At 40.8% G+C, this 144,179-nt stretch overlaps 2 protein-coding genes across 4 annotated transcripts in view; one reads left to right on the top strand and one right to left on the bottom strand.

The window, feature by feature from the left end:
• Positions 1-38,747, bottom strand: part of LOC114669201 (breakpoint cluster region protein-like) — a 407,369-nt gene extending 368,622 nt beyond the window's left edge. For all 3 annotated transcript variants that reach the window (XM_051921207.1, XM_051921206.1, XM_028825379.2), the window contains exon 1: positions 36,680-38,747. In XM_051921207.1, the coding sequence (XP_051777167.1) occupies positions 36,680-38,087 (1,408 nt within the window). In that variant the 5' untranslated portion in view covers positions 38,088-38,747. The remainder of the gene's footprint in view (positions 1-36,679) is intronic.
• A 22,024-nt stretch (positions 38,748-60,771) lies between these two features.
• Positions 60,772-143,823, top strand: ift81 (intraflagellar transport 81 homolog). Its single transcript, XM_028824224.2, has 19 exons — positions 60,772-60,908; positions 63,629-63,802; positions 67,107-67,210; positions 67,443-67,623; positions 69,103-69,192; positions 69,539-69,604; positions 69,921-70,031; positions 78,716-78,800; positions 80,327-80,490; positions 87,024-87,119; positions 93,464-93,610; positions 120,797-120,946; positions 125,776-125,904; positions 130,019-130,108; positions 136,014-136,100; positions 139,680-139,751; positions 139,859-139,944; positions 140,233-140,278; positions 143,257-143,823. The coding sequence occupies exons 2-19, from the start codon at positions 63,659-63,661 to the stop codon at positions 143,434-143,436; spliced, it is 2,028 nt and encodes a 675-aa protein (XP_028680057.1). The 5' UTR covers positions 60,772-60,908; positions 63,629-63,658; the 3' UTR covers positions 143,437-143,823.
• Positions 143,824-144,179: the final 356 nt, after the last annotated feature.

The raw sequence follows: 144,179 nt of genomic DNA, 5'->3' as shown, positions 1-144,179 counted from the left end.
AACAGCAAAATGTATTTGCAGAAATGCCCAGAGGTAAATAGTGACATTCTGCACTTTCTCCCCCTCGTATTTATCTTTTCTATTCTGACTTCACTGTCCTGATACTAAATATTTCCCTTTTCATCCACAGGCTGACATGAACAAATTGTACTGATGTGCAAGGATGTCGATATGATCTTTGGCATCTTCAATGTTGATTCGACAACCACAGCAATATTGTTCATTTAATAAAATGAAAGCCGATCTGATTAGGGAGGATCAATACCTTTATATTGAGAAAAGAAAATAAGATGCTGTATGTGAAAAGAAACGGCCAAAGTAAATCTTTGTCGCAGTTTATAGTGGTGCTTTTAAGTTAATGAATCCTTCAGAATTTTCCATATTCCTGCATAAATATGACTTAAAAACACCATCAGATTTTCACACAAGTCCTAAAAGTAGATATGGAGAACCTAGCTAACCAAATGAGATAAAAATTAATTTATTGAGGAAAACCATCCAGAATTACATATCTGTGAGTGGTAAAAGTATGTGAACCTTGTCAATCAATGTGATGAATCGGGTGAGAATGGGAGACCCTGTTTATATTAAAAGAACAGGGTTTTATCAAGGGATTCATCTTTAAACACGATGCACTGATATAGCACAAAGGACATGGCAAAGGACCTCAGAAAAAGAATTGTTGGTGCTCAGTATGCTGGGAAAAGCTACACAAATCATCTCTAAAGAGTATGGACTGCACCAATCCTTAATCAGACTTGTGTACAAATAGAATACGTTTAAGACTATTGTTACTCTCCCCACAAGAGGTCAACCAGCAAATATCACTCCAAAGGCAAGGCGTTTGATTATCTTCAAGGTCACAAAAGAAAAAAACATTGCTTCCTGCCTACAATTTGCTGAAGAGCGTGTGGACAAGACTGAAAGCTACTGGAGTAATGTTTCATGGACAGATGAGAGCAAAAATAGAACGTTTTGGTTCAAATGAGAAGCATTATGTTTGGGGAAAGAAAAACACTGCCATCCAGCATGACAGCCTCGTCCCTTCTATGAAACATGGTGGCGGTAGTATAGCATGCTTTGGGCCCGTTTTGCTGTGTCAGGGTCAGGACAGCTTGCCATTGTGGACGGGAAAATGAATTGTAAATTATACCAGTGAATTCTAAAGGAAAATGTCAGGACATCAGTCCATGGACTACATCACAGGAGAAATTAGGACATGCAGCAAGACAAAGACCCCAAGCACACAAGTCGCTCTACCAAAGAGAGGTTGAAGAACAGTAACATAAAGGTTCTGAAATGGCCAAGTCAAAGTCCCGACTCTAACCCAAGACAAATTTTGTGGAAGGACCTAAAGCGTGCAATTCACCTCACAAAAACCAGCAACATTCTTGAGTTAAGGGAAATTCGATATGGAAAAATGGGTTAAACTTCCTCCAAGCAGAGTTGCAGGACTGGTCAGGACCTCCTGGAAACATTTACTTGCAGTTTTTGCGACAAAAGGGGGTAACACCAAATACTAAAAGCTAATGTTCACATACCTTTACCACTCACATGGATTTCCTCCATGGATGACCTAAGTGTGATATTTTGTCACATTGGTTCAATTGTGCTCTCTACACCTACTTTCAGGACAAGTGATTAATTAAATCTGATGATCTTCTAGGTCTTATTATGAAGGAACCTGAAGGGTTCACTAATTTTCAAGCAACACTGTAGCTCATTAGAAAGAGGACATTTCATCAAAACGGGCATAACTGGAATCAATCGGTTCACTAATTTTCAAGCAACACTGTAGCTCATTAGAAAGAGGACATTTCATCAAAACGGGCCTAACTGGAATCAATCGGTTGTACTTTTACTTAATGCAGCACTCTTTACACCACTTGTCACACAACACTTTGAGAACCACAGAAAAAGACATCAATAAATAGTTTGCCACAAAGAAATCAGTGGATATTTAACAACTGGGCATGAAGAGAACAAAAAAAAACGTAAATAAAACAAAATCCTCCAGACGACAGTAAACCTCTGAAAGACCACAAGGCCCTCATCCAGCATTTGTTTTTTTAGCCTTAAATCAACCACTCGGCATAAACTAAATAAATAGCACACAAGGCCAGCACACACACTGCCAAGCAGAGGTTTTGCAGATGCAGAAATGTACTCTATAAAAATGTGGGTTCAATTCCCAGCAATTTAACTACACAACTTTAAGTCATTTCAATTAAAATGTGACCTAAAGGCACCTTTTTCTCCAAAATGAGCAAATGAATCGGATTCAGCAGTTTCGGAAAGTGTTCCTTCCACATTCCAACAGCAGCTGAATTTCCAGATCTTGGCCAAGATGGCCTGGATGATGTCCTAGTTTACGTGTATAGATGGAGAGAACCTCTCCGATATCTCATCAAAATCATTCTTTGTGGCCTACATATATACTCATCCCACATAAAGTAAATTCTCTCTAAATATTACTACACGCAGCACCCATTTAGACACCTGCTGTCCCTTAGTCAAACCAACACATCCTCCTCTAAACATTGCCTTCCATACAATGTTCATAACTGTGACAAGACTGGCATGTGAAGGACAACTCAAGATGGACCAGACTTTGGCTTCCTTCCAAAGTGCAGTACACACAGCCCAGTTTTGTTCCATGATTTCACAACAGGTGAAATGACTCACTGAAGGTCACATAGGAAATCATTTTCACTCCTTGGTCTGAAGTGGGAGGCTCTGAAGCAAGACTTTCTTACTGGAAATGAGTGTGCACAAAGCACCGTGGGAATAAATCCTATTAGATCACCACCAAGTGTATTTGCTTACAAGGTTGTGTCATTTGTATCTATCCTGAAAGGAAAGAAAAAGGTTACAAGTAGAACAGTGACATTTTATTGCCCAACAATAATAGCAGTGGAAAAAAAGAGAGAGAGAGAGAGAGGAACAATTTAAACTTCCAAGCTGGGAATGGATCAGGAAAAGGTCTGGCTAAAGAAAATAAACTTCTAAATGTGGATCTGTTGCTGTTTCACACTAAAAGCAGGGAGGCTCTGTACAGCTTCCAGGCTATAAAAATGCCTTCATCACACAACAGTGGCTTAATTGAAGATTTTCCAATTGCCTGGGAAATTCATTCTGCCAAGAAAGAAACCGTCATTTGGGCCTAGCTGCACAATGTCAAAGAATAAAGGCAACATCTCAGGCTGTCAATAAGCACAGGAGCAGTGACACATATTGTCCACTTCCAAGTAACATTTCCTTGCTAATGTCCCAGGCCACGGAAGGTTCTTCTTTATGCTTAATCAAGCACAAGGAAATGTGAAAGGAATTTGGACTTTTAACAGTAGGGAGTGGTAACTTATGACACATAAAACTTGAAGCTGCCGGCTCTCCTCCTGTTTAAACAATGCAAAGAAAAGAAACCTAAGAGGCCAGATAAGAACAGGTAGGATCAAACCTGAGAAGAGACACTGAATGGGTACTGTTCAAAAGCAAATAAAACCTCTACCCAGGTAGTATTGCAAACAGGGATTATTGTTGACTCACAAAATTATTCATATTCAATTTAACAAAGGTTAATGTAAATAAAAAACTGAAATGAATTATAATAACTAAGGAACATATTTAGTAAAATAGCTTAACTTTAGTAGCCATCAGCTATACCACAAACACTTCAGAATGGCCAGCAAGGAGTGCTTAACCTGTGGTCTTTGTGTAGATCCCAATGCCATAAAAATGGTGCAGCTCTTTGGATGAGATGTAAAGCCGAGGTCCTAACTCTCTATGGTCATAAAAGTTCCCTGGGCATCTTTCATTAAGAGTAGGGTGTTTCCCAATGTCCTCGATACCTTGACCACTATGGTCTTAAATGGCATATTATCTCTTCACCACCTAATATCTATTGTGTGAAAAGCATACTTGTGTAAAATGGTTGCTGTTGCATCATCTATGTGAATACTGCACCACTAGTGATGGTTGAAGTATCTCCCCACTCTCCATACGTGTTTTCCGACAGTATGAACTTTGTTTTCAGGAACCATTGAGTTCCTGTACGATGTAGGTCCTGGGCCACTTGAGGTCCCTGGCCCTTTTTCTGTGATGCATTTAAACCACACAACTGGAACATTTATGCAAAATGTGTGATGTGAAAAGAAGAGTGATGCTGTGCAAAATGAGGTGCTTTTAGGAGTTCACTGGGACACCCCTCCTCCTTAACGCATCTAACCGTTCATGAGTTGACAAGGGAGATTATTGCTTCAGTGCAGTGCATGGCGTGGCACACCAGGGATGCAGCTATGAAGAGTGATGAACTGCAAAACATGTCTTCACCAGGAACTCTAGAAAAGTCCAAACTACTAACAAATTTGTAAGATGGTGCTAGTGCTTGTGGTCAACCATTCCAGCACAATTCATCACCCAAGCCCCGTTCACGGTAGTTCTTGGTTGAACAAGAAGTACACACCCTGGAGTAACAGTTTTAAATATAGGGGCACACCAGGGACGCAGCTATGAAGAGTGGTGAACTGCAAAGCCTGGTGCTTTGTCTTCACCAAGAACTCTAGAAAGTCCAAACTACTAACAAATTTGTAAGATGGTGCCAGTGCTTGTGGTCAACCATTCCAGCACAATTCATCACCCAAGCCCCATTCACAGATAGCTTTTGGTTGAACAAGAAGTACACACCCTGGAGTAACAACTTTAAATATAGAGTGCCAGGAACTACAAATGACCCGAGCTCATGTGGTACTGCAAAACTTCCCGAGTCTCAGAAAAGTCACAGATTTTCAAACGTTCATGCAGTGAGGAAGTACATTATGTAAAGTGCTTTGAGTTTTAAGAAAAAAGAGTCATATAAAAATAATTTTTATTATTAACTTGAAGCAATTAACAGAATTTGTATAATTTTTCGCTTTATCTGGTGTCTTGCCTTCAAAGAGCTCCATAAACCAAAAAAGTGGTTTAGTGAATTGGTGTGGCTTCAAGTTTAGAAAGCAATAGGATTTCAACCCAATGGTATCATTTAGGGCAGGGGTGTCCAACTCCAGTCCTGGTGGGCCGCAGTGGCTGCAGATTTTCATTCTAACCCTTTTCCTAATCAGTTTTCACTGCTAATTAACTCTTTTTCCCTTCATTTTAATAGCCTTGTTTTTAAAGATTCAGTCCTCTGAATTGATTCGTTTCTTTATTAAATGGCAGCCAAATTAGAAATGAGACGTGAAACGAGCCAACAGATGACCAGCTAAACTGGAACATCAAACTCCAGCCAGTTTCACTCCAACCAGTTTCTTAATGAGAAGCCAATTCTTGCTGTTAATTAAAGCTGTTTATTAAATATCAGGACTTGTTGCTGCTCTCATTCTGCCACAGCCGACTGTTGATTTTCTGTTTTAGTGACCTGAGCAGACCAACATGACAGACTTTCACCTTTCTTTATTTTCAGGTGAGCTGCTCATGTTTTGTGTCTCATTATTGCTCGGCAGCTCATTCAGGAAAAAGAAACAAATAAGGGGTCCGAGTCACGTTAATTAAAACAAAGGCAAAACAAGTTAATCAGCAGCAAAAATGGCTCACTAATTAAGAAGAGGGTTAGAATAAAAACCTGCAGCCACTGCGGCCCACCAGGACTGGAGTTGTACACCCCTGATTTAGGATTTAAATGAAATTATAAAAAATAAAAAATTACAATATGACACCCATGGTCATTCAGTGCCAATTCTATGGCTGAAATCTCTTTTTAAGAGAGAAGACAGTATAGTGCCTAAGACGCTGGCCTTCAAACCCTAAGGCTCAGGTCACCTAGTTGGCCTCACTAGGTCACCTAACCTGCCTGTGCTCCAGTAGAGTGTTCATGTTCTACACTGGGTCCTGTAATTAACTGCTACCGTCTAAGGTTGGTTGATGCCTTGCCCACCACCACCCTGAAATGAAATGGATCTGAGATTAACCTACTGTCTAATTTGTTAAACAAATAAACAGAAAGAGGGCATATTTGAACAAATCTGCTCGAGTCATTATGAATGCAAATGACGGCCTAAGGCTGAAATAAACATGTTAACAAGACTAGACTAAAGCAAGTGCTAAAACAAATAAGGGTTCTGTTTGAGCAGTGCCTTTTACCTTTCTGTGTCACCTCTCATTATAGAAAGTTGGTTTTGCATTAAAAACATTTTTTTAAGACACCGAATCCATAAGTGTCCAATTTGCAGCAGAGGAATTTTAGCTTCTCCCTCACAAATATTACACACTAGCCAGTAGCCACATTATGTGTCAAAAATAGGTAAATAGGTAAAAGAATAAGTAAAATAAAATAAAAAAAATTCTCTTTCTTGCCCTGTGTGTCTCTTCATGTGTCTGAGCCTCTCTTGACCTCTGTCGAGAGTGCTCTGGCAAAGCCTGCTCCTTTGAGTTTGTCATTTCAAGACACCCTATTCATCTCTTGTTCGCTTTTATACTTAAAAGCACCTGTCAATATGGTTCCTATGCCTTTACTCCTCCTTGAGTGGGTGACTTGCATTTACATTTCCTCTTTAGATCACAACAACCTGACCAATGACACCAAAGCAAAACTGACCAATCGGATTGCTCTGAGGGACTGGACACACACACACACAACCAAACAGATGAATGGCTGGATTGAGATCTGTTAATTGGGAAGGCAAGTTGATTAAGATGAATTATCTGTTGTGATCTGTTAATCCATTCCGAATTTACCTAAGTCTTATTACATTGAAGATAATCCTTCTGAAAATGCCCATTCACTCGAGAATAAACACTGACAATGATGGGAAGACCCTACTGACACTTCTGTTCATATATATACCTGTAATATTCTACCTTGACGGTCAACACACATCTGAAAAAAATTACAGAGAGCCCTGTGCACATCACCAATGTTGTACTCAGTTTGTATATGAGAGGCTTTGGGCAAAATGTGTCAACCTCTATTTATTCCTCCCTGAACAGTACTAATAATTGCTTGATGTTGTTGTTTGTTTTTTGTTTTTTTTTTATTGAGTCTGTGGCCCATTTGGGGGACACTGGTAACACCGGTGAGTGAAAAGCCTGCCACTGTTACTTTACTAACGTATATTCACCCCAGAGTGTCTTACCTCGTGCCTCTAAATTGTACTAACACATTCACTTTGTACTAACGTACCTATCTGGATAAGTGACATGCCTACATCTGAGCCTGGTACAGGAGAGAGTGCCGGGGCTTTGGAAAACATCTTGCATCAACCCAATCCCAAAGGTATCACGTCCTAGTGAGCCCTGACGTCACATGTGATGAAGACCATGGAGCGGCTGCTGCTTCACCACCTGAGGCCACAGGTCTGCCACGCTCTCGACCCTCTGCACTTCGCATACCAGGAGAAGGTGGGAACGGAGGATGCCATCATCTACATGCTACACCGATCCCTCTCCCACTTGGACAGAGGCAGAGGTGCAGTAAGAATTATGTTTCTGGACTTCTCTAGTGTCTTCAACATCATCCAACCTCTGCTCCTCAGGGACAAGCTGACAGAGATGGGAGTAGATTCATACCTGGTGGCATGGATCGTGGACTATCTTACAGACAGACCTCAGTATGTGCATCTTGGGAACTGCATGTCTGACATTGTGGTCAGCAACACAGGAGCGCCACAGGGGACTGTACTTTCCCTGGTCCTGTTCAGTCTATATACATCAGACTTCCAATACAACTCGGAGTCCTGCCACGTGCAAAAGTTCACTGACAACACTGCTATCGTGGGCTGCATCAGGAGTGGGCAGGAGGAGGAGTACAGGAACCTCAACAAGGACTTTGTTAAATGGTGCGACTCAAACCATCTACAACTGAACACAAGCAAAACCAAAGAACTGTTGGTAGATTTTAGGAGGCCCAGGCCCCTCATGGACCCCGTGATCATCAGAGGTGACTGTGTGCAAAGGGTGTAGACCTATAAATACCTGGGAGTGCAGCTGGATGATAAACTGGACTGGACTGCCAATACTGATTCTCTGTGCAAGAGAGGACAGAGCCAACTATACTTCCTTAGAAGGCTGGCGTTCTTCAACATCTCCAATAAGATGCTGCAGATGTTCTATCAGACGGTTGTGGCGAGGGCCCTCTTCTACACGGTGGTGTGCTGGGGAGGCAGCATTAAGAAGAAAGACGCCTCATACCTGGACAAACTGGTGAGGAAGGCAGGCTCTATTGTAGGCACGGAGCTGGACAGCTTGACATCCGTGGCAGAGTGACGGGCGCTGAGCAGACTCCTGTCAATCATGGAGAATCCACTGCATCCACTGAACAGGATCATCTCCAGACAGAGCAGCAGCTTCAGCGACAGACTGCTGTCACCGTCCTGCTCCACTGACAGACTGAGGAGATTGTTCCTCCACCACACTATGTGACTCTTCAATTCCACCCGGGGGGGTAAACGTTAACATTATACAAAGTTATTGTCTGTATACCTGCCTCACACTCTCCAGCTTGCACTTTTTAACTTGCACAGTGTTTTTATTACTCTTTAATTTAATATTGTTTATTATCAGTATGCTGCTGCTGGAGTATGTGAATTTCCCCTTGGGGATTAATAAAGTATCTATCTATCTATATGTGACGTGGTCTCTAGCAATAAAGGATCAGACCTGTGAGAAGGACAAGTGGATCACTTAAACAACACATTATAAACCATTGAAAGAAATGGTTTATTTGTCAAAATAAGAAAACACAAACACAATAAATGGAAAAAAGGTTAGACAGAAAATGGAAATGAAAAATGAGACAACTAAAAATCACTGACGAAAGCTGAGGTAAGCAATTGTCAAACACAACAGATAAATTGAATATCCTCCGAAATTTAAAAGTTGTTAAATATGAAGTGTTAAAGGAAACCAAACAAGAAAGAGGGTAATAAAAGGGAAATTAAGTAATTTATTAAGTTTTTTACTCAGTCTTCCTTTGCCCAGTAAAGAGACCAACCAACAGTTATGCAGTGGGAACGCATCACGTGAAAGCGGCTAGGTACCACACGTGGCCCAGGACTTACAGCCTACAAAGAAACTCATTGGTTCCTAAAAAAACAACGTTCCTGTGGTAGGCAAACACCTACAGAGAGTGGGGAAGCCACTTCCACCACCACCAATGGATGATGTGACGGCAGCCATTCTTGGCCAGGACGCTCACCACACATTAAGCATTAGGTGGTGAAAAGGTGAGAGAGTTAGTTAGCCAATTAGAGACGGGGGGTGATTAGGAGACCAGAATAACCAGGCCCTGCTAAGTGATTTGGCCAGGACATTGAGAATCTTTCATAAAGAGTATGTGTGTTTCCCATGGATCTTTTATCACCACAGGTAGTCAGTATCATGGTTTTAAATATCATCCAATGACCGGTGCCACTTCTGCAGCAGACCACGAGTACCCTGTCACTGTGCCTGGGTATTGGCAACCATACTTGGGACACAGGTTAAGCATCACTTGCAGGCCTCAACCACACTTCTTTTAGTGGCAACTCAAAATGGCCTTCCATGCAAGTCCTGGCTGGGCCCAAACATGCTTAGCTTCAGGTGGATGACCTCTTCTGAAACGCAAGTGGGATGGCTGAAACCACAACTGATGGAGGAAAACAATGCCAGATTAGGACTGGGTAAACATGCACACACACCTAACCAAATTATTGTCACCATTCCAATTAACAGCATGCCCTTAAATTATGTACAGAAGCTAACTCCTCAAGGATGGCACTGAAGTTGTGAATCAAAAGTGGGTTTATGAATAATGAGGGCACAAATAATCCAAATAACTGTTTAAGAGTCTTTAATAGCAGAGGAGCTGTGTGTATTATTCACCTTTGCACGTTACTCTTTTAAGTTTTGTTACTGACAAGAAAATAAGAATGTTCAAACACAATGAAATCAGGCCACCACAAGAACTTAAGACATAATGAAATGATTAAGCAGGAGACATTCTAGTCAAATGTTAATAAGAAAGAAAAAGTGAGCAGAATCAAAGTAATTAATAATACTAAAGTCCTAAGGTAAAAAATACTGAAGCGAGAGATATTTGAAAGAAAATCTGCAAACAGACACAAAGACTGTGGCGCTCCACTCAGACTTTTCATTCATTTCTGAGTTTAATCCTGTTAATGTCTCTCATTACAAGATGGTTGTTGGCGTCATCAGCTCAAGGGCACACTTGCACAAAGTCTAACTGTTCGGGTTGCTCGGATTATTATTTACGTGTACCATACGGCTCTGGCGTGTGTCACACCGGATGTGTGGGAGATGTAGGAGTAGTTTTGAATTGTGCTGCTTAAAAGCAAATTGTTACAATAGGCAGACGAAGGGCAACTGACAGGCAAGCAGAAGAGGGATACGCAGGAAACTGAAACAAGGAGGATACCTTATTTAATGCAACACGCCTATGGACAGCAGCAGACCACACCTGTGGTGCAGGAAATCCTTCAGCTAAGGGCCATCCATCTTGCTCTCATCAGAAAGCCACACTCCGAATCACTATACCTCCTGCTCTTGTGAGACAGACCTACTGGCACTGAGTTTAATAAAACGTGCGATAACAAAGGCGTTCCTAGAAGGCGTGAAAAGAGCGCGACCCGGCACAGACTTACACATAGGCACGTGTAAAAACACAACTTGACTTTTATTTTCTTCACCTGTGGGGCACATCTTCCCCGTGAAACTCCACAGGCAATACACAGTCCCAAAAGCACTTAAACCACAACACACAACCCTTCTTCTGGCACCACCACTCCTCCCGGACAACCTCTTCCTCCCGATTCTGGCCCTGAGTGGTGATTTCCGGTCCTTTTTATAGCCCACCCGGAAGTGCTCCAGGTACTTGATCACCTGTTCCTGATTGCACTTCCAGGCAGGGCTGTACAGTTGTCCAGGCTGGCACCGGAATACATGCAGCACCCCCTGGCGGCCACCCCAGATCCCCACAGGGTTCTGGAGAACTCCATCTCCCATGAAACCCTGCGGGAAATTGAGGCACCATCGCCAGCCAGGGAGGCTGCCACCAAGTGTCCCGGGGGAGGTACCGAGGAGCCCATGGCTGTTCCCCCGGAACATAAGTGGAAGGGGCATGTGACCCAGCCGCCCGCCACAAAGGGAAGAGTGATTATGCAAAGGCTGGTCACCTGTAAGCGTCTCTCAGGGTCAGCACCCTTTGTTACACTTTAACTTGAAGCACACAGAGCCTGTCATTGTTTGTGTGGGATAAAAACAAGTTTCTGCCGTCAGCACTCCAGAGCAGACAGACATCTGGACCAACAGCATTAATCCGCCTTTGCAAAACAGGCAGACAGACGCATGCTGAGCAGATTTCAATAGGAAGGCACTTCACAGCACTCTTGCAAACTGTCGTGCCATTCATAAATCACAACATGTAACAAAGGCACTCATCTTCAAGAGGTTTCTAGAGATGCCCCACAAGATAACACCTCTCGCCTTCATTTACATACAAAGACAACTCAAAAAGTGTTCACAGAAGGTGGCAAACCCAATTCCCATCAACTAAAGGCCAAGTCACATTTCACGATTATTACAGTAATTTTCAGGTGTAGCCTTCTTTTACACAAGCCCCCCCCCCCCCATAAACGTCTGATCGTATCAAAGCGTGTAGTTTCCTTTGACGGATGTTTTTTGTGTGGAAGGAAAGTAGGTTGGTGGGGATTCAGAGGAAAGACGACTTTTTGTTCCAGTAATGAAAATCTCAAAATGCTGGCCCTGTAGAATTTAAATATTTGAGTTTTTTGGTAATTTTCCAGTCCCTAACTGTAACACCAGCTCAAGTCTGTCCTATACGCACATATATCCAATGATTCTGTTTTCTGTTTTCACTAAACCAGTAGGATCCCTACACTTCCAAAGCACCCTTAAACCATCTATATGTGTGGCACACTCCCAATCCATTACTCAATGTCTCCCATGACCTGTTAAGGCAGCTGAATATCATGAACCTACTGCCCCCATGACAGCCACATCGTACACAATAACATAAGACGTCTCATTAGTTGGTCAGTTATTGATCCCATTATGTAGAAAAAAATGAATGCTCTTAAAAGAGATAAAGATGGCTATTCTCTGGCACTACTCTGGTGATTGTTAAAAGAAACTGTCTTTTAAACTTCAGCAGCTCACTCACTCTCCGTCTCCCCCACTCCATTAAAGCACATTTCATTTCTCTTGACCACAGACACTGTGATCTCTGGCCATTTGCGTACAGTATGAATGGATTAAAAGCGTTCCCATGAAAACATGGCATTCCTTTTAATCTTCTCCAGCATTAAAATAAAAACACATTTCATACTGGCATAAATACCATAATATACAAACTTACATATGGATGGATAGACAAAAAAAAGGTAACATTTAATTTCATGCTGAAAAGAGAAAGTCGTTTGAATGGCAGGGTTTTGACTGCTCTGCGGTGGGCTGGCGCCCTGCCCGGGGTTTGTTTCCTGCCTTGCGCCCTGTGTTGGCTGGGATTGGCTCCAGCAGACCCACGTGACCCTGTAGTTAAATTCTAATAATAATAATTCTTTGGATTTATATAGCACTTTTCTCACTACTCAAAGTGCTCAGCAATTGCAGGTTAAGGGCCTTGCTGAAGGGCCCAACAGAGCAGAGTCCCTTTTGGCATTAGTTTGGCATTAGTTAGGATATAGCGGGTTGGATAATGGATGGATGGATGGATGGTTTTGACTGCTGACGTATACATGATTATAAACACTACATTCTTATATACTGTAGATATGTGAATGCAGATATGTACATGTGTGCTTGCTGACATTTGCGCGCGCACACACAGTGACTCAGAACTAATGATGGCTGCCGTCTCATATCTCGTTCCCTTTATTATTTATTCTACATTTGTTGTGTGTCTTATGTCATGCATTGAGTCATAAAAATGTGAACTTGGCAGTGACCACTTAGCCTTGGATTTGTTTGTAGAGAAGGTAAGACAACACGGCTTCAGCCATAACATCAACCTGTGTCTCTCTGAAAGGAAAAAAAAAAGCCATTTATTAAGATCTTGTTTTCGAGAATGTTGGGACATTGTGGCTAGCAAATGCAGCTGAATGTCAGATCAACAATGAACCAAGAAAGTCTTTTTAAGATCGGCTTGTGCTGTGGATAACCTGACCAAGGACCAAACCTCATTCTTTGATCAGCTGACCATAGCAGTGGACGGTCAGCTATGTCAGGTTGCTGTTGTGTGAACTGGATCAACATTGGGAGCCACAAACCTGCTCACATCATGGCTGCTGAATGCACACTTTTGGCTTGTTGTCCTTATTGCCATGGGCTTTAGGAATAGTTTTTTTTTTCATCATTTTATGCGTCTTTATACAATTAATCAAATGACTAAGTGGCTAAATGGCTTTATGTTTAAATGAAAAAAAGAGTTGCCTCAGGGTTGAATGGTAGGACAGGATCATTGCTGCTGCCTCACAGTTCAAGCCCTGGCACTGACCCTGTGGAACGCTTCTCCTGTTATCCTAATTTTTAATGATTATGCTTAGCTTTAAAAGACTGACTTCAACTACAGTGTAAGGTTCTTGCCGCATGAAGTTAACACAAATCTAATGATGCCCCTAATAGGACCAATGCAATAAAGTGGGTGTCTTTTTACTTAACTAAGGTACAATGGCAGTAAGCCCATAAGCAGGGTCCACTTATGTCAAACTCCGAGCCAGCACTTCAGTTACTGTCTTTTTGCACTTACAGGTGGAAGAAGTGAGTACACAAAGTGGATGGATGAATATCTAGCTTTTTACACCTCTGTATAAATAAGTGTGGCATTTATTTGCTGCTGCCTCGCAATAAAGAGGCCAGAGTTCAAGTCCTGGGTCCTCCCTGTGTGGAGTTTGCATGATCTTCGCGTGTCTGTGAGGATTTCCTCCAAAAGTTTAGGTGAGTTAGCACCGTCTAGTTGGACTGGCGCTGTGTGCAGGGTTTGTTCCTGCCTTGTGCCCTGTGCTAGCTAGGATAGGCTCCAGCAAACCCCCACGACCCTGTTCAGGACTAAGCAGGTTAGAAAATGACTGACTTATTGACTGACCGATTTATTTGGTCTGAAAACAGTCATTATTGGAGAACAAAAAGTGCTTTAAGGTCATCAGTTAAGTTAAGAGCTTTTAGTAAGGCTCATGACAAAAACACATGTAGGAAAACCAAAATTTAGAGCACTGCAAATGAAATAAAAGATTGACTGCTGTCACACACGTGCTGTGGAACGAGCCCAGGACACAGACAGCAGACATGTTAATTTGCACCACCACACATTTATTTACACTACTATTTACAAAGTCTTGTGCCACATAAACCCCAATCTCCCCCAAAGTCCAGGCCAACCACACTTTGCCTTCTTCGGACCGCCTCCTTCTCTCTTTCTCCGACCTCGTCCTGCTTCCACCTGACTCCAGCCTCAAATGAAGGAAGGCAGCCCCTTTTATTCATACCCGGATGTGCTCCAGGTGTGCACTGGCAATCTTCCACCCGACACACCCCAGTGTGGCGGAAGTGCCAGCTGTCTCCCCGGAAGCGCTCCGGGTGTTCCCTCTCTTCTTCCCCCCAACACTTCCTGGTATGGCGGAAGTGCTGGGGTCCAGGGTCCATAAGGCACGGGGACACCCCCTGGCGGTGGCCACGGGCCCCTACAGTGTTGAGCTTCTAAGCCCTGTACCCGTGGCCCCCAATACAACCAGGGCGGTCGCCCCCTCGTGGTCTGGAGGAGGCATGAGCCCTCCTCCTGTCTCCCCGGGCATCCCGGCCGGGTAGGAACCCCAGCCGGGTGCCACAGTGCGCATGGGAGCCTGCCACAGGGACCAAAAGAAAGGAATTCCATGCCCAGCCGGGGAGTGGTGGGGTGCATTCAACCCTCTTATTTTGTCCCTGCAGACCAGACACGGGAAATTCCGCCTGAATACGAAGACATCACTTCCTGTTCCAGCCCCGAGGACTACATCACTTCCTGTCCCGGCCAGAGGACTACATCACTTCCGCAAACCTCCCTATAAAACCCCACTCCCTTCCTCTGTTGATCAGTTCTGTTTTGGACTCTGTTCTGTACATTGAATATTTTGATTGCTTGGCAGCCAAGGTTAAGTACACGGGTGGCTGCCACAAACCTTTGCTGTGTGCCAAGGCGCTTTCATTCACACTGCATATTAAGATTTAAAAGTGAGGGATGGTATAAAAGGAATCCTTTGGAAACTAAACATATGTGCAGCTATATTAAATGAAGCTTTATTACAAAGCCATTTCAGTGGAAATGAAATGCTCACAACAAAAAGAATATAAAATAACTAGATAATGCCAAATAATTCATCAGTGGTGCTCACTACACTAATGTATCACAAAGAAAAGCTCTATATTAATAGTGCTCACCATAAAAAGGCACAACGTTTAACAGTAAATACTAAATTCTAAAGACTACCTACTACAGTTTATTAAACAAACATCTTTTCTTGGATTATTTTTATTACTGAGAAAATAGGTCTAAATATTATTTAATAATGTTGTAGATGTATGAAAAACAACATTTTACTAAATTGAGGGTGGCGGAGTAAATGAGTTAAGCTAAAATTCTCTTTAATTACACATTAGAAAATATTAGAGGGAAACAAACAACTGCTTTTCCCAATCTTTGTTTTCAAGTACAGAAGGAAGAACCCGTCACAAATGAAAGGAACGGGTCCCTGTGGATGTTCATGCAAGTCCACCACAGGGCAAAATATACCATAATGGACTAATCAAGTCATGTATGAAAAAACTGCGGCATCTTGGGAAAATCCACATAAAGTAGGGGAAAAAAATGTGCAGGCCTATAACAGTGACCGGGCTGAAAAACAAATCCACATCCTTAAAAATGTGAAGTGACAGTGCTAACCACCTGGACCAAAGACACAGTAAATATTATCTGACCTGATTGATGCTAACTAGATATATTTTTATGATTCACTATCAGGGAAACCATACCCTACAGCAGATTAAGAGACAAGATCTTCAGGTTCATCACAACAAACAATTCCTTCTCTGCTGCTACCACACTCCAGGCTCGTGTTTAGAGCGTCATTGCACACGCACCTCTTTAACTCATGTATGACTACAACCAACCAACCCAACGCCCAGATATCTCCATGCAGTTCACCTGTTTGCAAAAAGGTGTAGCTTACAGCACTTACTAGTCTCTGCTAGCTCACCAGCCTATTTAAATCTTTTATTTCCTCTGGCTGCCCGAGTTTTTGGTCTCCATCCAGTTCTCGTCATTGTGGTTAAGCACTCCCTGAAATTTCCGTTACAGATCATCTTAATTCAAAAACATCAGCCTCAGGGGAATTGCTCCACTGCCATTTTTCCTTCATTAAGAACGTATAAGTTATCTGTGTTTGTCATTACTTGCTTCAATTACCAAAGCTATTGTTTTAACTTTAATCATAAGGTTCTAGTTATGAGAACAGAAGAGAGAACAATACCCAGGCAACACTTTTTAATATAATCCATAAAAAAAAATTACAAGTGAGAAGTCCAATTAATTTTACTTTTAGGCTAAACAAAAGTCTGTACATCTATTCGTTTCTACGTACTGCTCCAGATTCGGAGTACAAGAGGCAAAGTGAGCAGGAACCTGCACTCGATTGGGCTCCGCTCACGGAGAAAATGTGCATTAAGGAGAGAAGACTCACGTGTGGTAATAAAGGCTATGAATAGATGAAGGCTACTCTAGTTTTGTTAAAGTTGCTGAGTCTTGTTTCTTCTCAGTAGTTTTGGAATATTTGTACAGCCTGTACATTTTATGACTTTAGGATAAGGAAGATTCTGAAAGGAACTGTATAAATTGTCAGAGAGGGACAATCAGGTAATGATGATGTTCCTCTATAGTAAGTAAGGAGGATCTGCAATGAAGAATAATTACAAGATGTTACTTTGATAAATAGCACTTTACACAGTTATGGTGCGGCTCCCTGCAAACCCTCATCTCCAGAGTCCAGTAGACACCTAAACTCAGTTTACACCACGAGGGAAGGACATCAGGAATCAATAGCCTGGTCTTCTCTGTACAAATCCTTAAATGCTTTGTTATTCTAGCTAATAACATCAACAACTAATTACATTTATATTGCACTTTTCTAAACTACTCAAAGCACTTCACACACACAGTAGGGAACCCCTTAAACCCTCACAAATATACAGCATCCACCAAGATGATGTGATGGCAGCCATTTCTGACCAAATATGCTACTGGTTTGTAATGTAGAAAAACACAGAGATGTTGCAGACATACTGTAATCATTTTAACAGTACACTGCTCTCTACAGAGAAGCAATGTGCACCATACAAAATAAAGTGCATTTCTTCCAAATGGTTACTCTGAGGGTAGGGATCTGTGCCGGCAATTGGAAGGTTCCTGGGTCGATTCCCGTAAACAGAAGAAGTGACTCTACTGCATTGGGCCCTTGAGAAAGGCCCTTAACCTTCAATTGCTTAGTCCTGGGTAGAACGTTAACCTGCATCCAGCCCTGCAAGCAGGTCCTCCAACCTGCAGGAAAAACTTGGGGGCTGGTGGCAAGATTTGCACTTCTGCCACCATAAAAATCTAACACTGTTCCAGTGTGGTGCTGAGGTTGCACGGCTGCACTCTGATCCCAGTCCGGGTGGTTCATTGTGTTGTGCGTGAGGCAATGGTATCATAGACTTTAGCTCTGTCTCCGACACAATCATCCCTCTAAAGCTGGTTGGGCCTGAACTCCACCCTCTGCAATTGGATCCTGGACTTCTTGACAGAGAGGCCCCAGTCAGTTCGGATAGGCTACAACACTTCCAGCATCTTCACACTGAGAACTGGAGCACCGCAGGGCTGTGTGCTTAGTCCACTGCTCTTCACCCTGCTGACTCACGACTGCACAGCCACACACAACACCAACCACATCATCAAGTTTGCGGATGATACGACGGTGCTGGGACTGATAAGCAGGGATGATGAAACAGCATACAGAGATGAGGTGGAGCGGCTGTCTGCATGGTGTGAAGACAACAATGTATCTCTGAATGTCGACAAGACAAAAGAGATAATCGTGGACTTCAGAAAATCACGTCCTGCCCACATCCCACTCAGCATCAACGGTTTAGATGTGGAGACTGTTAGGAATACCAAGTTCCTCGGTGTGCACATAACTGAGGAACTTACGTGGACGCATAACACCTCATCACTAATCAAGAAAGCCCAGCAGAGACTACACTTCCTGAGGCGGCTGAAGTGAGCAAGTCTTCCCCCTTCCATCCTCACCATGTTCTACAGAGGCACCATTGAGAGTGTTCTGACCAGCTGCATCACTGTCTGGTATGGCAACTGCAACATATCCGACCACAAGCTCCTGCAAAGGTTAGTGAAGACAGCAGAGAACATTATTGGGGTGCCTCTCCCTTCACTACAGGACATATTTTACAAACGCAGTGTCCGCAAGGCCTGCAGCATTGTGCAGGACCCCCTTACACCCCTCACATGGACTTTTCACACTTCTGCCATCCAAGTGAAGATACTGTAGCATCAGAGCCAGATCTGCCAGGCTGCAGGAGAGTTTTTACCCCCAAGCTGTTAGACTCCTTAACACCAGGCTGCCCCCTGCGACCTTCCACACTGCCTCAACCACCTCGAAAAACAGAACTTTTATACATGCGAGTCACTGTCCTGTAAAGACGAGTGTGCAGGTAGAAAAGAACTGAAAATCTCACACTGACCTTGAAGTATTTTGACATTCTTGTTATCCTTCTGCTGTGAAACATTCTGACCTGTCATTGTTTACACGTCTTAAACAACTATTATCAATATCTATATCTATTATTTATTATTTATTTATTATATTACATATCTTACACATCAATATTGCTGCTACTTCTTTGTCTGGTCTTTGCACAATGTCTTGTCTAGTTTGTGCTTTAATTTTAAATTTAAATTTTAATTCTATTTTTAATTTATTATTTGCACGTCATGTTGTTACACTGTGTGGACCCTGAGCTTCGCAATTTCGTCTATCTGTATACGTGTATATGGTTGAGATGACAATAAAGTTCACTTGATCAGAAGCTACCAACCTCTCTTACAAAATAGAGTCAACTCAGTAAGCATGTGCTGTGATAAAGTGACAGCTCCTCCACTTTACCTCAAAATGCAGTGTACTTCCAAGCCAAGTTTACCTGGGGTGCAGTAAAAGCAGAACCTTTGTTTTTTGTACCTAAAATGTAATCAAGAAGAACAAAAGGCACCTCTCAGCTAAGCACACCTCTCTGCAGCTGTATTTGTGCTGCTTCTCAGGTAAGGCAGCTCATGATGAGGGCCATGTTTAAACACTGGCGGTCCAAGGTACACATCCAAGTATTTATCCAGGAAGTCTGGGTAAACAGAGTCGCTGCTTCTCTTTGCACTACAGGAATACTTCTAGTGCCGCACAACTGAAAACACAGCAATAAAATGACATTTGTTTGGATAGAGGGAAGCACTCAAGTCTACTGGACAAATTAATCTTCACAAGCTTAACATTTTCTTTAACCCTCTAATATATTGTCAACTATAAAACTGCCACATACACATATACAATTGTTTTGTAAAGCAATAATTACATTTTGGAACTGTAATGTGACGACAGAATAGACAAATATAGGACGAAATTGCAATTGTACAGCGCGCATGAAGAAAAACCCTCATCTTCCAATGCTAACTTGAAAACAAATAGACTTAAGGTTCATCTTGAAAGAAACTTTGTGGTTAAGTTGGCTGTGGACTGTACTGTAAAGAAGGGGTGGGAATCTGATGAGGTGCATTATTCCTATCGGCTACAGTATGTTCTCCTTCTACCAAGTGTTAAGTGAATTTCTAAAAAGTGGGATGTGATCCCTGCATTAATGACCTATCATAAGGTGCTGCTCTGTGCTCATATACAAAAAAGGGAAGAGGCATTCTTTAAAGACTCACTAAAGACTCAAGACACAAATAAAACAAAACTTTTACAAACTGCTTCAGAGAACCAGGAGGAGTCTAATACAAACTAACTGAGGTTGCCATCCCAAATTACATTTTAACCAAGAAAATCTTATTGGCAGGACTGGACAATTGCAGCAAGCCACATAACAGGATGCAGTTCACAATTAGAACTTCACATCAGTTCTGCCAAGTCATAACCAGGACTGAACACCTAAAGGAGCCCCTTCTCAATGAGCAAAAGGAGTCCATTCTCAATGAACAACATTACTTCTGGAGACAGTTATGGGTGTAAATAAACTGAACAAGTCTGCCAAGCCGGCTCTCTCTCTACTCACAGATTCCATTTCCTCCTTTGGATAGGTATCCAGGTGTTGCCAGGCTATCAAAGATACATAATCTCTCCAGGATCTCAAACAAATGTGTCATGAAGATGCAACTCCCAGGGTAGCCATTGGAGATGAATGCCTAAATCTATTCAACTGGCTATCAGACAATCAAAGCAGAAGCTCAGTTACACAGTCTTTACTGGATAGAGTAGTTTTGTAGTGCTTGACAAATACTGTGTGCCATTTCTATGTGTGACTGTGTGACAATGGACCATTTCAGCCACTTATTCATCACAAGACAGTGGTGGGAGAGATTTACAGCCCCGTGTTTTAACACTAGGACTTCCTACAAGAAACCATAAGCTTTTTTTTTTTCTTCTTTACATACTGAATTTCAGACATCAACCTATAGCTACCTAAGGAATCATTACAATAAAACACAGCACCTAGTATTGATTTTCACAAATGCATTGGATGGCATAAAGAAAAGATGTACCCTACGCTCATTTTAGGCAGGCAGGGTGGAATGGGTGGAGAAGAGTGTCAGGAGTAATTTATGACAGATGTGATGTTTGCTCTGAAGATGTTGATGGAGAAGTTTAGAGAAGGCCAGAAGGAGTTACATTGCGTCTTTGTGAACCTGAGAAAGCATATGACAGGGTGCCTCGAGAGGGGCTGTGGTCTTGTATAAGGAAGTCGGGAGTGGCAGAGAAGTACGTAAGAGTTGCACAGGATATGTACGAGGGAAGTGTGACCGTGGTGAGGTTTGCAGTAGGAGTGACGGATGCATTCAAGGTGGAGGTGGGATTACATCAGGGATCGGCTCTGAGCCGTTTCTTATTTGCAATGGTGATGGACAGGTTGACAGAAGAGATTAGACAGGAGTCCCTGTGGACTATGATGTTTGCTGATGACTGTAATCTCAGTACAATGTTCTGTAATCTGTAACGAGAATAGAGAGCAGGTTGAGTAGACCCTGGGAAGGTGGAGAAATGAGAGGTGAGGAATGAAGGTCAGTAGGAACAAGACAGAATACATGTGTGTAAATGAGAAGGAGTTCTGCGGAATGGCGAGGATGAGGGGAGTAGAGTTGGCGAAGGTGGATGAGTTTAAATACTTGGAGTAATGGGGAGTGTGGAAGAGCGGTGAAGAAGAGAGAACAGGAAGTGTGGAATGGATGGAGAAGAGTGTCAGGAGTGATTTGTGACATACGGGTATCAGCAAGAGTGAAAGGGAAGGTCTACAGGACGGTAGTGAGACCAGCTATGTTATATGGGTTGGAGACGGTGGCACTGACCAGAAAGCAGGAGACAGAGCTGGAGGTAGCAGAGTTAAGGAATGACAAGAATTGTATCGTGTGTGACGAAGATAGACAGGATTAGAAATGAGGGCATTAGAGGGTCAGCTCAAGCTGGACGGTCCGGAGACAAAAGTCAGAGAGGCAAGATTGTGTTGGTTTGGACATGTGCAGAGAAGAGATGCTGGGTATACTGAGTGAAGGGTACTAAGGATAGAGCTACCAGGGAAGAGGAAAAGAGGAAGGCCTAAGAGAAGGTTTATGGATGTGGTGAGAGAGGACATGCAGGTGATAGGTGTAACAGAGCAAGCTGACAAGGACAGAAATATATGGAAGAAGATGATCCGCTGTGGCAACCCCTAACGGGAGCAACCGGAAGAAGAAGAACAAGAACAAGAACAAGAAGAAGAACAAGAAGAACAAGAACAAGAAGAAGAAGAACAACAACAACAAATCTCCTGCACTAAAACTCAAAATACAAGAGACCAGAAAAATGCCTGTGGTGTATGATCTGCTCAACAGACCTGAAGTAATGATGCACTGTTAAACCATGCTAGTGCATTTGCTCTACTACAAGGGCAGAAAATTTAAAAGTTAGCAAAATGTGCAAAAATATACACAGGGGAGGAAATAAATGAACAGCAATACTCAGACATTTCACATTCCTGCTTGTCGATAATTTGACAGTGGGATATCTCAAATTAGCACCATACTCCAAAAATGTGTTGCACCAATAGACTGAAAATAGAAAATCCATTCAGCTCGATCAGAGAAGGCAAAACAAGGATCTTACTCAGGCTTTTGAAACACTTAAATGTACTCAACCAAGTTAAATCTTCAAAGAAAACACAAAACAGTGGGGATCGATGGGACGTGCCTTTAAACACTTGGAAATAGTATAAGGGCCACTCAGAGAAATGCTTGAAGACAGGACTTCTAGGGAAAAAGATGTCACCAGTATAGCTTGACAAAGGAGATGGACTGGAAAGGATCAGAGAGAGAGAGAAAGAGATGGTGGGAGGGACACTGGCAATAAATATGCATTACTACATGTCTGTGTAGGCAGAAAGTGGCATGCCCTTCAAGTGCCGCAGAAATAAATTCTCCAAGAGCACCAATGTGAGAAGAAGTCACAGAAGGCTGCTAAAAAAACATGGTAGCAGCTGCCCGCACCCTTAAGTTAACCAATTTTACAGCAAGGGATAATGCTTGCTACAAAACACAAAAAAATGAAGTCAGCCCAAGCAGCCTGCTTGAGAACACAGAGTGCCCTCTTTAAAGGAATGAGCACAAACCGTGTGCGTGTTTGTTTTAAATACAAGACAGTGCTTGATATTTTTCCAATTCATTTAGCAGGAATCCAGAGATGCCTTCAAAGCATTATGTTTACTCTGCAAACTTTTTAAATCATTTCCATCATCATCATCATCATCATCACCACCAAGCTCCCAAAAAAAAAGCAGCTTGCGTCAAGAATTCTTACCATTTGGAGGTGCTATATGTGACACACCAAAGACATGAGAGCTGGGCAGAAACCACGCCGGTTGTAAATACCATTTTTATATTCCAAATTTAGTGTAAGGCTCACAAATACGAGGAGCCTTTAAGGCAAGAAAGCTTTTAGCAGTGGCTAAGCTTTTAACTGCATGCGTACAATGGCAGGAAACCCCAGGGTTTTAAACCAAAGCAGCTTATAATAAAGCAACCTACTTTGTATGAAAAATACGCAACACAGTGCATTTTTAAATAAAACTTCAGTCACCATTACAGGCACTGTTATTATCACTGCTTGCCGAACGACTTTGGAATCACGCACCACTACAAATGCTGACGCTGATTGCTTTGGTATTCTTTGCTTTAGAATGCTATCTGAACTAGTGCTATTATGTAAAGGTTGAGCAATTGAGCATAAAAAAAGGGATGTAGAAAAGAAAAGATTATTCAGTGCTAAGCCGGTATCTCGGTAGGCAGCGATGTTCAACAGAAATTGGTGCTAATGGGCACGAGGATATCACCAGTCCACAAGTATAAAAGCAGAAATAAAAAGAAATTACACCCTTCGTTTACTGAGCACTTCAGAGCACTAAAGGAGTGCTTCATGGCAGTGATGAAAAGCCAAAACGGTCTTTACCATTCCTTCCCATCAACAAAAGGCAAGAGTCATCCACAAAAGAGAAAAGCTCCAGTCAGGCTTCAAGGATCACGTGGTAATCCAAAACTACACAAGCGGCAAGCAAAACTTTGTTACTCTCTCTTGAAAATTTCCATCGACTCCTCAAATCTATGACTGGTTTTGCTGTTGCAAGCTGAATTTTCAAGCAAGAGTGTTGTCAAGCGTTCAGTGTTGCTGGGCTCTACACAGTGGGGTTCTCCATTGTAAGGCACATTGGTGTCAGCTTGAGTGACAAAGCAGACAGACTACAGCTCCTGTGGTATTCTCTAACAAACTTTAAAATGACAAAACATGAGGACTGCAGTACACGTCTTTAACAAGACGATGCACTACATGTATACATACTAGTGCTGGGCGGTATTACCAAAATTCTATATCATGGTATTTTTCAAAATGATACCGGTTTCATGGTATTCAACGGTATTTTTTAACCAAATGTTCCACTGCAATGTCTGCAGTAGACTGACTAAGAATGACCTATTCCACTGTCATGAGAATTGTACATTGTACAATAAAACATTTTAATGTGCACACACATATTAATCCAGGTTTGCATGGCCCCATAAGGTGATAGTCTTCAAGGGGGTGACACTAATGAAGAGAAGGAATCACATTGCATGACAGTTGCAGTCAAAATATAGAACCTTTTTAGTGAACAAATGTTGCAAACAACTTAAACTGTAATTTTGACAAAATATTTTCAACCATCCAATGAGGCATTTAGACTTAGATATCCAGAGGTGCTTGTCAAAAGTTGCACTGAACATGTCTTGGAAAAGGAATAAATTGTAAATATTTTTTGTAAACCAACTTCACTTTCTGTTAATGTTTACAGTCTCTGTCCACTGACTCGTCAGCTACATGGATTGTGATGGCGTTGGTTATCTCGATCCACCGCTTGCTTTTTTTGTCGTAGGCAGTCCTCTAGCAAACGCGTCTACAAGTGACGTCTGACTCGAGTGTCCTCTAGCTTTTTCAGTTTTACCTGAGGACGTGGAAGGTGCCAATCTTAGTTCCATACATTCATGGTACTCCAAAGCACGTGTGTGGGTAAGGTAGTGCAGCAAATTGCTCGTGTTACTGCCTCCGGTGACAGCTTTAGCTCAACAGCATTTACAGTAAATAGTTATTTGGTCCACATCTGACCTTTTAAAACCAAAGTATCTCCAGACAACAGACGCCACTTGCCACTCCTTTTGTCAGCAAAAGTTCTTCTTTTTCATCTTTATCGTCTGCTATAGCTTCAGTTTCAGAATGTTCTCTGTCCATTTTCACCACTCAATACCGCCACTAATGCATGTACTCCGTTGTATGTGTGTTTAGCGGTGTAGCAGTGAAAAAGGTCCCCCCTTAAACAGTTTCCCGCTGCACCACGTTCCGAACGTTGTTTATGTTATTTAGACCGGTTTTGCGGTATAAGAAAAATCCACATCATAATAAAAATAAAAAACAGTTTTCGGTATGAACCGGTATACCTCCCAGCACTAACACATACTGTATCTATCCATGTTTCATTTGTCAGTTGACCTAATATGTTAACGTGAGCTTAGGAGGTCTTTAGAAAAACCTGAACCAGTTTCTCACCAAAAGCAAGCTACTGCTACAACCTGGATTAGAAAAGTGGTCCCCATCTTGTGTGCTCAAGCAAAAAAAAAAAAATAAGGGGCTGCTGATTAATGCAAAATTCCAACCAATCCTCTCACTAGCACTGTTAAAAGCAGCCCAAATCCATTTAACATTACTTACATCTTCTGGTTACTATCATAGTCCTGAAACACCAATTACAAAAAAGGCCAATTTACATCCTACAGTTCAAAATGATGACCCTTATAAGTAAGGGCATTGTGTAGGGTTCCAAATGTAGGAGAAATTAGTATTTTGGACTGAAAACAAGGCCTACATTTTTAGAATAGCTTGCTACACAGCCAACAAAAAACAAGAGCAGTGCATATAAATCAAACATGACGTACAATTACTCAGATACCCACCCCGCCATCACCGAGCTGATATGCTGCTCTTAAAGCGAACAACTGTGAGATGAAGGAACAAATTCAAAAGATGTCTCCAAAAATCCTGACCAGCAACCAAACAGAATACTGTTAACTCTGAAAAATTCCTAAGATTTTAAACATTCACAGATAAATAAGACAGAGTGGTGGCTCTGAGGTTAGGGCTCTGCACTGGCAATCGGAAGGTTGCCAGTTCGAATCCCGTAAAATGCCAATAGGGACTCTGCTCTGTTGGGCCCTTAACCTGCAATTGCTGAGCACTTTGAGTAGAGAGAAAAGTGCTATAGAAATGCAAAGAATTATTATTATTAAGACAGGTAATGTTGTAGGGATAAGCACCAACGCACTTTTGTAAAAACGTTCTGAAGTAATTACACAAATTTTAATACTTACATTGATCACTCCTTCAGCAACAGTGCTGTAAGAGTGAACAACGAGGTCCAAGTGCCAAACCCAAAATGATCAGACATTCTTTACTGTAGGGGCGGCACGGTGGCGCAGTGGGTAGCGCTGCTGCCTCGCAGTTGGGAGACCTGGGGACCTGGGTTCGATTCCCGGGTCCTCCCTGCGTGGAGTTTGCATGTTCTCCCCGTGTCTGCGTGGGTTTCCTCCGGGCGCTCCGGTTTCCTCCCACAGTCCAAAGACATGCAGGTTAGGTGGATTGGCGATTCTAATTTGGCCCTAGTGTGTGCTTGGTGTGTGGGTGTGTTTGTGTGTGTCCTGCGGTGGGTTGGCACCCTGCCCGGGATTGGTCCCTGCCTTGTGCCCTGTGTTGGCTGGGATTGGCTCCAGCAGACCCCCGTGACCCTGTGTTCGGATTTAGCGGGTTGGAAAATGGATGGATGGATTCTTTACTGTCAAAGTAGCTGAGATTTTAAAAAGACAGCCTACACCGCGTTGTCAGTTTCTTAGGTCCAGCTACTCTATGGGGTTTTGTGACTTTAGTTGGCGCTCAGGACAGCAAAGATTACTCTGGGCCTGCATACAAGAAGATATGCCATTAAGGAATGCTGTGCCAAGTTCAGGGTCAGTGTCATGCTAGTCAACTACAATGAAATTCTCACTTGCATGTCTCCTAGGGACAGTTGACAAAAACACAACTGCAAATAAATGAATTGTAGGCCTGTCAAAGACAGGGAAGAAAATACATTTTAAAATATTTGGTATCTTCTGCCTTACTTGTACGCTCAACATTCTTTCAAGGCCTTTTATGTTTACCTCATGTGTCTCGAGCAACCACAGTGAAACTGACCAATCTGACCAAAGCCAAACTGGGAATCAGACTGATCTGAGGGACTGGACATACACACAGAGCTTAGTGTTTTCTTATACGTTAGATAAAATTAAGTACACACACAAGTATTATACATATACTCTGTTTAAGTACAATATTTATAATAATAATAATTCTTTACATTTATGCTGCTGGAGTATGTGAATTTCCCCTTGGGATTGATAAAGTATCTATCTATCTATATAGCGCTTTTCTCACTACTCTTATAATTGTCTTTCAGCAACCAGTGGGTAGAAACAACCCCTGAATCTACTGGTGTGTGTGCCAACAGCCCTGTGCCGTTTACCATGAAGAAAGACCGAGAAAACTTCCTGTGCAAAACGGTCGAGTTTGTATTAACCCAGTTTGTCTTAATAAAGGAGCAAGGGTTGTGTATGTCCTGAATAGAAGACAGCACAGTGCCGGTAATGTTCTCTTTGCCGACACTGTAATCCTCTGCAGTGTTTGATCATCACCGAAAGGCAGGGGTGAGCAATTTCAAATTCCACAGCATAATTTGTAACCTGAGCAAAGGTTCGACATTTTATACAAATGAAAAATCAAACCAGTTCAGAATTCAGACCTCTACTGCACAGAATGTAACAACAACAAAAAACACAGTCCTTCACACAAACAGAGTTTTAATTTTCTGAAACCTTTAAACAGATTACTGTGGTTAACTCTAACAAGATAATGAAGGATACAGACAGAAGGATAATCTACAGGCATCCTAAGGTCCTTAACATGAACTGCTTGTACTGAGCATGCACTGCTGGACTTGCAGGACAAGTCTGGTATTTGGGGTTTTTTTTTTAAATCAAATTAATTTCTTCACACTCCACTTCCCTACTTCCGATGCAAGTTTGTGACAACAAAAGAGATCCGGAAATTAACATTTTATCGCATATTCCTGGTGCTATTTTTTTTTTTTTTGAGGTAAAGATGCATTTCTGTTAGCTCGTGTGACAGCAGTGACTTTGTGGGCACAGTTCTCACGTAAGTACAGAAGTAACTGTGGCAAGAAAAGTTTTCGGCCATTATGTCTTATAGAGGACACCTCACCTCCCTGAAAGGTTTTTCTGGAGGAAGACAAACACAAAGGGCACACGTGCAGCTGCTCTTCTTTTAAAATGAATGAATCTCATAATATTGGTGTTTTTTTATGTTTGACAATGACATGTGTAAGCTATTTTACTGGGTGCGCATAATCTCAAGACACTGATCAATGCTCGGTAATTTTCTTGGCTTGAAAAACGGACGTATTTGGGAAGATTTTAAACTCTTGCTCCATTCCCCATAGCCTCCATTATAAATGAACGTTGCAGGCAAGGTGTTTTTTTTTTAAATTAAGAACACAAATATGCACAACAAATGAATATTTACCATGTATGGGAAGAAATATATGTTTGTTTTTTTAAAGTTGAAGTTATCCTTTAAAAAGAGTTTAGACAGTGTACAGTATTAGTGAATTATGACTCATTTACCTTCGGCACAATCCAAATGGAGGCGGCATGGTGGCGCAGTGGTAGCGCTGCTGCCTCGCAGTAAGGAGACCTGGGTTCGCTTCCATGGAGTTTGCATGTTCTTCTCATGTCTGCGTGGGTTTCCTCCCACAGTCCAAAGACATGCAGGTTAGGTGTATTAGCGATCCTAAAATTGTTTGTGTGTGTCCTGCCTTGCACCCTGGGATTGGCTCCTGCAGACCCCTGTGACCCTGTAGTTAGGATATAGCAGGTTAGAAACTGATCCTAAAATTGTCCCGTGTGTGTGTGTCTGTCTTGCAGTGGGCTGGCACCCTGCCCAGGGATCTGTTCCTGCCTTATTATTATTGGCTGTTCCTGCTGGCTGGGATTGGCTCCAGCAGACCCCTGTGACCCTGTGTTGGGATATAGCAGGATGGACAATGACTGACTGACCATCCAAATGGTTCCACATGAATAAATAAAATAACCATCCCTCTTCTAAATTAAATACAGACTACGTAATGAGGCTCGCAGAACAGTGGGCAGAGACTGATTTACTCAAAGATATGGCAAAACAACACTAAGCAACACATACAATGAAAGAGACAGAGCTACTGTAGTCAACAAAGCAGCATTCTAAGTTAAGTCAAGTCAAGTTGGGGAGCATGCACTGGTACAGTGCGTTGCCGCACCCATTACACAATGAAACAACTTGGGATCCCAGTTTCCAACCCACCATGCAGACACACGGTCCAGTCCCACCCTACGGAAATGACCCTCTATCTACCACAGCCAGGTGTTACGTGGGCAACCCCTTGGTCCCCAACAATGAGGATCTTATGAGCCAGATCACCCTCAGGGAAACATGCCACATGGCCGTAGTGCTGTAACTGACGCTCCCTCACAATGCGGGTCATGTGCCTCATTCGGGACTCCATGAGCAACACAAAGTCAAACCAACAGTACCCATGGATTTTCCGGAGAGACACACATGAAGGAGTCCGGTCTTCGTCTCAGGTCACTGGATAGCGTCCATGTCTTGCAACCATATAGCAAGACAGAAAGCACCGGGACTCTTCAGACTTGTCCTTTTGATATCAGGAGCGCCACACACCCCTCTTTACTTCTTTACGAGGTCGACACTCTCTCCGCAAACAGACACACTGCTGATGCCCGTGCCCAAGAGGTCATTAAAGGCCTGGATCTTAGTTTTTATCAGGACACTTGCAAGCCCAGACACTCAGACTCCTCACTCAGTCTCTCGAGCGCACCGATCGGAGCCACAATTGACTCTGTGAAGATCACAGCATCGTCAGCAAAGTCAAGATCCGTGAATCATTCTTCACCAACAGATGTCCCACAGCCGCTGGACCCCACAACCCTGTCCAACACCCAGTCCATACAAGCATTGAACATTAAGTTAAGAGCTGGGGAAAATCAAGGACACTGGCCATTTACATGGTCTGTAGTTCCACAACAGGCTACCATTCAGAGTGTGTCCAAGATGTGGAAAAATGGAAAGCTAATAGTAACATCCAAATAACGATCCACACATAATAAAGGGCCAACTAAAAGATATAAAATTACAAACTTATTATCTCTCAAAATACACTAAAGGAAATGAACTCACAGCAAAATGTGATTTTAAAACCAAATGGACATCCAGATTAGTCTTTGCAGGTCCCTTTAGAAGAGAAACGTCAACTAAGGGTTCAGAGCAGAAGCATGCTTCTTTCCCCTATGGTGCCGTGTACTGTACATGCTCCTTAAGTTAATTATACCTTGGCAAAGACAACAACACTGATACGGAGTGACATTCTCCACTGAACTGAAAGGAGGGGGGCTGGTGGAGGGGGGGGGTTGTTGTCTCCAAACCGTCACCAGCACGTATGAACGGCCTGCAGCTAAGGCACTGCGATTTAGAGAAGGAGAGTCTCGTCTTGCTGACAGAACCAAATTTTACCAATTTAAACAGACCAGACATGAATCTTTTGCGAGCTTTGTTAAATCTCTACAGAGTGCACACCCCAAGCAATCTTTGAATGCAAAACAAATGACTGAAACTGTATATAAAATAAAATAGTGACCAGCTTGGACATACCGGCTTCCTTATATTAACTTATACCATGAATGGCAATAAAGGAGCGAGTGTGAACTCAGATGGTATTTCTAGGGATTTTCCCTCAGCTGTTCTTTTGTACATTTTTTGTTGTTGTCATCGCCCAGATTGGCATTTCCTATTAGCCGGATTTTTTTTAAAGCAGTGTGTTGACTAACAAAGGCAATGGAAGTGACAACCATCAGCAGTAACGCTTTACTGGTGATCATCCTGCTTCTGTCTGCAACTACACTAGGCTAGTATGAAATTCGGGTTGTTAAACTAAATCTATAAACGTAGTAAGAAGACAATAAAAAAAAAAGACAAACTGAAAACCTGAAAAACAAGGAACTGTTACTTAAAACTGGTATTTCCATTTGTAGCCCTGGACATTCCCTTTCTAAAGCATAGCTTACCTAAAAACAACGGCATCATCAAAATCGATCTGTTACTTTATGAGGCAGCACACTTGTCAGATGTCAGGTATTAAGGAAACTGGTAGTGATGCCAAATAGGTTATGCATGAGAAGGAAACCACAATTGACTGCTGTAATTAAATCCATATAATAAACGGCAATGCACTTGAGCACATGATCAGCCTATTCTGGGATGGCCAGCCCTGCCTGGCTTTAGAGGAGTATAGTGGCTAGGTGTTCTCACAGAAGCTACTAAGAGACTAAAAAGAGTATCTTTTAAATAACTCTTTACTAAGTACACACTATTTACAACCTCTCTCAACATTTCTTAACTTGAACTGAAGATTGAACAACGGAATATACTATGACGGGCCCATTTCTGCATACTTTATTTTTATTTAAATAATAGTGCGGGTGTGTCTGCCTGGTTGCTGCATCTCAGTCAATCAGAAAGATGGTGCATCACAAACATTTTTAGTTATAAAACACAAATATTAACACTGCTTTTACAAATCCCATACAAAAGGTGGAGTGGTGGCTCTGTGACTAAGGCTGGAGTTATACTTCACGTGATGCGGCGCATGCTGCAGCGGACGCTCCTGCTACACAAGCGTTGTAGTGTTTATACTTGCGCATGTACTTTGCGTACATCTGGAGGAATCCACCAGGTGGCAGTGCGAGATATCATCACGGTGAGAACATGTTCGGCTTCACTGTGTTGTGAATTGCCTGGAACACCCATTAAACTCAGATGACACCTTACCGCAATATCTCTGAAAAGGATATTTATTGATTAAATCCAGGGATGTGTCCATTCCAGCAAGCATTGGGCACGAGTGAGAAACAATCCCTGAACGAGGCCTCGGCTCATCGCAAGGTGAATACAAGCACACACATACACTGGAGTCATTTTGGTGCAGTGCGAGTGCTGCTGCTTTGCAGTAAAGAGACTGTGGAAGATTTTGCATTCGCTTCCCGGTTCCTCCCTGTGTTGATAGTGCTTTGAGTACTGAGAAAAGTGCTATATAAATGTAATGAATTATTTTTTTATTATTATTATTATTATTAAATCTGCATATCTTTGGAAGGAAACTGGAGCTCACTGAGGAAACCCAGCAGGAAAACATGTAAACTCCAGGCAGGGAATATCAGCAACGTGACACCCTGCAAGACAGCAGCGCTAATGCTCCGCCACTGTGTCACCCCCATGTGCATAATTATTAACAGTTTTCATTATTTAAATGAAATTACTGATTTATCTGTAAAATGTAATACACATACTTCATCATGAAAGTGATATCAAGTATAAATCTAAGGATTCTAAATGTGCAGAGAGTTGAAATATCATACATTTAATGTGCACAGTGTGGCGCTCTATTGCTGGAGATCCACTACTGTCAGGACCAGAGGAAGCCCTAGAAAAAAAGATGGCACAGAAGACGGTATGTGAGACTTTTAAAACGTGTCGTATCATTACGATCGGGAATATGCGACGCTTGAATATAAAAGCACCACGAATGCATCTGTATGTCGGCATTTTGCTTCACCACATCGAACCATTTATCAAACATCGAAGCGCGCACACCGATCTCGTAGGATCCGCAAAGCAGCTTTCTGTCACACGTAGATAGTAAACAGAGACTCTGACGTCACATTCCAACTTTTATCACACTGCGCCCCCCGACTTTTTGCTGGTACTGCAACTCGGGCACACATCGCATTAATTTCTGAGGACCTGCTCAGAGGACGCGTCAAATGAACGCTCAGCACGTGTGGCAGCCATGATGCAGGTGCGTACGCGTTCTGAGCGTGAAGTATAAACGAGCCCTAAGGATCTGCGCTGGTATCTGGAAGGGATTGTACTCCTTCAGCAAGGCCATTAACCTGAAATTTTCTCCAGGGATACTTTAAAATGGCTGACCCTGCATTCTGACCCCCAAAAGGTCATGCGAGAGGCCAATTTCCCCTTGCGGATTAATAAAAAGTGTACCAAAAACAAAAAAAAAATTACCAAAGAATGGCATATAACAGAAAAATACACACTGTCTACTTTGATTGCTTAGATTTTAACCTGAAACAAAAAGACGCTTGACTAGTGCTCTGTTTCATTCACACTACGTCTAATAAGAATTGCTTTAAATTAGCTAAACTAAGTCTTCAGTATGCAATGAGACATGCATGGCAAAAATTAAGATGTCTGACTTGATATGAATTTTTTAACCTAACTTCCCAATAAAGGAGACCCCAAAATTGGAACTCTCCAACATTCTGACCCAGATCTGGCCAAAATGTTTATACTCTGCAGATTTTCCTCACTCTCTACTTTCCTAAGTCATTTTATTGGTTTCAGTGTGTGCCCTGCAAGTTAAAGACGCCCTTCTTGTTATCTGCTTCTCAATCAGCAACAAATGAACAGGCAAGAGTAGGATTGTGTAATCAACTGTTTAAAAATCAGGCATAATTTCTTACTGACCTGTACTTAAGTCACACTTTAACACTGATGACGTGCAAACCAAGCAATCAACACCAAATGCAGTTCCTAGACCACAAAACACTAACAGAAAACACGAGTTTCAATAAACCAATGAAACTGCTGAAGCTCTCTGTAATATTGGGCACACAATACCTCATCAAATTAGGGGATTACTAAGGAGGGGCACGGTGGAACAGTGATAGCACTGCTGCCTCGCAGTTAGGAGACCTGGTTTCGCTTCCCGGGTCCTCCCTGTGTGGAGTCTGCATGGGTTTCCTCCGGGTGCTCCGGTTTCTTCCCACAGTCCATAGACATGCAGGTTAGGTGGATTGGTGATCCTAAATTGTCGTGAGTGTGTGTGCCCTGCGGTGGGCTGGCGCCCTTGCCCAGGGTTTGTTTCCTGCTTTGCACCCTGTGTTGACTGGGATTGACTCCATCAGACCCCCGTGACCCTGTAGTTAGGATATAGCGGGTTGGATAATGGATGGGTGGACTTAAAGAGGGGTTAGGAAAAGAAAGATGTTGCACACAACATTCTCAAACACGCTTACTCTGATTCAGGGTAGTAGGGGGCCAAATACTGTACCATCCCAGGGACATTACAGACAAGACAGAATGAACGATTTTTGAAACAAATAATATATATGAAACCGTTTACCTTCCAATCATTTTTATGAAATGTCATTTGAATGTTAATACCCTTCCACTACATCTCACAAACATTTAATTGGGTATCTGGCTGCGCATAAAAATCCCTGGAATTCCCAGCATTTGCTGGGTGGAAATTCCAAGTATTTGGGGATCATTGTGGACAAACAGAAACCTGACAGCATTTAGTATGAAGCCACTGCCTGTTTACAAAAAGTTATTTTGCACTTGACAATCTAAAAATCAAGAAGGTGCGATCTCCAATTATTTACACAAACCCATAATTCATCCAGACCAACCTCTATTTATTTAAAACCAAATAAAAAAAAAATGCAGGAAATGTTCAAAATAGTACTGCATATAAAACTATTAATACCGTCTACCCCAACTTGCTAGCTATTAGAAAAAAATGACAACACTGAAACGGAAAAGGACATCAAATATAAAATGTATAAAGTGCCCATCCAATCTGACAAAGAAAGAAGAAAGTCAAAGTCCAGATCATTTCAAGCTGACAACTATGGAACTAAACTAAACATCAAGACACTAAAGGGAGGACAGACCGTTAAAGTTACTTGTGGCCCCCCTTATGGTCTGTGTGAGGACAGGACAATCCTGATCTGCAGCTCTAAGCACTTTTTCTTACCCATAGGCTAATTCTTAAGGTGCATTACATGTACTTTGACATTTGCTTAGGCTGTAGGCGTCCATGAAGGGGTTCCATTTTTTCTTTGCCAACAAAAATAAATCCAACACTCAGATAGTGTTAGCCTTTTGTGAAAACATCTTGAGAAAAACAGAAATAAATTGGCATCCACCTACCCGCTACCTGAACATCTTACCAACAGCTGAAGCATCAAAATTTGGGAAAACAGCCTGCTGTGAGAAACGGAGAACAATGCGCATATGTCCAAACTTTCTAGACAAATAAAAGCTTTGCTAATATAACTTTGTCGGACTCAACCCTTCGGTAATTTGTTCACTCAAATGCGGGCTTCATCTTATATTTACTTGCTTAGAAGCAGGTTTCTTTTATCCAAAGCGACTTACATAAATAAAAGGTCAACAAAACTGAGTAAACATCAGTCTGGGGGAGTGTCTACGAAGAAGTGCTCACCACAAGTGAAGAGCTCAGAACAAAACACAAGCGAGTAACAATTCCTAAGTGACAAAATCGAATAGCTACTATTAATTAGACAGAAATTCAGTGAACAGAAGAGGTAGTCAGCATTTCGAAAGGAGGTGGGCAGCTTGCTACCTCAGCCAGGAGCTACACGTTTAAAAAGAGTCTGGACTTGAGATTTGATACCACGCACAGGTGGCATCACCAGATGCTGATCATTACCAGAACTTAACTATGTAAGTTACACAAAAAACTTTAGAAAGTAAATCACAGCAGGGACACAAAACATCACAAACTACAGCGGACATCAAAGTGCTAGACAATACACAGAGATAAGACGAGGACACAAGGTGGGTGGACTCCCCTCAGTCGCTGACCACCTCATATGTTGTCCCTATTAAGACACCATGTGACATTTAAAAGTAAAACAAAGGTGGGTACACCGACAAGTAGACCACTGGCATTAGCTCGACTAACAAGGATGGAAGGGGAGAACACCAAGTACAAACAGAAAGGTATCTTGGGTTTGGGGCTTTGCTCACAGAACTAGCACTACTCGTATTTTTTTCACAAATTGCACAAAACGGGACACTGACCAACCAATCCAAACGTGTCATTCCTGTAAAAACTGCAGAGCACATGTCTAGATAACACCAGTAACCAAACGAAATGTGGATGTGGACCTCCCGCCAGCTTCAACGGGCAGGACGCCTTTTGCATTTGTGAGAGATGTTGGACGCTAAACTACAAAACTGTCATTTGAGTGCACATCATGCCCCTAAGAGCAGAGCGCCCCACACCCTTTTATTGGCATAGAAGACTATTATGCAAAACGACTTACAAAAGAGCTCAACATAATCAAAAAAACAATAGACTGGGGAAACAAGGGGTACAAAAGTCACCACCACAAGTGAAGCGCTCAGATCAAAACACAACACCTCAGAAAGCCAAACAAGAAAGTCTTCAATAGAGTAACATATTCAGGGAGTCTGCGTTTTGAATGGAGGCGCTCGATACACCAGCTTGGTGCTACAACAGGCGGCAAGTCTGGACTGAGATTTGATGTCAAGCATAGGTGGCATCACCAGACACCATTCATTAGCAGATCTCAGAGTTCAAGAAGGAGCACAGGACCTCACAAGTGCCTCCATACATAGAGGTGCTGACCCAATGACTACACTGTTGACAAAGCATCCAGGATGGCAGGCCTCCACCAAAGTGTCTCCAGCACACATGGAGGATTTGAACCGAATAGTGGGAGCCAGTGCAGTAATGCCAACGTATCCAAGTCTACACAAAAACCCTGCGGCCACTCGACACCCTACGCGCCCCACTCCCCACTCCAGATGACACTGGGCCACTTAGACAAGTGTCAAGTTGTCCCACTCACCGAGGTCACCGTGAAAGCTGTTGTCGTGCGATGCTCGACTCGAAGCAATGGACTCCCCGTCACTCGGCCAAATCTGCCCGGTTTTGCGCACTCCGACGATGGTGGCCTCCGAGACGACCACGTGCTGCTTGTGGCGCTTCTGGGACTGCGGGGTTGGTGGGCTGCTGCTGTCAAACGACTGCTGGGAGTTCTGGGACGGCGAGCGACTCTTGTCCCGGTACAGGCGGTATGTGGTCGGGCTGGGGGAGACGTGGCTGGACTGGCCCGAGGAGAAGTCCTCTTCGCTGGAGGTCAGGTTCTCGTTGGAGCTGCAGTCGGGCGTGTAGCCACCGCCGGCATCCTCGAAGCTCCCGGGGGAGAGCGACCTCCGCGGCCATGTAAGATGCTTGTCTTGCTCGGCGTCCCCCATCATGCCGCCTACGTAGATGCTCGTGTAAGGCTGGTGCGGAGCCTTGTTGCCTCCATTGGCGCGGACGCCCGTGTCCTTGTGGAAGCGCGGGTTGAGCTCGGCATCCTCGTACTCGGCGTCGTAGCCGCTCTCCGTGGACTTCCCGCGGTACACCTGCCGGCGGAAATCGCTTGCCGCGGGCGCCACATTGCTGGACAGCGACTGTAGAGACCTCTTGCGCTCCATCTGCATGGCCTGAGTGCCCAGCGTGCTGATTTTGTCCGACACCTCTCGGTCATTGACTTTCACCAGCCCCTTCTCGTGGTGGTACTCCAAGTTTACGTAAAAGGGCTTGTCGCTCCCACCGCCGCCGCTTGGCCGCCCTTTCTCGTCCCCGGCGGAGTGCGAATAGGCCCGCTTGATCCTCTCGAAGTTGGACCGGAGTGCCGCCACGCTGGTGGACGTTTTATCTTTGGTGGACGCATCGCAAAGACCCTCCTTGTCAGAAAGCACCCTCACGTCCCTGCGGTTGGGCCCGACACCCCGGGGCTTGGCTGGCGGGGAGCCGTCCGCCTCCAGTCGCCCTTCGGGTCCCTCGTGGTGCCTTTTGCACCTGTCTGCATCTCCCGGATAGTGCAGCTCCAGGGGCTCACAGCCGTCGCTCTGGGAGGACGATTTCCTCAATGGAGGTGGCCTGTTTTTAAACTTCTCCTCGCCGGGAGCTGGCTGGCACCTGCTGCTCCTATCGGGCTCCCCCTGTTCCGATTCGTGGATCTGGGACACCCGTCGAAACCCCCATCGCTGGCGGTCGTAGCTCTTTTTCTCTTTGGCCAACAGTGTCTGTAGGTAAATCATCCGAAAGCGCTCCTTGTTGACCTCCATCTCCAGCCTCCTGATCGAAGCTTTGCAGCGCTCCAGCTCCTGCTCGATGTCGCCAACCGACTTCAGCTCCATCTTGGGGGGATCCGACTCTGGAAACTGCGCTTTCCACGCCTCGACGAAACCGACCGGCTCCACCATCTTGACGGATCAATAATTGACTGATTGACAACAACTACGGCTTCGACGGATTGCCTTCTACCCAGCCGCTAGATCCACATCCAAATGAAGCATCACCCCAGCAGACTGCTCGTTACACACCAGGCAACACTCGTTCCGAGGCATCGGCGGGGCTGGGTTTCAGGAGTAGCGGCGGCGTGTGCCAACAGTACAGGCGAGACCCCGAGGCAGCGCGCCGCTCCGCAGCGCATTCCGCTGCAAGGTGCTGAATAGGTGGCGAGATGAACAGCAACCAGAAGAAAAGAAGCGACAGAAAGTGACACGCCGGGTTTACTTCTTCAAACACTCGTTCAGCAAAAGAGCGCTCTGTGTTTTCCGTGCGCCTCCTCTCCTTCCAGCGACGACATCAAAATACAGCGCTGCTTCATTTTCGCGTGCAGATGTTTCCAGTTCTATTGTACCATATTCCAAATGGAGCAGTGCAAAGAGGAGGGGGAGAGCAATCCCGTGTATACTCCCGCGGCGCGCGGCGTTATCCCATGACTTGTCCCAAAAACGGGTATCCGTATATGGGATTATTTGCTGTTATTAATTTTTCGGTTGGCACCTACGCAGCCCGACCTCCAAATTTAATCCACTGCCTCGTTTCTCTTCTGTTGAATTCTCCCCATTTCACTCCCAAGCTTAGGAGCTGCTACTGCAGGAAAGGGCGGTACTTGTCTGGTGATGTGATTGACAGGTGGGCAACCAAGCCCCGCCTCGCACTTCCTTTAAAGGGCAAGGTCGTACGGCGGTCAATCCTTCCGCTGCTTAATGTACGTTTAGGATCGCGGATAATGCAAGATAAGAAATCATTCAAACACAAGAACAGTCACAGGGAAATAAAAAAAGCAAAACTGATATAAACATCCGTAGTAGTAGATGGGTAGTAAAAGTTAACAAACAAATGATTACCTCAAATAATAAAATGAGCGCAGATGCAAAAAGTATGAATTAGAGTACAATACCACACCATTTTCTAAACCCGCTTAATCCCTGAACGGGCAGGGTAGCGGGGGGCTGGAGCCTATCCTGGCAAGAATAGGGCCGCCCTAATTAGGGGTGTTCATAAGAAATGTAATGATTTACTTCGTGAGGTAGAAGTATAAAATAAACAAGAATACTTGCAGTCATATACTTGAAAAAAGTGTGTTTTAATTCAAATGATTAAAAGGCTAAATATTAGCGAAAGATTGTAAAAGAAATTTGTCATTTTTCACCCTCTGGTAAAGATCTATACGCAAGAGCATCTTAACATATGGGTACAATGGGCTCTGGCCGGGGACCACGATGTTTCAGATGTCTATGTATTTTTCTTTTTTGCTATTAAAACAGGGGCCCCAGTGCACTACTTTACCCTGGGCCTTATGATACTGGTAAGATGGCCCTGCCATAGAGAGCTAGACCTCTAGTAAAGGTTCAAAAATAAGATCATATCTGTAATAGTCTAACACAATACCTCACATCCATACATTTGAATTTTGTCATTTTTACCCTTCTGGGAATTACTCTTAGAGGACTAAGTAAAGAATCAATTCTCAAAAAAATATCATATTTGTGATCAGCAACCAAAGATATGGAAGAAGATAATCCGCTGTGGCAACCCCGAACGGGAGCAGCCGAAAGAAGAAGAAGAAGATACCATGGTACCTCTCATGTCCAATTCTCACATTTACTTGGTTACAGCATTTTAAAAGGCCACAAGCTCTGATACCTAAACAAATTATCAACTTACCAACTTGGTTATATGATTTTCCAGCAGCTGTATAAAGAAAACCGTTGTAGGCACATCGTCCATAACTTACAGATACAGTCGCTCTTTTTCTATGCCTTAATTCAGTCACACTTTCTTTTGATGTGGCCATCCACAGTGAAGGAGGGTTTGATACTGATGTATCTGAGATTGATGGAAACAGTGTGAATGCTCTTGTCATCCTGTTATTTATTTCTGTCAATGGTTCATGCAAAATGACACATTGAACCATGTCACACATTTGTAATACACACTTAAACAGTTGTCTTTCCTACGGCTATCGGTTGTCTCCCCCAGAATGAGATGCTGGCCTACTTAGTTTGATTTTATTAAATGAGGAGTTGGTTTTCCTCCTAAAGATAGAGGTGTCTTTTTCATTCTGTTGAGGCTGCATACAACGTCTGAACTCACACAATACCCGGCATGGTGCCTTTCTTACAGGCCACCAAAAAATGATTCTGTTTTCGTTATTTGAGAGACAAAATTGATTATGTTTCTTTTGTTTTTTTTTCCAGTTGGTGCACAGGCAGAAGAAGTGACTTACTCATTGTCACCCACAGTCAGCAGCAGGACATGAACACACAACCTCAAAGTCTTAACCACTACGCCACACTGCTTTCATGTGGAACCTTGTTTCTTATTCCTCACAGGTGGCGCAGTGGTAGTGCTGCTGCTTTGCAGTAAGGAGACTGTGGAAGATTGTGGGTTCACTTCCTGGTTCCTCCCTGTGTGGATAGCGCTTTGAGTACTGAGAAAAGCGCTATATAAATGTAATTATTTATTTATTTATTCCCTTGATCTAGATGTCACGTGCAGAAATCCAGCTTTAGACAGAACATCTGTTACTCTATATTAAAGTTTCACCAGGTATTAGCCGTAAAAAATGTCAGTTACAGACCAATGCGGAGCGCCATCCATTACAATATCAGAAATCTACAAAAAAGGTTAACACAATTTGAAGTCATCACAGTTGACTTTTTGGGAGGTAACATAAAGAGCAATGTGGGTTCAAGATAGATAGATAGGAAAGGCACTACATAATAGTGTCACATACGTGTGCATGGGAGGCAGCTAAAGGGCTTGAGAGTGAGGGCAGTTCCGAGGCATACCAGGATGTGGCAGAGTGCACGGACTCTTTTTCTCTCTGTCCTGCAGACCATTCACGGGAGATTCCACCTGGCCCTCTTGACGTCACTTCCAGGTCCAAGCCTATGGAAGAAGACCTTGCCGGCTCCAGCTCCTGTGATGTCACGTCCGGGCTCGAGCCTATGGTTGAAGACCCTCATGAGCCCAACCCCTTTGACCTCACTTCCTGTCTTCCCCTTTAAAAGCCCCCACCTTTTCCCTATTCCCTCAGTTCTGTTTTGGACTCGGTTTTGTGCACAGCAGTGCTATCACTAATTGTCAATTTGCAGCCAGAAAACCAAATATACGGGTGGCTGCCTCAAACCTTGATAGATAGATAGATAGATAGATAGATAGATAGATAGATAGATAGATAGATAGATAGATAGATAGATAGATAGATAGATAGATACTTTATTAATCCCAAGGGGAAATTCACATTGCTATGTCTCTTTGTGGAGTTTGTGACAGTAGATATCCATCCATCCATTATCCAACCCGCTATATCCTAACACAAGGTCACGGGGATCTGCTGGAGCCAATCCCAGCCAACACAGGGCGCAAGGCAGGAAACAAACCCCGGGCAGGGCGCCAACCCACCGCAGGACAATAGATATACAGATATTAATTTTAGTAGCAGGATAACAGAAAAATATGAAAGGCACTACAAGATTGATAAATAGATAGAACTTTATTTGTCCCCGGGGGAAATCTGGCTTTTTTTTTTTACAGACGCTCTTTAAATAATAAATCCCTAAATAGATAGATGAATAAATAAATAGACACAAACACTATGGTTTAAACACACACCCAAATGACTAAAAAGGAGGATTATTTAAAAAGATAGAATAACTTCTCACTTGGTAGTCCCCGTCCTAGTGAGCCACTATACAGGTGTCTTGCCTTTTGGTATAAAGGAGCTCCAGTTTCTTGACACACTTCTGATGAATAATTCATTGGCTGAAAGTCCTCGCAGTTAGTGTGTCAGAAAGAGGATGTGATGCCCCCACAGGGTCCACAGTGAGACCCATAACTGAGCCTAACCTTTTAATTAACTTGTTGATCTGGTGGGCCTCACTTGAAGTGATGTTACCAGCCCAACACACCATACTCACTATCCATTATCCAACCTGCTATATCGTAACTACAGGGTCACAGGGGTCTGCTGGAGCCAATCCCAGCCAACACCGGGCACAAGGCAGGAACAAACCTCAGGCAGGGTGCCAGACCATACTGACCATTATATATGGGGAGGTCAAGATCTAATTATGCAATTTTCATTACGCTATAACTTATTAAGTTTATTACATAGAGAATTCACAGCACTTGCCCTGCACATAGAGATTTCACTTAAAATTCTTTTTGTTGCCGATAGATGGCAGCACCTGCCCTGCATTCCAAAATGGCGGGGAGACGGTTGTCAGTCGAACAGTTGCATAATTAGATCTGGACCACCCTGAGTTGTAGAAGATGTGACGGATGTCACTTTCCGTATTTAAGGAACGCAGTCTCCTAAGGAAAAATAGCCTGCCCTGCTCTTTCTTCTCCATTTCCTGTGTTCTGAGACCAGTCCACCCTGTCATTGATGTGGACGGTCAAGTACTTGTAGGATTGCACCACCCCTGCTTCCACTCCCTGACCAAGCATAGAGGCTCTTTGGTTTTGCTGATGTTAAGATGCAGACTATTCTCTTTGCACCAGGAATCAAACTTCTCCACCTGACTCCTCTCCTCTGTCCCCTTTATCAATACACCCCATAAGTGCAGAATCTTCTGACAGTTTCTGCAGGTGACACGACCTGCTGTTATATTTATAGTCTCAGGTGTACAGAGTGAAGAGAAAAGGAGACAGGCCTGTTCCTTGTGTTGTCTTTATTTTTAGTTGTTTACCGCATGTGGAGTTGAAGACCTACCAAAACGACATTTAGAACAATTTGCAAGTGTTCCTTTTAAAACTCAAAAGTTAGCTTACTTACAAAACCCTTTTTTCTATTTAAACATGCCTTCGGGTCTAATTAGTTTGTTAAACTGCGCCTCTCAAAATTCATTCCTGAAGGCTGTCGAAGATGCAGATTTTTGCTCAAATTGCTCTATTAGTTGGAAACCAGTTCTTCCTGTTCGTGGTTCACGCCGTTAAGGCAGCTTTGTTTCTGCTCTCAGCCTGCCATGTTAGAAATCCCCCCGTATAGTTTAGGGTTCCCCCCAAAACAAAATCAAAAAAACAACCTGTGAGCAAAGAGCAGATTCCTATGCCTCGAACTCTGAAATGTTACACTGTTTCTTTTCAAGTGTTTAAAGAGCGAGGCACTAAGAGATGACAAAGTCATGTTCCAATTGTGCAAAGGTAAGTGTTAACTGTTTAGGTGGTTACCTGGCTATTTGCGCCTCCATGTTAATTAGCTTAAAAATGGGAAGCAATTGAGAACCTGAAACCTTAACAGCCAGGTAAATGAAAATGAAGCTGCAATAAAAAGAATTTATGGACAGGCTAGAGCCCACTGTACTGAAACTTGCTATATGACTGCAATCAGCCAATTTCTGAAGTGCATGGAGAAGTTAAACCCATACAACATGAAATGTGAAACCAGGCAAAGAGTGGAAATAAGCTGTAGATGACAGATGTGGGGAACTGGGAGAATTCAGCTCTACGGTAGGTAAACAGTAAGTAAAATGAAAACTTGCAGCTCGTGCAGGCCTCCAGGGGTCAAGTAGAAAACCCCTGCTTAAACCAGTTTACTTTTCTTGACATCATCTACCATATATTTAAGTGTAGCACTTCATGAAGAAGTAAAGCCTTATTTTAAAAATGCTGATGATACTGGTCCTGTCCTTGGGGACTGATAACAAAGCTTTAGCTAAGACGTTGGCTGTATAATGTCCAGCTCATTGAACTTTTGAGATCCTTAACATGAATATCCCATTATTATTATTATCTCTTCTTCAGCAACTGTTTTGCTGTTCTTAAGGAAGACGATTAACTCAGGTGGTCCATATTATTGCTCTGTAGGATACCAATAATTGAATCTTAGATGTTGCCATGATGTATTATGCCCTTTGAGCTGATAGTGATGTCACAGGAGGCTGGGGGACAGACCCAGCCAGGATGCCTGGAAGGACCAGGAGGTGGTATATACGTTCTCCGGGCCACGAGGGGGCAACCGCCCTGGATCTTGAGGGGACCACGGGAGAAGAGCAAGGAGGCCCCAAACGTCAGAGAGCCCGGGAACCATTCACTTCCGCCACACCCGTGAAGATGGAGGAAGACCCTTCCAGGGACGCCCGGAGTGCTTCCGGGTGCAAGAGTAGCACTTCCGCCACACCAGGAAGTGCTGCTGGGAGGATGTCATCACACACCTGGAGCACATCCGGGTGGAAATTAAAGGGGCCACCTTCCTACAGTCTGGGAGCTAGAGTTGGGAGTGGGAGCAGGACCAGGACGAAGCTCCCGTGGAGAGAGGAAAGGCGGCCCGAGGAAAGGTGTTTGGTGCGGGAAGCACTGTGAGTGTGCGGGACTGGTGTTTGGGGACACTTGTAGTAATAAAGCGTGTGTTTTTCTGAAGAGCTGGTGGTCCGTGTGGCTGTGTCCGGGCTGAACCCCTCACAGTGATGTATTCTTTAATGTCCCAGTCCAGGGTTGTCTTAAAGTATAGGCACTGGCCAAGTGCCCCAGGAGCATAAGGGTCCACGATGTTTCTGATGCCTATGTATGTTTCTGTTTTGCTGTCAATTACTTTGCCTGGGGGCCTATGATGCTGTTGAGATGGCCCTGAGTCTTTCCACTCAGTAAGATTTAAATGCCTAAGAAGAAGCAGCTTGCAATTCCTAATGTTTTCTTTAGGTATTTTTGTTACAAATGTTTGTATAAATAATAATAAGAAACTACTGGCACTTGTCACTGTCTTTTTATTTCCTTCCTTTGTAGTCTGGTAAGCATTCATTAGAAATCTATTTATTTAAAGTCAGTAACTAAGTGGCCATATTCCAGCTTTGGATTATGGCAGCGCACATAGTTGCAGCGGCTCAGTGCTCTCCCCTTCTGAGTTACCTTATTTCTTCTTATCCTTTTTTTATCATTTTTTATTCATATTTTGATACCGCCGGGACTGCACCTAATTTCGTTGTATTTGTTACAATGACAATAAAGATATTCTTCTGAATTCTGTATGATTTGCTAGTAAATGCTAATGCTGGATTATTTGTGTTCTCATTCTCCTTGACCCTATGCTACAATCATTAGTCTTATTTTATATCTCAATATATAACCAACACATTTCCTTTTCAAACCACAGTGCTGTAGTGTCATTCAGAGTTTTATCACTTCCAAGTGTGATTCTACTTTCTTCAAGAACAGTCCTGATGCTGTATGAAGTCGAGCCACTCTTCTCTAGACACAAGCATCCACTTCTCAAAAAACACTGAAGTGAGGTTAGGTCGCTGACGAACAGCACGTTATAATAATGACAAAGGTGTAAAGCCACTTCTCCGCCTTTTGTAAGGTGCAAAAGGCCGTGTATAAAAATTTGAATCTCGGAGACTTCTTTTACAGTGCCAGATGGATTATCGCCACGACTGCTGAAGTTCTGTGCATTGGAGCTAGGGAGTCCTCTACAGCGCATCTTCAACCTGAGCCTGGAACAGGGAAGAGTCCCAAGGCTTTGGAAAACATCTTGTATCACCCCAGTCCCAAAGGTATCGCGTCCTAGTGAGCTGAACGTCTTCCGGCCTGTCGCTCTGACGTCACATTTGATGAAGACCATGGAGAGGCTGCTGCTTCACCACCTGAAGCTACAGGTACACCACGCCCTCGACCCTCTGCAGTTGGCATACCAGGAGAAGGTGGGAGCGGAGGATGCCATCATCTATATGCTACACCGATCCCTCTCCCACTTGGACAGAGGCAGTGGTGCTGTAAGAATTATGTTTATGAACTTCTCTAGCGCCTTCAACACCATCCAACCTCTGCTCCTTACGGACAAGCTGACAGAGATGGGAGTAGATTCATACCTGCTGGCATGGATTGTGGACTATCTTACAGAGAGACCTCAGTATGTGCGTCTCGGGAACTGCAGGTCTGACATTGTGGTCATCATCACAGGAGCGCCGCAGGGGACTGGACTTTCTCCACTCCTGTTCAGCCTATATACATTGGACTTCCAATACAACTCGGAGTCCTGCCACGTGCAAAAGTTCGCTGACGATACGGCTATCGTGGGCTGCATCAGGAGTGGGCAGGAGGAGGAGTATAGGAACCTAACCAAGGACTTTGTTAAATGGTGCGACTCAAACCACCTACACCAAAACACCAGCAAAACCAAGGAGCTGGTGGTGGATTTTAGAAGGACCAGGCCCCTCCTGGACCCCGTGATCATCAGAGGTGACTGTGTGCAGAGGGTGCAGACCTATAAATACCTGGGAGTGCAGCTGGATGATAAACTGGACTGGACTGCCAATACTGATGCTCTGTGCAAGAGAGGACAGAGCTGACTATACTTCTTTAGAAGGCTGGCGTCCTTCAACATCTGCAATATGATGCTGCAGATGTTCTATCAGATGTTTGTGGCGAGCACCCTCTTCTACGCGGTGGTGTGCTAGGGAGGCAGCATTAAGAAGAAGGACACCTCACGCCTGAACAAACTGGTGAGGAAGGCCGGCTCTATTGTAGGCACGGAGCTGGACAGTTTGACATCCGTGGCAGAGCGACGGGCGCTGAGCAGACTCCTGTCAATCATGGAGAATCCACTGCATCCACTGAACAGGATCATCTCCAGACAGAGGAGCAGCTTCAGCGACAGACTGCTGTCACCATCCTGCTCCACTGACAGACTGAGGAGATCGTTCCTCCCCCACACTATGTGACTCTTCAGTTCCACCCGGGGGGGATGCGGGGGGGGGGGGGGGGTAAATGTTAACATTATACAAAGTTATTGTCTGTTTTTACCTGCATTTTTATTACTCTTTAATTTAATATTGTTTTTTGTATCAGTATGCTGCTGCTGGAGTATGTGAATTTCCCCTTGGGATTAATAAAGTATTCTATCTATCTATCTATCTATCTATCTATCTATCTATCTATCTATCTATCTATCTATCTATCTATCTAGGTGTTTGGCATTGCAGGCTCAGTAAGAGCGGAAACATTTAGGTCAGCTGTTGACCAGGACCGATGAGCAGAATGTCAGATTTAACGTATTTTTAGTTTAATGAGATAATGACATGGCTACATGTTTGTATCTGAAATAGCTACAGATTAGAGACCATTCATTACATAATGTTCTCAAAACCACTGAAGCCAAGGCCGTTTTATCTGTTTTCCCAACCTGCTCAGTTCTGTATTTTGCTTTGTAGTTTGTACTACTCCTATTGAATTATTGTACAGTTCTTCTTTTTCTTTCAGCTGCTCCCTATAGGGGTTGCCGCAGCAGATCATCCAAAATTGTTTTCTGCACATTGATTTGTCAAAATTTTACACCAGATGCCCTTCCTGACATAACCCTCCCCATTTGTCTATTCTTTTACATTCCTGAGGTGGCCATGATGATAAACTGGCCATCTAGCTCTGTGAAGTGTGTTGTATTTGCCCCACTTTTTGACATCCAATGCATGCCCAACCTACCCGGAGGGGTGGGGGTCTCTCTCTCTCAATTGACTTTCCCAACATTTCTTCCATTTTTTTTCCCTACTTTTTGGGAATTTTTTCTTGTCTTCTTAGGGAGTCAAAGCTGGAGACGCTCCTTGTGTGATTTTGGGCTACACAAGAAATAAATTGTTGTTGCTTAATCAATCCTAGCATCATAATGGGCTGGTAGAATTAGGTGCAAATCGGGAAACCAACCCAGGATGAGCTGCCAAACCAACACAGGGCACATACACTCACTCATCCAAAAAACACCAGATTAATAATAATTCTTTGCATTTATATAGCACTTTTCTCACTACTCAAAGCACTCAGCAATTGCAGATTAAGGGCCTTGCTCAAGGGCCCAACAGAGCAGAGTCCCTATTGGCATTTACAGGATTTGAACCAGCAACCTTCCGATTGCCAAAGCAAATCCCTACCCGCAGAGCCACCACTCCGCTATTCACCTAACATGCACATGTCTGGATTATGAACAAAGCTGGCGGACCCTCTAGGCCAGTGGTCCTGGGGACCTTCGGGGCTGCAGGTTTTTGTCCCAACCATCTTGTAGCCTAATTAAGCGAGCTGTTATTTATCAATTTCTATGTTTTGGGGTCAAAGAAGAAATTACAAAAGTAAGTGTGGTAATCTAGTTTAATAAAAACAAACTAAGCAATTAGCGTACAGTTTATGTGGATTTTTTTTTTTTAAATTTTAATGTATGTTTGTCCTGAATTCTATTCTTCCTTTCAATTATTGACTAATTTGTGGGTCTGACGCTGAAGCAGTTGTAGCATTTCATCATTCAGTGTTGTTCCACAGGTGTCTGCTTTGCTTGTTTTTAAATGTCACTATTAGGACACAATGAATTGAGCAGACTACACAGTCATCAGTCGGTCAGTTTCCAACCTGCTATAACCTAACTACAAGGTCACGGGGGTCTGCTGGAGCCAATCTCAGCCAACACAGGGCGCAAGGCAGGACACCAGCCCACCGCAGGACACACACAAACAATTTCAGATCACCAATGCACCTCACCTGCATGTCTTTGGACTGTGGGAGGAAACCGGAGCGGCCGGAAACCCACACAGACACGGGGAGAACATGCAAACTCCGTTTGTGAATTTCCCCTTGGGATTAATAAAGTATCTATCTATCTATCTATCTATCTATCTATCTATCTATCTATCTATCTATCTATCTATCTATCTATCTATCTATCTATCTATTGTGATGGACAGCCGGGTCCCATGCCTGGCAGGGACGCCCCTGCTGCATCTGTTCCAGGCAGCTCAATACCTCCCCCGGGACGCTTGGTGGCAGCCTCCCTGGCGGACGGTGATCCCCCAACCTTTTGCATGGCTCCATGGGAGATGGAGTCTTCCACAGCCTGGTTGGGAGCTCAGATGGCCGCTAGGGGGAGCTGCATGGAGTCAACAGCCCGGCTGGATGAATCTTCAGCCCTACCCGGAAGGGCAATTAGGACCAGGTGGTCAAGCACCTGGAACTCTTCTGGGTGGGCTATAAAAAGGGCCAGCCACCACCACTCATAGAGCCAGAGTCGGGAGGAGGAGGAGGACTAAGATAGAGGAGGAGTGGTGGTAAAGGAGAAGAGTGTTTTGGTGGTGTTGTAATTGTGGTTTGGGGCTGTGTGGCATGGGGAAGATGTGTTCCACAGTTGAAGAAAAATAAAGCCTGTGTTCATTTTGTATGTGCCTCTGCGTCAGGCGCTATACAGGGTCCAGATTATGCTATCTATACAGGGAAGACTCGAGAAGCGAACCCAAGTCTCCTAAGTGCGAGGCAGCAGCACTTCCACTGCGCCACCCCCAGAACACACAGAATAAAGGAAAAATAAGAGGAAAAGCAACAAAGAACAGTTAAGCATTTAAAGCTACAGCAAAAAATACAAACATTTCTAAATGTCTTATAATGTAAAAGTCATGCTCTGGTGCTTTTCTGAATGCAGAATAAAAGAAGAGTAAAAAGACCTGCTAACTAAATGAGATCACTTATGATCACTTATTGTGAATCCGGTTAGAACAAAAACCTGCCGCCACAGGGAGTCCCAAGGACTGAGTCTGGGATCCACTGCTCTAGGCGGACATTGTCCAGGTTGTCCAGATTGAGGTTCAAGCTTAGGTTGTTGTAACTATATGAGGTAGAAGCATTCATTTCTCAATCACCAGATGAATAAGTGACTTCAAAAAATAACAATAAGATTTGAACTTGGATTTTAAAGAAGGCAGCAGCCTAGAGGTAGCATCTGAGTGCATTGCTCACAGAGTGAGTTTTCTCATGTGAACCTTCTAGAAGTTCATGCTAAGAAACTGTCATTTTAAAAGCGGATGATAAGTGGATAATATACAAAAGCTTTACAATCCCAGACCTGTTTACTCCAATTCAGGGTTGTGGAGTTCATTTAGGGGTCACCACAGCAGATCATCTGTCTCCATCGCTCCATGTCTTCTACATCATTTTCTGCCACACCGACTGCCTTCATGTCCTCCCTCATCACATCCATAAACCTCCTCTTTTTCTCTTGCCTGGCGTTTTCCTGATGTACCCCTCATCTCTCTTCTCAATGTCGCCTCTCTGACTTGGTCACCAAGCTGTCATTACCTGTGCTGTCCCTCTGATATACTCATTTCTACGCCAGCAACACTGAACAAAAAGGCAGGACGCAGCCTTGGACAGACACAATGGCCACTAAAGGGGTCACTCGCACACACCCATACTCACAGCGGACCAGCTGGAAGGAAAACTGAGACAGAAACGGGTGGAAGGTATAAACTGCACACAGATGGCAACAACAGATGGGATTTGAACCCAAAACAGTGGCTCTGCAAAGCAGCCGCTGCACTACCCTGCCACCATGAGAATGAAATATCGTGTTGTAGATATGAACACAACGAAATCATAAATCAGTGCTGTCAAAACAAACTGCAATGAGAACGGCATTTTCTTTTCTGTGATTTGGAATGGACTTGGAAAAAGGAGATGCAAAGTGTTAAATATCATCAGAGCGAACAGAAGGCATCTGCCGGTTAATCTGCCACCCTACTCTGAGAATGATTCTTATGAATAAAGCACTCGAGTGCAGCAAATTAATACACAGGCTATTTAACTGTGTTGCACAAAGCTTTTTGGAAGAGTGAATGAATCAGTGTGCGAGCACAGGATTAAATCGAGTTCACACAAAAAAATAAAAAATAGAGCAAGCACATGGCAGGCTGAAATCACAGAGTGAAAAGAAAGCATGCGACTGCAACAGCGTTACACAACCGCTGGGCTGAACGTGCAGCAGAGATGGGATGAAAGGGAGTGTGCAAAGTGGACACAGCTGCTCTGAGAAGCTGCCAGGGCAAACATGTACACTCCTGTAGGCAACGGGTACATTCATTAAGTTCTACAAAATGTTTAAAATAAGAGCGCACTTTGCTAAAATAAATTAAGAACTCCAGAGTGGCTTCTCCAGAACCAACCTTTGTGCAGCCATGAGCAAGTAACTTAAATCATCAGTGTGCCAACTGTTAGAAAGCAACACAAAAAAATAATAATGACAATTTTAACAGAACATTGTCAATGTCGCCCTGTGGTGGGCTGGCACCCTGCCCGGGGTTTGTTTCCTGCCTTACGCTCTGTGTTGGCTCCAGCAGACCCCCGTGACCCTGTTGTTAGGACATAGCGGGTTGGATAATGGGTGGATGGATGGATTGTCAATGTCAGGCGGCACGGTAGTGCAGTGGGTAGCACTGTTGCCACGCAGTAAGGGTTCTCAGGCGCCACCGAGAGTGGCAGCCTTTTCAGCAGCTCTGTGTTTTATCTTTAATTTTTCTATTTTGTGAATTTCCCCTTGGGATTAATAAAGTATCTATCTATCTATTGCTTCCCGGGTCCTCCCTGTGTGGAGTTTGCATGTTCTCCCCGTGTCTGCGTGGATTTCCTCCCACAGTCCAAAGACGTGCAAGTTAGGTGCATTGGTGGTCCTAAATTAGACCCTAGTGTGTGGGTGTGTGTGTGTGTGTATGTGCGCCCTGCGGTGGGCTGGCACCCTGCCCGGAGTTTGTTTCCTGCCTTGCGCCCTGTGTTGACTGGGATTGGCTCCAGCAGACCCCTGTGACCCTGTAGTTAGGATATAGCGGGTTGGATAATGGATGGATGGATGGATAAGATATTTAAAAATACACATACTGTATAGGGTGGCACGGGGTGGTAGTGCTGCTGCCTCGCAGTAACTTGGGTTCGCTTCCCGGGTCCTCACTAGCGTGGAGTTTGCATGTTCTCCCCGTGTCTGCATGTATTTCCTCCCACAGTCCAAAGACATGCAGGTTAGGTGCATTGGCGATTCTAAATTGTCCCTGGTGTGTGTGGGCTGGCGCCCTGCCCGGGGTTTGTTTCCTGCCTTATGCCCTGTGTTGGCTAGGATTGGCTCCAGCAGACCCCCGTGACCCTGTAGTTAGGATATAGCAGGTTGGATAATGGATGGATGGATTCTCAATGTTATGCCAAGGTGGCAGGTTAGAAAAGAGAAGCCAGATCTTGACAGCGCTCTCGTATCACAGACATTCCCACACTCTCCTTAACTGATGTAACACAAGGGAGACTACACAGAAGTCACTCAGATAATGGGATTTGGACCAGGGATGCTGGCTCTTTGAAACTGACACAACTGAGCTATTCTTGGGTAAAGACCACTGCCATATCATAATAACTATTTGTATTACGGCCACTGCTTTGAAGAATAATAATAAGATGAATTTATTTAGGTGAATAGCAAACATTGGCAACTAAGAATAATGACTTTTCCATTATTGTTTTGCTGACAGCAGGTTAAGAATTAGAATTAGAGTAGGTGCAAAGAGTTAAATAGTGATACTATCCATTGATGGAATATTTTAATAACAAGTAGGCCTACACATCCAGACTGTGTACTTTTTGGTATCTGAAATTTCATTTTAGAAGAAAAAACGAAAATGAAAGAAATTTTCACATTTTGATTTTTGATTAAATTTTGAAAATAAGGTATTTTTTAATTCTATGGTAACAAATAGTAGTCATAAACTTAAAATTACGCATACTTTTCTGGATTTATTTGTGATTCAAATAACGAAAGTGTAATAGCTGAAAAACAACAAGACAGACGCATTTATAGCTTTTGTCACCTCTATTTCCAAATGTGTGTCAGAGAGTCGACAGCCCAAAAGCTGTCTGACATTTCTCGCAGAACACCCTCTCGCTTCTCCATGTCCATGAGACAGACGCTCAGATAGAATTTTCGATGACAGGCCTTGTTTTGCCATCTCTGAGTGCTGCTCCAACGTCATGATGATGGGCCAGTCTACACACCAGTGACCAGAGTTTGCTGTGAGCGGCGCCTTACCTGAACAGGTTGTTGAGCTACAAAAACGTTTGGTTCAGACAAAATAAATAAAGGGCGTTTTCTCGTTCTCGTTTCTTGCATTTTTCTTTTCTGATGTGTGAAAGAACAAAAGGAAAAAAAAGTAATTGTTTTGCGTTTTTCATTTTTTCTTTTTAAGTTGAAAATCAAATAAGTGTCTCTTTTTCTTTTTTAAAAGATATTTTCTGAAACGAAATTTCAAATACAAAAAAGTACACGGACCCGGTCCACTGTATGGCACCATATCAGGCAAACTCAGTCCAGTATACTGAAGAACTAGAGGAGAATGAACATCCCGTGTGACTCCATCGCCCTCTGGTGGACACAGGTGGAATTTTAATTGACCTAGTCACTACTCGTGTTAAGATAGATAGATAGATAGATAGATAGATAGATAGATAGATAGATAGATAGATAGATATGAAAGGCACTATAAAATAGATAGATAGATAGATAGATAGATAGATAGATAGATAGATAGATATGAAAGGCACTATATAATAGATAGATAGATAGATAGATAGATAGATAGATAGATAGATAGATAGATAGATAGATAGATAGATAGATAGATAGATAGATAGATAGATAGATAGATAGATAGATAGATAGGAAAATCAGTATTTCAACAGTGTGGCTGCGGCTTTTGCAGGTTCCCAAAATCGACCAGCAACTGATTTGGCAAGGTAGGATCCAGCACAAACGAAATCACTAAGTTCAATAAAGTTTGTTTTAAAGAAAACAAAAGTTTAGTGAAAATGTAACAAAGAACAATTCACAAAAAATGTAAAAAAAAATTATTACACATGCAGAATGAAAAGAGGAAAAAAGTTTTTTTTTCTTTGACTCATTACAGTCTCCGCTTCCTCATGTTAAACTTCAGATACTTAAAAGTTGTGTTACTTTTCTATGACAAATTTACACAGGCCTCACTTTGGTACGTGGTACGTTCAGTACACTCCATACCAGGGGTGGGCAAAGTCGTTCCTGGTGGGCCGCAGTGGCTGCAGGTTTTTGTTCCAACCCAATAGCTTAATAAGAAGCACTTATTGCTGAAGTAACACTTCTGCTTCATTTTCGTCGTCTCAGTCATTAAGATTTTTAACCCTTATTACTTATTATTAGTCTTAAACAACTGTATTCTCATTTTTTAATTGCTCCTTATTAGCAATAAGATGCAAATGACAAAAGAAACCAGCAGTTCTCTGTTTAGTTTGTTTCCATTTACACCCGTGTGGATTTATCGTGTGCTGTTTGGTTTAATTAAATACTTGGAAGGAAAGTGAAGAGAAAAAAGTGAAGGACTTAGAATTACTTCTCCATTTTAGCCTTCAGATCATTTGGATGATATGCTTACAAATGAAAATGACTTGACATAACAGATTTAAAGCACTTAAAAAGCCATGAAATTAAACTATTAGCAACAATTGTTTTCTAGTTAAGCAGTTGGGTTGGAACAAAAACCTGCAACCACTGTGGCCCTCCAGGAACGACTCTGCCCACCCCTGCTCCATACGGTTTGACCCTGTTTTCTCTCCATGTCTTATCAACTGCAAGGCAGATCATAGAATGACAAGCTCATCTCTAGTCAGAATGACAAGAAATAATTAGAATATGTCATTTAGAATTTAGGTTGTGGAGGTTATAATAGTACCTCCCATTGACTCTGGAGTAACATACAGGCAAACATTTTAGCATAACTAGGAAATACTTTTATCAATTTAACATAACGCGGCACGGTGGCACAGTGGGTAGCACTGCTGCCTTGCAGTAAGGAGACCCGGGTTCGCTTCCTGAGTCCCCCCTGCGTGGAGTTTGCATGTTCTCCCCGTGTCTGCGTGGGTTTCCTCCCACAGTCCAAAGACATGCAGGTTAGGTGCATTGGCGATTTGTAAATTGTCCCTAGTGTGTGTGTGTGCCCTGTGGTGGGCTGGCACCCTGCCTGGGGTTTGTTTCCTGCCTTGCGCCCTATGTTGGCTGGGATTGGCTCCAGCAGACCCCCGTGACCCTGTGTTAGGATGGATGGACTTATGAGTTTGTCCCTATTCCTGCACAAAAACATAATATGCTAACAGATTTATAACTCTTTAGAAGCTGCGGCGTAATGCGCCTATTTTTGGTATATAAACCTTATATTAGTAGGCTATATCTCAATTATTTTGGAATAGCTTCAGTTTTCTAAATAGCATAGCGCATTTTCCCCTCTTAACATTGTCTTTATTTATTAATTAATGAATTCATATGGGAGGCTTTGGCGCGCCAGGAGTAGCCCACGGGCCTCCAGTTGATGATCCCTGCTTTCGTTGGTGACTCCAGGGTGCGGGGTGTGTGTGTGTGGCAGTGGTACCCCATCCAGGGCTGGTTTCGGAACTGCCACCTTAAACTGGATTAATCAGGTTTGAGAATGTCAGGTGGTGTTTAAAGCAGTGAGGTGCAAGCTTTACCCACCGATTGTTTGTTTATGTAACTAGTGCTTTTTCCCAAGTGGACATTCAAAGAAATGATAATATCTTAATTGTTTCCGTATTTTCTTTACTGGAACGCTGAGAGATTAAGTGACTTGATAACAGTGAATCAATAGTGAGCCAGAAGCCATCAGATTTGACTACACGTACGCAGTGTCATTCTTGCTTTAACTTCATTCAAATTATTTAAGCCTGTTTTCCATACCGGCAGCAAATTACTGTAAATTAAACTCAGTGGCTGACTGTGTTAATGCAAATTATGGAAGAGGTAATGAGGAGCACAGAGTGGCACTGTGGTGGTCTCTCCTGCCTTAAACATTGTAATTGTCATGTTAATGTGGATAAGATATTTAGCTACCTAAAAACTCCAGAAACACAGACTGTGTGTTTTATCCATGAATTTGTTCATTATATTTACTGTTCAGTTGTAAAATTAGGTGTTGTATATTAAGCTCTGTAATTGCACTATACAAAAGATTTATTTGACCAGGGGTAATCCCCCCACACCCCCATTCTTAAGCCTGGTTTACTTCACGCGACGCGACGCATGCGCCAGCGTTGTACTGTTTATACTCGCGTATGTACTTTACGTAAATCTGGAGGAATCCACCAGGTGGCAGTGCGAGATCTCATCACGGTGAGAACAGGTTCGGCTTCGCTGTGTTGTGAATTACCTGGAGAAGCCATTAAATAATGATGACACCTTACTTATCTCTGAAAAGGATGTTTAATGATTAAATCCATCAGTCCAGGGATTTGTCCATTCCAGCAAGCATTGGGCACAAAGCAGAAACAATCCCTGGTCAAGGCATCAGCTCATCATAAGGTGAATACAAGCACACACATACACTGCTGGCGTCATTTTAGTGTAACCAAATCTGCGTATTTTTGGAAGGAAACCGGAGCTCACTGTGGAAACCCAGCAGGAAAACATGTAAACTCCAGGCAGGGAATACCAGCGACGTGACTCCCTGCGAGACAGCAGCGCTAACGCTAACAGTATTCATTATTTAAACGAAATTACTGATTTATCTGTAAAATGTAACACACATACTTTAATTCATTTCATCATGAAAGTGATATGAAGTATAAATCTAAGGATTCTAAATGTGCAGAGCGTTGGAATATCACACATTTAATGTGCACAGTGTGGCGCTCTATTGCTGGCGATCTGCTGCTGTCAGGACCGGAGGAAGCCCTAGAAAAAAAGTCGGCACAGAAGACGGTATGTGAGACTTTTAAAATGTATCATGAATATGCGATGCTTGAATATAAAAGCACCATGAATACATCTGTATGTCGGCATTTTGCTTCACCACATCGAACCATACATCAACCATCGAAGCGCACACATCGATCCCATAGGATCTGCAAAGCGGCTTTCTGTCACATGTAGATAGTAAACAGAGACTCTGACGTCACATTCTAACTTTTAGCACACTGCGCCCCCCGACTTTTTGCTGGTACTGCAACTCGCGCATGCGTCTCGTTAATTTCTGAGGACCTGCTCAGAGGACACATCAAATGAACGCTGGGAACGCTGGGCGCGTACGTGTTCTGAGCGTGAAGTATGAACTATTGGCCATGCCAACACGCACCTGGCACCACTCAGAATAGTCTGGGCACATGAATCGGCAACCATTTCATAGTCAGAATCTCCCATACTGTTCACTTTTGGAATATAATGTCATTTGTTATTAGTGCGTGTGGATGCAGGGTTACACCTGTACATCATTTATATATTTTTTACCAAGTTCATTATATGGAAAAACGTACAAGCATGTGATTTAATAGTCGCCTGCGCAATTCTCATCACCTTCAATAGGCAATACAGAAAAGCCTTCAGCTTTGCAAAGGCCAAAATGATCATCAAGTGTCCTGAAGGCCACATTCTTTGTCAGTACACATAAAAATAGTTGTTATAGGTACACAAGAGTACAACCCTCCAAGAGATGAATGGGTTCCATTAGGGGGTAATGGTCACGGTGGGGGGGGATAAGGGATAAAGTTTCATGGGAGGAAATATGTGTTGTATTTAAGCTGGGTTTCAAATGCTGTTTTAATGTGTTTCAGTCTCTATGTACTTATTCTAAGAGATAAAACAGACCATGATAAAGAGTTGGGGAACCACCATAATGACCCCGTATAACTGAGCTTGAATAACAAAGAAAGAGTACACAATAATTGCGGAGACGTCTTTCTAGGCACGAGTTGTCAAATGTACTGACTCAAGATAGCGGATCTTCCAGTCTTATGTTTTTTCCAGTAGGAAGAGGCAGGTCCAGGTTGACGGACCCCCGGAAGTGACGTCAGTAGTGCTATAGCCTTCAATCTTCCGGTCTGTAAAGGGAGGAAGAGAAAAGGCATTAGGACACGGCGTGGTGGGGCAATCACCAGGGCCCTTAAGATGTCCCACACATGTGGCATTATGTATCTCTGTGTGTTTTGTGGGTGCCCCCATAAGAGTCAGGCCACCTGCCCACCAGCATCAAGGGACTGCTGTCAGCTCTAGAAAGGCCGAGGAAACCCCAAAGTCCCTGGCAGTTCATTGATTGCGCTTGTGGTGGTGGTGAGTTCTCTAGTGATTAGGAATTTATTTCCCGGGTATTTTGAACCCTTGTTCTATTTTTTGAATTTGCCTTCTGGATAATAAACATTGTTTGACTTGAATTGTCGTCTCAGGTATTTCCTGCTGTGCCTTTTCTGCTTCTACGGAGCTTCACTGTTTAACAGAGCTATTTTGAAAATAAATCTTTTATTTATAAAGATACTATGTTGCCCTTTTTGTGACAAGTTTGACAGAATTTCCCTCTTATAGTGGGCTTTTTGAGTCAGTGTTTCAAAGCGATGTTTAGTTCAAAACAGTTTAGGGGGACAAAATATAACATGGGGGGAATGTCTTATAAATAAAGTTGATTTTTTTATGTGAACTACTGTATCTTCCTATAGAAATGGCCTCCCATGCTTTCCACATTTTTCCGACCTCCTAAATGCTTCATGAAATCATCATCCACCAATCAACCAACGGCCACCTGTCATTGCTCCTCCCACTTATCTCAAAGCTCATGTAATTGGTTAAGGGTCCAAGTGATCAGGGACCAATGAGGTGTCTGTGTTATGTCTCCCTTGCTGGGGTCCAAATTTAGGTTTTATGTCTCTTTTGATTCTTTTACTTATGTTGATTATGCACAAGCATTCCTTATTTTTGATTTTGTCGTGTCCATCAGTTGCCTTAGCTATACTCCATGTGTTTTGTGGGAGGTCCACCAAGAGGCAGAGCCACCAGCTAGTCACCACCAGTAACTGCCTACCACCCCATAAACCCGGAGGGTCTGCCCCAGCGGTTAATTTCAAACATGCCTGTGTTTTGTGCTGTGCTTCTGCATTTTGAATTTTGATCTTCATGCTCCATATTTCACTATATTTCTGGTTTACTGTATGGAGATTTTGTTCTTCTTAGGCAAGTCCTTTGCTTTCTGTGCTCCACAGAGTTTCATCACTTCTACCACTTTCTTTTATGTGGACTCGTTCCCTGGACACTTTTTACTACTTTTTACTGGACATGGATTTTTAATTTAATATTGTTTTTATATCAATATGCTGCTGCTGGAGTATGTGAATTTCCCCTTGGGATTAATAAAGTATCTATCTATCTATCTATCTATCTATCTATCTATCTATCTATCTATCTATCTATCTATCTATCTATCTATCTATCTATCTATCTAATATAGTGCCTTTCATATCTATCTATCTATCTATCTATCTATCTATCTATCTATCTATCTATCTATCTATCTATCTATCTATCTATCTATCTATCTATCTATCTATTGTGAGCATGTTTAAGAGTAAACATTCTTATTTTATAAAGATTTGGTGCTTGATCTTACTTAGTCGGGTTTGACAATGATATCCCCCTCTAGTGGCCATTTTTTGGAAGTGCTTTTGGAACTTATTGAGACTTAATGTGCTTTGAGACTCCTAGTCCACAACAATCTGACAATGATGTGCTTGTCCCACCCCAGCGTAAACTCATCCTGCTCATTTTATTAACTTTATTAGCAAAAGGTGGAGTTCCAGGTAAGTGCAAATGCAGATCTAGGGCTGGTATTAGGCGGTAGAGTGATGTGAAGTTGATGACTTAGCCTTGCAAGATTTGAATCAAATTATTTCACTATCCATCATAATAAAAGAATACGTGTCTGTGTATCTCTGTGTCTATCTGGTTGTTATGTCTCAGGCACTCCAACAGATGGCACATCACAAACATTTGTGGTAATGAATTTTATTATGGCAAATATTTGTGATGCGTCATCTGCTGGAATGACAAATGCAATACATTTTATTATTCCATGCATTACAAAATACATTCCAATAGACAGCGCAATACAAACATATGATGATTACTTAGATTTCAGTTTGTTTGGTAGCACAGCTAGCATTTCAGAAAAAAAATCACCACTTGTAACTACAGTTGTCTTTGCATCAAACTACAGCCGGAATTTCAATAGCCTAATTGTTTATTATGACAAATCTATTAATCTGTTTTGGATAAAAAAAAGCCCATTATTTGTAAATATCTTTCATTTCGTGCAAAACGTGTCGTTTTTTTGCAGATGGCATACAGGAATGCACATTGAAAATCAGAAGGGATTCTTCTTTAAAATAATTTAAAATATCTTACTTCAACTGTAACCAGAGTCACTTTAATAACTAACTTTGTCAACATAAATAACTTGTAAAATTGACAAAATCTTTCACTGGTATAGGACAGTATTCCATTTTTTTGGAAGTGTTTATTAAGTAGATATTGGGGATATTGTCTTGCTGATGGGGGGGCGGGAGTTTGCAGCAACCCTGAATCTGACTTAATTAGGCTGCAATTTACGGATAGAAATCTATCCCTTTTGTATGAGAAAACGAGTGTTATATTTTAAAATTATAAAAGTATTTGGTGTAATATTTCCATCTACTTTGTTGTACTATTATTTTATACAGTCTATCAATTTACCCCATTCTGCTAATCCCTCTTCACGGTCTCAGGGAGCCAGCCGTACTCCGCTCGGCACCTTCCATTGAGTACCGCTGGTAACCCACCTGTTATTAGCTGTTCTGCGCCCCCTGCTGGATTTGCAGTGACACCACCACCTCTGCCGACTTTCTGGAGAGGCATCGAGCTGCTGGGCCGTGGGAGAGAACACGCGACGCCAAGCCCCTCCAGCAGTCAGCTACTCCTGCCTTTCATTCTCATTCACCACGCCCCCTCGCACAGTTCAAGGCACGCGTCATCTCGAAGCCGGAAGTGCAACTCAACTATTTCCTGTTAGCAACCACACCAAGCTGTTAGTTTCTAAGAGGGATATTTTCGAGCTACTGCGCTCTTGTCTTTTGAGTGAGGAAACAGCTCTTCGTAGGATCTTTTGTAGCTGATATTTTTTTCTGTAAGTTGTTTCAGTCTGTTTTATGTAGAATACAGCACGCCGCTTACCAGCATTAATATCAAAATAAAACGTTTCAGGGTTTTGTAGAAATGCGTTCATCTCCCGATGGCGACTTTTCTAGTTTATGAGGTTAAACTGTTCCCTCATCTGCTTGAAATATAATATTGCACGTTTTAATATTTTATTACAAATAAAGGGAGTATGTTGCCAATAAAATTAAACAATGAAGGATCGAATAGTACTGCCCACTAATGTTTACGTCTGTTTTATATCATTGTCTACGAAAACAAACTTACGTAATCTTACTGTAGTTTTAATCAGTGCCTGGGCCGAATTTTTTGAACGAACGTCAATCAACCGGAGATTTTCCAGTATAATAAATTTCCTGGGTTACAAAAATGTAATATAATAAAAATTACACCATAATGTACATTACATTGATCTTTGAATAAAAAAAAACTTATTGCATCAAAATTAGGAGCCACTGCTTGTTTTTGTTTCGTTAATTTTGTGGCGCCAGAAAGTTATCAATCTATCATTATATAGCATCTATCTATCTATCTATCTATCTATCTATCTATCTATCTATCTATCTATCTATCTATCTATCTATCTATCATCTATTGTTGGCATGGAGCTGGACAGTTTGACATCTGTGGCAGAGCGACGGGCGCTCAGCAGGCTCCTGTCAATTATGGAAAATCCACTGCATCCCCTAAACAGTGTCATCTCTAGACAGAGGAGCAGCTTCAGCGACAGACTGCTGTCACCGTCCTGCTCCACTGACAGACTGAGGAGATCGTTCCTCCCCCAAACTATGCGATTCTTAAATTCCACCGGGGGGAGGGGGAGGGGGGGGTAAACGTTAACATTATATAAAGTTATTGTCTGTTTTTACCTGCATTATTATCAATCTTTAATTTAATATTGTTTTTTGTATCAGTAAGGTGCTGCTGGAGTATGTGAATTTCCCGTTGGGATTAATAAAGTATCTATCTATCTATCTATCTATCTATCTATCTATCTATCTATCTATCTATCTATCTATCTATCTATCTATCTATTATATAGTGCCTTTCATATCTATCTCTCTATCATATAGTGCCTTTCATATCTATCTATCTATCTATCTATCTATCTATCTATTATATAGTGCCTTTCATATCTATCTATCTATCTATCTATCTATCTATCTATCTATCTATCTATCTATCTATCATATAGTGCCTTTCATATCTATCTATCTATCTATCTATCTATCTATCTATCTATCTATCTATCTATCTATCTATCTATCTATCTATCTATGTTATCTTTTATACAGTATATTGCCTTTCACCCATATCTGTGTTTTAGTTAGGCTGTGTGCTGTAGTGGTTAAGATTTTGTACTTTAAACACTAAATTTGTGGGTTCAGACCCCACTGTTGACACTGTGGAGCCCTGAACAAGTTACTTCACCTGCTGGTGCTTCAATTGGAAAACCAAAACAAATGTGACAGACTGTATGTTTTAAGTCATCTTGGATAAATGTATGTGCCAAATAAGTAATGATATCTATCTATCTATCTATCTATCTATCTATCTATCTATCTATCTATCTATCTATCTATCTATCTATCTATCTAGTGTCTTTCACCTACTTATTTATTATTTAGCATTTTTCTTACCTATATATGTGTATTTAAAATATTATTTTCAAGAAGTAGTGAAATGTTTTTTTCCTTAACACTTCATTGATACTCTGCTGTGGTGTGATGATTTGTATTCGACAGATGCTTTTACTTGAGCCATTTTACAATATTAGTATACATTACAGTTACGTACAGGGGGTCCTCGGGTTACAACGTTTCGAGTTTACAGCACTTACTCCCATAAAAACTTTAAAAAAATTGAGACGTGAGAAGGAATATAGGTAAGGATTTATTTTTACACTCATTTTTTCTGTTATTACAGTACAGTATATTTATGTCCTTTTCCTTTTTCTGTGGCTTAGTTGTGTTTTTATATTCTAGATTATGATTTTTCAAATGTGTTAGGATAGGTAAGTGACTTAGGCTAGGGTGTGTTTCGACTTAAACCAAAATTTGGGTTACATCACTGTCGTAGGAACGGAACTGTGTCATAACCTGAGGACCCCCTGTACTTATACTTTTGGATAGCAGAAGCACAGACCAATTTAGCAATTTGTCCTGGGAATCAAAGTCTGTGAATGAAGAAGCAGCCTTAGGGTTTAACATACAACAACAACAACAACATTTATTTCTATAGCACATGTTCATACAAAAAAGTAGCTCCAAGTGCTTTACATAATGAAGAAAATAAAATAAAAATAAAAGTCAAACTAAGAAATTAAAATAAGACAACATTAGTTAACATAGAAAAAGAGTAAGGTCCGATGGCCAGGGAGGACAGAAAAAAAAAAAACTCCAGACGGCTGGAGAAAAAAATATAATCTGCAGTGGTTCCAGGCCACGAGACCACCCAGTCCCCTCTGGGCATTCTACCTAACATAAATGAAACAGTCCTCTTTGTGTTTAAGGTTCTCACGGAAGGACTTGATGATGATGGTCATGCAGACATCTGGCTTTTAATCCATCAATGTTGGAACATCACGGTGCTTTGATTTTATTAATGTCTAGCTATCCTTGTATAAAACACAAGTACTCATAATGTCTTTAATTTGAAGTAGACTTATAATTGCTGTCATTCTATTTTTAGGCTGATATCTTAGCTCCAGACAGAGTCAAGATGAGTGAACAAATAAAGTTCATTGTTGATCAACTGAATAAGGAACCCTTCAGAAAAAACTTCAACCTAATAACATTTGACTCGTTGGAGCCAATGCAGTTGTTACAGGTGCTCAACGATGTACTGGCCGAGATTGATCCTAAGGTGAGTTTTAGAGTAGGATTACATCACAAAATCAGTACATAAAAGCAGCATAATTAACAAAATAATAGAAGTCTCTGCTGATAAAGTGAACAAAACAGGAGAGACCATTACTGATACTAATCTTATACATAATAAACAACCATAATTTGATACAGGCGTGCTTTAAATTGATGATAAACAGTTGATTCAAAATGCATCTTGGTGTTCAACCACTCGAATTGGGCACATGTCACTCCTCTGGTTTCCTGTAGCTCACATATTATGTTCAAATCCTTGATGTTTGTCTACAGAGTAGTCAGTGGGTCTGCACCCATATATATATATATATATATATATGTGTGTGTGTGAGAACTATCCGTGAATCTACAATGAAGTATAAATTATCCAGAATTAATATATTGATATTATTAAAAACTAGAGGGCTCTGCCCCCTGCTCACTTCGCTCATCCACTCCCGGTTTGGTTTACCGGATATACAATTTAAAAAGATTGTTATTTTCTTGGGAATTGTTACATATAATAATAATAATAATCCATTACATTTATATAGCACTTTTCTCAGTACTCAAAGCGCTATCTGCACAGGAGGAACCAGGAAGCGAACCCACAATCTTCCACAGTCTCCTTACTGCAAAGCAGCAGCACTACCTTCACTTTCACTTACTTTTGTAAAAACAATACTTGTCCTTTATTTCCGGCTCCGGGCGTGGTTAAATCTTTCTCGCAGGACGTATAATGCTGCTCGTGTTGTGAAGTGTGGGCGGCTAAACGCACACTAAGGAGTTGCAGTCGGATCATCTGCTGGCTTGCTGCTGCTGATGTTCTTTTTGTCGCACTACACGTCGATCATTTAAAAGCCTGTACAGCAGCTGTCCTTTTGCCACTTCGTGTCTCTGCCGCTCGCGTTGTGAAGGGGGAGCTGAACGCACGCTAAGGAGTTGCAGTCGGATCATCTGCTGGCTTGCTGCTGCTGCTGGCGAGCTGCGTTTTCTGCTGGTTGCACTTTGCGTCGATCATTTCAAAGTATGTACAGCAGCTGTTCTTTTGCCATTTTGCGTCTCTGCCGCTTGCGTTGTGAAAGGTGGGGGGGGGGTGCAGGAACGCACGCTAAGGAGAAGCGGTCGGATCATCTGCTGGCTTTCTGCTTCTGTTGCTGGCAAGCTGCGTGTTCTGCTTGTCGTTGTTTTAAGAGCTGGGAGCACATGATGTCTGTCTGCCAAAAGCATTCCAACAACTGCTTGGTTAGATGTCCGTGAACTTGTTTTAAATGTTGTCTCACTGCCTTGTCTCGTGGGACGTCAGATTGTCTTCCGAGAAGATCACGTCTTGTCTCCCTCCCAGGATTTTTTTTTATAATAGATATATATATACTAGCTGTGTAAGCCCGTGCTGTAAAAATCTCGGGGTCCTAGAAACAATTGAAATCGTCAGAAAAAAAAAATGAAATGTAGAGATGTCAAGTAATTGAAAGGAACTACTCTGGGCATTCACTCATAGGAGGATTAGTTTTGCCGATGTGCTCACATCGCTTGTGTATTAGCAGCAGAAAGAAAAGTAAAAGGGATGCCGTTTTTCCGATGTTAGTGGGCTAAGCGACTTTGTCTTTCTTCTGATGTTTCGTTTTACTGACATGCTGGCCTTGCTTGTGATATTAGTGGCTAAGCGAGTTTTCTGTTTCCTCGGTGGTCAAGTCAAAGCGAACTTTATTGTCATCTCAGCCATACACAAGCACACAGACGAAATTACGAAGCTCAGGGTCCACAGTGTAACAACATGAAGTGCAAATAAAAAATTGAATTAAAATTAAGATGTAAAATTAAAACACAAACAAGACATGAATGAAATGCCATTACACAAAAAAATTAAATTAAATGTGAAACCCTTACCTCGACTCCACCTCTCACTTCAGACGTTTATATGTAAGATGTTTGTGTTTGGGGCTTTTTGGCCCTTGGAGACACTTGTGAGGTCCTGTGCCCCTTCTCAACCATTCAGGTGTGGTGATGATTGCTGTCTTGTGATGCCATCTCTGTGCGGTATCAAATCTCAGTCCACATTCTTTTCTGGTAGAACGAGCTGCCCACCTCCATGTGAAATTCTGACTCCCTCAATATGTTCAAGAAGCGTTTGAGGGCTCTCTTGTTTAATTAATTTCTATCTGATAGCTGTGGGTATTTGTAAATATTTGTAAATCTGGGAATTATAACTAGCTTTTATTTTGTTCTGAGCTCTTCACTTGTGGAAATCAATTTTGTACCCTTGTTCTGTAACAATCGTTCCCAAACAGTCCCCAAACTAAAGTTACTTGAATATGTTGACCTCTCTTGGAAGCAGCTTTCTATAAAAGCATATGCTGTGCAAATAAATGTAAATCTGATGTCAATGTAAATTCCAAAAATCTGTTGTTTCAAACTGGTTGGACTATAGGTCAAGTATTGAGATACCTGTATGCAGCTAAAGTTATTGGAGCTGATGTAGATGATTTGACTAGTGTGTGTGTGTCAGAAGGCAATGTTAAAGAAACTGGAAATCTTCTCAACTGATGACAGACATCCATTACACGTAGAACTAAAATTCAGTAAATCAGGAAGGGTAGTCGCTTTGAAAACCCACACAAATCGCTCCAGAAACTGCTTTCTTCCTAGTGCCATACGACTTTTCATTAAGCAATATCGGAGATAATGGTTAAGATTTTGATATATATCCTATAACCTTTTTTTTGGTGTAAATATGTATTATCTAACTGCCTTACCTTAACCTTTCTTGTTTCTGTTTGTCTGTTTTATTTCATTCTGTCCATTATTAGATGCAACTGAGAAGGCAAATTTCATGTTTTCTTGTGTAAACATGACTAAATAAAGAAAGCTTAATCCTTCTTGGTAAACCCTGTTTAATGGCGGGAACAAAAGTAAGAAAACAAAGAAAACGACCTCTGCTGCTTATGTGGTGTACAGGAGATCTATCTCTCCTGCATGCGGGTCCTGAATTGAACCGTCACTTCTGGTGCCCAGACCAAATATATAACGCTTTCCTGGAAGGGGGAACTTGGGAGCATTTGGGAATTCTGGTCAGGGGTCTTCCATGGTGCTGCCATTCAGAACTGTAGATGGAGGAGTAAGCAACGTTAGCAACAGCACCCTCTGTCAGCAACTGATTGCAATGACTTAAACTCCCAAGCTCATACATGTGGCACTTTATATGTGGGTGCTAGTAAAAGAAAAGGTATTAAAATGCAAACCTAATTCAAACACTCATGTGATATTTACACTACATTCCTTTTTGATGCAAATATTGTTGTTTACAGCAAAATATTAACGTTCGAGAAGAAATGCCTGATCAGACAGCAAAACGCATGTTCAACGTCCTTGGTGTGCTTAAGTACAAACCTCCTGGAAATCCTGCAGATGTGTAAGTGTTCTTTTTTTGTTCATTTGAACATCCTTAAACTTGCTTAGTTTCATGCATGCTGCGCCAGACCATTGTATATGTTTGTGAGCCATGTCTAGGTTTGAAATAAACACAAAGCACCCTTGATTCTTTTATTATTGTATGTTCTTCAGTACCACAACACTACTAAGACACTTGGAATACTGAATCAATAACTTTATTGATTTAATCTCCTTTTTTCTTCTGTTTGCAGGAGTAATTTTCGCCAGGGGTTAGTGACTGGTGCTAAGCCAGTTATCCATCCAATTTTATACTGGCTGCTACAGAGAATGGCAGAGCTGAAGAAGAGAGCTTATCTGGCTCGATATCTTGTAAAGCTGGAAGTTCCTGCTGAATTTCTGCAAGAGGATGTTGTAATGGACACGTTTCATCAGGTATGCTTATTGCTAATAAATATTTCTTTTGCACTTTAGACAGTTTTCTGTGTATGTAATCATTTTTACAACATTCAAGTATATTTGAGATTTGAGATCTTCTAAAGAATTAATGAATTGTACTTTTAATTACTTATTGCGTATGGTAAAAGACTATAAATCAAAATCCATCCTCCACCTGCTTTCTAAACTTGTCTTTTCCATTGCAGTGACTACAGTTATTTAACTAAAAGGGGGGCTCCGCCCCCTGCTCACTTCGCTCGCCTACCCCCGGCGTTGGGTATCCTGAAATACATTAGTCGAGCTCGTTCGTCTTGGAGCTGCGCCCGCTTTGCTTGCGGCATTTCAGACGCGTGTTGTAGGCGCCTGCGTTCATTGAGTTTATCCAGGCGGGCTTGTGTTTGTATATCTATCAGTCGAGCTCGTTCGTTTTGAACCCGTGCCTGCTTTGCTTCCGCAGTTTCAGACGCGCGTTGTAGGTGCCTGCGTTCATTGATCTTATCCAGGTGGGCTCGTGTTTGTATCGTTGAGCTGTATTGTGTGTGAATTCGGTGTAAAGCGTTCAGCGGTTTGTACAATCCCAAGCAGCACATTATTCCTAACTTCACTCCGCAGTAGTGCCACTCACAATATGGCGGTGACGCCTGCGCCTTCCGTAGTAGTGCCACTCACAATATGGTGGTGACGCCTGCGCATTCCGTACTATCATTGTGGACCTGTGGGGCCGCCGTAGCCTCTTCCGTTTGAATCTGGGCTGCAGCGCAGAATCCTCTTTTTTGTGTGGCTGTGTCGTTAGTCGTTAGCTATGGGCGCGTTGTTGCTTCATTTCTCATTCACGTCAGTTGAGCTCTTTTGTTTTTGGGCCGTGACTCCTTTGTTCCCGGTGGATACAACTTCGCGTGCGGTTTATGAGACGCACGCTGTACGCGCCTGCGCAGTATGTCTCATGGTCCCATCGCCGTGTACCTGCGTCCATGCCATCCGATTTACCATTCTCGGTTAGTAATATGGATACTTTCTAATGTGATGTGTCTCCACATAGATGAAATAAGTCATTTCTGTGTATTTATAGTTTTTGTCCTAATGTATGCATTACACAAAAAATAAAGAATTTACACTACAGTATTTTAAAAATATTTATCTAGTTCTACTGACTAGAAACAGATGGTCACGCAGTAATTAGCACTGCTTCCTCACAGCTCCAGAAATCTGTGCTTCATTCCTGTCCTCGTATGCACATTTTTCCCATACTCAGATCTGTTTTTTGCAGGTCCTCTGTTTTCCTTCCATTACCCACGGACATGTAGGTTAGGTTAGGTTAACTGGCCATGTGCCTTGTGATTGATTCACACCTTGCCTAGAGAGAGTGGGTTTCTGAATAACATCCAGTGCTGTCAGCATAGACTGCAGGTCCAGAGTCCTGCAGCACTGTAATGGAAGTATGTAGTTAATTTTATTTTCTGTGTTTGATTTATGCAGTATGAAGAGCTGGTGGAAAGATTCAAAGGCCTGCATAAAGAAAGCGAGCAACTGAAGAGTTCTGGATTTTCTACCGCAGAAATTCGAAAGGTACCAACATAACAAATGCAATGTACTGTCCACGTATGTTTTGAAAAAAAGGATCACTCAAATTCTAATACGTGTCATCACAGGGGCCTGTTTCTCTCATAAATCTGTTCTGCTTTGAATAACCATATTATTTACATTTTAAAAGTAAACAGCCTTGTGCCAGGTACCACATACAAGACGTATCATTATGCCGACAGCAGGTGCTAGTTTTTGAATGTGACAATGTGGTGTTTGTGCTGTGATAATAATAAGGATGACCAGGGCAACAGTATTTTTTTAAGATAAAATGTAATAATACCATCTGTCCATCTTATTCAGATTTGGCTTTTTTTTTTTGTTTTGGTAGGATATTGGTACTATGGAGGAAGAGAAGGATCAGCTTGTCAAGAGAGTGGAGCGTCTGAAGAAAAGGGTAAGGCTGTTAAGACTGTAAAGTAATACTCTCGAAATCCTTGGCTTGTTAATAAGCTTGCTTCAACATGCAAACACAAATTGAGATAAGTAAACTGTGGCTCGAGTTAACAAGATCAGGTATCGGATTTGACTGGGTTAAATGAAAGGTCATGTTGTCTTGGAGGACTTCTTTTGGTATTAACAGGTCATTCCAGCTTGGAATTATGCCACTCAAGTAGGTAACTGATATAACGTTTATAATCTTAAGTATCCTTCTGAGACTGTTGTGGGAAATCTGGAAGAACATGGCAGCAGTTTATTTATTTTTACATTAGGTGGAGACAGTTTCCAATCACCAACGGATGCTTGAAATGGCACGACAACTGCGTGTGGAGAAAGAGAGAGAGGAGTCTCTAACCCAACAGAAACAAGAACAGAAAAATCAGGTAACAAAAGCTTATTTGTTGAAAAATAGTGATCATTTATTAAAAATCTGTGCAATGTCATTCTAAGAAAAAATTAAAATAGTCCCCTTTATTTACAGTAAACAGGTGTTATTAATATATTTTTTCTTTGTTTGACACTCTACATTTTTTTTTAAATAATGGGCCCAATAATCTGGGAAGGTAAACAGTGTCTCTTCATTCGCTTGATATTTTCAGTTAATGGGACAAAGGGGAAAAAAAATCAACGGAATATTTTTACACATATTAACAAAAGATGCTTATTAACTCATTTGAGTCAATTAATTTTTATTTTCTGTGGCACCATTTTGTTCATTCATTATTATAAGATGATTTATAAAGTTAAATTTAAGGTGTTATGTAAGGTGCATTCATAATTACAGTACATTAAAATGTATGATGCTTCAAATAGTCATCGGTCCTTTTTAAATATTTTCTTTATTTTTCATATACTAATAACTTTTAGTTATAGTGAGGAATTGGGCTTGGTAATTGTTTTAGACAGTACTCAGTGTAACATTTTCAGGGTTTTTTGAATTTTTCTACAATAAATACCTAGGGCCTCATGCATAACGACATGTGTAGAATTCGCACTACAGTGATCCCTCGCTATATCGCGCTTCGCCTTTCGCGGCTTCACACCATCGCTGATTTTATATGTAAGAATATTTAAATATATATCGCGGATTTTTTGCTGGTTCGCGGATTTCTGCGGACAATGGGTCTTTTAATTTCTGGTACATGCTTCCTCAGTTGGTTTGCCCAGTTGATTTCATACAAGGGACGCTTTTGGCAGATGGCTGAGAAGCTACCCAACTTACTTTTATCTCTCTCTTGTGCTGACTATCTGTGATCCTGACGTAGGGGGTGTGAGCAGGGGGGCTGTTCGCACACCTAGACGATACGGACGCTCGTCTAAAAATGCTGAAAGATTATCTTCACGTTGCTATCTTTTGTGCAGCTGCTTCCTGAAACGACATGCTGCACAGTGCTTCGCATACTTAAAAGCTCGAAGGGCACATATTGATTTGTGCTTGAAAAACAAACTCTGTCTCTCTCTCTCTCTCTCTCTCTCTCTCTCTCTCTCTCTCTCTCTCTCTCTCTCTCTCTCTTGTCTGCTCCTGACGGAGGGGGTGTGAGCTGCCGCCTTTAACAGCTTTGTGCCACGGTGCTTTGCATACTTAAAAGCAAACAGCCCTATTGATTTGTTTGCTTTTCTCTATCTATGTGACATTCTGTGCTCCTGACAAGCACTCCTTTGAAGAGGAAGATATGTTTGCATTCTTTTAATTGTGAGATGGAACTGTCATCTCTGTCTTGTCATGGAGCACAGTTTAAACTTTTGAAAAAGAGACAAATGTTTGTTTGCAGTGTTTGAATAACGTTCCTGTCTCTCTACAACCTCCTGTGTTTCTGCGCAAATCTGTGACCCAAGCATGACAATATAAAAATAACCATATAAACATATGGTTTCTACTTCGCGGATTTTCTTATTTCGCGGGTGGCTCTGGAACGCAACCCCCGCGATGGAGGAGGGATTACTGTATAACATGACGTAAGCACAAAAGCCGAAATGTGCTTACGCACAGAAAAATCCAAATGCAGGAATCTGTGCATTCGCCAACTTCCGCATTCTTCCGCTACATAAATCCCGCTCAGCGTGGAAATAAACGCACGTGCACGCGCTTGCTGTCCCGCCCCAACTCCTCCCAGAACTACGCCTCTTTGAATATGCAAATCAATATAAATAGCCGTTAAGCCCAGCATTCTGTGAAAAGGCAATGACAAAAGTACAAGGAAAAATAGAAGAATTTCAGCGAATCCCAAATGGAGGCAAAGAAAAACGAACTATTTGTTGGTTTAAACAGTTATATAGGCAACAAAAGGAAGATGATCGAGTGACATAGCGTGTTGGAGAAACTTGAAAGCTCAAGTTCACAAAGTTGCACAGTGCCCGAAATAAAAAAGTTGTCACATATCAAAGTCGGCGTGAAAAGGCGACTCGTAGCCCAACGTCTGAGTGTCATATGAAAGCTTATTAGGGTACAGTGAAAAAAAAGGCAGTGTGAAAAAAGCACGAAATGTCAACTTTAATCTTGAAATTTACACTTTAATCACGTAGTTTATTTTGTCATTAAAATAGAACATCATAAACTTCATCTTAAAATCGTTTAATTTACTAGTTTCTCAAATCTCATCATAACTAAAGTAGGACATTAAATGCTTTGTTGTGTATTTGATCTTATATGTGCTCTATGTGCCTGAATCACTACGTGCTCTTCCTCTGACAGGACACAGAATCCATTACGTTCGTAATATTACAGCTCTCTGAGTAATTAAGATACTGAGAAGTATACGTGATATCATTTTCATGATAATATGAGTTAAAGCATGTTATTAAACATGGGAACACGGTGGCGCAGTGATTGTTCATGTCTTACAGCAAGATGCTTGCTGCGCCATGCGCGACCTTCAATGAAATGCTTTATTACAGAAGTACTGTCTTTTTCAAATGTACTAACCCCCAATTCCTGTCCTTAGTTTTCTTTCTCCAAATACCCAATCGCCACACAATCAGCTCTGTAATAGACGTTAAGCCATCTGTAAGCTTAGAACGCCGATTCTTCAAAACTTTTAAGGAACATCGAAATATCTTCGTAATGTTTAATTATTCTATCCACCTATCCTTCCAGTGTCGTGCCAGCCACAGCATGAAAACAGCACGAGGCAGGAACAAACCGTGAATGAAGCTCAAGCTTGCTAGCACTGCAGCACCGTGTAGTTAAAGTTTTATCTGTATAATATAATCAACATATTTTGCTGCATTTCATCTTAAAAATGATATCGTCATCATATGTAAATATGCGCTTTATAATGTGGCTCAGGTTGTGCAATATTATAACTGTATCATAAGTACAATTACCTCACGGTAACTTGCAAGTACAAACAGTTCTACAAGGAGCACTTGAGCCGCCGTCGTGGATGTGGATCTAAGAAAGGGTAACCACACAGGAACAGTAGCACTGCTTTGACGCTGGGTGCCGCCAGTCTGCAAAACCTAATGGAGAACTTGCATACGACAGGGGTATGAGGTACCGTGGAAAAGTGCGTGGCTTTACACCAAGTGTAGGTTTTATACATCGCGATTTGAACGTGGAAACGTTCTTACGCAACATTTCTGTGCGTACACACCGTTTATACATGAGGCCCCTAATGTTTTATATTTAGGCAGGTTTTTACAAAAAAAAACAAAAAGCTCCTTCCATCTGTCTTCTGAGTTAGTGCTGCTGCCTCACAAGTGCAGAGTTGCTGGGTTCAAATACCCACATAGATACTGTTTGTTTGTTTGGAATTTTCTGTACCTCAAAGTAATGTCAATTAAGTTGAATGGCCACTCCATATTGGTGTGAAATAAATAAGTGTTAATGAGTGTGAGCTGTGATAGATGGCCATCCTTTCCTGGGTTCATTTCTGTTTTTCATATAATGCTGCTGAGACAAGCACTAGATACAATTCCTAACAGCAGCAGTTGGGTTTGAATAAAGCATAAGGACCACCTTAGCCATTGCAGGGTTTAAGAAGAGTGAAATATAGTATATACTGTATAAACACCCCTACACGTACATTCGAGTCAGAAAGTATTCCAATCCTTTTATTTTCTGCAGACTTTGAGTTGTAGATTTAGTTTTACATTGATAAATATGCTATTTTTGCCTATCCATCTACACTCGATAACCCATCGTGAAAAGATGTTTTCAGAAAGGCTTGCAAATTTATTAAAAAATCAAAAACTGAAATATCTCATTTATATACCTGTAATTATTCAGAACCTTTGCTGTGGCATCCTGTTTGCTTTCATTTTTCCTTGAGATGTTTCTAGAAGTTGATTGAGTCCTCCTGTGGCAAATTGAATTGATTGCACATCATTTAGAAAGACACATGTGTACATCTGTATAGAAGGCCCTACAATTCACACTGCATCTCGGGACAAAACGTGTAGTTCAAGATACTCCCTATAGACCTCCATAATCAAGTTGTGGTGATACATAGATCAGGACTAGGGGGATAAAACCATTAGTTAAGCTTTGCCAGCCAGGAGCACAGTGGTTTCAGTAACTGTGAAATGGAAGACGTTTTGGAGCCACCAGGACTCTTCCTCGAGTTGACTGTCCAGCCAGACTGAGTATCCAGGGAAGAAGGGCCTTGGCATTGGAGGTAGATAAGAATTCAATGGTCTCTCTATTAGCGCTTTAAAAGTCCTCTGTTGTGGATGGGAGCACCTGTCAAAAGAATGACAATCACAATAGTAATCCATCAATGAGGTGGAAACCTCTCTTGAGCAAAAGGCATATGACAGCTCTCTTGAAGTTTGCCAGATGGTATTTAAAAGACTCTGAGAGTCTGAAAAAACACATTCTCTGGTCTGGTAAGACACACATTGAACTCTTGGGGTAAAACTCTAAGCAATGTTTCTGGTGCTGACCTGGAACTGCTTATCACTTGCCTAATACCATCCCTACAGAGGAGCCTGATGGTGGAAGCTTCATGATATAGGAACATGGACAGGGAGACTGGTCTGAATTGAGGGAAGGATGAATGCAGCAGAATACGGAGAGGCCTTTGAAGAAACCTGCTCCAGAGGGCATGCAGACTTGGACTAGGACAACCTTTCAGCACAACAATGAGCTGAAGCATTGATCTCCATCCATCCATCCATCCATCCATCCTCTTCTGCTTATCCGAGATCGGGTCGCAGGGGCAGCAGCTTGAGCAGAGATGCCCAGACTTCCCTCTTCCTGGCCACTTCTACTAGCTCTTCTGGGGGAATTCCGAGGCGTTCCCAGGCCAGCCGGGAGACATAGTCCCTCCAGCGTGTCCTGGGTCTTCCCCGGGGCCTCCTCTCGGTTGGATGTGCCTAGAACACCTCACCAGGGAAGCGTCCAGGAGGCATCCTGATCAGATGCCAGAGCCACCTCATCTGACTCCTCTCGATGCGGAGGAGCAGCGGCTCTACTCTGAGCTCCTCCTGGATGACCAAGCTTCTCACCCTGTCTTTAAGGGAAAGCCCAGGCACTCTGCGGAGGAAACTCATTTCAGCCGCTTGTATTTGCAATCTCGTTCTTTCGGTCACTGCCCCTAGCTCATGACCATAGGTGAGGGTAAGAGCATAGATCGACTGGTAAATTAAGAGCTTTGCCTTACGGCTCAGCTCCTTTTTCACCACAACAGACCGATGCAGAGCCCACATCACTGATCCGTCGATCTCCCGCTCTATTTTTCCCTCACTTGTGAACAAGACCCCGAGATATTTGAACTCCTCCACTTGGGGCAGGATCTTGATCCCAACCCTGAGAGGGCACTTCACCTTTTTACAGCTGAGGACCATAGTCGCGGATTTGGAGATGCTGATTCCCATCCCTGCCGCTTCACACTCAGCTGTGAACCGATCCAGAGAGAGCTGAAGATCACGGCCTGATGAAGCAAACAGGACAACATCATCTGCAAAAAGCAGTGACCCAATCCTGAGCCCACCAAACCGGACCCCCTCAACACCCTGGCTGCATCTAGAAATTCTGTCCATGAAAGCATATCATGTAAATTGACCTAAAGACGGCCAAAGCCCAGACTTAAAACCCATGGAACATCTGTGAGGAGACCTAAAGTTGGCAGTTTGCAGACACTTCTTATCCAGTCTCCTGAAGCTTGACAGGAACTGCCAGAAAGAGTGAGCTCTATTGCTCAAATCCAGTTAAGCAAAGCTTGTAAAGAATTACCCAAGAACACTTGAAGCTGGAATTGCTACCAAAAGGGCTTCTACAAAGTGGTAAATGAAGGGTCTGAATAGTTCTATGAATGGATGATTTCAGTTGTTTATTTTTAATACATTTGCAAATCTTTCTGAAAACACATTTTGGGTTTGTCTTTATGATTTAATAAGTTGTTATTACATTATTATTAATGGGTGAAAACGGTAAATTTATCCACTTAAGCGTACAGCACAATAAAGTGGGCAGAAAGTGAAGGTGTCTGAAGAGTTTCTGATTCCACAGTGTGTATGATTCCACAGCAAATTTACACTGTGATACAAGCTGTACATGGACTACTTTACATTGGAGCAAAGTGTCATATCTTCAGTGTTGTCCCATGAAAAGATATCATAAAATATTTACAAAAATGTGAGGGGTGTACTCACTTTTGTGAGATACTGTATATGTATATGTGTGTGTCTATATGTATGTGTGTGTATATGTATATATATATATATATATATATATATATATATATATATATATATATACAGGGGCGGCACGGTGGCGCAGTGGGTAGCTGCCTCGCAGTTGGGAGACCTGGGGTCCTGGGTTCGCTTCCCGGGTCCTCCCTGCGTGGAGTTTGCATGTTCTCCCCGTGTCTGCGTGGGTTTCCTCCGGGTGCTCCAGTTTCCTCCCACAGTCCAAAGACATGCAGGTTAGGTGGATTGGTGATTCTAAATTGGCCCTAGTGTGTGCTTGGTGTGTGGGTGTGTTTGTGTGTGTCCTGCGGTGTGTTGGCACCCTGCCCAGGATTGGTTCCTGCCTTGTGCCCTGTGTTGGCTGGGATTGGCTCCAGCAGACTCCCGTGACCCTGTGTTCGGATTCAGCGGGTTGGAAAATGGATGGATATATATATACAGTATATATATATATATATATATATATATATATATATATATATATATATATATATATATATATATACAGTATATATATATATGTATGTATGTATATATACAGTATATACAGTATATATATATATATATATATATATATATATATATATATGTATATATACACACAAATATGTGCTTGCTTTGTTAGTATTTATTTTTGAATGCCATTCTCCTTTTAGATCCCAGTAATGAATGCTTCAGACACAGAAGTTGGTGGATAGGATTTGTCAGTAATTAGTATTGACCCATTTTAGATGTATAATTAGAGCACAAGGTTGTCTTCTTGACTATCATGTAAATTATATATAGTGCTTAGAAGCTGTAACAAGTTTTTACAAGTTAAGAACCATTGTTGTTGTATAAATTTTATATTTTCATATTGAAATTTTTCTTCAATTAAAAATAGTTTAAAAAAAGAGGATAATGTACTGATATTAAATGCTTTATTTTTAAACAACAAGAAAATTACTTTTCCATTCATTCATCCATCATCAAACCCACTTAATTCATTTCAGCGTGGTGGTCAGACATCAGAGCCTACCCTGGAAACATCAGGTACACGTCTAAAACAAAACCTAGACAGCTTAACAGTCCTTCACAAACCATTTAACCTAACATGCAGATCTTTGGGATGTAGGTGGAAAACTGTGGTAACCACGAAAAAATCCATGCAGTATACATTCCACGATTCAAACCCATTCATTTGAGTACAGTGCTAACCTAAGATAATTACACATTTTATGGAAAAAGGCTTAATATATTATAGGAAGGGTTACAAAATTTTCAAGCAAAATTTTACTTAAATTTAAGGATTCTGATTGAATTCCAGAAATCTGAAAAGACTCTTTATTATTACAAAAATTAAAAGCATACCTCCAAAGGAGTAATTAATAATCATTGCACCTTAACTTAATCAAGGGCTTTTGCCCAATAGGAAAGACCCGAGGTGGGTATGGGTTACTAATGAGCCCTCAGCTGTTTGCCATGCCGTTGCAGTATGTTCCAGTGAGTGACACATATCCTACAATGCAACTTTGAGTTTTTGAGAAGAAAATGTTTGCCTTGTTTGTGCGTGTTTGTACCCCAAACAGGTAGTCATATTGTTTTGCCTTTCAAGGGACATTGGACTCGTTTCTCACAAGGGTGTTGTCAGCTAACCATGTAGCACTTCTGGGAGACTTTAACTTCTGCGTGGTTAATGGTGGAGATACCTGGAGGAGTACGATTTGGACAAATAGGTTGCCTCATTTGAATCTGAGGGGTAAATTATTGCTGGGTTTCTATACTAGTCATGGATTGTTCCTAATGAATACCATGTTTGAAAACAAAAATGCTTTTGCAGTGTGTAACTGATAGCAGAGTACCTTGGAGCAAAGGTCACTGAGTAATACTCATCTAAAGAGAGGTTATGAGCCGTCATCCTGATTACCACTTGGGTGGCGCTCCTACTGGACACACCTGCAACATCAGCAGTAAGGGTAGCTGTCAACTTATCATATCATTCTCACACTTCATAGTAACATATAATAATTTGCATCATTCCCATAATAAATAGTGTTAATGCCAATTTCTTTTATTTATGTATCTGATAAAACCATTTTGTTTTTCACTGTTTATTATTTATCAAATTCCCTCTACCACTCTTTAAGGTAAGATTTAGAGATATTTTAACATTTCTGTGCTGATAGTTCCTGTTTTATGCCTGATTTCTGAAGGCGATGTTCTACTTTTTGCTAGATTTACTATTGAGTCAGTTACACTAGAAGTACTTACAAAATATCTGTGCCTTATCCAGATACTACATCATATTGAAGATGTATTAAAACAGAAGAGGAAATACTAACTATAAGCACTGTTTACTTTCATATTAATATTCGTTTATAATGTCATGCAGGTTTGCAGTGATACCCTGCTATAGATATACTTTCTTTTTTCTCTTTTTTTATGTTCAATTCCAAAGCTGTTCCACACTGAGCAGAGGCTGCAGAGATCCCAACAACAACTGAAGGACCTTCGACAGGCAGCAGCAGATGCAAAGCCAGAGAGTAAGCACATAGTTAACAGCTATTGTTTGTACCGTGTTCCCATGCCAGAAAAGAGTGCAAAGAGCAAAGGGTGACAAACAAGAACATGACTCGTATTACTTCACTGTAAATTGATTTGGACGAATTTAAGCACAGAGGCCTCGCTCAGCTTTGATGTACATGCTCATTCCATTTGTAGCATTTTACTTTACAGTGATACCACCAGACGGCATGCTGTTCTTTATTATATGCTAAAAGTGCTTCTTGGTTAATAAATCAAATATTATTTTTAATAAATGTTTTAAATATTGTTATTAATTTAAAGTGAGTTGTAAATATTTAAACATTTGAAAGTTAAACCTATAATAAGTCCTTTTATAATTTTTTTTTTATAGGTGGTTGAAGTGGCTCCTCATTCACTATGAAAAGCTATTTGAGTACAGTAGTGAGAAAATCGCTATATCAATGTAAAGAATTATTATTTAAAATCAAGGAACTGGCCAATTTCAGAAATTATAACGATATATTATTTGATTTCTTTTATCTGCTATTATTTTACCACAGTATATATTGAATAGACGTACAAGGTCATGCAAGAAATTCTTGAACTGTGTAAACCTATTCCTGTGGTTTTCTATGGATCCTCCTGCTTTACAAGATGCTGATATTATGTTAACTTGTGTCTCTAAACGGACCCTCTATAATGAAAGTGTGGGTTTGTCTGTGTGCCAATTAGAACTGGCAGTGTAGATGCCAACACTCTGCAACCTTGTATTTAATATGGCAGGTTCAGAAGATGTATAAATCAAATTTCCAGTAAGGTCCTGTAAAGTGCCTTATTAATTGAAAAGACATTTTCCTAATACCGATGGGTAATGTGCACTCTTACCAATCCATTCTGAGGTGAATCTTTCTTATTGTTTTAACAATCATCATGGATACATTTGATAAGGCTTATAGTTTGGTAAACAGTGTTTACAAGATGAAGGAAATCCACTTACTTAGCCAAGTTGCCCTCCTTAACCACAGTGGTTGTAATCTTGTAAAAATCTGATTTGCTCCAGTTTGAATTTAATTAAAGATAGCAAATTAAATGATGGTTCTGGAAGAAGCAATAATCTCAATATAATTTAAGTGTTCATGAAACTCACCCTGTTTACTGATTAAAATTCACAGTGTTTAAATAGCCAATACAATAAAAATGCAAATGATTTTGTACTTGTAAATATAAAAGCTCTTTTTTTAAGTTTGTTTTCATGCTAGGAGAAAAACACTACAGACCTTGCCTTTAATTATGAATTGACCAGAACAATAACGATAAAGCATAGAAGATCAAACATTTTATACGTTTCGTTTTTGCATTTTTATTGCCTTTAAAGAAACTGAATGCATAATTAAGCTAATTGAAATTTGCAGGTGTTTATGCTTTCATTTATAGGTACCATTTTGTGTTTGTGGTATAAACTGCTGCATTTTCTGGTAAAGCAGTAATTAAAGAGAATAAAGGAAGATCTATGTGTTAATCCTTATTAAACTGTTTATTTTAGGCTTGATGAAGCGACTAGAAGAAGAGATTAAGTTTAACTCTTACATGGTTACTGACAAGCTTCCTAAGGAAATTGACAGCAAAAAGCAAACATTGCAGTACCTGCAGAAGGTTGTTTCTGAACCCGCCATGGGACAATCTGAACTTGCAGAACTTGAAGACAAGGTAATGAATATAAATACAACACAGCAATTTATCTCCTCCTTTGAGTAAAGATTATTATTTTAGTTCAGGTGTCTGTGAATTGTACTAAATAATTACTGTCCTATCAAACTGAATACATCCACCCATCCATTATCCAACCCGCTATATCCTAACTACAGGGTCACGGGGGTCTGTTGGAGCCAATCCCAGCCAACACAGGGCGCAAGGCAGGAAACAAACCCTGGGCAGGGCGCCAGCCCACCGCAGGGCACAACTGAATACATTAGTGTATTTTTCTGTTGTAGCACCACCATGACTGCAGATTTCATTGACATTTACCTGTATTGTAAGATACGATTCTGGTTCCCCAAAGATGTGTATTGACCTCAGGTTCAGAGGAATAGGAGAATGATTACACGCTGAAATATAGCTACTGATTTCTGGCATTTGTGTCAAACCAAATCAATGCCGATTCATGCAGGAATAACTTTAGTAAAGACTCCAAGAAGCCCTGTGGGTTTATAATCATTGACCAGATGATGACATGTAAACCCAATTTGGAGGGGATTACTTTTGCACCTGTAGATGGGGTAAAGTAATAATTACCACAGGACCTCTGTAATTTTTAAGCTCTGTCAGTGTTTTGTCAACAGTGGTTTACTCTGAACCAACATTTTCCCTGTTTCTTTTAGTTAATGTATGCATACCATCAGTCAGACACCTTAGCAACTCTTGTTTCGGAAAACAATGTGTCCATTTGCAGCTGTAAGAGGGTCAGCCCCACACTTTGTAACTTTTCTATTTTAATTGCCAATTGCAGCGCACCAACGGATCTCTGAAGGGATACTACACCCCCAGTTATTCGGCATGCACAACACGATATATACCGACAGTTCTTTTTTTCATTTTAGGCAGAAGGTAAAGTAATCATTACAAGGGACCACTATACGTTTAGTCCAACTGAATCGCCCAAACGACGAAGAGTGCACCAACTTCCTTAAAAATGTAACAGTGTATATATTATGCAATATTTATTTGTAACCTTTCATTGCTTTTATTGCTGTTGTATGAAAAAAGAATTAAATAATTTGACTGATGGACTGTTTATTGTTGGGCTTAAACAAAACATGGATACCAGTTGCATATTTGCTCCACTTCTTTTAAAATAGTGAATGTATAATTTCAAGCACAAAGCATGATGTGATTATTCAGATATTGTATCTGAAGTATTAGCTGTCATATTTTTTTTCCTCCTTACAATATCCATTTTCAGGTTGAAAAGCCAATCATTCACTTTTGCTCTGGAGTTCAGACAGGGTTGCTTCATATTTTACTCACCAGTTAATCAATCTGCTTTCTGCTGTGTCAGACAGTATCCAAAGCTGGCTTTTCTAAATAATAATTTGTCAAAAAGCAATAAATGTTAGGACTGTCATGCCTTAATTTAAGGTTGTCGCATATTTTCCTCAGTGTTCGTGTAAACTCAGTGACAAAAATACATATCAAGTGGTACAAAAAGTAGGGAAGCAAACTTTTTGTATGCTAGCTGCAGTAAATGTGAAGTGATTGACTATCCTAGGCTTTCATAAAAGAGAACAGCCAACAAAGAAGTAATCAATTTCTACATTGGCAGTATGTATTGTCTGTCTGCACTATGCATTGATGATGAATTCCATTATAGTGCACAGGCCAGAATGGCAGCATTGTTTCTTAGACCATATGTCAGTTTTCTCAGTGTGAATTTTTCAGCTACAGTCAGGTGCATAAGTATTTGGAGAGTGAGATAATTTTCATAATTGTGGCCCTGTGCACTAACACAATGGATTTGAAATGAAGCAATCAAGATATGATTGAAGTGTAGACTTGCAGTTTTAATTTAACGTGTTTAACAAAAACATTGTATGAGTGATTTAGGAAATACAGCTATTTTTAAACGCGGTCCTCCCATTTTCAGGGGCTTAAAAGTATTTGAACAAACTAATATAATCATAAATATAATGATCATTTTCAATACTTGGTTAAAAGTCCTTTGCAGTCAATGACTGCCTGAAGTCTGAATGCACTTCCATCTCCTAGTGATATGTTCTACCCTGCTGATGCTTTTCCAGGCCTTCACTGCCGCTGTTTTCAGGTGCTGCTTGTTTGTTGGACATTATGCCATCAGTTTTACCTTCAGCAAGTGACGTGCATGTCTAGTTGGGTTGAGGTCAGTTGATTGACTTGGCCATTGAAGAATATTCCACTACTTGGTGTTGAAAAGCACTTGGTTTGCTGTCCCAGTATGTTTTGGCTCATTGTCCATCTGTACTGTGAAGAGTTATCCTATCAGTTTTGCAGCTTTTGTCTGAATCTGAGCAGATAGTATAGTGCCCTGTATATTTCGGAAATCATCCTGCAACTTTTGTCATAAACTCCAGTGACCATCTTCCACTAGCAGTCATGTATACCCATGCCATTACGCTGCTTCTGCCATGTTTCACAGATGATGTGGTATTCATCAGAACATGTGACGTTCCTTCTCTTCTCCATACTCTTCTCTTTCCAACATTCTGGCACATATTGATCTGTAATTTAATTTGTCCAAAGAAAACTGTTCCAAAATTAGACTTGTGTTTTTATTTTTTTATTCTTTCTGGCAAAGTCTAATTTGTCCTTCCTATACTTGAGGTTTACCAGAGGTTTGCACCTTGTGACAAACCCTCTGTCTGTACTTTCATGAAGTCTTCCCAAGATTGTAGACTTTGTCAATGATAGGTCTACCTCCTAGAGAGTGAAGGGGTTTTTCTTCGCCAAGGAAAGAATTCTGCAATCATCCAGCACAGTTATCTTCCATGGTTGTCCAGGCTTTCTGGTGTTGCTTAGTCCACCAATGTGTTCCTTCTCCTTAAGAATGTACCAAATGGTTGATTGGACCAATCCTGGGGCCTCATGTGTAAACGGTGTGTACGCACAAAAATGTTGCGTACGAACGTTTCCATGTTCAAATCGCAATGTATAAAACGTGCCGTAAAGCCACACACATTTCCATGGTAGCTCATACCCTGTCGTACGTAAGTTCTCTGCTCTGTTTTCGCAAACTGGTGGCACCCAGCATCAAAGCAGTGCTACTGTTCCAGTGTGGTTTCCCTTTCTTTTTTAGATCCACATCCCTGACGCGGCTTTATAAATACACTGAAATTAACCACATATTGTTTATTAGTTTAAGACATCTGATTGTAATTAACCTGTAACAATATAATGGTCCACAGAATGGTCAAACTATTCTAAATATAATAGCTGCTTTAGCGTTGTTACTCTTACTGCACCTTCTTCTTCTTCATCTTTCAGCTGCTCCCGTTAGGGGTTGCCACAGTGGATCATCTTAAGGGCTATTTATATTGATTTGCATATTCAAAGAGGCGTAATTCTGGGAGGAGATGGGGCGTGACAGGAGGCGCGTGCGTTACTTTTCACGCTGAGCAGGATTTACAGAGCGGAAGAACGTGGAAGTTGGCGTTTGCACAGATTTATGCATCTGGATTTTTTTGTGCGTAAGCACATTTCCGCTTTTGTCCGTACGCGATGTTATAGTGTAAATTCTGCGCACGGCGTTATGCATGAGGCCCCTGGTGTTTCTGCTATCTCTCAGATGGGTTTGTTTTGTTTTCTCAGCCTAATTGTGGCCTGTTTTTACTTGCATGGACAGCTCTTTGGGCCTCATATTGAGAGTTCACAGTGACAGCTTCCAAATGCAAATTCCACACTTGGAATCAACTCCAGCCCCTCTACTTGCTTAATAGTTAATGAAATAATGAGGGACCTGCTCACACCAGGCTATGGAACAGCTTGTTAGTCACTTGCCCAAATATTTTTCAGTCCCTGAAAATGGAGGGATAACGTATAAAAATGGTACATGCTGTATTTCTGTTAAACCCTTTTTATTAAAGCTGAAAGCCTACGCTTCAATCATGTAATCATTTCTTCATTTCAAATCCATTGTGGTGGGATTTAGAGCCAAAATTTTGAAAATCATGTCACTGTCCAAATATTAATGGAGCTAACTGTATAGGCATGTAGGGTAGTCTTATCTTATCATGTTGGTACTAAACCTAAGGTGATGACCAGAAAATGAAGGTCCATGAGTTGGTCATTTAGCAGAAATATCCACTCTCACTTAGGCAGTATTAATTTAGAACTGCTGATTAACATAATATGCACATATTATGAAAAGTATGAGGAAATCTATGCAAGAAAAGATGGGAATATGGAAACTCCACATGGACAGTGATTCTTTTAACAATTTGATCATTTGAAGGTGAGGAATAGATAACCAGTGAGTTTGAAAGACTTGCGTAGCTCAGAAGGCTTGGCTGTAACTAATGCAGGCAGCAAAGAGCAAAAAAGTTTGTAAGCCACTTGGAAATTTGCTCAGTTTCTGCACGAATAACATGGTCTTTGTATAAGACATAATAAAAGATAGCAGTCTGATGTAAACAAATACATCCCTCAAAAAAGTACATGATCACATAGTATCTTTGTTAAGCATTATTTAAATCTTTAAAGTTGAGGATGGAAAATATTACGTGAACAACTACAAAGGGAGTAATCAGAGTCTGGTATATAATCACTGAGGTATCATTTAAGTGAGGGGTGGAGGTTCCATGTCCACAAATTGTGCTTTCTTGCTCTTTCTTACAACTGAACTGTAATATCACCTGATCAAGACAGATTTCAAAAGAATAAAAAAAAAGACAAGAAAATATTTATAAAAGTATTTCAAACACCTGAGTCACCACCTGCCACCTTGCTTGCAAAGATCACTGTAAGAGCACATTATGAACCTTAGGGTGACAACTAAAGATGCACATACATCTCCAGGACTTGATGAACATGTCTACAGTAAGAAAAACCCTGAGTTAGAGTGTTGTGCTTATAAGGTGACCATGTAGGAAACCACAGGAGTCCAAAATTACTGAACAATATTGTTTGGATGAATGAGACAATTTACATAAGTATATGCAGCATTATATTTGTTAGGTTAGAAAATGCATACCAACATCAAAACCTCATTGCGATTCTGAAACATGACGGAGGGAGCATCATGGCATGCTTTGCTCACCCAAGAAATTCCAAATTATTTTAATAAAGTCTGCAGGAGAACATTCGGGCAACTGAAAAGAGTCCCATAAACATACAGTGAGTGAATCCCTGACAGAGCTGGAATGGTCATGGAATGTAATGGAAGTTACTCCTGCAGAAGGTTTTACCACAACGTCATATATTTACCCCATCTTAGAGTTATGCGCATTAAAGATTATATATGTTGATACAACAACAACATTTATTTATATAGCACATTTTCATACAAAAAGTAGCTCAAAGTGCTTTACATAATGAAGAAAAGAAAAATAAAAGACAAAATACAAAATTAAAATAAGACAACATTAGTTAACATAGAAAGGAGTAAGGTCCGATGGCCAGGGTGGACAGAAAAAAACAAAAAAAGACTCCAGAAAGCTGGAGAAAAAAATAAAATCTGTAAGGGTTCCAGGCCACGAGACCGCCCAGTCCCCTTTGGGCATTCTACCTAACATAAATGAAATAGTCCTCTTTGTAGTTAGGGTTCTCACGGATACAGTTTTTTTTAATCAGGCCCTTTTTATTATTACAGTATAGATAAGTTTAAAATAGAAAAATGAAAAAGGTTCTCAGAGTTTGTCACCAGAAGTGGCTCTGGGTAACGTCACCACCTAAACATGTAAATGTTTGTTAATATGCATTGAGGAACCCTATGCTGGGCATTTAGGGCATAATTAGAAAGGTTCTGTAGTCTGGAATGATAACCTGATTCTCTTTGGACAAGAATAAGTACGGTGCAGACTAGTGGGGTCCTGCTTGGTGATTCATGGTGGGCATGCCTTTTGTTAATTTTGCACCATGTACTTTATCACAGCTAAGGTGCAGGTGAGACCCTTGGATAATTTTAACGAATTGCTCTTGGGTTAAACCAGTTTTGAAACCACTAGGTTAGGAGCCAAGGCTGTATTCAGATGTTTATAAACCTCTTTTTTTTTTAACAGGATCCTGTTTGGCAGTCATACAGGTTATTTTTAACAAATGAATAGTTCTCATTGTTGATTTTGACATCCCATTATTATTTGTCATGTTTGCATTTTATACATGGTTGAGTTTATGATAAAAAGAAAAATCCTGAATAGTACTGCAGAAGCATCGTACTGAATAAATGCTAAAAGGCCATGTCTTATATTGTTTACTGGTTGGCACTTTTTCCATTCCATATTGAATGACTCAAGTGAATAGGAGTTATGTAATGTGGTAAACAGAAGTATAATGCCACTTGTGAAGTGCTACAATTAATGAAGAAAAAGTAAAATCAGTTTGAATTTTTAAAAAACAACAACAACCAGATTTTTAGGACTCATAGACCAGATAATTCTGATCAGAGTTTAACAGCAAAAATGCTTTTAGCAACCTCCTATTTCTAGACAATTCAGTTTGTAAAGTATATATTGCATTGTATATGTCTAACTTTTTATCCCTTAAATTCATTTTAGATACAGGAACTGAATAAGCAAATTAATCAGCTAATAGAGAAACGAATGATGAGAAATGACCCAATTGATGATAAATTATCTCTCTTTAGACAGCAGGTATGTATAACTTACTGTTTTTGGGTTTACTCTTTAGAAACAGTAAAGATCACAGCCAGTTCCATAGTGCCAGAGTCAGCAGTGAACGCATTGTCCTTCATAAAGCTTGACTTCGCTGTAATTTTACTGTTGTTTGCCATGTGTTGATCAAGATGTTCTACTATGAGACCTTTCAGTGTTATTAAACTATGCTATGCAGTCCCCCAATTTTAATTCTTCATATTTCTGACTCCTATTCTTTGGAACTCGATCCTGCAGTCCATCTGTAACACTCACACATCAGTGTCCTGCCATACCTCAAAATCCCAGTTTTGTTTTCCTGTGCACTGTGCTGGCTGCGTCTTCATTTCTTCAATGACTTTTCTCTGCCTACAGTACTATTTACAAATACCTTGTACTGTTTGTCATCTTTTTAATAAAATATTTTCTTTTTAATAATTTATATCTGGACAGTTGTTAAGCTGTTGTTAGTATTTGATTATTTACCAATGATTTCTTTGTTTGTTTGTTTTTTAATTATTTTAGATGAACTGAACAAATTTAAATAGCCATCAACCATCAGCTAAACATTATTTAAAATGAGCAAATATTAAAAAGATTTTCTACTGCTCTGTAGAGTATAAAAGCAAACAGTTTATTGAGAAACATTCACAGAGCGGCTCCACTGTGTGTAGGATGTGACACATGTGTTGACTGTGGGCCGCTATTGGGCAAACAGTAGTAATGTGTGTAAAGTGGTTGACTAATCCTGTGTGATAATTTCAAGCTCTAGTCTCTTTTAACACAGCAAGTAGTTCAACAAGGCTTTGATTATTTTGGGTAGCTGATTCCTGCAGTGATAATTAAGTAGATGGGGATGCGAGAGAAGAGGCAGTGAGTGCTATTATTTCCCATCTCTGCTAATGAATGTTTTCAAAGCGCTAGATAGTGACAGAGCATCAAATCAGTTGAGAAATCCTGTTTGTGTAAATGCTTAGAGTGGGAACCTTTTGCAAATGTCATATGCACTGTATTTTCCTAATTATACAATACAATACAATACAGTTTATTTTTGTATAGCCCAAAATCACACAAGAAGTGCCGCAATGGGCTTTAACAGGCCCTGCCTCTTGACAGCCCCCCAGCCTTGACTCTCTAAGAAGACAAGGAAAAACTCCCAAAAAAACCTTGTAGGGAAAAAATGGAAGAAACCTAGGGAAAGGCAGTTCAAAGAGAGACCCCTTTCCAGGTAGGTTGGGTGTGCAGTGGGTGTCAAAAGAAGGGGGTCAATATAATACAATGCAGTACACAGAACAGAACAATTCCTCAATATAGTAAGAAATAAAAAATATAAATTTTAGAAGTACAGAGCAGAATTTAACAGTAGATGATATATCCCATAATAAGATTTGGATTTGTGTAGAGTCCTGGAGACCTCATCCTTCAAGCTGCCTCCCCCATTTGGCCATTCCACGGCTGAAACAGTGCTGGGCCAGCCAATCCGATGAAAGTACCCCTCTTTCCCATGATTCCTGCGATCCTCCATCTGGGATGACTTTTCCTTAGGCAGGCAAAACAACTTGGCAGGTAGGCCGTGGCACCAAGTGCCACATTTGAGTACAGAGGAGAAAAACAGAATAAGTGAGGGTTATTATACAATTATAACTGTCATGTTACTTATGTTTAAGTGCTAATGACTAACAACAGAGATGCAGTCTGTACAGTTAATCAGCAGCTCTAGTCAGGGTGTGCTAAACTGAAGTAGTGAGTCTTCAGCCGGGATTTAAAAGCTGAGACCGAAGGGGCATCTCTTATAGTAGCAGGCAGACCATTCCACAGTTTAGTGGCCCTGTAACTAAAAGCTCGACCTCCCACTGTTATTTTATTAATCCTTGGAACTATAAGCAGACCGGCATCTTGAGATCTTAATGTGCGCTCAGGTTTGTAAGTCATGATAAGTTCAGACAAGTAAGCCGGACCTCGACCATTTAATGCTTTATATGTTAAAAGAAGGATTTTGAAATCTGCCCTAAACTTAACCGGGAGCCAGTGTAAGGATTTAAGAACTGGAGTTATGTGTTCGTATTTTCTTGTTCTTGTAATAATTCTTGCAGCCGCATTTTGGATTAACTGGAGGCTATATAAAGAACAGTTTAAACATCCAGTGAACACCGCATTGCAGTAGTCAATCCTACTAGAGATAAATGCATGAATTAGTTTCTCAGAATCCTGTTTATTTAAAAAGCGCCTTAATTTCCTAACATTTTTAAGATGGAAGAAACATGTTTTGGACAACTTTTTTAATATGCACTTTAAATGACATGCTAGAGTCAAAGATAACTCCTAGATTGCGGGCTGATTCAGTAAAATTGACTGGGATTCCAACTGAGTTAAATGATGACAAAATATTGATGTGATCAGCATCATTCCCTCCAACAATTAACATCTCTGTTTTATCTGTATTTAAAGACAAGTAGTTCTCATTCATCCACTCCTTTAATTTGCTAACACAACTAATTAAAGACAATATTGGGGAAACTTTGTTTGATTTAAATGAGAGGTATAACTGGGTGTCATCTGCATACGAGTGAAAATTAGCATGATGTTTCCTAATGAGAGATCCCAGTGAAAACAGTAAAGGTCCCAGTACTGAGCCCTGCGGGACACCATATTGAACTTCTGTGTATAATGATAGAGTACTGTCAGCACATTTCTGTACATATTGGAATCGATTTGATAAGTAAGAACTAAACCAAGCGAGAACGGTGCATGTAAGCCCAACATCATTTTCTAGCCTGTGCAGTAAAATAGAATGGTCGATGGTGTCAACTGCTGCACTTAAGTCCAACAACATAATTACAGTGGAGTTTCCTTCATCCTGTGCATTCCTTCTGTTTTTGAATAAGGTGAAATTATTATTATTTACCTATTTGATTGACATCTTTATCCAAGACAGTTTAATAACATTTGGGATAAAATTGGATACTTTGGTTACAAACACACACTAAAGATCATGGGGATGCTATTCAAGTGCTTAATCACAGAACGAGAGAACAGCCAGAAGAACATTTTTAAAATTGAACTTGGATGTTTAATGAATCCATTGTATGAAAATGTAACTCCTTTAAAATCTCAAATGTATTAACCATCACCAAAACTAAAATGCATTCAATCTGTGGAAAATGGAAACAATGTAAACAAGCTTTCAGATGCTCTGACTGAGCTAGAATCGGTTATTTCACTTAAAGACCAAAAATATTCCAGTCATTTGGTTGCAACCTTTATGTTAGGAGCTGGACAATAAACCCTTAGATTTATCATACTAGTCATTTAAAACTATAACTTATGATACTTAATAATTATGCGAGCTGGCACCCAAAAATTCCCAGAGTCAAGTCAATAGCATGGAAGTGGGTTGAAGTTATCTACTATGCCGCTAGGTGTGACGTGCCGAAAGTCTTGTTAAACAGTCTGCCAAGTGACATTGTGCTGAGCTGATTGAGATGCGTGTTTCTGACATTTATTCTACAGTTGCACAGGTGACTTGGGTGATTTTTTTTTTTCCCCTCTGCAAGCTGAAAAAAAGCATGTCATGTCATATCGAACATCAAGACAATGATGATTGTGTCTTCTTCACATTAACTGACTTGTTAATAAAGAGTTTCTGAGTCAACAGACTGTTATTCAGCAACATTACGCTAAACTGCTGAGGCGTCTGTGAGAAACCATCAGGAAAAAATAATGTCTGGAGCAGTGACACATGCACCATAAGAGAGCACCTGCACACACATCACATTTTCAGTCAAAGAGTTTTTGACCGAAAACAATTTGGTTGTTGCATTGCAACCCCCAAAAATCGCCAGATGTCACTCTCTGTGACATTTATTTGTTTCCGAAATTGAAACTGAGACTGAAGTGCAGACGATTTCATACCATGGAAGAAATTGTGGGAGGTTCTAGACAGAATAAAAAAAAAGTCAAAGCGAACTTTATTGTCATCTCAACCATATACAAGTATACAGATAGACGAAATTGCGAAGCTCAGGGTCCACAGTGTAACAACATGAAGTGCAAATAATAAATTAAAAATAGAATTAAAATTTAAAATTAAAACACAAACAAGACAAGACATTGTGCAAAGGCAAGACAAAAAAGTAGCAGCAATATTGATGTGTAGTAAGCAATATGAACATTGATGCAATGTATGGTATTTGCAATCTAGATACATAAATATAGTCGATAGATAGATAGATAGATAGATACTTTATTAATCCCAATGGGAAATTCACATAAATAAAATAAATAGATATGTAACATAATAAATAATAAATAACTAGGGGGCTCTGCCCCCTGCTCACTTTGCTTGCCCACCCCCGGTTTGGTTTACCGGATATACAATTTAAAGAGATTGTTATTTTCATGGGAATTGTTACATATGCATTATTTTCACTTTTACTTTAAACCTTTTTGTAAAAACAATACTTGTTCTTTATTTCCGGCCCCAGGCGTGGTTACATCTCTTTCTTGCAGGACGTGTAACACTACTCGTGTTGTGAAGGGGGTGCGGCTGAATGCATGCTAAGGAGATACCGTCAGATCACCTGCTGTCTTTCTGCTGCTGGCGAGCTGCCTGTTCTGCTTGTCTCGCTGCCCGATCATTTCAAAGCCTGTACAGCAGCTGTCCTTTTGCCACTCCCGTCTCTGCCGCTCGTGTTGTGAAGAGGTGGGCATGGTTTAGGGTGGCTGAATGCACGCTAAGGAGAAGCAGTCGGATCATCTGCTGGCTTTCTGCTGCTGGCGAGCTGCTTGTTTTGCTTGTCGCTTGTCGTTGTTTTAAGAGCCGGGACCACATGATGCGTGTCTGCCAAAAGCAATCCAACAACTGCTAGGTTAGATGTCTGTAGACTTGTTTTAACTGATGTCTCACTGCCTTGTCTCGCGTCCCTTTGTTAAAACAATACTTGTCCTTTATTTCTGGCCCCAGGCTTGGTTAAATCTCTTTCTCGCAGGACGTATAACGTCGCTCACGTTGAGAAGGGGGGGACGGCTGAACGTATGCTAAAGAGATGCTGTCGGATCATCTGCTGTCTTTCTGCTGCTGCTGTTGCGCTGCCCGTCGATCATTTTATAGCCTATACAGCAGCTGTCCTTTTGCCACTTCGCGTCTCTGCCGCTTGCGTTTATGGGGTTTACGGGTTGGGGTAGTGTGGCTGAACGCATGCAAGAAGAAGCGGTCGGATCATCTGCTGGCTTTCTACTGCTGGCGAGCTGTGTGTTTTGCTTGTCGTTGTTTTAAGACCTGGGAGCAAGTTAAAGTGTCTTTTGCAGGACTTCAAATTGTCTTCCGAGAAGATCACGTCTCTTCTCCCTAGTCTCCCTCCCAAAGATTTTTTTTTATAATAGAGAGATAGATATAGATAATACAGAAATGATCAGTGTATGATAATAGTTGTTTAAGACAGGTGTAAACAATGACAGGTCAGAATGTTTCAGAATGCCCTGGAACATTGTGCCTTATAAAAGGTGCTATACAGTGTGACGTATATTTCTGTTAAGGCTCCAACTGTCTCCGTCACCCAAGGTGCCCGACTTCATACTCAAAGGTCTACCTGCTGAAATATACAAATAATGTGAGTATTAATTTGTAAGTCACTTAGGGTAAAACTGTTAGCTTAAAAATGACAGGTAAAATTAGTTCAGTTCAATGAAATTGTATAGCAGTTTGATATTAATAGCATACAAAGTGTTCCATAAAATAGGAGATTTTCAATTAATAAATCAAATATTTAATTTAACTCCACTTAAAATGGATTTAATCAATGCAAGACAGCACAGTCGGGTTTTCTCTGTGAAAGTAAGCCAACATCCTCATCTATTATTAAAAGAAGTGCTCTTCTTGGCATGCCAATTCCTTGTTCCATCTTTTTGTACAATACCATAATTGGAATGAATCTGGCATTTGCATTCTTCACTTCTGCCAGAATTACCCTTAATATGGATATAGCTATTAGGCAGTAATTCAGATTCTTTTTTAGCTTTACAGCATAATGAAAGTGTGGTTTACCCAGGTCGTTAATTACTGATTTAATGTAATTTGAAATATATAGGCTTCTGATTTGAAGTGACAAAATAGTGCAGTGTTTATGATGAACTATAACCCCTTCATTTCTAAGATTTTAACTTAATGATGTTATACTTTTAGATGACTTGCTTTAGCACTTCATTTGAGCTTTATTGCCTTATGAAACACAAGCTTTCAGATGTGTGACTGCATTGTTACAAGTTGCCAAAGAAAAAATGAATATGAGGTGACACGGTAGGAGTTTGTTTTAGTACAGTTCCCTGATTTTCCATTCTCTACCCAGGCATCAATTATCATGCGCAAAAAAGAAGCTAAAGCGGAAGAGCTACAAGAAGCAAAAGAAGAGCTGTCCAGAGTAGAAAAAGAACTGGCACAGCGGTCAAGTCAGGCACGGGACTTGGATGGTAATGAAATCATTAAAGATGATGAGGTAAGTGAGGACACACATTTGAATGGAGTTTTAAAATAAAAGGCAAAATACAAAACTTTGTGCATCTGTTGTTTGCTGTTACCGACTTTGTGCGGGAAATTTAAACACAGCATACAAGCCTAAGTTGTTTGAATAAATCCAATCTGGGCATCATCTATTTATTTTTCTAATTGAAGCTGTACCCACTGATAACTAATCTGAAGCAAGCTTTACGATTATTACATTATAAGACACAAGATTCAGTTTAAAAGAACACTAATGTGTATAACAGGTGAAAACTGAACTAGAAGCAAAAATTAAATTAAAGTAACATTTTTTCCAGTATAAAGCTACTGTACATGTGGTGATCATTGATATCAAGTAATGTCTCCAGTGGTATGGAGTCTCACTGATTCCCTGTCACACATTCAATAACCACTGTACACCTGCCGTACCAAACAGACAATGGTGCTGTGGATAGTATTGTAATTGGTGTCCAGATATGTCTTACAGATGTGACTGGCCTCATGGCTCGTCAGGGAGGGGTGTAGATGTCATTGGGATCCCTGATAGATAGCATTCTTGTGTGGTCGTGCAATGGTCTGTTGTAAGACAGCTACAGGCAAATCATCAACAAATTGTTGTACGATTGCTGTTACAATCATCTACGCATTTCCTCAACACTATCATTCTAGCCCTAACAAGCAGTCGATATGTTCATTGTGTAGGTTACGGCTTCCTACGCCATGACACCTTCTTTTCATTTTGCCATTTCAGAATGTTTTCACGATTTCAACTTTGGCTGCCTCATTTCCTTACATAGACCTGTCTGTCATCAGTGAAAATAAAAGCAGGCCTTAACTGTTAATAATTAATAATAATAATAATTCTTTGCAGTTATATAGCGCTTTTCTCACTACTCAAAGTGTTCAGCAATTGCAGGTTAAGGGCCTTCCTTGCTCAAGGGACCAACAGAGCAGAGTCCCTATTGGCATCTACAGGATTCGAACCGGCAACCTTCCGATTGCCAGTGCAGAAATTAGATGCTGATTTAATGGCAATTCATTTCAGTACTGGCTACTTAACTTCAACCCTGGTCTGCTGGCAGCAGCAAATACAAACAATCTTGGGCAAATGAGTGTTGTGAGTGGAATTTCTGTGGTCCCAAGCTGTTGTCCAACCACACATGACTGTATGTGGTACCCCCATGGTCCATATAACCCATCCCTGTCTGGTTATCACCTTTATAGTCTTACTTGCAGCCCTCACAAAGTAGGTGAATATTTTGCTGTGCAAATTTGAACTGGTGCTTCTGGGTGCGTACAGATGATACTACAAAAAAAACCTGGTTTTCTCCCTTCTGAGAAAAAGTTTATATGTTAAATTATGATTTATTGACACCTTTGTATTTTGCTAAGCATCCATTTATAGATTCCCCCACCCAATACCTCGGATATTCAGTAGCATACGGGCAGAAATTGCTTTCCATGACATCTGCAAGCTGCAAAATAAATGTGCCTGATCTTAAATGGTTATAAATCTGAATGGCAGCTGTTGCACTGAAATTATTGCTTTGGCTGCTCGCCTATCTTTTTTTACAGTCAGGATCGCAATTTTAATAGAATTCTTGGTTTTACAAAGTGAAATTGGAGTATTCAGGAGAGCTTATCAATAAAGCAGATAACTGGCACCTTTGTTATTTCTGTTCATTTAGGCATCCATTCAATAATGTGAGCAATACCGGATTCTAAGTAACAGTATAAACTGAATTAAGAGGAGCCATATTACAAAGGCATATCTGTACCTGATATGTAGCGAATGATGGCCGTTGTCAATTGTGAATTGGAAAGGGCAAACCTATTACATGATTTTGCAGTTAAACAGTTAAGAAGGCTTTCACAACATAGAAACCCCCAGTGGGCTGTTTCATATCAAAAAGAATGCTGCTTTCATCTCCACCTGCTCAGTACAGCACGGCAGCAGCATTGGCTCCCTTGTACACATTGTTATGTAGTGCCGGAGAGAATGTGGAGAGTCAGAGGCCACACTGGGCATGTATGCTTGGCAGCAGAACAATGAAAAGGGATTTCAGTAAATTGGGAATCACAATTCTGGGGTGCAGGGATCCCCAGGCAATATTTCTCCTCACTTATTCTCATAAAAATATTATACTAAGAAAAAGAAATCCATTTATCATTAACCAGATTTGTCCAGTGATGTACAGATTGGCAACAAGAGTTAATGAGAAGTTAAACATTTTGTATGGGTATTGTAAAAGATGAGCATAGGAGGACACAGTTCTTATAACTCTTTTGAAAGTTTTTTTTTGTCTTGTAAATGTCCAGTTCAACTACATGTCTAGTAAGGCCAATAAAATAGTTAATTATCATCAATACATATTTTATTGCCACTCTGTCCTCCGCTGTATTTTTCTCAAGATAATTTCAAATTATTTTTGTGTTGACTTGGCCACCAGCAAGATCAATAAAAAGCAATATAGTGAGGGAGTTAAAGACATTGTATGCTTTGGTGTGGCTAAGAGTTCTATGTCTGTTGTTTAATTAAAGAACAGAATTGAGTAAGATTTATGTTATTTTCATTTATGCTTGTTAGAATGGGGTGCCCCACCCTGGAATGGTTCCTTCGTTATAACCAATGCTTGGTACCCAGTGAAAAACTCTGCACCCTATAAGTGTGATGTAGATGATTAGGATCTGATTAAGGAAGGGTGGGAATACTTTTGCTTTCTGCGTTGTATTTTGACTTTGCATCGATTTTTTTCCCCAGGTTATCTCATACACGAACCATATTGCAGTATACATTGGCATAAGATAACATTCCCCAGATTGCTGTGCAACATAAACAAAAAATACCAGCCAGTGATCCCTGTGTATTGTAAAGATTCAATAATAAACTTAAGCAACAAGTTGAAAGTACAACGTCTTTGCAGACGTTGAGTCAATCTATTGAACTGCCTCCATAGACGGCAGGCGTAGGGCTTTATGTCCTTAAGACAGGAAGAGACTGGTCTGAGGGGTAGAACCAGAAGTGACCTCACAGGTCCTCGACATTGTGGGCTTCTATCTGTAAATGAAAGTGAACAAGATGTGAATACCAGCACCCCCTCTCGACTTGGAGCGCAACTATTGACACACAAGCCCATTGAATGCATCCTACTCGGATGTGCATGACAATATGTACTATACTCTACTAAAGTGTACTTCACTTTACTAATAAATGAATAAATAACAGGTAAATGGATAGACAATGTAAATTCAAATATATAGTAATGAGTGATAACATTAATAACAGATTACCTGTTGTAACGTAAGGCGCTATATTGCGCCTGACCCGGCACAGATTGGACACGGGAGGCGTGTATAAACCAAAAGACTTTTATTTTTCTTCAGCTGGAGGGCACGTCTTCCCCGTAATCCCTCCAGCCACAATACAGTCCCAAGCACCAATAAGTCACAACACCACTATCCTCTTTCTCCGACCACCACTCCTCCACAAGCTTAGTCCTCCTCCTCCCGACTCTGGCCATTGAGTGGTGGTTTCTGGCTCCCTTTTATCATGGGGGAGTCAGAGGCACATCTTTTCTGATCTGTTGTCAGACATTGCAGTTGGATGCTGTAAATTTGCTTATTCATAATCACAACATATCAAAAGTATGAAAAGTATATACTCATTTTCATATTTTCCATGTTTAACTGCATTTGCATGTTTTATTTACTTTTGTTATCATTGATCAACACAAAAACATAATACAAAAACAACTTTCAGTTGATGCTTCTATATTAATTCTGAATAAAAAGAAAACAGGAAATGAGTGATTACTTAAGAATTCGCCCACCTTGAATCAATATTTGGTAGAGGTACGTTTGGTAGATCGCCAAGGCAATTTAATCTAATTTTTTTTTTTTTTAAATACACAAGTCTGTTCTGGCTTTGTCTATCTGATATCAGTACGTTTTTCCCCCTGTGTTTCTTAGATCTGCTCACTGGATGGAAAGCTGGTATGAACAGCGTTTTTTTATTTTATTTATGTACTATTGCTGACTCATAATCTTGGTTGAATTAATAACCATGCTTTTAAAGTATCACCTCAGAACATTTGGTTTTAATGTTCAACTTTGATTTTAAGCTTTGGTGATTTTTTTTTTTCTAATAGATGAATTTCAGCAGGGTCACAGAAGATTACTTTGTATTTCTCTCCAGTGTTCCTTGATTTAGTCCTACATCCATTTTAGCTATAATCTCCATAAGCTTTCCAGGTCCTGACAAAAAGAAGCCTTTCTATGACCTGATACGTCCATCTTGTTACTTTAGGATTTAAATGATGTTCTCAGTGTGATTTTTACACTTAATTCAAACACAAACATAGCCCTCCGCATTAATGTCAGAAGAGAGTCCATTATTGATTTTGATATAAAATATTCTTCCTCTTGGTTTTTGTTAGTCAAAGTGTAATTTGTGTGACCTTTCCTTAAACAGTGGCTTTTGTTTTGCCATGTCTTATGAAATCCAGATTTGTTGTTTTCTCCTTATCACATGCACAATATCCCTGATTTGAGACGGAAAAGGGTGGAGTGCCCTCCCAGGGTTGGTAGCGAGATCCTGCCCCAAGTGGAGGAGTTCAAGTATCTTGGGATCTTGTTCACGAGTGAGGGAAGTCACTGCTTTTTGCAGATGATGTTGTCAGGCCGTGATCTTCAGCTCTCTCTGGATCGGTTCGCAGCTGAGTGTGAAGCGGCTGGGATGAGAATCAGGACCTCCAAATCCGAGACCATGGTCCTCAGCTGAAAAAGGGTTGAATGCTCTCTTAGGGTTGAGAGCGAGATCCTGCCCCAAGTGGAGGAGTTCAAGTATCTCGGGATCTTGTTCACGAGTGAGGGAAGAATGGAGCGTGAGATCGACAGGCGGATCGGTGCGGCATCCGCAGTAATGCGGGCTCTGCATCGGTCTGTCGTGGTGAAAAAGGAGCTGAGCCGCAAGGTGAAGCTCTCAATTTACCAGTCGATCTATGTTCCTACCCTCACCTAAGGTATGGATAGTGACCGAAAGAACGAGATCGCGAATACAAGCGGCTGAAATGAGTTTCCTCCGCAGGGTGTCTGGGCTCTCCCTTAAAGATACGGTGAGAAGCTCAGAGTAGAGCCGCTGCTCCTCCACATCAAGAGGAGTCAGATGAGGTGGCTCGGGCATCTGATCAGGATGCCTCCTGGACGCCTCCCTGGTGAGGTGTTCCGGGCACGTCTAACCGGGAGGTGGCCCCGGGGAAGACCCAGGACACGCTGGAGGGACTATGTCTCTCGGCTGGCCTGAGAACGCCTTGGGATTCCCCCGGAAGAGCTAGAAGAAGTGGCCGGGGAGAGGGAAGTCTGGGTATCTCTGCTCAAGCTGCTGCCCCCGCGACCCGACCTCGGATAAGCGGAAGAGGATGGATGGATGGATGGAAAACTCTCAGAAGCATTGAACGTTTTGGGGCATATCCTGTTTCACACAGATGATGCAGTTGTGGTTTGATTGCTGTTTTATCTTAATCAGGAATGTTTTTGTTGGGTGTCCTAGCCATATTGTCAAAATGTAAGTAGAAATGGAAACATTATTTTGTTTAGTGGGGCAGCATGGTGGCGCAATGGTAGCGCTGCTGCCTCATAATTAGGAGACCCGGGTTCGCTTCCCAGGTCCTCCCTTCATGGAGTTTGCATGTTCTCCCCATGTCTGCGTGGATTTCCTTCCGGGTACTCCAGTTTCCTCCCACAGTCCAAAGACATGCAGGTTAGGTGGATTGACGATCCTAAATTGTCCCTAGTGTGTGCTTGTTGTGTGGGTGTGTGTGTACGTGGTTGTGCCCTGCGGTGGGCTGGTGCCCTGCCTGGGGTTTGTTTCCTGCCTTGTGCCCTGTGTTGGCTGGGATTGGCTCCAGCAGACCCCTGTGACCCTGTAGTTAGGATATAGCGGGTTGGATAATGGATGGATGGATGACGACAAAATACAATACAGTACAATGCAATTTATTTTTGAATAGCCCAAAATCACACCAAGAAGTGCCACAATGGGCTTTAACTGGCCCTGCCTCTTGACAGCCCCCCAGCCTTGACTGGAAAAACTCCCAAAAAACCCTTGTGGGGAAAAAATGAAAGAAACCTTGGGAAAAGGAGTTTAAAAAGAGACCCCTTTCCAGGTAGGCTGGAAGATGAGGGTGATAATGATGTTAAAATTCTAAAGTTTTAAATTTTGGTCACCTTAGTGCCTGTTATCACTAGGTTTGTGGCTATTGATTGGTAAATGTTTTACATCGTATTTAACATTGAGCTGAATGTTCTATATTTGTTCACACTTGCCTTTCTGTTGTAAGTAATTTCTTTTCCCTCTGACAATATATATTTGCAGATTCATCTTGGTTTAGCTCTTGTGTTTTGGCTGCCTTTTTGTTTTAGTCTTTAATTTATCCAAGTGTCTTAAATTATCCCAGAGAAAGCTCTCCAAATCCTTCATGCAACAATTTTGACTGGTTTGGCCCACATAATTTACAGACTGAATTGGTCTTGACATACTGTATATTTGGGACTTACCAGAAGTGGTCGTATTTAACCCAGCCTAACTAATCATGTTAATTTGAAAGGTGATTGGCTTCCCCAAGGCCTGTGGAGTCTATGTGGATATTTATGAAACCAGTTGTTTTTAAACTCAGGTTTATGTAACAAATTTGGTGTTTCCCAGTCTACCATTTCCAATTCTTCCACCATATTTTAATCCTAAAGGCTGTTTTATACTCCTGCATCAAGCCTACACTGTAGCTATGTGTGTAGGCTACACCATAAAAAGCAGTTTTTACTTCTGCATTGCACTGCACTGCACCACAGCCACATGCCTGAACTTTAGTTGGAGGTATCTGTTGTGCGCAAGAAAAGCGAATGGTCCATTAAATTGCAGGCAGTTGTTTTGCCCTCCAGTATCATATTTCTTCCTCAGGCGAATGTATTTGTTTGTCACGTTTCCACTTTTTCATACATTCCCTGATTTCCGAAACAGAAGTGCCTTTCAAGAAATAAGTTGTAACCAAACTGGCCAATCAGAGTCTGCACATTGTTTGCACCAAAGTAACACATAATCACGTTTTTGAGGTGGTGCACATCAGGGTGTAGGCGGAGCAGAATATGGTGTACCTATGGCATAGGTTCGACAAAGAAGTATAAATTAGTCTGATGAAATAGGGGAATTACAAGTTCTGTGGAATTGCAGAAAAATTACATAGTGATAAACTGTTGACCATTTGGTGACAGTAACCTACTTTGATTTTTTTTTTAATAGCCTGAAACTAAGCTGAAAATTAAATGAAAGAGATGTAGTAGAAATAAAAACAAATTTAAAAAAGAAACTAAAACTACCTTGGATGTTGCTCACTATGAAAGCTCTGTGGTATCAGAAGAATGCAGGATCTGACTTTGCCAGAGCCAGATTCCATTCAGACCTCTAAATCATGTAAACAAAGGTGGTAATGGTATGCCTCTGAGATGCAGCTTTTCAAATGACCTGGCATCCAACTAATGTTTCTAGAGCCGCTGTTCAACAATGAAATGAATGTGTACTTCACTTTGGAACACGGAGATGCATACTAGGCAGGCATGAATTCAGATCATTATTAATTTGTCTGTTTTCAGATATTGAGGGGTGGGAAAACTTTGAATAATTAACTTTACAACAGTCGATGAATTTTTGTGACAAAAAAAACAAGAATTAAAATTCAAGATTTAGGTCAGAGAGTCATTGTAGCCCTAAATGTAAACATACTGCAGTTGTAATGTGGAAACTGCCAAAGTGCCAGATATATAGAAGGCAGGCTCTATTGTAGGCACGGAGCTGGACAGTTTGAGATCTGTGGCAGAGCGACGGGCGCTGAGCAGACTCCTGTCAATCATGGAGAATCCACTAAACAGGATCATCTCCAGACAGAGGAGCAGCTTCAGCGACAGACTGCTGTCACCGTCCTGCTCCACTGACACACTGAGGAGATCGTTCCTCCCCCACACTATGCGACTCTTCAATTCCACCCGGGGGGGTAAACGTTAATATTATACAAAGTTGTTGTCTGTTATATCTACATTTTTTTTAATTACTCTTTAATTTAATATTGTTTCTTTATCAGTATGCTGCTGCTGGAGTATGTGAATTTCCCCTTGGGATTAATAAAGTCTCTGTCTCTGTCTCTCTAATTGCAGTCACCCTCACTCCAGCTACCTCAGTTGAGATTCTCCATTTAATCCAACACGTTCTTCTTAGGGATGAATGGTGAAATGGCAGTACTTGGGAGAAAGACCATGTGGACAGTTCATTGGGAACTGCCGTCTTTTTTTTAATGATATTGCTATTTAACAGTTGATACGAGTCAGCTGTTTACAGGCAATTAATAGGAAAAATTATAAAGACAAAATAAGTACGTTCTTCTCAATAACATTAAATGTAATGAATTGTTCTGAATCTGGCGTCAAGTCGTGTTCTGAAGTAAGAGTTTCAAAGACACAAGTAATAAGCACCTGGTCAGACTACAGAGATAGGAATGCCTATACAGGGGGTCCTCGGGTTACAACGTCTCGTACATACGACGTTTTGAGTTTACAACGCTCACTCCCATAAAAACATAAAAAAAATTGAGACTTGAGAAGGAATTAAAGGTAAGGATTTTTTTTTACACTCATTTTTTCTGTTACTACAGTACAGTGTACAGTACAGTATATTTATGTCCTTTTCCTTTTTCTGTGGCTTAGTTGTGTTTTTATATTCTAGATTATGATTTTGCAAATGTCTTAGGATAGGTAAGTGACTTAAGTTAGGGTGTGTTTCGACTTGGTTGGGAAACACTGATTTAAAGGGTGAGGCTGAACAACTAGAAACAGGGTAAGGGTGCATGGAAAGAGAAGTTTACAGTTTGCAGATAAAACAGAAGGGAAATACGATAGAGAACATAAGGAGGATAAGTTAGACTGAAAGGGTTAAAAAGTGATAAGCTAAAATAAAAAAGTCAAATAACTGACTATCTATCTATTATATAGCACCTTTCATATCTATCTATCTATCTATCTATCTATCTATCTATCTATCTATCTATCTATCTATCTATCTATCTATCTATCTATCTATCTATCTATCTATCTATCTATCTATCTATCGCACATGGTAAGATGTCAGTTTAGATGGGATGTTGGCAGCTTCACATAATGAAGACAAGGAACCAAGACATAGGAAGCCTTGGCAGAGGGTGTATTGGTAACTAGGCTATCAATATCCACTTTAATAAAAAGTTAACTGACAGTGTGTCTGTCTGTGCGTCCATCCATTTTGCGATGTCTCTATAATTCCATACAAATGCACGTCACAAACATTTGTTGTAAAAAATGTATTGCATTTGTCATTCCAACTGATAGCGCATCACAAACATTAGCACAGCTTTTACATATCCCATACCAAATAGCATATAACAGATAGAAATGCATTGTACTGTGCACTGTAAACGTTAATGCTGTGGACTATGTTGATTAGTTAGATTTCAGCCCATCTACCTCAGTCTGCCCCAGGTCAATAGATGAAATTCAACCCCCTTTTAGCCTAAATAATTCTCTCAAATAATGGTATATTGCCAAGGGTTAATAGTTAAGGCCCTGAATGTAAGTAATTCTGAATTAAAGCTGTAGAGGTAAATATCATGTGATTTAATGCGAGTCTGCTACTCTGATAGGCGGAATAAGGGAGACTCATTATCTGATGTGTTGCTCAGTGTTTCCTTTTATGGTGGACAGCCTATCTGAGTGTTGCCTGGTTGTTTAATGGAGAGTAGGGGTTAAGGATTACAGGAGCACCCAGTGTCGCTAGATAGGGTCCTAGGAGACTGACCTAAGGAGTTCAAGAGGTCATTCCTATCCCCAGGAGAAATCACATGAATATCCCAGAGAGTATTTTATGGCCCTCATTGGCACAATAAGAGAGGCAATGAGACAACCCACTAAACTAGGCAGGAAATGAAACTTGTTTGGGGAAGCGCTAAGTGGCTGTAGAGTTGCAGTGTTGCCCAGTGTCTCCAAGTATCCTTTTCACTTTATGTTCTGATGCAGTTTCAGTCATTTTCAGTTCATGGGCAGCTCAAGAAAGGCCCGTAGTTACCACACCATTTCAAAATATTATTTGTGAAACTCTTGGATTGTATATTGGCTGTACTGTAATAGAATCAAATAATTTGATTTGTGTTTGTTATTCGTTGGTGCCGTGCCAGCAGTGTGTGTATTGTTCTTCACATGCGTAAGTACAGGGACAGACACACCTCACATTGTGCTTCAAAACAAAAAAATTCTGGTTGAGTGACATAGTGTTCATACATGGTAGCTTAAAGTAAATATACAAGATTTTTTTTTTTGATCCTGTAATTTGATTGTTACACAGTAAAAACAATTTGCCAACTTAAACAAATAATTATGTGACAAAAATTTAAGCCTTGCTATATAATTTTGTAGCAATATAGACAACAGCATACACAAGTCACTAAACAAAGCAGTAGCATTAAACACTATCGATAATTTTCTAATATTATTAAATAAATATATCAACACATGAATCAGACAGGTCAGGTCAGGTTGGGGAGCAGGCACCAATACAGCGCATTGCTGCACCCACCACATAACAAAACAGCTCGGGATCCTGGTTGGCAACCTCCAGGCAGACATGCTGTCCAGTCCCAACCCCCATCTATCTGCTGCAGCCAGGTGTTACGTGGACATCCCCTTGGCCTGGTCCACCTGCCCGGGTCCTCAACAATGAGAATCCTGTAAGCCAGATCACCCTCGGGGAGTCGCGCCACATGGCTGCTGTGCCGTAACTGCCGCTCCCTCACAATGCAGATAATGTGCATCACGTGGGACACAAAGTCAAACCTACAGTACCCAAGGATGGTACCCAGGGATTCCCAGAAGAGACACAGTACTGAATTATCTGAGCTGCACAATGTCAGTAGTAGTAAGAAAGACCAGAAGAAGGAGGAAAAGGTGGATGGACAAGCAGGAAACCCAAAATGTGTACAGTATGGTGGGAAACTGGATAAAGTCTGTCTAACAGGAAAATAGAGAATGGGGATCACATTAGAACAATAAAGCAGTAGTGCAAACACAGTAGATGATTGTATGAAAGATAGCAGTTTGACAGTCTAGCCTAAAAACTTGCAAGATATGCTGGATGGTATTTAAGCAAACCATTTACAGTATTGCAGAGGAGTAAGTGGTCTGAGATGATGGAAAGGGCTTTCTTTAGACATCTCATAATTCGCATACACACACGAAGTGCAGACCCAAAGATGACCTGAGCCGTTTCACCAGCCTGCTGCACTGAACCGCAGTCCTTCACAGTGCGGTAGCCTAAGCCTTTTGTAATACGTTCTCTCTGCTGTTCATTTGGGGAGGGGAGTGAGCATCTGGTATCCATGTGCTCATGGGCTCTCTTTTGCCTTAAAAGGGTCATGTCTGCCTGGCAGCCCTCTCACTTCCTGTTCTCTTAAAGGGACAGTCCAGTCTCCATCTTTCCAGTCTAAGACGCTATAAGCCAGCAGGTTTTTTTTTTATTTTGCCTTATAAAAGCCCTTCATGTCCTTACTCTGTCTTTAAAAAAGGCTACAGACACTTGTGACAGCTCCTGGATCTCATGTCCTCTACCATACTGAGAATGTTTTTATGCTGCTGCCAATGCCTGATCTCTCTTCTTCTCCTCCTCCTCCTGGCTGCCCCTGTCTGTAGCCATTCAGGGGCATCAGAACATTGCCAGAGGACTGTAAGCCCTATGAATTCCCTTCCTTCTGCGCTGGCATAATAGCATGTGTTGTCTCTGCCAGGGCATATGTCTCTCTTGCTCTTTTGCTCTCTCTCCGTTTATCCTAGGGACTTCCCGAACTCCGTCTCTGTCCTGTGATGCCCTTTAGGAAAGAACTTTGAAGCCATTATTTAAAAAATATACTGTATATCTCTAGTACAACATAATTGAAATGTTACATCTATTTTTTATTCCTTACCGTTAGTCAAGTAAACCTTATTTCAGTTAGGACAGTTATCTGCTTTATTTCTAAGCCAAGATGCTAAATACTTGGCATGACATTTTCCAATGGAGAGTCCAGTCAGATTATCTTGCACAAGCTGTGGTGTTGCTCTCTCATTTGCCCCAGCTTGGCTGCCATTTTGTGTGCATTTTGCCAGTATTTAAAGGAGAATGCAGTTCTCAAAGTAGAGATTCATACTTCTCAGTTGCTTTGATTATGTTTGTAAAAGTTGGAAGGTATTTTCTTAATATATTTTCAGAGACTCTATGCAGGAATTTCATCAGATTGTTCTGAGATTATGTACTGTATCAAATCAGGAGAATATGACTTCAGTCACACACATCAAATGCTATTGTAGAACTTTATTAGAAAACTTGCAGATTTATTTTTAATGTACATGTCTTACATTAAGGGCAGTGTTGTTGATAGTGGCGTAGTGGTACCACTGCTGCCTCACAGTAAGGAGACCAGGGTTCATGTCACATGTTCTCCCCATTTCTGCATGAGTTTCCTCCCACTGTCCAAATATCGCTAAATTGGGCCAGGTGTGTGTTTGTGTGTGCTTTTCCCCTGTCCAGGAGTTTGTTTTTCCCTTGTCCCCTGTGCTAGGTGGGATAGGAACCAGCATGGAACCTGCTCTGGATTAAATGGGTTAGAAAATGACATGACATCCTATGTTCACATTGAATATTCTAACATAATGAAATGTGATAAAGTAAATTGTACATTTTTACATTGCTTAATTGTTTCTTAGAAATGTGCAGCATCAAGCATATGTCTTAAACAGGATGATTCATAGGAAACCCAAATATGAAAATGAAAGAGTGTCAGCTATCTGAACCAACAATGTTTTATTCAGAATTGAGCCTGTAGAATGGGTCCCTAAATCGTTATGATTATTATATGTTTAACACCTGGAGAGTAATAATACATGGCCCGCCTGAGTTTAAACTGCTCCCGTTTTTTCTAGGCTGGGTAGTCACGATGAAATCTCAAATGTGACTAGTTATGTTTATGGGTTTCTATGGCAACAGGCGGCATTTTTTTTTTTAATATACTGCATATTAAACTGCAGCTATTTATACTTTAATGAACAGTATGGGACCATAGGCCAAGTCACATTTATCCAGCTTTCACCGAGTTGAGCTGAATTCCCATGCAGGTTTATTTTTAGAAAAATGTAAAAAATGTTCTTTTCGGACTGTTCTATTCTTGATGTGTGTTATTTATGGTACTGTTTTTTTTTTCTTTAGTAATAAGTGAACAATGTTTTTGCTGTGTACACATGCACTTCGGATTTAAATTCGTTTTAATGTGGCTCACTTCCCATTTATCAGCTCAGAAAGCTTATGTGTGCTTATTGTATCAGGATATTTGGCTACAAGCTTTTTCTCAAAGGTTAGATGCTTTCTTTGTGTCATGCCAGGGTTCCTACTCTTGCTTCGGTTGTATCCATGTTTTATGTCTCTCTTGTTCATTTTTGATTCTTTCATTTATGTTGTTTATGTGTGGGCTCCCCCCTGTGAGATCACCGAGGTGGTCAAAAAATTCCTTGGTGGCAGGGCCCCGGGGGTGGATGAGATACACCCGGAGCTCCTCAAGGCTCTGGATGTTGTAGAGCTGTCTTGGTTGACACGCCTCTGCAACATCGCATGGACATCAGGGACAGTGCCTCTGGATTGGCAGACACCCAGAGGGTGTGTTCCAACTACAGAGGGATCACACTCTTCAGCCTCCCTGGAAAAGTCTATTTGGGGGTCCTGGAGACGAGGGTCCATCTGATAGTCGAACCTTGGATTCAGGAGGAACAGTGTGGTTTTCGTCCTGGTCGTGGAACAGTGGACCAGCTCTACACCCTTAGCAGAGTCCTGGAGGGTGCATAGGAGTTCACCCAACCAGTCTACATGTGTTTTGTGGACTTGGAAAAGGCGTTCGACCGTGTCCCTCGGGGAATCCTGTGGGGGGGTACTCCGAGATTATGGGGTTACCGGACCCCCTGATAAGGGCTGTTTGGTCCCTGTACGATCGGTGTCAGAGCTTGGTCCGCATTGCCAGCAGTAAGTCGAACCCGTTTCCAGTGAGAGTTGGACTCCACCAGGGCTGCCCTTTGTCACTGATTCTGTTCATAATTTTTATGGACAGAATTTCTTGGCGCAGCCAGGGTGTTGAGGGGGTCCGGTTTGGTGGACTCAGGATTGGGTCACTGCTTTTTGCAGATGATGTTGTCCTGTTTGCTTCATCAGGCCGTGATCTTCAGCTCTCTCTGGATTGGTTCACAGCTGAGTGTGAAGCGGCTGGGATGGGAATCAGCACCTCCAAATCCGAGACCGTGGTCCTCAGCTGAAAAAGGGTGGAATGCCCTCTAAGGGTTGGGAGCGAGATCCTGCCCCAAGTGGAGGAGTTCAAGTATCTCGGGATCTTGTTCACGAGTGAGGGAAGAATGGAGCGTGAGATCGACAGGCGGATCGGTGCGGCATCTGCAGTGATGCGGGCTCTGCATCGGTCTGTCGTGGTGAAAAAGGAGCTGAGCCGCAAGGCAAGGCTCTCAATTTACCAGTCGATCTGTGTTCCTACCCTCACCTATGGTCATGAGCTATGGGTAGTGACCGAAAGAACGAGATCGCAAATACAAGCTGCTGAAATGAGTTTCCTCCATAGGGTGTCTGGGCTGTCCCTTAAAGATAGGGTGAGAAGCTCAGTCATCTGGGAGGAACTCAGAGTAGAGCCGCTGCTCCTCCGCATCGAGAGGAGTCAGATGAGGTGGCTCAGGCATCTGATCAGGATGCCTCCTGGACGCCTCCCTGATGAGGTGTTCTGGGCACGTCCAACCGGGAGGAGGCCCCGGGGAAGACCCAGGACACGCTGGAGGGACTATGTCTCCCGGCTGGCCTGGGAACGCCTTGGGATTCTCCTGGAAGAGCTAGAAGAAGTGGCCGGGGAGAGGGAAGTCTGGGCATCTCTGCTCAAGCTGCTGCCCCCACGACCTGATCTCGGATAAGCGGAAGAGGATGGATGGGTGGATGGATGTTGTTTATGTGTATCGTTCTTGGCTTTTGGTTCTGTTTATGTATGTAAGCTGCCTGTGTTTTATAGATGGGCCCCCAAAGGACAGGGCTACCCGCCACCTCAATGCATTCAGAATCAATTGCCAGGCACTGCCCTCTGCTATATAAATCCGGAGGGCCTTATGGTTTATTTCGAATGTGCTTGGGAGTGGTAAGTTTTATTGGATTTGTATTGCTTTGGATTTTTGATCTTTACTCTGCTTTTTGACTATTCTTTGAATATCTATATATGGACTCGTTTGCTTTGGATTGCCTGTGTGTTTGTGACTTATTCTATTTTCCCTTTGTTCTCCATGGAGCTTCATTATGGTTATAAGCTTCATTGGTGCTTGCCTTTACTCCTAGCCGGGGTTTGACGATAATACGCTCCTCTAGTGGCCATTATTGTAAGTGCTTTGGCACTCTTTAGTCCATGACACACTGTACAGATAAAAGATGCGTGAATGTGTGTTGGCGAGTTGACCATGTCTTTGATGTCTGCCTTTGACGTTAGTTGGAAAATTGGGCATAAATGAATATTAAGAAGAGAGAACTCTTCATGAAACAGAGGAAGTAATTTGGGTAGTGGAGAAAAAAAGTATTCAGTCAAAAGAAACTGGGTGAAATTAAATTGTCCATCTATCCATCCATTTATCTGTCTTCTGAGTCTGCTTAATTCAGTTCAGGGTGGCTGGGATCTGCAGTCTGTGTCAAGAGCCCGGCTTGGACAAGGCCTCGGCAGCTAGAAAAATAAACAGTCTGGTGTTTCTGTACAAAGAAAGAAACCACTGCAGCGCTTAGCAGTTAGCGATAGCCAAATCGACTGAGAATATCTTCATTTGATGATGCAAAAAGCAAACACTGTTATAGAAAAATGATAAAAAGCACATTAGATTGTATAGAGCGACTTTATAACTGCAGTCTTCCTATGATTTAAAACAAAAAAAAGTCTGCATTTCTTACATTTTAAAATGATTGATATCTTTGGCTATTTATATCTTTTAGGCTTATAAAGTCATTTTAATTGGCTGGGTTGCTATAAATAGTGTTTTAAGTGAAATCTGCCCGAGAAATGTCCGTTTTTAGCAGTCTGCGGGCGGTGTAAGACTGTCGGTCTGGATTAGAAACAGTCAAAAGTGTAACAGATAAATTAAACTTGACTGAGTTTTTTTTTTCTTGAGGGATGTAATCTGACAAGATATTGTATCTGTCGGCATTCGAGATGCACAGACCTACTGCCTATTATGGGTATCATCCTGTGTGCTCACATTGGTGTCTAATTAAAAAGTATACTTGATTGTTTTCATTAAGAAACAGGATTATTGGTACATTGTGTACCTATTATGTAGTGTGCACTGGAGCTCTGGATAAGCTGTCAGGGCTTATCAGAAGTATTTTCCATTTTGTCAATGATGAATAGCATGTGTCACACTGAAAGTGCTTGGCCGATCTGTATAATGTTCAGTGTCACACTTATTCTTGTTCAATTAAGATTCCAGCGTTTTTCTTTTGCATTCAGACTCTGATTATTCTGTTGTTCATATTTTTAGCTTCCTCTTTCCTATAAGAGTGTTGGATGTGCACGTAATGCTCATCATGGTGGCTCTGTTGGCTTTTTCATAGCATTGTCAGATTGCACAAATATGAGATTTAATTCACATGACATAAAATGAAGCTTGGATTTTTAACAGGTAGCCCACAACACGTTTTTATGAATAATACATTTTCTTATTGAACTGTTTAAAACATCGTGTGTTTTGTTTAATTTTTTTAAAAATTTAAACAAACAGAGGTGGAATTCGATGAAGCCTCTTTTAACCTGTTGAATTATGCAGCTGTGTAGGACACTGCTTACTAAGGGGTGAGGAGGTGATTTTGCTGCATATTAAGGTTGGACATGTCAACGAGCTCTTTATTGGTGCCAGTAACTCTTTTTTTTTAAAACTCTATTCATTAAATTAAAATAGAGAATGTTCAATGTTTCAGATATTTAGGAATGGTATTACTGTAGTTGAACAACGCCAGTTGCATTTCTAGAAAGATGAGGTGCTGATTTAAAGTGAGCAAACGCAATTTACAGAGGACTACAGCATCCTGGTAAACAGAATTCTTATTTTTAACACTAGTGGGCGCTGCCCTCTGTTCGCTTTGCTCACCCACCCCCGGATTTGGTTAACCGGATATAAAATTTTAAGAGATTGTTATTTTCATGGGAATCGTTACATATGCATTATTTTCACTGTTACTTTAAAACTTTAGTAAAAACAATATTTGGAATTTTAATTCCGTTTTTGGACTTACATCGTGACAATGCAACGTATAACTGCCTGTGAGTGAATATCGTTTCTTTCTCTCTAATAAATAGAACGACTTTCTCGATTGTTTGTCCATGCTCTTTCTTCTTCGCTTTGTCGTTGACGTGTCATCTTGAACGTATAAAATTATTGTCCTGATAAAATGTATAAGAGCTGAGAGCGCAGGAAGCGCGTCTGACAAAAGTATTCACATGACTGAGGTTAGATGACCGTGGTGTAAGTAGGGCGTGACTTGAAAGAATCTCAAGTTAAAAGTCTTTGTCTCACAGGACTTCATACCGCACCAACATTTGTGGAATCTTTTAATTCTCGCTGGCAACACGAATTAGATGATCTACAAGTCTCCAACGTAAAGTTTAAATCCGAACAATATATTTGATCTCTTTTCAGTGTTCCCTGTTATTTCACCGAGTAATACTTTCCGTTTGTTTGCTCTGATGCTATCTTTCCTATCCTTTTTTTTAAACTTTCGAATTTTCATACTTCCATTATCTCTAACCTGCTGTGCATGTGTACCGCACCAACATTTTTGAGATCATTCTCTTTGTCCTTTATTTCCGGCCCCGGGCATGGACTCATCTCGCAGGACATATAAGTGTCTCTCCGAGAAAATCACGTCTTGTCTCCTTCCAAGATTTTTTTTTATAATAGAGGGATAATGATATTATATTGCAAACCTTAGGGGCAACAGTAGAAGAGAACCGTGGCCCAAATTGTCAACATTGAAAGCCAACTGTTTCATGAACTGTACTTTACTGCAATCCAAAGGAAGAGTGCTTTCGCTAATAACATTTTCGGTATAAGCTTCTGTCCTCGGTGCATTGGTTTTCACTGTATGGCCTACACATTGTGTGTACACGATAGATAGATAGATAGATAGATAGATAGATAGATAGATAGATAGATAGATAGATAGATAGATAGATAGATAGATAGATAGATAGATAGATAGATAGATACTTTATTAATCCCATATAAAGCCAAAAGTGTAAGGACACCTTGACTGTCACTCCTATAAGAGCTTATTGGGTATCTCATTCCAAATTCATAAAGATTAGGTTAGAGTTGGCCCTCCTTTTTGGCAATAATAGCCTCCAGTCTTCTTTCCGCAAGATTTTGAGAGTGTCTTTGGGAATTTGTGTCCATTCAGCCAAAAGAGCATTTGTAAGGTTAGGTACTGATGTTGGTCATCTGACTCACAAGTCTCTTTTCCAATTCATCGCAAAGGTGTTCAGTACGGTTCAGGTTCGGGACTCTGCGCAGGCCACTCTCGTTCCCGTATGTCTTTATGCACAATGGGCACAGTCATGCTGGAAGAGAAAGAACTGTTACCACACAACTGGAAGTGCACACTTGTCTAAAATGGCATTTTGTGCTGTTTTACTAACAGTACCCTTCACCAGAACTAAGGGGCCTAGACAGAACCCTGAAAAGCAGCCCCAGTAGGCATTATGCAGTCCAGATGGTAGCATTCACCAAACTCAGATTGGCCCATCAGACTGCCAAATACTGAAATGTGATTAATCGCTCCAGAAGACACATTTGCAGTTCCCTCTGTGTCAAATGATGGCATGCTCTACATCACTGCAGCCAACATCTGGCTTTGTGCAGATGCTCGGCCATAGAAACCCATTTCATGAAGATCCCAATACACAGTTCTTATGCTGATGTTGCTTTCAGCAGCATTTTGGACCTCTGTTGTGAGTCATGCTACAGAGGATAGATCATTTTTACATGCTTCAGGACATGGCAGCACCACTGTGTGAGTTTGCATGTTATGCCACTCCGTGATAGAGCTGTTGTTGCTTCACGACAGTCCCACTTCACAATAACAGTTAACCAGGGCAGATCGGGCAGAGCATACATTTTAATAATAATAATTCTTTGCATTTATATAGTGCTTTTCTCAATACTCAAAGCGCTTAGCAATTGCAGGTTAAGGGCCTTGCTCAAGGGCCCAACAGAGCAGAGTCCCGTTTGGCATTTTACAGGATTCGAACCGGCAACCTTCCGATTGCCAGTGCAGATCCCTAGCCTCAGAGTATGACAGTGCCACATTTAAAGTCACTGAGCTCTTCTTTTTAACCCATTCTACTGCCAGTGACTTGATTTGATGCAACTATTAACACTGAAACATCTGAACTCAGTCATTTGGAGGGGTGTCCATATAGTGAAGGAAATCTTGTGTCCATTAGCTTTAGAGCATAAAGTAGCATAAAGCATCAAAGTAGTTCAACATTTATTACATGCTAGTTAAATTAAAAAAATATATATCTATACTAATAAAAGGCAAAGCCCTCACTGACTGACTCACTGACTGACTGACTGACTCACTCATCACTAATTCTCCAACTTCCCGTGTAGGTAGAAGGCTGAAATTTGGCAGGCTCATTCCTTACAGCTTACTTACAAAAGTTAGGCAGGTTTCATTTCGAAATTCTACGCGTAATGGTCATAACTGGAACCTGTTTTTTGTCCATATACTCTAATGGAGGAGGCGGAGTCACGTATCGTGTCATCACGTATTACGCCTCCTACGTAATCATGTGAAGTGAAAACAAGGAAGAGATTTACAGCACGAGTCAAGTGCATTTACGGGGTGATTTCTCAGGCTTAAAGCTCGAAGTGATCACTCGAGTGAAGGCAGCTTCACAAAAAAAACAGATCCTTAACAAACTGTTATTGGTATATTTTCCCTCAATTTTAAAAGGTTTTCTTTTCTTCTTAATAAAAATTTAAAAGCAGAACTTCGCCGGTGCAAACCGCGGGGATTTGAGCGACTGACGTATACAGACGTATTCATGAGTGCAGGTACTTCGGAAAGAAAGCACCGTGTAAACCTAAAGTTTAAATTAAGTTCATAGACCTACAAAAGGTTGCCATTGATTTCAGGCAAGATTGCTTTTCTCCTGTACAACTATACGTTGCATTCTCAAGAGTGTGCTTGCACGGCTTGGTCATATTACAACCGGAGTGCTGAACTGACAACGTGATATACAAACAGAACAATCGTAAAAACAGGATTAAATAAAAAGGCTGCTTCCGTTGGCAAAGCAACGAAAAAGGAAGACCTTATATGACGTTTGTTTATAAAACAGCGGAGAGGCTGTGTGAAGTCAGCTTCACAAAAAAACAGATCCTTAACAAATTGTTATTGGTATATTTTCACTCAATTTAAAAAGGTTTTCTTCTTAAAAAAAATTTAAAAGCAGTACTTCGCCGCTGCAAAGCACGGGGATGTATATAGATAGATAGATAGATAGATAGATAGATAGATAGATAGATAGATAGATAGATAGAGATATATATGTATATATATAGATAGATAGATAGAGATATATATGTATATATATAGATAGATAGATAAAGATATATATGTGTATATATATATATATATATATATATAGTTAGATAGATATATATATATATATAGATATATGTGTATGTATGTAGATATGTATATATGTGTATATATATGTAGATATGTAAATATGTATATGTATATATATGTGTCTGTATGTGTATATATATATATGTGTGTGTGTGTATGTATGTGTATATATATGTTGATATATGTATATATATGTGGATGTGTATATGTATATGTATATGTATATATGTAGATATGTATATATAAGTATATATGTTTATGTATTTATATGTTTACATAACCTCTTTAACATACTACTTCTCCGCTGCGAAGCGCGGGTATTTTGCTAGTATCCCATATAATAGTAATCCTTACATAAGGCAGAGGCTGGCTGTATTTAGAGAATAAATTTCAAAAAGAAGCTGAACACAGCAGAAGCCAGATGGCATGTTTTATAGGTAAAGAGAACCCCAAAAGCTATTTGGATATCTTGGGAGTTTTTTTATCTGTGGGTAATATACTTAACGCTATCTTGAATTCACATCTAAAACCTTAGTGACTGTGAAAATAAAATGCTTTAACATTTTTGCTATAATTTACAGAAGCCAATTATTAACTTTATACATCATCAGATATTTCATATTTCAACGTCATTGCACTGACCAGCACCCGTGCTGAAAACCACGTCAGTCTCCATTTTCGGCACCTCTCTACAACTGCTGTTCTACTTTGTGGGGAATGTTTCTCACACTGGAAGAAGTCAGCTGCCTCTCAGCACATTGATGTAAACCTGGTTTCAAGCCAGCAAAGGTGCCGACAGTAGCTGGGCCACTCAGACCTGGTGAGGGCATGGCCATTCTGCACACAATTATAATAAGCAGCTTGTTTGAAGATTGTAAGTGATGTGCAGTGTTTCTAGTACAAGCTGACACAGATATGCATATATGTCATTTCTTCATATATTATGTAAACCAACTTTGTAATATTTCCTTATAGCGTTTTATACAGTGGCACTCAGTTCAAAATCCTTACATAACAACTGTAGTGGTGCTTGGACTATGAAGGAGAATTTTAGCAGGTGATGATTACCAATCATTTGCATGCACAAGGGCACAATTATGTATGAATCCTATGCACCATAATGCTTGAAGAAAATTTGTCTGTCACAATATGATGCTGAGCAGCCATAAAAAAGAGGGTAATATTTTACTTGGTGTATTCTAAATTGGCACCAGCATACTGCATTGACCATTCTAAACAAGAATGAGCACCAGGAGAAGTTTTAAGCTCTGCTGCACTGATGTGTAAAACTATAATCTTCAAATGCAAAAAGCTATGATGAGCACATTTGCTTTTCTCCGTTCCCCTGTTATTGTTAACCCGTAGCTTACAGGTGTTTATTGGATTGTTCTGCACTGCTGTTGTCATCTTCATGCAGATGCTGTTTTGTTGTCCAGCAGATTGCAAATGAATCTTACTCCCTGACATTTCCGATTTTTATGGATTTTGCAAGTCCACATTTTGTTATTGTGGAGCTGCGTAACTTAGTCTTGGGAGCTGTAGATTCGCCATTCTGAATAGGTGTTTCTGACCCACTGTTTATGCAGAGAAACAAGATTAAAAACTTTTTGTCCGTATCCTGAATGAAATCTGTTAGATGTGCATGCAGTGCTCTTAGATCCATCCATTATCCAACCCGCTATATCCTAACTATCCTTTACTTGAAATGAATTTTGGACAAGGCTGTTTGGCTGCCAGTTTATAACTTATCTACTTGGCCTTTTAAGGAGTTATGTATGGGGCATACTTCATAAATTCATTTCCTGTCTTAGAACACAAGTGTGATACGATCAAAGCAGCTTGCATTAACTGATCACATTAGAAGCACCACAGATCACCAAAGCTCGATTTAAATCATTTAACAAATTACTTGTGTCACTAATGATTTAAATTATGAGTGCTCATTTAATAAGAAGGCTATTGGCAGAGACAAAAAGAAAAGAAGTCATACTAGTGTATGATTGTTCGCTTACACTGTACCACCCAACCTTGACTAACCTTGGATTCCAAAAATATGAAACCATAAACTGCCACACAGACACTCTTGATATTCCATGTGGCATAGAGCACATAGTGTGATTTCTGAGATTGTTCTCTCATCTAAAACATTTATAGCTTTTGGCGTTCAAAGGGAACTACAGAGAACAGCGGGACTGACACTGCACACAGAATAGAGAGAGATGGTAGATGTCACAAGGGGATGACATGAAGATGTTTGTTTTATCCTTGGCTTCTTGCCTGGGTCTGTTTTATATGGAACATACAATCAGCCTCGGGGAATCTGAAATTTTGTGGCCTCATCAGCACAATATATTTGCTCCTCAAAGTATATTCATGTCGGTGTAATGAACAACAGCACTCCATTGTCTGTGATTCACAATTCTGTAGACTGCTGGAAGTCTCCAAATCCTGAGTCCCTCGTCGTGTATGCTGATAGCAAGTGGAATGTGTTACATGACAAGCCAGTCTGCACACTTTCCATTGTCGCTGTCTCCTAACTTTTTTCTTACACATATTTTTTTCTTTCTGTATAAAAAGATCTTTTAGCAGATGGAAAACAAAGCGTCAAGTCATTTTTAGGCTCATTTAAAAGCAGCAAAGACGCTTCAGCCTAACTTTGCATTTTCTTATGCACTGCTGTCACTTCAGAGTGTGTCATATACTTAGATTAATGACAAATGTAACCTTGCCTCTTTTTAAAAGCACTTGAAATGTGTTAGCTGTCAGCTGGTGTGGCAGATTAAGCGTGCCATTTGTATTGCTTTTAAAAGTTTCACCATACAGTTCACTCATGAATTTAACATGCCTTAAGAGGTTTATTATTACATTTTCATTCCAAAGTACTTTTTAAATTATCTGAGATTGTAGTGCTTTTGTCTTCTTTGGCATGCACACATGCTTTTATATTTGCACGAATGTGTGAGTATAAACATACACAAGAATCCACCTGTTTCTTCATTAATCATTCTCTTATTTCTATTAGAGAATTGAGAACAACTAGATGTTGACCAAATACTCTTACCACACAAATGCAGAGTTGATTATTAAAATAACATGCACGTCTTTGGGATTTGGGAGTAATGTACCTTGGGAAAACCCCAGTAAACGAGGGAAAAAAAACTCCTATATTCCACATTGACTACCACAGGATCAGGAGTCAAAATCAGGTTCATGGAGGAGGCGGCGGCACTAATGCCTGTGCTGCTATATCTCTTATGTGTCTAATACATCTTAGACAGTGTGGTGTGGTGGTTAAGGCTTCGGACCAAGGAGTTTAAACTCCGAGCTTGTGGTTTTAACTCCTTGTACTAATACTACGTGACCACAAGCAAGTCACTTCACCCGCCAGGGCCCCAATTAGAGGAATAAAAGAAATAGAACTAATTGTATCTCAAATGTTATAAGTCGCCTTGGAGAAAGACATCCGTCAAATGGTAATAATAAGTAGTAGTGACACACACCCTGTAGTTATGTTACTTTACTACTTGATTTAGTCACTAACGGTGATTTGTACATTGAATCTCCATTGTTAATACTTTATTCACTGTGATACTTTTCTTAAACCTGAACTAAAGCAGGTATTTTTCTTGCATCCCTTAATAGTCTGACTTGTGTCCCCACCCGCCATATACTCAGTCTGAGCACACACCATTGGGTAAACAGCAAAAAGCTCTCTCATGGACAAGATTATCTTTTAGCCTGAAGAGTCTACAGAGCAGTAACTTGAATTAAGCAGATATGTTCCTATGAAGCACAACGTCTCATCTGGCCAGAGAGCCGCACTTTTAGCACCAGGTTCAATTCTGAGGTGTACTGCCCCATGGGGTGGAGTTTGGGTGGGCTTTTCTCTCGTAAGCCAAAGACATAACATCAGGTCAGTTGTCACCTCCAAACTGGTCCAGGATAGCTTGTTAATATCACATAGACAAATGAGTGATGGAAAAAAACTGATATGTATTCATTTCCTTTATCAACAAGATAAACATATTGTATATCCAAGCTTTGAAGCTTTTATCTTAATAACACCACTTCTTTACATTTTCTTGTTTCTCCTCTGCTTGCTTTCTTCAAATATATTTTTGAAATTTAATAAATGGAATTGTCTCTCCTTTCTAAATCTGAGCTGCCTCCTCAAAGCACCCACTTTGTTCTTTTCTTAGGCATGCAGTGTGCCATAGTGGTTGAGGTTGTGGGTTCAAATCCCACTCATGCCACCAGTATGTGACTTTGAGCAAGTCACTTGTGCTCCAGTTGGAAAAACCAAAAGAAATGTAACCAGTTGTATCGTAAATGTTATAAGGCATTAGCCAAATAAGAAAATGTAAATGTAATGCAAATCTTAATATGCTTGAAAATTGCCTTTAAATTATAAATGTGGTCATTTATCTTATTAGATTTGTGTCTTTGATGGTCAATTGGTTATTATATTTTAGTATTTAACTACAGTACATGGGGTGGCGAATCAGGAAGTGCAACATATTAGCAAGGAGGAAGTAATGACAGCTATGAAGAGGATGAAGAATGGAAAAATCATTGGTCCAGATGACATACCTGTGGAATCGTGGAGGTGTTTAGGAGAGATGGCAGTGGAGTTTTTAACCAGATTGTTGAATGGAATCTTGGAAAGTGAGAGGATGCCTGAGGATTGGAGAAGAAGTGTACTGGTGCCGATATTTAAGAATAAGGGGGATGTGAAGGACTGTAGTAACTACAGGGGGATAAAATTGATGAGCCACAGCATGAAGTTATGGGAAAGAGTAGTGGAAGCTAGGTTAAGAACTGAGGTAATGATTAGTGAGCAGTAGTATGGTTTCATGCAAAGAAAGAGCACCACAGATGCAATGTTTCCTCTGAGGATGTTGATGGAGAAGTTTAGAGAAGGCCAGAAGGAGTTGCATTGCGTCTTTGTGGACCTGGAGAAAGCATATGATAGGGTGCCTCGAGAGGAGCTGTTGTATTGTATGAGGAAGTTGGGAGTGGCAGAGAAGTACGTAAGAGTTGTACAGGATATGTACGAGGGAAGTGTGACAATGGTGAGGTCTGCGGTAGGAGTGACGGATGCATTCAAGGTGGAGGTGTGATTACATCAGGGATCGGCTCTCAGCCCTTTCTTATTTGCAATGGTGAGGGACAGGTTGACATACGAGATTAAACAGGAGTCCCCGTGGACTGTGATGTTTGCTGATGACATTGTGATCTGTAGCGATAGTAGGGAGCAGGTTAAGGAGACCCTGGAAAGGCGGATATATGAGACGAGAGGAGAGGAATGAAGGCCAGTAGGAACAAGACAGAATACATGTGTGTGAGTGAGGGTGAGGTCAGTGGAATAGTGAGGATGCAGGGAGTAGAGTTGGCGAAGGTGAATGAGTTTAAATACTTGGGATCAACAGTACAGAGTAATGGGGATTGTGGAATAGAGGTGAAAAAGAGAGTGCAGGCAGGGTGGAATGGGTGGAGAAGAGTGTCAGGAGTGATTTGTCACAGACGGGTATCAGCAAGAGTGAAAGGGAAGGTCTACAGGACGGTAGTGAGACCAGCTGTGTTATATGGGCAGGAGACGGTGGCACTGACCAGAAAGCAGGAGATAGAGCTGGAGGTGGCAGAGTTAAAGATGCTAAAATTTGCACTGGGTGTGATGAGGATGGATAGGATTAGAAATGAGGACATTAGAGGGTCAGCTCAGGTTGGACGGTTGAGAGACAAAGTCAGAGAGGCGAGATTGCATTGGTTTGGACATGTGCAGAGGAGAGATGCTGAGTATATTGGGAGAAGGATGCTAAGGATAGAGCTGCCAGGCAAGAGAAAAAGAGGAAGGCCTAAGAGAAGGTTTATGGATGTGGTGAGAGAGGACATGCAGGTGATGGGGGTGACAGAACAAGATGCAGAGGGCAGAAAGATATGGAAGAAGATGATTCGCTGTGGCAACCCGTAACGGGGGTGGCACGGTAGCGCAGTAGCCTCCTGCTGTTCAAAGACATGCATATTAGGTAAATTGGCAATGCTAAGCTGGCCCTAGTGTGTGTTCGCCTTGCGATAGACTGGCACCCTGTCCAGAGTTTGTTCCTGCCTTGCACAGTATGCTAGCTGGAGTAGGCTCCAGTGCATGCCACATCTGTGCATTAAGTGGGTTAGAAAATAATATGACTTTACAGTACCTAGCATTCTTTCTGCTTTTTAATATAATTTCTAGAGCAAGCCCTGTAGAATTAACATTTAACTTTTATTTTTATTTTTAGGCACTTTGAGTTCCAGCAGGTCTCAAGTACACTTGATAGTAAGAATAGCATGGAAGCATGTACAATCTACCCACATAATGTTTATACTTTTTGTATTTTTTTACAGCTTAAGAAATATGTCAGCAAGTTAAGAAGCAAAAGTATGGTTTTCAAGAAGAAGCGTCAAGAGATTGCTGAGTTGCGGGCAGAGTATGGTGTCTTGCAGAGGACAGAGGAGATACTGAAACAGCGGCTGGAAGCTATGCAGCAGCAACTGGTAACATGAGTGTCCTTTTCCCCCTGTACACGTGCAGCACCTCCAACTCAAACTGCAGTTCCTCTGAAGCGGTTCAGTCTTCCCAGAAATTCTTTAATGCCTCTTAACCCTCTAAGCTCCCAGACTGCTGATAGCAGATATGACGCAAAAAGGGACGTACGTTTCTATTTGGGATATCTGCATCTGTTAGTTGGCATGCTCATCTTTTTTATGATCACAAGGAACTGTATTTTTGTGAAGCAGCTGGGCTTTTTCACTGCTGCTAGATTGTTAAAGTTTTTTTTCCTTTTTTTATGAAGTCCTATTGGCAGCTGAAGTTCAGCATTTCGGCATTCTCTCCTTCTTGTGATATGTCCTGACATATGCAAGGCTGTGCTGAGCTGTGTTGTATTTTTTTTTTTCTTCACATTTGCTCTAACACAAGTGGTAAAGTGATAGGCGACCTTATCAACGCTTAGCATGGCAATTAGTTAAAAGGAGAGCCATTAAGCATGTCGTCTACTAGTCCTCTTGCTCAAGTAAAATTCCATGTTAGCAGTAAGATGAATACAAAGTGGCAGATAACCCATCTTTGTAGCAGGCTTGTTTGAAAGAGTCAGACACAGTCTTCTGCGAAATGTCCGCATAATAAGCGTTCACTGCTCTATCTGACGAGTCCATTATGAGATGTCTTTTATAAGCTGGAATTGATCTAAAAATAATCATTACATTCAATCCAGGCTAGTCAGAGCAGTGATGCCAACTTCTGTTGGTATGAAATTTATAATAAGAATAGCTTTCTAACCCCCAAATATCAACATAGACATCCGGGTCGTATAAAAATGCCTGCCAAAGGGTACCCCTTTGTCACAGTAGTGGAATTAAATTTTTTATGACAAAGCTAAGAGGAAAAACACAAGTAAAGCTTCCTTGGCACCGTCTCTTTTAAATTAAACAATTTTTTTTTTCTCTCTAAGCTAAGACCTGATATAAAACAGAAGCTTGCATGGTTCTCATGCATAACCAGAGCTTTCAACATTAAAACTCTAAACACTCGTTTTTATAAAAGGGTGGTAAAAAAGTGTTTATTCTGTATCCATTCTCATTTCATTATATAAATAATCCCATTAAAAGTAAGCAAAATTAGAAATTAGTTTTCAAGGCGGGAAGGCACCATACAGATGAGGCGTTTTACCACTATGGTACACTGAGAAAGAGAGGTTAGAGGTAATGTGATCTTGTGTTGTAAGCCCACAGCAGTGGTTCCTCTCCTTTATTCTTAAGTGCTCCCGATGCCCATTTATTTAATTGATCTATAAAACGAATTAGGAAAGCGAGTGAATTATTTCCTTCACAGCACTCTGCATCATGCTTTCTCTGCTAAACTTGCTCTTCTAAGAAACAGCGTAGCTGGCTTGTACAGAAAGACCACCCCTGCTTTGCTTTCCAGCATTATGCATGGCATGAAACACATCTATTCTGATGCTACATGACCTTTTTCTAAGGTTCAGACACGCATGTGTCAAGGGGCAAAAGAGTGTTGGCATACTTTGATGCAGAGATTAACTACTCATGTTTCCCTCGAACATTATGAATATTACTAAGAAATGCCTCCCAAGAAAAAAGTCAACGGCTGCAAACCATAAACCAGAAAGACCAGCATGTAATGCCAGTAAATCCCCATCAAGCCGTTCTGATGGCGTGCTAAATGATTAGAGCCCAAGCAGAAACAGGAAAGAAGGTAGGCTGGATGAGCAGTTAAACCATAACTCTAAAGCAAAAGGATGCCAGTGCAGTCTTCACCAATAACTCTCTGTATCACCCCTGAGCAAATAATATAACCAGCCAGAGAGCATATGGTGGGTATAACCTGGATGAAATTGTGGCAAATGTGACACCGGATTGGAAGAAGTAAATTCACTCAGCCTAGTTAATTGGAGTAAAGAGAATGCTCTCCGAGTGTTTTTTTTCCCCATGGCTCTAGTGAAAGTTGTTGTCAGTATTTTGTAGCTACAGTCCCTTCCAAAAGTATCTGAACAGCAAGGCCAATGACAAGAGAGATCAGAGTTCCAGCTTTTATACCCTAGTATTGGCATCTCGATATGTTTAACAACATAGAACAGAGCACATTTTGTATCAAACCACTCAGTTTTTCAAATGAATAAAAGTATTGGAACAAAAACACTTCAAATTTGGATGCATATCAGTTGTTCACAATAACTGCATCAAGTCTATGACCCATAGACTCCACGAGATTTCTTATTTCTTTATTGGTTATTGGCTTTTACCACAGAATCTTGCCTGGCAGCTCCATCCCTAGCATCCTGCTCCCAATATGCCCAGCACATGTCCAAACCAATGCAATCTCGCCTCTCTGGCTTCGTCTCTAAACCGTCCAACATGAGCTTGACCCTCTGATGTCCTCATTTCTAATCCTGTCCATCCTCGTCACACCCGATGCAGATCTTAACATCTTTAACTCTGCCACCTCCAGCTCTGTCTCCTGTTTTTTGGTCAGTGCCACCATCTCCAACCCATATAACATAGCTGGTCTCACTACCGTCTTGTAGACCTTCCATTTCACTCTTGCCGGTACCCTTCTGTCACAAATCACTCCTGACACTGTTCTCCACCCTGCCTGCACTCATTTCTTCACCTCTCTTCCACATTCTCTATTACTCTTTATTGTTGATCCCAGGTATTTAAAGTCGCCCACCTTCGCCAGCTCTACTCCCTGCATTCTCACCATTTCTCTGAGTTCCCTCTCATTCACACACATGTTTTCTGTTTTGTTCCAACTGACCTTCATTCCTCTCCTCTCCAGAGCAGATCTCCACCTCTCCAGGGTCTCCTCAACCAGCTCCTTACTCTTGTTACAAGTGACAACCGTAAACATCATAGTCCACGGGGACACCTGTGTAATTTCGTCTATCCACACGTCTATCACTATTGCAAATAAGAAGGGGCTCAGAGTTGATTCCTGAGGTAATCTCTTCTCCACCTTGAGCACATCCATTACTCCTACCACAGACCTCACCACGGTCACACTTCCTTCGTTACATATCCTGTACCACTCTTACATACTTCTCTACCACTCCCAACTTCCTCATACAATACTACAACTCCTCCTTAGGCACCCAATCATATGCTTTAACTATAGGGTGGTCCAGATCTAATTATACAATTTTCATCACGCTATAACTTATTAAGTTTATTACATAGAGAATTCACAGCACCTGCCCTGCACATAGAGATTTCACTTAAAATTCTTTTTGTATCCGATAGATGGCAACCACCTGCCCTGCATTCCAAAATGGCGGGGAGACGGTTGTCAGTTGAACAGTTGCATAATTAGATCTGGACCACCCTGTAAGTCCACAAAGACACAATGTAACTTCTTCTGGCTTTCTCCATACTTCTCCATCAACACCCTCAGAGCAAACATCACATCTGTAGTGTTCTGTCCTGGTGTAAAACCAGACTGCTGTTTGCAAATCATCACGTCCCTTCTTAACTGAGCTTCTACTACTCTTTTCCATAAATTCATGCTGTGGCTCATCAAATTTATTCCTCTGTAGTTACTACTGTACTACATATCACCCTTATTCTTAAAAATCAGTGCTAGTACTCTTCCTCTTCCGGCATCCTGTCACTTTCCAATATTTCATTAAACAATCTGGTTAAAAAACAAAAGCCTTTTTACTATGTGTAAACGTGTAGATTGGCTCTTTGTGAGTGAGGATGGTTAGTTGTGTGATTCGGCACAGTGGTGGAGTGACACTCCATCCAGATTTGGCTCTTTCTTTTCTCCCATGTTGTTGGAACGAAATTCAGACCATTGTAACCCTGAATTTGGTTAAATACAATCAGAAAATGAACATCATGTATAATATAACATGCAGAAACACGTGGACCTCTTGTCCAGTACCGCTTATCTTTCTGCCATGGTGATCACTGAACTTTACTGTTACACAGTTACTTGTCACCGCTTTTCTTTCTGCCACTGTTTGTTGTCACCAGCTGACCTGTGCCTGCCTTTACAAATTAAGAGGAAAGTAAAATTTTGGGGACTCTGCATAGATAGGAATGAACTCTGGTCCCTGAAGTTATGGTGCAGTAGTTTTAACTATATCGCCTCATTTTGTAGACAAGCTGCATTACTTTTTTGTTTGTTTAAGTCTCAGTTGATGAGGAGATCACCAAGAGATTTTCCATGCCTGCCTTAAAAATGGATGAGTCACACAGAATACATGCTGTAGTACAGATCAACTGAAGTCCCAGATGCTAAAACCATTGTTTGTTTAAAAGAACGTAGTTAAAATGATTATCTACGTACAGCTAAAAATAAAGCTGTAGATTGTGGGTTGAACCTAAAAAAGTGGAGTTGAAAAACGGATCTGCTCAATCAATTAAAGTATTTTTCAATGTCACATTGCCTTTTTTCCCCAGAGTTTACATACTCATGTTTATGGTCATTTATTGGCCAATACTCCATTTTGTTTTTGGGTAGAGTGGTAGAGAGGTACAGTGTTACGCCTGGTACCTCATAATTTCAGGGACATGAATTCAATGGTTGGCCTGGTATCTGTTCAGGATTTGCATCTCTAAACTGATCTGGTTTGAGTAAATGTGCCATGTAATAGACTGGCATCCCATCTAGAGTTGCTTTCTAATTTGTGCTTGCTTTTGAAAGCATAAATTCCAACTCCCACGATCCTGTAGTAGAAAGACTGAATCCAGTAAATGAATGGTACAATGTTTGGCAACTGTTGCAGTCACCAATGCAGAGTATCCTAAGTGCTTGTGCCCAATATTGTTAATTGGCATTTGTTAACTTCTTATATCTACAGCAATCGATTGAAGCCAAGCGGGGCATTTCTGGGTATAGTGACACCCAAGAAGAGTTGGAGAGAGTGTCTGCCATCAAGAGCGAACTGGATGAAATGAAGGGACGTACTCTGGACGATATGTCAGAAATGGTGAGCTCCTATAGCAGCCCCTAACACAGAAGAACGATGTTTGCCTTTGAGTTTTGCGCCAGGGTGTAGGTGATAAAACAGATCTGCACATGCTTTTATATTTGATTGCTCCATGTAGGACTTGCCTGAAATATCTCACGTTAAGCCATACAGGTATGTGAAACCTCTCGATAGGTCAAGCCATGAAGGAAATGGTCAGAGGCACTTAGGATCAGAAGTAAAATGGTAATCTTTAAATGCTAACCCAACCTGTTTTTTGAAGCCTATTTGAGATGGGCACCCGCTGCTAGCACTTGGCAGTGGAGATAGCTGAATGATGGATTCCATCATTCCTAGCAGTTGCTTTACATGAGACCATTACTGACCTTACATTTTGGCATGGACATAAAGGTTTTAAATGCCTTTTTCATAGTCCTCTATCTATCATCTTGCCCAATGTAAAACGAGGCATCTAAGCAAGACAATCCACTTGCAGTGCTGGTGTTAATAATACAGAAACACACTTTGGGAAGGCTGTGCTGACACTAGCTCTCAATTTGCAGTTTAATTTAGCTCTGAACATATGAGTGTAAGTATTCATTTCAGATTGCTGGAGTTCTGTCTCCTTCGTCGCTAACGTCAAGCTTTCTGTTTACCCAAAACCTGCTCCCTTGGCAATAAACCTGCTCTTGTATTTTTTTTTTCTCTCTCAAAACTGTGATAGTAGATTCCTTATAATTGAAATAATACGTGAATGCAAAGTTTTCTTTAAAAATGAATATAAATACTTAGGAGTGTAGGCTGGCTAACTATTGTTTTTATCCATTTTTCAGAGAATGATATATTTCAGTAATGAATTTATTTACACATACCATTCATGTTTTCTTACTAAGTTACATTATTCTTTTTAGAATTTTTTATGGAGTAAAATATTGACTATAGAACCCCTCACCAGACCATTCCAGCTTCGTATATCAGGGAGTATTTACAAAAGCAAAAGACAGAGTTTCCGGTTCCAAAATTAATGAAGGTTGGATATGGTTTTTGGTCAATAAAATGTTATAATATACATATATATTTATTTCTCCCTTTCCTTTGCTTAATGTTGTCTTATTAAAAAGCCCTAAGCAATTTTCCTTTAGCTAAGCTCTCCTTCTCAGGGGTGGGGTTTGATTTGTTTGGTTATAAATTGATCTATTTGTATGGAACGATTACAATAAAAATTAATAAAATATATTTTAAAAAAATGTAATAATAATAATAATAATAATGCATTTTATTCATAGGGGCACTTTACATTAGCAGTAAATCTCAAAGTGCAAATGTTAATCTTTCTGAAAATGGAGCATTTCATTTCTTGCAAATTCTGAACTCTACTTTAAGTGTATATCATTTTCTATGCCTTACTGGTGTAATTAGTGTTTATTTTTATTTATGCTTTTCTTATTTTAAATATCCATCCATCCATCCATTATCCAACCCGCTATAGATAGATAGATACTTTATTAATCCCAAGGGGAAATTCACATATATATATATATATATATATATATATATATCCTAACTACAGGGTCATGGGGGTCTGCTCGAGCCAATCCCAGCCAACACAGGGCGCAAGGCAGGAAACAAACCCCGGGCAGGGTGCCAGCCCACTGCATATTTTAAATATACAGTAGTCATTTATTAGTTTTTCACCCTGTAGATAGTTTGACACCCCTGCTGTAGGAGAAATGTATTTTTCCCCCTTTTTGTCCCTCTAGTTTTCAGGGTGTGAATATTTGCTTCATGTGATTTTATTACTGAGGTACAGTATTTTCATTTCTGTACACCTTTGGAGGACCCCTGATGTTTTCTGTGTGGTGGTGTGTCAGGATTTATGAGTTCCTCTTTGAAATTTACACTAAGTAGTAATCCATCTCTGTGTACATAGCCTCCAAATTGCATTACAACAACAACAGCATTTATTTTTATAGCACATTTCATACACAGTATGAAGCTCCAATTGCTTTAAAGTGCTTTATTACTTTCTTCCTATTTATGTTTTTGTTCTGCACTACAATATTAACTCACTTTTACTTTGAAAACGTTTTTCACTCATGTAGTTATTTATTTAATCAGCAATAGAAAGACAATGTGCTTAAAAAGTACAATGTGGGAGTCCCCCTACTAGGGTGCTGTTATTTGTGAGATTATATTTAAATAAATAGCAGCCAAAGGTAACCATTGACAATTTATTTTTCTCCATGTTTTTAAAATTTTGTGTTCAGTTTTCTAAAGAAGTGCCTTGATCAGTCTTTTCAAAATGCACATAAAGAAACTGAAGTGCTTGGGATGGTCCACAGTCCAGTGTTAATGTAAGCTACAGCTTGCATATGTTCTAAGTCCACTTGAGGCATTTTAATGGGTTACCCCGTGGCTCTTAATTTTCTGTTTGTTGACGAGTACAAATGTCCTGTGCAGCCTTCTGTTGTATTGTGAAATGACAGTTAAATGAAAGACGGGCCTTGAAATGAAATGATAAGCACTGGAGGAAACAGACAGACGTCTGCTTGGGAAAGCTAGAGTTGGCAAGTTTGTTCTGAGATGAAAAAGGATTTTTGAAATGACACTCCTATATTGATTTTACTGTTTGCCAAATGAAAGTTGAATTGTTGAATGATGTTAGTTTTAGCAAAAGAAAAGGATGTTGCAAATACTGTTTAAAAACAAATAGCTGCAAAATGTTAGCTGGTTATGTGACTATTTAAGTTTTAAAAATCAAAAATGTTCTACATGTTCTGTACTATTTCTTAAAACTGCAATAAATAATAATTGCCAATTACACTCAAATTTCAATGTAAATTGTTTCAGTTCACAAAACAAACAGCAACACAACATACCCAATGCACCCTCTTGCCATTTTAGACACAATCTTTTTTCAACATGAATATGAATGGTTGTCTGGAAATCTTGGAGGCGTTAGAATTAGAAGAACAGTTCAGAGGTGTAAGAGATTAGGAGTTTAGGGCAAAAGTACTCTTTTTTCAGACTTACATTTTGGAGCAGGTGATCAATGTGAATAGATATGGTCGCTGGTTTCTGATCTAATAGTTATTTAAAAAGAAGAAGGGTGCAAGTGGTAAGACTGGGGCAAAGGTTTGGACTTTGTCATTTGCATGTCTAAAAATATACTGGTAAATTTCAGCTATGGAGACCATCCATCCATTATTCAATCCGCTATATCCTAACTACAGGGTCACAGGGTCTGCTGGAGCCAATCCCAGCCAACACAGGGCACAAGGCAGGAAACAAACCCCGGGCAGGGCGCCAGCCCACCGCAGGGCGTGCACACACACACACACACACCAAGCACGCTCTAGGGACAATTTAGAATCGCCAATGCACCTACCCTGCATGTCTTTGGCCTGAGGGAGGAAACCCATGCAGACACCGGGAGAACATGCAAACTCCACACAGGGAGGACCTGGGAAGTGAACCCGGGTCTCCAAACTGCGAGGCATCAGCGCTACCCACTGCGCCACCGTGCCGCCCTATGGAGTCCAATGTACATTAAATACAGACTAACATCTGATACACATTTACTATTTATTTATTTATTGAGCTTCCAGGGACTAATAAAGATCTGTCAGTCTACCTACCTGTCTGTCTTCTATCTGTCTATATATTTTAGTTAGTGCCTTTGAAGCATCTGCTGCCACTGTGTGTTTAAGTGAATGAATTAGTTATGTTTTATATGCCTTTCATATTTATCTGTTTATGAAAGGAACAATATGGCAGATAGATGTGAAAGGCATTATATAATATTATGGATTCATTCATTTAGGAGAGTGTTATCTATCTTTATTATAGTGTGCCTTTTACGTCTGTCTGTCCATCTATCTGTCCATCCATCCATCCTTTCCTCCCTCATGTGGTAGACTACACAAAAATAAATTGTATGCATCATATAATTTCTCAAATGTAAGCATTGCTGTTGTTTGTACTCTGCATACTTAAACATGGAAGGCTGTGTGTTACTGTGATATTTTACTCAAACGGTGCTGTTTGTGCTCATCATGTATAACCCCTTACTGTTAGTGCATTTGGATACACATTGCACACTTTTGTTAAACTTATAAAACTGTATTTCTTTCAGGTAAAGAAGCTAAACACCCTAATTTCAGAAAGGAAGTCTGCACTGGCTCCACTTATCAAGGAGCTAAGACCTTTGAGACAGAGGTGCCAGGTGAGTTTTACCATGAAGTAAGCGTTGTGCTATAACGGGGTGGGGTCACCTGGAATCAAAAGGCTTTAGGGTTTATTGAAGATGTTGAAGTACTTGAGGTGGCAGCAGCAGATTATTTCACAAAGATCCAAGAAGGTCATTTTGTTATAGTTTTTCTGCCAATCTCTCTGTGGCTTCTGGAATTTTAGACAAAATGTGGCATTTTTCCGTGCCCATTATAACTCCAACAGGTATTGTCTTATACATACTGCATAAAAGGCCAATGCTTTTTAATGAAGTATATTTGGTTGCTAAATAATCTTAGAGCATATAAACCTATACTTTAAAACAATATTTATTTGCTATCCCCTTTTTATTTTTATTTATTGTTTATACTGGAATTTTTCTTCACATTCCTGGCTTGAATATTTAAGGTGTAGTTGCATTAACTCTGTCCACTCATCATTATGAAGAAAACAGAAAAGCTGTCCACTGTTGTTGTTGATGCAGTACCTCAGTGAGGATCACAAAGTATTTGATGTTTTATTATCCAATGCTCATAATTCTTTGGTGAAATTCAAATTAAAAAAGTGGGTAGCGCTTCCAGTGCTTAAATTCAGGGAGATTGGACTAACACACTGTCAAGCATAAGTAAAGCAGTAATGCCTTTTGTAAACATACAACCTTTATGAATCGTGGATCATGCACACATGGGCTTAAGCAGTAATGTGAAATATCAAATCTGTTTTTTTGTACTGTGATAGTAATTATACAAATATTAAGTACAAAAACATGTGCCCAACAACTTACATTGCAATATAAACTGAAACAGGAGGAGAACACTTCCTAGAAGGCAACGAAAAAGAAAGGCACGGGCGTGTGGCTGAAAGAATATAAGCATATTATTTATGAAACACTTTTTTTTTTTAAATTTATTGATTTTATTGTCATCATTCCATACAAATAGATCCAATTTTTACAAAAAATAGGATTGAAAGCAAATCAACCCCCACCCCTGAGAAAGAGAGCATGGCCAACGGAGTAAAACATAAAGCTAGTAAAAATAAATAAATTGATGAGTTTAATAGGCGAATAAAGATAAATGGAGAAGAAAAAGAAATGGGAAGAGAATCTGCTTCCTCAGTGCTTTAAGAGCTTATTCTAAAATATTATTGATTAGATCCTGCCAGGTTTTGAAAAAGTTCTGCACAGATCCTCCAAGTGAGAATATGATTTTTTCAAATTTCAAATAATATTAAACATCAGTTACCCACTGACTTAAAAGAGGAGAGTTAGGATTCTTCCAGTTCAGGAAAATAAGTCTGCGTGCCAATAGTGTAGTGAAGGCAATCACAGTTTGTTTGTCCTTCTCCACTTTAAGCCCATCTGGAAGAACACCGAACACAGCTGTTAATGGATTAGGAGGGATTGTGACACCAAAGCTGTCTGAAAGGCAGTTAAACATTTTGGTCCAGAATGATGTTAATTTGGTGCAGGCCCAAAACATGTGACCCAGTGAGGCTGGAACTTGACTGCAGTGTTCGCAGGTTGGATCTTGCCCTGTAAACATTTTGGACAGTTTTAAGCGAGACAGATGTGCTTGATATACGATTTTGAGTTGAATAATTGTATGCTTTGCACATATGGAGCTTGAGTGAATTCTCTGCATTGCTACCTTCCACTCCTTTTCTGATATGTTGAGTGAGAGATCCTTTTCCTATTGTCCTCTTGGATATTTGAAAGGGAGGGACTGTAAAATGATTTTATATATTGCAGAAATGCTGTCTGAGTCCTCAAAACTGAGCAATATTTTTCCAGCATAGAGGAGGGTGCGAGATGAGGAAAATCGGGCAGGTTCTGTTTAACAAAGTTTCTAATTTGAAGATAGAGAAAGAAATGTGTTGCTGGAAAGTTAAATTTAGAATGTAATTGTTCATAGGAAGCAAAGATGTTGTCTATTTAAAGATCTCTAAGCAATTTAATCCCAAATGTTTTCCAGATATTAAAAACTGCATATGTTTGCGAGGGTTGAAAAAGGTGGTTCTCATGCAGAGGTGCCACAGATAAAAGATTCTCCGTCTTAAAATGATTTCTACATTGGTTCCATATTCTGAGTGAGTGAAGCACAATTGAGTTATTAGTATATTGGCGATAACTTGCATTTATTGGGGCACAAAGCAGGGAGTATAAAGAAGTACTGCAGGATTTTATTTCTATTACGGACCAAGCCTGTGTATGTTCATCTATTTGTGTCCAGGTTTTTATAGCTTGTATGTTTGCTGCCCAGTAATTAAACTGAAACTTAGGTAGAGCCATGCCACCTTCTGCCTTAGGTCTTTGTAGGGTCGCTCTTTGGAAACGTGGATGTATTATGGTTATGATTGAATCTAATTGCTTAAAGAATGATTTATTGATATATATTGGAATGTTTGGAAATAAAAAGAGACGCTTAGGAAGGATATTCATCTTAACAACGTTAATTCTTCCAGCTAGAGTGAGATGAAGGGTTGACCATCTGTGCACGTCTTGCTTAATTTTTTCCATACAGACGGTGAAATTTTGTTGATAAAGAGCTTTATGTTTACTTGTGATATTTACCCCTAGGTATTTAAACTGATCTGAAATAATAAAAGGGAAGGTGTCCAATCTAATATCGTATGCGTGAGAATTCACTGGAAAGAGCACACTTTTATTAACAGACCAGAGATCTTTTCAAATTCTGTAAGTGCTGTTAAAACTGCAGGCACAGAATTTTGTGGGTCTGATATATACAGTACCATATCATCTGCATATAGAGAAAGTTTCTGTTCAAGTCCCTTCTCTGATAATCCCCTTTATCTGATAAGCATTTCGACAGTGATCTGCCAGTGGTTCAATGGCGATTGCAAATAGCTGTGGTGACAAGGGGCACCCTTGTCTGGTACCACGTCCTAGTTTAAAGTAGTCTGAACAAATGTTGTTAATACAAACTGAAGCTCCTGGATTGGTATACAGTAGTTTGATCCATGCACAAATGTTCGGGCCAAACCCAAATTTCTCTAATGTAGTGAAAAGGTAGTTCCATTCAATCATATCAAATGCTTTTTCTGCTTCCAACGATAATAATATCTCTGGGGTGTTTGACTTTGCAGGTGAATATATTACATTAAACAGGCGTCGAAGATTGGAGGCTAAGTGTCGGCCTTTCATAAATCCAGTTTGATCTTGTGATATTACCGAAGGCAGCTCTTTCTCCATCCTTCTAGCTAGGACTTTGGAGAGTATCTTAACATCATTATTCAGGAGTGAAATTGGTCTGTATGATGCACATTGTAACAAGTCCTTATTTTGTTTAGGAAAGACGGTGATTAATGCTTGGCGAAAAGTTTGAGGTAGAATTTGATTGTCTCTAGCTTCTGTAAATGTTGCTAATAAGAGGGGAGCTAGCTGACTGGAGAATTTCTTATAAAATTCTACAGGGTAGCCATCAGAGCCTGCTGCTTTCCCGCTCTGAAGTGACTTTATAACAATTCTGATAGCGCCAGAGGTTTCTCCAATTCCTCTGCACTAAGAGTATCTATTTGTGACATCTGTAATGCATCCAGAAATGCATTAGATTGTGCGTTGTGTTCTTTAAATTCAGAATAATATAAGGATTTACAGTAATCCCTCGCTATATCGCGCTTCGCCTTTCGCGGCTTCACTCCATCACGGATTTTATATGTAAGCATATTTAAATATATATCGCGGATTTTTCGCTGCTTCGCGGGTTTCTGCGGACAATGGGTCTTTTAATTTCTGGTACATGCTTCCTCAGTTGGTTTGCCCAGTTGATTTCATACAAGGGACGCTATTGGCAGATGGCTGAGAAGCTACCCAGCTTACATTTCTCTTTCTCTTGCGCTGACTTTCTCTGATCCTGACGTAGGGGGATTGAGCAGGGGGGCTGTTCGCACACCTAGATGGTACGGACGCTAGTCTAAAAATGCTGAAAGATTATCTTCACGTTGCTATCTTTTGTGCAGCTGCTTCCTGAAACGACATGCTGCACGGTGCTTCGCATACTTAAAAGCTCGAAGGGCACGTATTGATTTTTGCTTGCTTGTTTTTCTCTGTCTCTCTCTCTCTTTCTATGCTCTTGACGGAGGGGGTGTGAGCTGCCGCCTTCAACAGCTTTGTGCGGCGGTGCTTCGCATACTTAAAAGCCAAACAGCCGTATTGATTTTTCTCTGCCTTTATGACAGTCTCTGCTCCTGACTCCTTTGAAGAGGAAGATATGTTTGCATTCTTTTAATTGTGAGACGGAACTGTCATCTCTGTCTTGTCATGGAGCACAGTTTAAACTTTTGAAAAAGAGACAAATGTTTGTTTGCAGTGTTTGAATAACGTTCCTGTCTCTCTACAACCTCCTGTGTTTCTGCGCAAATCTGTGACCCAAGCATGACAATATAAAAATAACCATATAAACATATGGTTTCTACTTCGCGGATTTTCTTATTTCGCGGGTGGCTCTGGAACGCAACCCCCGCGATGCAGGAGGGATTACTGTATAGTAATCTCTAAATGTGTGCATTATATTTTTATGGTTAATGATTTTATCTCCGTTCATGTTGGTGATTGCTGGGATTGCATTGAGAACTTCTTGCTTGTGGATTTGTTGAGCTTAGAGCTTATTAGCTTTCTCTCCGTGTTCATAGTAATGATGTGTTGATTTAAAAATGAGTTGTTCAGTTTCTTTGGTTGTTAGGAGGCTGAGCTCTGAATGCAGAGCCTGCCTTTTCCTATGAAGAGCCTCACTTGGACACCTGGCATGTTCTTGATCTATTCTAGTAATTTCGCTGGTTAGCTCTGATACTTTGTTGGTTTTAGTTTCTAATTTATTTCTATGGGAAAGATATGAAAGGATTTTTTGAAAAGTAGCTGACTTTCCAGTTTTGATGTCTCTTTTTATTGAATAAAAATCTCCGTAATGTTTACACTGAACTAATGAAATTTTAATGGGGAGCTAAGTGTTTCTAATTAAGTTGTGTTACATGTTAAACTGTATGTGTAAGTTGAATGATTTTTTTATATACAGCACATTTAAAACAAGCATAGCCTATAGCACTGTTTGTCCTTTTGTTCAGATACAAATAAGCACATTAATGCATATATAATTAAGGAGTGTGCTAAAGGGCATGGAGTGTACATTTAGACAAAATGAAAGCTCTGCCAAGGACCCAAATGGCCCAAACACCCAAATCCCTCCAATTCTTACACAGTAAAAATAAAAAAGATTGAAGTGATGTAGTGCATTGTCATTGGTGATGTCGGACTGAAAAGAACATGGTGTGATCCAGCGCTTCCCTTCTTCCTTTGGACTCAGTCTGAAATCATTTGGAGTACAGGGAGACTAGTGGTGGAGACAGAACTGTTAAAACATACTTTAATAAACACAGTTAAAATGAATAAAGTTTCAACATCATGACTTGTTAATCACTTTGGATAAAATGCCATGAGTATACATTTCATGTATATGATAAGAATATTAGTGCATTTTGATACTGGGAGGTAGTACATGCAAAGCACTTACTAATCATAATTGTTAGCTTTCTTAGATTTTTAAGGGGTAGTTATGTACTGTAAGTCCATATTGCTGATCTGTGAACAAATGAAAAGTCTAGCAGGACTAAACCACATGGTTATCTGTAAGCTTGCTTTATGTCTTATTTTCCTCGTAGAATTCAACAAATATGTGTACTGACAGGAATCAGCAGGGAGTCCTCAGCTGTGTGGCACACTAACGTTTCACCCCACGTGTAACAGTGTTAAGCCTGGTGCTTGGTCTTCACAAGCTTTTGGATTGAAGCGTTTGCTAACAGCCAAGGTCTCCCTCTGTGACTGGCAAGGACACACATTGCTGGTTCCCTTGTTTTCACATACAAATCTTAACACTTTTTCACACCAGGAACTTACTCAGGAGCACGAAGAAAAAAAAGCCCAGTATGATAGCTGTGCAGCAGGCCTGGAGAGCAACAGATCAAAGCTGGAGCAGGTAAGATAAAGACACGGCAGATGTCCGTGTCTTTCATTTGCTAATTAATGAAATTGTAAACACTCTAGAAATGACATATCAAAGAGCAAAAAGCTGTTTCATTTAATTTCAAAACACAGAAGGGTATTTCCTTATCTGAGCTCTTCAAAAAGAAAGCTCTTTGAAAATTTTGGAATCAATAAGATCAGTTATTTTGTGATGTAACACTGAAGTATTTGGAACATTCTTTTAACATTTAAAATGACTGTACATCCATCATCAAACACCCTTAATTGAGTTCCAGGGTGTGGAGGCCGTTCTGTCTCAGTACTGTGTTTAAGTATTGGACACAACACCGGCCACCAGTCGAATGTTTGCACACTCGCGCACACACACCCACCCACTCAGACTAGTTACCAGTTAATTTAAGGGGCATGTATCTTTGGGATATGGAAGGAGAATCTGAGAACCCTGATAGCAACCCATGCAGGAACACCGAGAAGGGGCATATTCATCATAGTGCCTAGTTCAGGATCCAAACCTTGGACCTCCTGCCACTATTTCTTTCCACCCTGAAAATGGAGGTCCCAAATGTGGAAAAGTTCTGTAAGTGGACAAATACTCTTAATCATGGGGCACACATTGTTAGTAAAATTACAGAAATATGTCACATATGGACAAGAATGATGCCTTACGGCCTTATATTGATAATAACTTAGCTTTGTGATATTTTATGCAAAGCAGTGTACAAATCATTGTGTATTTAATAAAAGACCACATTTTTCATGTTGAAGTTATTTCTCCACATTCTGTATATGCATTTGACCCACAAAATTGGGTTCAAACTTTAATTGCCTTCTGTCCGTTGAAAACAAGATACCTGTACTGGCGCTTTACATTGCAGTCTATGGGGCATGGAGGAAAAGTGTAAAAACTTACCAAATACATCCATTTTTCAAGCCAAGACAGTTGTCGATTATTGAGCCATGTCTTACAGTTACATACAATTGTAAAATAGTATAGACCTGTCATTTTTTGTGCAAAAAACCACCAATATTATGAGATTCAGCCATTTTAGAAGAACACTAGCCATGTGTGGAAGCTCAGAACTTAGCCATCCTGTGCAATAACCGTTCGGTTTCCTCTTGAAAGACCAAATCACAGTAAACTTTTTTCACGCCAAGTGGTGTTTTGATATTTAAGTGACAATTTGCACAAGCGAACAGAAGGTGTATCCTTACTTTGAGAAGAATTATATCAGGAATATGCGATAAAATGATTATTTCCAGATCTCTTTTGTTGTCACAAACATGCTTTAGAAACATGGAAGGCACCAATCAATACTCGACAGGTGTCCTTGCCTGATAAATGGACATATTTGGGAAGTTTTTAAGCTTTTCCTCGAAGCCCCATACCCTCCGTTGCAAAGCCCCAGAGCATCCATCCATCCATTTTCCAACCCGCTGAATCCGAACACAGGGTCACGGGGGTCTGCTGGAGCCAATCCCAGCCAACACAGGGCACAAGGCAGGTACCAATCCCGGGCAGGGTGCCAACCCACCACAGAAAGCCCCAGAGCAAGATATATATACATTTTTTAATTTATAGAAAGCACTTAACTTCACAACATCATTTTGCATGGCAAATTCATATATACCTGTGACAGTGTGGTTTGGCCAGAACCTGCCAGCATTGATAACATAACCAAGGGATGAGCCGGGCAAATGAAGACACTCACAATGCAAGGGGTAGGTGTATAAAGTGATACAGTGCTTTTATTTAAAACAAAGTCAAACAAACGCAAATCAATGTGTCCAAATAAATAGTGAAGTGCCCTTCTTCACCAATAAATAAATACATAATCCTTTTAAACTGTGACAATCCGTGAGTTTGAAATCAAGACTTAAAATGAGAATAAAAATCAACAACACAGTTATTTGGTCAGTGTTCCTTCCACTCTTAGATGAACACAGCACAACTCCCTCTTCGTCTCCCCATCTCCCCCATTACTTGCTTAGCCGGCAGAGACTCCAGCAGCTACGGTCCTCACCAACTCAACCCTCGTCTTAGCTACCTCGAGCGGCATTGGACAGACCCCTCGGTGTCGGTTGTCCACTCATCATCCTTCTTGCTCGCTCTGGTGTGCTTCAGATCCCTAGGGTAGGACCCCCCCACTTGATCTCGATCACACCCACTCCGCAACAAGAAATCTGTGAGCACCAATCCTTTGTGAGGCCATCAGTCGTGCTGCCTGTCACACATTCGTTCGTGAAGAAATAACTTCAACTTGAAAAATACCAAACTTGGCCTTTGCCATAGTGATGCTGAGGAAGACAAAAATGGTGTATCGATTATTATTGCGGCTTCATTGTGCTACGGTCTTGGTTTGGCTACTAGCAGGAATTCCACTTAATATATGGGATTTGCATGTAAAGGACTGATATTGCAGCTAGAGTTGCTTCAAGGATCAGCTCTGGTCTCGTTTAGCCCTGCAAAAAATGTCTAAAGAGATGGATGGACAGACGGGTACATTTCTCAAATGTAGTCTTCACATGTTAAATATCTCATTTATAGAAGTCAGTAGTGAGGGCTGAATAATCCACCTTATGAAAGAGCCAGTAAGACTCTTCGTATCAATAAAAACAAAACCAAAAACTTATTTTGATGAGGAAGACATAGCTAAACTGATTTGCTCATACAATACAAGAATCCCATACAGTGCCATGACAAATTTGTCTTTGAGGCTTTGCATAAAGTATGAACAATCACTTAAACCAAACCTACCATTCCGACTTTGCACCTGTTCAAAAACTGCAACAGAATTTCAGTTACCGAGTAACTCAGTCTGATATTTGTCTGCATTCAGTCTTCCATATCCATCTCTTTTGAAACCAAAGTATAAAGTTACTCTTAGTTCGAAAGGTTTGGGGTCATACATCTCCCACACTTTTTTCACTGACAATTTGACATACCCAGATGAAATCCTCCTGCCCCTTCAGTCCTGTTCCTTTGTTTTTCTGTGAGGGCGTAGGAAGCTTGATGGTGGGTGGTGACCTTTGTTTCAGCCTCTACCAACGCTGGGTTTACAGCCCATGTGACTCTATTATTTGTAGAGCTGCACAGGCCATCTTCCCAGCATCACATTTTTTCCTTGTTTTCTTGGAAAGGTTAGCCTGCCCTTGACCCACAGGCCAAGCCAAGCCAACATATAATATCTTGGGATTTTATCTTTTAAGTCCCATTGAATTTAACAGTGGAAGTGAAATGTTCATTGTGTTTCAGACTGACTTAACATGGTAGTCTGCTTCTTAATAACTTCTACTTGTTACGTCTCCCTCAAATACATGAAGAGCAAGCGACCTACCTAGTGTATTGTAATAATCATTTTCTTGTACAACTAAAAACGAAACATTTCTCAAACTCCCAACAACTCTCATTAACCTGATTAATTATATTTTAACATTAGGGCACAGTACTTTGCATTAAAGAAATGGTTGGAGAACACATTTTCCAAAGGGGAAATAAACATAAAGAATTATTTGTATTACTTTGCATTTTCATCAGTTATATTCCAATACACTTTATTTTGTATGTTTACAGGAGGTGCGAGCTCTTAGAGAAGAAAATATTCAAGAGGAAAGCAGATACCATTACATCGATTGCATGAAAGCCGTAAGTAAAGATGAAAAATTAACAAGCCTTTGTACGGAAAGGTGTTCCCAGTGTATGGTGAATTCAGTGTCCTGACATAGCTACATTCCTGTTCTTTTATCTGGAAGGTCACTGAAATGCAAATTCAGAGGGCTGCAGATGAAACCAAACTTTACGTGTCGGCAGAACCTCAGGACAGAAGAAGAGCTATTAGGTAGGCTTTGCAATCTCGCTTACATTGTGTGTTGAACAGTTGTAAATAAAGTTTTGATGTGTAGATCAATTGTGTTGGGTCATCCGTCTTATCATGAAGAGCAAGTTATTTTGTTTATGTCAAGATTGCACTTAGTAAAATGAAACGATTAGGAGTCTGTAGTAATCTATCAGTCTCCTCTGTCGATTTAGCCTACTAGAGAACTATTATGTGCTTACAGTTTATAGTAGTAACATGTTCCTGGTAATATTTTGCAAATAACATTGACTCTCTTACTTTTCCTTGTAGGGAGCAATACACAAGGAATATTCTTGAGCAAGAGAATTTAGGAAAGGTAAGGTGAACATTTCCAGATCCGACTTGTACAGGATAATGGGATCATGAAATTGCACAGGCTGTGTTATCTCATGTAAGGTTAGAATGGCCAAAAAGGGCAGTTCAATTGTTGTTGATATCTGTAACTGATCCTCTGAAAAATGATAGCACCAGCCTTTCTGCACTCGGCTTCCCTTTGGGAAGAATATGATCTGCTTGGAAAGACGTGAGCCTGAACATAACGGTGCATTCTCGCTAAACCATTTGGAAAAGGAACTGTAATTTAGACATGACAAAGCATGCCAGCCGTTAATGTAAGATGTATATAAGGCAACCTGCCTGTAGTAATAAATTACAAAAAATGTCAACCCTTTTCTCAGCCATAGAAGATGAATGAGGTAAGCAGATGATAATTTGATCTCTAGGAGTCCAGCCTTCTATGTGGTTATTCCAATGTACTGCCAGAGCTAAAAGTATCTTCATACCAATTCCAGGATCAGTGAATGCAGGGATTTCCCAGTTTCCTATTGATATTTGGCTCGCTTATCAACACAGGACACTTTTATTTTGTGCTTTGAAGTGTAACATAAATACTCATGTTGCTTCATGTGTAAATATTTCCTCAACCACTTCTGGAAATGCAAATGTGGACTTTTCTGAATTGTTTACACCATTTGCTATTATCTTAGATGAAATGTGTAACTGCTTCGAGAAACATGCAGAAACTTTGTAGTTTTGTATTTTTTTTTTTTTTAGAAATGTCATGATTGTACAGTATATGATTGTATTTGTTATCACTATAGAGTTCTTGTTATACAGTGTGTTAATTATAGATTGCATTATTTCAAGCAATAATCACTTGAAAGAGAAAATAGATGTATTTATACAAGGGTAAATAACAAAAAAAAATCGGGAGTGGTCTCCCCTCGGAGATGGGAATGCATATTTGAGGAGTAAACAGCAAAACAATGATTATATTTTTATACTATGTACATTAAAGAACCATCAACATCAAATCAAGTTAATAATATATTGAACAATTATTATAAAAGTAACCTTGAATAAATCGGACTCTGCAGCTGCACGAATAAAAGGTAAAGTGCCACTTCCGGATAGATAGATAGATAGATAGATAGATAGATAGATAGATAGATAGATAGATAGATAGATACATACATACATACATACATACATACATACATACATACTTTATTAATCCCAAGGGGAAATTCACATTCAAATTCACTTTTTAATGGTTAGTGGAAATAGCTCAAATCTACGTTCTGTACCTGATACTTATATGCAAGATTTCGTTGTGTACTCAAGTTATCATGTTTATACACACACACACGCGCGCGCACACACACACACACACACACACACACACACACAGACAGGCACACAAACATGATTCCAAAAAATGGTATTTTCGGACTCGTGGAGGTCTAAAACGTCGACATTCATTAAAATCTTGAAGTCAAATTTTTGGACAATTCCAATACTTTCCCTATACTTCATATATGAGAAAGTGATAAAGACAATTTGAAAATTACATGGTAACCAAATGGAGAAAATCTGAGACAATACAACACATTCACAATGGCTTGTGAGTAGTCTGAACACACACAGTGCAGCACTAGTCTAGTTGAAGACAAAGTAAAATGAACATGGACGCTCCTCTGTGGGATTGCACCATTTATTGAACAGTGCGCTGCAGTGTTATTTCATTGGACAGAGAGAGTGAAATATGCTGAAATTCACCGAAGGATGTTGGCTTAGTATGGAAGTAAAAATATTATGGATGGGTAGAAAGGTTCAAATCAGGTGGAATAAGCATAACCGATGAAGCTCAAACTGGGCCAACCATCAGTATCGCTCAGACAAGCTCACGTCAACATGGTGAATGCCTTATTCAGAGAGGACCAACAAATTATGTTGCCTGCTATTGATGTACATTTGTCATATCAGCTATGGATCTGCACATGTCATAGTGCCTGGTGACTTGTGGTACCATAACATTTGTGCAAGATGGCTACCCAAACAGGTTACTGATCTGCACAAGCCAACATCGTTCTGTGAATTTCAGCAGGTTTCACTCTCTCTGCCCAAAGAAATCTCACTACAGCGCTTTGTTCAACAAATGGTGTAATCCCACAGCGGAGAGTCCATGTTCATTCGACCTTGGCTTCATCTAGGCTAACAACAGTGCGCTGCACTGTGTGTCTTTGTACTACCCATAAGCCATCATGGAAGAGTTGTATTGTGTCAGCTTCTATTCATTGCGGTTACTGAGGGATTTTCAAATTGCCTGAACATTTTTGATTTACCCTAATTGTTGATATTTAAGAAGATTGATCAAAAAGGTTTGTGTCTGACCTATTAAGAAGAACACCAGTAAAACAAAAGCAGTTTTATTTTTCAAAATAATCCACTTGAACACTTAACACGCTTCTTATAACATTCACAAAACATTTCTGTGCCACTCAAATGTGTCTATCATTGGCATAGTGAATCCCACCAGTGTAGTTGTTCAGATTGAGATTTCCTGCACGATGGCAATGTCTTCTTCTTTTGCCAATACCGTAGGCCAGATTGTGTCATCTTCTAAAGACACCTTGACACATTGGACTTCGTGTTATGTGAAGCACGCTGGGACTTGTGCATGTGGAATGGGCTAAAATTAAACTGTAAATATTGTTTTCTAGCCTTGACCACAGTTGATTTTTTTGACTTGATTCCCAAATAAGAAACATTCCCTATAAACCACAAATCCTAGAAATTGTAACTGGACGTATTTTAGAGCTCATCTTTGGCCACTTCTAAAGTCTGCACCATAGAATAGCCCTTTCAGTTTTATCCTTCATCCCTCTGATCACCCATTGTATATGGGCTGCTTTCTTTTTCATAAGCATCTTGCAAGTGCTTTGTCATGCTACTTGCTTAATTAAATAAAATTAACACGTGCTACTTTCTCTGATTTTGTTTTTGTCTTTGTAGAAACTGCGTGATAAGCAGAAAGAGGTGCGAGAGTGTCATGGTCCAAATATGAAACAGGTGAAAATGTGGCGTGACTTAGAGCAGCTGATGGAGTGCAAGAAGCAGTGCTTCATGAAGCAAAACCAAGCGTCCATAGGACTGGTTATCCAGGGTGGTGGGGAAGACAGGCTGGTCCTGTAAAAGTTCTGGGTAATCTCACATGTGGGAGACAGCGTTATCCCCCAAAATATAATGCAGTCACAGAAAATGTTTTGTAATTCTCTTTTTGCCACATTGTAAATTCATGTCTGCTTTATGCTTGTTATAGTATAGTTAGTCTTTATTTTCTGCTTAATTCTGTGGTGAAGTTTTGTTTCATTATTTTCATGTGTATTTATGATGAACTTTAAGCCACAAATTAAAATATAAACTGTACATTGTGTGATATAATGAAAGTATTCATTCTGCATATGTATTGTGTTACATTCTTATTAATAAGTCTTCTCAAATGGGTATACTTGATTTACTTTCCCTTTAGCCCCTCCATTTGCTCAAGTGTTAGGGAAAATGAATTAATTAATGACTAAATGTCGAGTTTCCTTTTTGTATAATGCTTTGTTTTAACTTCATCATTCAGTTCAAATACTGTGGTGGGCTGGCCCCCCTGCCCAGGGTTTGTTTCCTGCCTTGCGCCCTGTGTTGGCTGGGATTGGCTCCAGCAGACCCCCCGTGACCCTGTAGTTAGGATATAGCGGGTTGGATGACGGATGAATGGATGGATTCAGTTCAAATAGGACGTTATATTGGTTTAATTCAATCTCATATACAGTAATCCCTCGCTATATCGCGCTTCAACTTTCGCGGCTTCACTCTATCGCGGATTTTATATGTAAGCATATCTAAATATATAACGCGGATTTTTCACTGCTTCGCGGGTTTCTGCG

The sequence above is a fragment of the Erpetoichthys calabaricus genome, chromosome 18, assembly GCF_900747795.2.
Source record: "Erpetoichthys calabaricus chromosome 18, fErpCal1.3, whole genome shotgun sequence".
In the NCBI taxonomy this organism is placed as follows: Eukaryota; Metazoa; Chordata; class Cladistia; order Polypteriformes; family Polypteridae; genus Erpetoichthys; species Erpetoichthys calabaricus.
The sequence above is the reverse complement of the archived record's forward strand: the minus strand, read 5'-3'. Positions and strand labels throughout refer to the sequence as shown.

Bases quoted from the DNA above. Each gene is read 5' to 3' on its own strand.
- ift81 (XM_028824224.2), top strand. From the start codon at position 63,659: ATGAGTGAACAAATAAAGTTCATTGTTGATCAACTGAATAAGGAACCC. The intron at 70,032-78,715 runs GTAACAAAAGCT...TCAATTCCAAAG, and splicing joins AACAAGAACAGAAAAATCAG to CTGTTCCACACTGAGCAGAG. The intron at 130,109-136,013 runs GTGAGTTTTACC...TTTTCACACCAG, and splicing joins CTTTGAGACAGAGGTGCCAG to GAACTTACTCAGGAGCACGA.